The sequence below is a fragment of the Lynx rufus genome, unplaced genomic scaffold, assembly GCF_022079265.1.
Source record: "Lynx rufus isolate CCGP_SWC_20201006 ecotype Redwood Valley unplaced genomic scaffold, mLynRuf1.p SCAF_7, whole genome shotgun sequence".
NCBI lineage: Eukaryota > Metazoa > Chordata > Mammalia > Carnivora > Felidae > Lynx > Lynx rufus.
This window is the reverse complement of record NW_025814889.1, coordinates 65,034,357-65,178,535: the sequence shown is the minus strand read 5'-3', so window position 1 is coordinate 65,178,535 and position 144,179 is coordinate 65,034,357. Positions and strand designations below refer to the sequence as shown.

The window sequence follows — 144,179 nt, the reverse complement described above, 5'->3', positions numbered from 1 at the left end:
ATTACTTCCAAGCAGAAGTTTTAAGAGCCAGTTCATTTGCCATGTTCTCTGCCTACTGCTTCCATGGTCCTGGAAGCAGATATCAAAATGAAGTCGCCATTATCCTGGGTCCTTGAATCACTCCATTGAGCAGAGGACCACTGCTGACCCATGTTGGACATAAAATCCAAGAGAGAAATAAACTTCTCTGTTATATGACTGAGATTTAGATTTTTACCACAGCATAAATCTGCATAGCAACCTACTCTTGTTTACTGTGATTTGCCTGATGACCTCCCATAACCAACTCGCCATCCCCAACGTCTTCTTTTGTCTTTAGCTGAAGATGGTAGTAAAGGTGATGGCTTGGACCATTTCAGGGAGTTACCGGTTTTCCTGGGTCTCTCTCATTTCTATAGGCAATATACACATTATTAAACATTTTTTTTATTTTCTCTTGTTAATCTATCTCATGTCAGTTTAATTCCTAAACCGACCAGAAGAAGCTTGAGGTGTAAAGGAAAATTTTTCCTCCCCAACAATTCCTCTGATTAAACCTAGCAAAAAAAAAAAAAAAAAAACCTAGCAAAAGACATTTGAAATTAACACAGATATATGAATTGTATCTCAATAAAGCTTTTACCAAAAGAAAACAAGTAACAAAAAATACATAGATGCATATCTATGTATATCTCTATACATTAATGTAATATTTTAATATATGTCCTTTGAGATGCTTTTAGAGAAAATGGAATTATACAGTGTATGCTATTATGAAATATGCTTTTTTGGTTTGACTTTGTATTAAGACCATTTTCCAAGACAATGAGCATTAAAAATCATATTAATGGTTAAATAGTATTTCTTTATATGGATATACCATAATTTATCAAATCTATTGCTTGGCTATTATAGTGTTTTCAGATTTTGATGTTAAAAGCAATGATGGGAGAGTATTGTCAGATTATTTCTGTTGGAGGCAAGTTTAGAAATAAATTGTGAGTCAAAGAAAATACCATATTTTAATGTACGTATTACTGAAAAAGTTACAGTAATTTAATTTCTGAGAATTCCCCTATTCACATCCCTTTATTTAAATTGGAAATTGTCATTTTATATCTTTGCCAAGTAAAAATTGCTGTATTATGGTTATCTTAGCTTGCATTTCCTTAATTACTAGTGAATTTCAACATTTTTTATACATAAAGTCACAAAATGAAATTTTAAATTACCTATTCATGTCCTTTGCCCACTTTTCTATTGACATGCGTATTCAAGTGTTTTTGAAAGATATATCTAGTAACAACATGCTAAATAGATTGAGGCGTGTGTGCTGCCTAAATGTAACTGAGGGAAGATAAGATTTCAGAATCATAAATCTTCATTTCATTTGAATTTCTATAAGGTTGTGGCTTCTTTCGTTTAGGCCCAAAGTGATATTGTGGTTAAAAAAAAAAAAAAACAGCATACCAAAGTAACTTCAATTTTTCTTAATGTTTATTTATTCTAGAGAAAAAGCTCAAGCAGGGTAGGGGCAGAGAATCCCAAGCAGGCTCCAAGCTACCAGTGCAGGCTCAAACACATGAACCATGAGATAATGACCTGAGCTGAAACCAAGAGTCAGACACTTAACCAACTGAGCCACCCAGGTGCCCCAGTAATTTCAATTTTTAAACCCAAGTCCTTTACTCCTATTTCTTGAACTCTGAAGGAAAATGCGTACACAGAGTGACTAATAATATTTCTTAAAAATATTTCTCTCTTCAAAGCCACCTAAAAACTCCTCTTTTCGTAGTCCAAGCAACCTCTGTTCCTATCCCCTCCCTCTCTCTCACAACTATTTATCATGCATTGTGCAAATATAATTAAAAACAAAATTTTCTGCCAGCTCAGATAACTTCTCCACAGAGGTAGAAGAAAGAGAAGATGGTTTTGTTAATAAATAAGCATTGATCCAGAATGTGACGCACATCACAGGCAATCCACTAAGAGATTGGAAAGACAGAAAGAAATCTCACCCATGTTCAATCCATTGCATACATATTCTCAAACGGAATGATAACTAGTCTTCAAGTAAGAGAACTTGAGAGCACCATTTGTCACACATCCTAGATTCACTTGGTTATTGGGGTGGCTATCCTTGTTAGAGAATTGCCTTTAACCAGAAAAGAAAATAACTTCTCTTATCTTTATTATCTGTTATCTCTCCTACCCTCCCACAGAAACTGGAATATAGGGACACTATTTTCCTTAATGATTACATTTCAAAGAGATGGCTCCCCAGTCCCTGGGGAAGACACTCGTGAGTTGTGATACAGGAAAGAGGCTTATTTAGGTTTTGAAAAGGTTTATATACACACCAAAAGCACAGTTACAAGTTTTCTAAAGAAAATGTTCTGAAAGAAGAGACATGGGGGAGGGGAGCAGAGGTAGTCGCCATTCCTTTTTGCACCAGGTAAAATAAAATAGTTTGTTTTTTTCTTTTTTGTTTTGTATCTGTCCTTACATATGCAAATAGGTTTAACCTCACTCAGGTTGGCAACACCAGACTTTCCTACTGAGGACAGGAAAGTGTAGGCCAAAGTCCTCTATAGTAGAGGGCAGAGTGGAAAGAGGCTTCAGTGTCCCTGAGGAGATGTTCCTTGGGTGATTAAAACACATCTAGACCAGCAATCAATGTTCTCGTGTTCCAGTCCTCCTTCTGCAATTAATTTGCTGAGTGCTTTCAGGGCTCTATCTTCTGAAAATCTCAGTTTCTTCATCAGAACAGTGAGAGGATGATTAATTATGTAATTCATCCCAACTATAAAATTCAGTTTTCATGAGCTACAGGTACACAGAAATAAATGGCAATAGCTCTTCAAACAGATGTCCTAGTACAAACTGAAATGGATGCATTCCCAGAAAATGGAAACATGACTTCAAATAACGAAGAGAAGCAGCTGAGAAGGTAGAGAAGGAGAGGGACCAGGATTTCTCATCCAGAATAATATGGAGAAATTCATGCCGAACCACCAACAGCCAGGAAGCAATGGGCACAAGACTTTACCTGAAATGATTACCAAATCTCTGTGCACTGAGTTCTGCTAAGTTACATCTCTGACCTTCCAGCCATATCCTGAAAAATAATCGTCAATTCAATCATCTGGGCATATGACAATAACAATATCTAAATTATAAAACAATTTTAAACACAAAAACATATAATGGTCAGATCTTACAGATACAGGATGTTCTGCTCTTTGTTCCCTAATTTGTCAATAAATCTAAATAGCATATATATTAAATATATCTAAGTAGATGTATCATTTATCTATTGCACAAAATGTTGCATTGTATACAACCACAGTAGCATTCAGCAACAGACATTTATTTAGCTCACAAGTCTATGGATTTCTGCTGACCTGGCTGAGTTCATGCATGGGTGCGTGATCCACTAAGGATCAGTTGATGTAGGACTCTGCAGGGAGATATGAAAGAACTCGGTCCTGCTCCAGGTGTCTCTCATCATCCAGCAGTCTAAGCTGAGCATCCTCCTTAATATAAAGCAAGAGCAGCAAGTGAAGGCTCCTTTCCAGCCTCTGCTTGATCACTTTGCTAAATCTTAGAATGACGAACTCTTGTCCTGGTTTGCCTGGTCTATCCCACATGCAGGAAGCTCCCTCAGCAACAGCCAATCAAGGGCAGTTGGTCACCCTACAACATCCCAGTGGACAAAGCGAGTAACATAGCCCAGCCCCAAAGTCAGAGTGGGAGGGCCCTACAAAGTTGCCCTACATGGCAAAGAGCATGGAGAGAAAGTCATTACCACACAAGGATTTTTAATTTCTTCCTATCTATGTGTTCTATTCTTGAGTTTCGAATAAAACAATCCATGAGGATAGTTTTATGTCCCGTGTCTGTGATGCCACTCGGTTCCTAGGTCCTTGAAAAAAACAGCTCCTCCAGGTTGACTTCTTAGCTGCCAGAGTTGTGGCCTTTGAATTACAAAACCAGGGATGTACAAAACCCTTGACACTAGGTTTCCAACCTCGGGGTTTCAACCTACAGACATAGGACCTTTGATAATTCCCCCTCAACCACATAGATCAAATATGCCCTGCATTAACCTATTGATAATTTTCTCATTAACAAGAGAACTGCTAGAGCTCTACAGTATTCTTCCAAACTAAAGAACTTTACATTTGACCTAACTACAGAACTAATTAACAAAGGTATAGGAGAACCTTCCTCCTCCAAAATCCAAAACAAAACAAGGTCACTCCACCATTATGGTCAAAGCACATGAATTCTCATATGAAGTGCAATATTTAGGCACATATTTTATAGGCACATATATCTTGTTGGTATTAGAGAAAAAAAGAACATTCAATATTTTGAAAAATTTAACTTTAATATGCATTTTTTAATCCACTTAGTTGCTATTTCATCAAACAGAAAGAAAACTGCTCAACTCCATATTCAAGAAATTTATTTTTTCTTTTATTCTTACTGAAGTCTCTATTGCCTACAAGGATTTCATAGAACTTCTCTTAGGAAAAATAATATCATTAGTCATCTAATTTGGGCTGGTATCTCATTCAATCCTCATAATAATTTCACACAATTTACTATTATCCATCCTTCACATTTTTTTTCTATTTCATTAACATGAGACTGAGAAAACAATAATTTTGCTCCTCAAAATTATTCTGATTCTGCCTCCAACTGGCCTTAAATATTTAATGGTTGGTTATGTCTCTAAGAAAGAAAACACTGTGTTCTTGGCAGTAATTCTCAATCACTATGTTTTTCAAACATAAGCAAGACCTACTGGAGATATCTGTAAGAGTAGATGAGGAAAATGTGCAAACCCCTACTCAGCTGAGGAATTTTGCCACCACATATTCTGTGGTCATCTCCTATAATCCTCAAGTTTCAGCAGCAATAAAACTTCCTCATAAGTCTGCCAATTCATATATTATTGGGGCTGCATATATTGTTCACTTGCCTAACCATCTCCATATTCAATATTGACAGTATTTATTAAATTGCTTCCCCATTTGTTCCAAAGAAAAAAGTAATATATTCTATCTTTTCCACAATAAAAATATGAAAAATAGACAAATCTATAAAATATAATAAAATTATAGAAACAAATATACATATTACCTTATAATATACACAAACATGTTTTACATAGTTTATTATACATAGTATATTTATATGTAGTATATTACATATTTTACTATCTTTTTATTGTATTATATATACAATTATGAATTATGTTACTATTCTATTATGCAACTATATAAAAATAACAAATGTGACATCTTAAACCAGTGGGAAAAGGATAGATAAGTCAATAAATGGTATTAGGAAAGTAACTTCATACAAAAGTAAATTCTGGGGGCACCTGGGAGGCTCAGTTGGTTAAGAGTCTGACTCTTGATTTTGACTCAGATTATGATCTCACCATTCATGGGATTGAGCCCTGCATTAGGTCCTTGTGCTGACTGTGTGCAGCCTGCTTGGGATTGTTGCTCTCCCTCTCTCTCTGCACCTCCTCTCTCTCTCTCTCTCAATCTCTCATAATACAGCAAGCATGATAGCAGCAGGTTCCGACAGGCAGGACCCTCAGAAGGTACCAGTCCTCAAATCAGGTTTTACCTCGGGGAGAAAGATACATATTAGTGATCCTGGAAATGATGAGAGCAAGAATAATGATCTAAAGACAGATCTGCTTAGATTTTATTCCACTCATGTGTGTACTAGAAAGATTCCTGTGATCCTGACAAATGACTTGTTTTCCCTGAATCTCAGCTGCTTCATTTATAAAGTAAAGGTCTCAAAATAAAGGTCTCAACTGAGCTAATCTTTAAGGTCTGTTCTTGTTGCAGTATTATACCTGCCTGTCAAGCAGCTTCAATAACATAAGACAGATATCCAGGCGACAGACCTGGATAACATATACAGTATGTATACATATACAGTATAACTATGACCTATACAGTATGTATGTGAATCATATGTGTTCCAACTGCTTCAGATATGCTCTGTAAGTTGTTCCTAAGCTGAAATGTTTCTAGGATAGACTCTCTCACCTTCCTAAGGACTAGAAACTCATGAAAAAGTCTCATAAGGTTTCATGGATCTTTTATGATGCTGCTTTTGCATTCTTATAAGAGATTTGCCTTCTTGTATGAACTCCTTAGAAAAAAATGTTTAGAGGTTTTTAAATAATACAGTTTCTGAAAGACTCTTGGTTGAGAAAACTAGGCATTTGTTTCCTTAAGTGCATATGCTGTGTATAATGGAAAGAACTTTCACCTGAGAGGGAAGAAGGCTGGATTCTTGCTTCAGCCAAGTCACTAACCTATATATCACTAGTATCTTACACATAGCAGGCATTCAACAAATAAATGCTTGTGGAACTGAATTGGAAATGTTAGGCCATTATTGTGAAGGATTTTGATGTTGTAACACTACCACCTAGTGGGAAATCAGATAGAAAAAAAAATTCAAGGTATTCCTAAAAGCATTCTTTTAAATACCTTTGGATCAAATATTGGGGGTCTATTTGTAAACAACAAGCCAAATGTTAAGGCAGAATTTCTTGATCATTGGAGTCACAATGAATGAGTAGGTAATACATGAAAAAAGGTATTTGTGGTCAAGTAATTTTGAATAACTCAGAGTAAGGCAAAAATAAATAAGCTTTTTAAAATGTGAGGCTTCGGGGCGCCTGGGTGGCGCAGTCGGTTAAGCGTCCGACTTCAGCCAGGTCACGATCTCGCGGTCCGTGAGTTCGAGCCCCGCGTCAGGCTCTGGGCTGATGGCTCGGAGCCTGGAGCCTGTTTCCGATTCTGTGTCTCCCTCTCTCTCTGCCCCTCCCCCATTCATGCTCTGTCTCTCTCTGTCCCAAAAATAAATAAACGTTGAAAAAAAAATTAAAAAAAAAATAAAATAAAATGTGAGGCTTCACAAAGCTTTGAATATGCTAATTTGCATTTTGACTTTCTTTTTTTTTTTTTTTCGTTTATTTATTTTTGGGACAGAGAGAGACAGAGCATGAACGGGGGAGGGGCAGAGAGAGAAGGAGACACAGAATCGGAAACAGGCTCCAGGCTCTGAGCCATCAGCCCAGAGCCTGACGCGGGGCTCGAACTCACAGACCGCGAGATCGTGACCCGGCTGAAGTCGGACGCTTAACCGACTGCGCCACCCAGGCGCCCCTGCATTTTGACTTTCTAAGAAAGAGGATATCCAATATATTCTTAATTCTGTGGTGTACTTTTATTCACCTTATAATGTTCTTGGAATCAGAATTGGACTTATAATTGATGTGTATATTTAATTTAGCTGTATACTTTTCTCCAAAAGTTTTTAAATCAATGGCTAGGACTGACAATTACACTTACACTTTTATTGAAGATAAATATGGTAATATGCAGGTTTCATAACTTTTATTTGAGTATTTGTCTTTTTTGGATAATCTCAGGAATATATTCCATGTAATATATGGATATATTCCTAACATGGATCAAATTTGAAATGTTGATTTAATGATATTGGAATGGTTATCTTGATAAATTGTGCATTTATGCTGGCATTCTTACCATGAAAATCAGTGTCACCTTTGTGCTCTATGCAGTGGCTTGAAGCCACACAATTAGAGCAGCTGGATAAAGTAAAATCTGGCTAAAAATAGTAAATTTGGTAGGAACATAGCAATATGTTCTATAGAAGAACAATGAAGAGATAGGGACCTAACATAATTCTTTTTATCTCAAACTGTGTGCCAAGGCACCCCAGGGCACTTTAGGAAACTAACAGGGCCCCTGTAAGATATTTGAAATTTTCAAGTGAAACATATCCTGACACCTGTCAGAGACCACCTTAACTGTTAGCCCAAAGTAGATCAGGTTCACCATTAACTCACTCTACATTCCTTTCATTGATGTCCTATCTTTGTAAAGCTGACTTTTTTTAAGTACTGTTTGAAGATCAATGGAATAGTTTGTTTTTGGGGGTTTTTTGTTTTTGTTTTTTGCCTAGAGGTGCCATAAAAATTTCTGAGGCACAAAGAGCACCATGAACCAAGAGATTTGATAACCTCTGAACTAATCCATTCAACAGCTAACAAATATTTGAGAACTTACTAGATACCAGACACTTTTTTTGGAGTGCTGGAAATAACAGCAATAAAATAAAACAAAGTCCCTACTCTTCTGGAACTTACATAGTAAAGAAGAAAGACACACAATAACAAATAAATATGCCTATCAGTGTGGTATGAAAAGTAATTTAGTGCTGCCCAATTCTGCTTGGACTCCATTAATCCTGTTTAAAAACCTTTGATGAATTCTTACCACCTATCAAATAAAATTTAAAATCCTTTGTCCAGCCTTTAAGTTCCTCCGCAATATTCCCAGTCATTTGATGGTTGTGATTTCTTCCCACGAGATTCCTTGATAATAGAGGTTGTTACATACTGCTTTATAGATGGTCACCCATGTAAATGTATCATTTTCCATATTAAAATATAACCTACTTGAGGGAAGGGACAGAATATCATCCAATTTTGTACTCCTTTCAGAACTAACACAGTTCCTTATCTACAGAAATTGCTCAATAAATAATTGTTGAGTAACTGAAAGACACTAGATAATAACATTGCACAACAAACAAGACCTCTTTGATTCCAGCCTCACTAGAGAATACTCATCTTCATAAATTTCTTGAGTGGAGAAGGATATCCACTCGATCAGTGCATATTCAAAATTGCATTCTGGGGCACCCAGGTGGCTCAGTCGGTTAAGCATACGACTTAGTTTCGGGTAATGATCTCACAGTCTGTGGGTTCGACACCCACATCAGGCTCTGTGCTGACAGCTCAGAACCTGGAGCCTGCTTTGGATTCTGTGTCTCCCTCTCTTTCAATCCCTCCCCTGCTCATGCTCTATCTGTCTCTCTCTCTCAAAAATAAATAAACAAATTTTTGTTTTTTTAATTGCATTCTTATATACGCACTCCTTTGGTTTAAGACTTCCATTACAATGAGAATATAGCTTGGAGAGAGAACATGAAATTTTCTTAGCTTTTTTTGCCTTGCTAGAAATTGACTTCCTTAACTCTAAACTGGGGGCAGGTTTAGGCATTCAGTAAGTGCTTGTGGGTTGGATAAGTAACTGAACTAATAAATAGATGAATAAGAGTGAGGATGATTCCACAGTTAACACAAAAAATAGAAATTATGCCCAACTCAAAGATTGTGGTTTACACTATGACAGTAAAAATAATGACAGTAAAAATATGAGTTTTGCTCATTTAACAAACAAATAAGTAAAGGAACAAAGATGTTAAGAATTGATTACGAGTTAAATTGTAATAGGATTTAGGAGCCCAACACTGAACCTGCCACTCCATTACTGATATGCTGTCTAATAATTGTAATGTATTCCACATTTCAGGTTTAAACTTGCAGCATCAATGCAATCCTGCCATGTTTGAGACTGTATGGATTTACTCTTAGTTGAGAATCTAAAATATATTTCTAGTCAGGTTTACGTAAAGCAGCAGAAATGAACCACCACGGTGCACTCTGGCCTTGGGCCCATTTCCTTCATCACACTGCTTAACACTGATTCACCTTGCCTGGGGACATCCCAGTGTCCCCAGGCCTCAAAGTAGTATCTTTGGGATATTCCCTCTTAAACATTTTATGCCAGAGTTAGCATTTGTTATAAACAAAGGGTCACTGTAATAAATTGGAAGAAAGATAAAAGGTTAGACATAATTAAATAATTTAAATTTAAATAATTACTGAAAACATTGAAATAATTACTGGAAACTTTCAAGTGACCAATTCGAGGGACATCTTGGTTTGCCTGAGACTGAGGGTTTTCCCAGGATGCAGGACTTTCAGCGATAAAACCAGAACTGTCCCAGGCAAACTGGGATGGTTGGTCACCTAAAATCGATAAACTGTGGAGATAACACAAGATGTGTCATTAAGTAAATTTCCTAGTAGAGAAAGTTACTTAATCTCTCTGGGCCTCACTTCACTTATCTGTGAAATAGGACTGATAAAGGGGCCTGCCTCCTATGGTGGGTTGTGAAGATTCAACTGATATACAGAAGCGCTTAGAAACAGTGTAAATTACTCAATAAATTCCAGTTCCTAATGTTATCATTTTTGCTGTCATTTTATGAGGCACTCATGAATGTGTGCTTCGTGAAAATGTAATGAGAGAACTATAACTAATTTTATGATTTTTGTTCTAAAAATACTCCCCATAATTTTAACTATTCAACTCTTAGCTGTCCATTACTTTCCACTAGACATGGACACACTTTTAAGAAAACCTCCTGATTGGGGGCACCTGCGTGGCTCATTCGGTTAGATGCCTGACTATTGATTTTAGCTTAGGCCATGATCTTACGGTCATGAGATGGGGTTCCGTGCTAGGTGTGGAGCCTGCTCAGGATTCTCTCTCCCTCTTTCCATGCTCTTCCCCCACTCACATGTGCTCTCTCTCTCTCAAAAATTAATTAATTAATTAAAAAAGAAAATCTCCTGATTGTGATTATTATTAAAGATAAAATAAAATCTAACAATTGAAAAATTAAATCCCCTGTGGTCCGTAGACTATCATTTAATATAGACCCTAAGTCTCCACTGCCAGACTACAAATTAAAGAATTAAAGGCCCCAATGATAGTCCATTTTAAGATTAATTGAATGGAAATTAATTGTTCCCAGAAAGAGACTTTCAGGTAGAAGGGAAATAACTTTACCTAATACCAATTTGGAAACCCTCATAAATCCAACATCCTGCTAATGCCTGAGTGTAGAAAATGCCACTCCTTTTTGGTGACTCCTACACAGGGATTCTGAGCATAGATATCATGACAGATCATGTTTATGTATTGATTATTATATATTTCACTACCAATACTACCCCTAGAATATAAAATGTTAGTCAGGGCCTTGTCTGTCTTATTCTCTGCTGTGTTACAGTGCCCACCCCATAATAAATACTCAGTTAAAGAAGATACCAAATATAAGCTTGGTTAACACCAGATTTTTTCAATGTTGAAACATATTAAAATCAACAATATCAACAAAAAGGAATTAAACAAACTTTTATAACATCTCTACCACAGTAAAAGTGTCTGCCAAGCTTCAGCATAAATTTCCAATTTTAATAAGCCATTTTTAAAATAGCTCTTTAAATTCCCTAAAGACCAGCTCAAAACAAGTAAATTCAACAATTTTCTTTTCAAAACAACTTTAACTTCAGAAGTACATATTTGACTTTTTTCAGCAGATGAGCTCTTCCTCTTCAACATTATCACTCCATGTTTAATTGAGAATACTTTTCCATTGTATATACATAAGGCACTAGCAGGAATCTGGATTTACATATAAATGGAATCATACTATTGTTCCGTAATTTTTTTCTTTATGCTTGTGATACATATCATGAACATTCTTCAGTTTTAGCACATGTTCATCTTTCTTATTTTTGCCCAAGCATTTTCTGAATAAGGGGAACGACAGATCATGTACATTGTTGACTAATACTGGAGAACTGTGTTCTCAGAGAGCCAACCCCCTACAAAAAACAAAAGATATACCTCTCTAGAGACAATAATTATCAGTTGTGCTAGACTCTTCCATTCTTTCTCAAAGCAGCCCTTTGAGATCTTGTATTAATTTGGTAGGGCTACCATAGCAAGTACCACAAACTCTGTGGCTTAAAAAATAGAAATTTATTTCCACACACTTCTGGAATCCAGATATTCAAGATCAGGAAATTAGCAAGGTTGTTTCTTCTGACACCTCTTTCCTTGGCTTGCAGATGGACATCTTTTCCTTATAACTTCACATCATTCCTCTGTGCATGTCTGTGTCCTAATCTCCTCTTCTTAATAAGGATACCAGTCGTATTGGATTAGGCCCCACCCTAATGAGCTCATTTCACCATTTTAAAGGTCCTGTATTCAAATATAGTCCCATTCTGAAGAACTAGGGGTTAGGACTTTAAGACATTAATTTTGAGGGACACAGTTCAGCCTATAACAGACCTATATTTAAGACTATATTCGTGTTTCAATAATGTATACATTCAAACATTATTTTTAGCAATAGCAATTATGAGAGTACAGTATTTTATCAAAATTCCAAATTAAGTAGTACATACAAAGGAACCACAACTTTGACTAGAGATTCCAGTTATTAGCAGGAGTAGGCATGGTTTTCCTACTTATTTATCACTTTTTCCATTTGGATTTGCTGCTCATCTATACTTTTATTTATCAGAATGGATGCTTACTGGAAACTTACTTATCTTTCATGTGAAATCAGCAACAGCAAATAATGGCATCAATGGCAGCCAGTTGCAGTTGATGAGACATGATTATCTACCTTTCTGCACTTGGTAAAAATGAAGTATTTAAAATGCTTAATACAGTCACTTATCATTCTGTCATCCAGGCATTTCCATCTCCCAGCGAGACCTAAGCCTCAATTTCATCTTAAATTTATGCAGTATCTATTACCAATGCCATTTGATATGGCACAACCTTTTCACAAAGTACCTGCTGGGGAGTAATTTCTTCTTGCATAATTTCTACATTGATTTCCAAGACACCAATGGCCTGAATAAAAATCAAGGTGCATATTAATCTGCTTACTTGAATTCTTTTATTCAGGAATTATTTTCATGTATTAACCTTGGTGTGAACAATTTTCAACACCTGACCTACAAAAAGCAATTACAGAGACAGAGCTCACAGGCAAGTTTGAGCTGGCAGGAATCTCACTCATTTAATGTCACAATGAGGTCAATGGCCCACTTGTTTCAGCTTTTTTATGTGAGCTCAAAGAAAAAGTAGAGGTCCTCCACTTATTCTAGCTTAGAAATGAAGACTCTCCCCTTTGATAAGGGAGACACAACACTCTAGTCTATTGTAGTTTGTTTTTAATTTCTTGTGAGTATGTGTGATAAACATAACTTAGGCTTAGTGTATAGGATATAATGGGAAAAGAAGTTCTGAGAGAATTTCTTTTGGATATCAGAAGTGGGAAGCTGCACAGAGAAAGAAACAAAGACCTTACGTTGGTGTTTTGTACTTACATCTCCTGTAATAATCAGTGATCCCAAGATCACATTAAATTGGAGCCCCAATTAACACGAAATGGAACTATTATCAACTGTCACAGGTAACTTCAGTACCTCAGCTATGTTAGCAGATGGGAAAGAATATTTTGAATGTCTCCATCCTATATAAATAACCAGAAAGTAATATATTTGAACTAAAGACCATGATCTGAACTTTGCCGCTATAAATAGCCAGGACATTTATAAAGTTCTCCAGGACATAGTCCACCCTGCAGCTGTAGATATTTTCCAGATACAAAGAATACAGGGTGCCTGGGTAGCTCAGTCAGTTGAGGATCCAACTGTTAATCTTGGCTCAGGTCATGATCTCATAGTTCATGGGTTCAAGCCCCACATTGGGCTTTGTGCTATCAGCAGGGACCCTGCTTGGGATTCTCTCTCTCTCTCTCTCTCTCTCTCTGTCTCTGCCCTTCTGGCTTGTGCTCTGTCTCTCAAAATAAATAAATAAACTTAAGAAAAAATACAATACAAAGAATATAATGGAATGCAACATCATAAATATTGCAAGAATTAGTTTATTCATAAGCAAAATACTACTACATCCAGGAAAAATCATTTTGTCAACGTGGATGAGGGGAGGTAAGCAGGGAATATACTCATGTGTGTCTTTACAAAATTACATAAACTGCAAATCTTGTATTAAAACCTGGAAAACCACAAACTTAAATTAATGAGGTCACTGAGAAATGGCCTTTATTCAACACACACACACACACACACACACACACACACACACACATAGACACATGTTTACATATCTTTGCCTTGATATTCCTGAAGCTTTTAAGGGAAAGCTGAATATCAGGCTCTATTCTATTTACAAAATGATGACAGACTTACTACCACACCTCTATTCTACTCCTAGACAAGGAAGCACCTGTTCAGTGTGAAGCCCTACTGCTTTCTCCCTCTAATCAGGCAGGGGCTAGGGTCAGGGCCCCCCCTCCCACCCCGCCCTCCAAGGTCCCTGGATTGTGATAGGTATGTGCCTCCCTCTGTCTCTTCCTTTCTCTCATTTTACTGTAAGGAAGCACCTTCAACACTTTGCCTGGAACTCTCCTTAACGAGATCACCCGTCTCATTAGATATCTTTTCTACTTTCCACATTACTTCAGGTGAAAATGTTGCTAAACCTGCTGCCACTACAAGGATCCCCTTTTTATCCAGTTTCAAAAAACATTTTCCCCAATTTCTTTTAAACTCTCAGCAGCAGCCTTCTGAAAGGCCATTAGGCTTCTACTAACAGTCTCTTCAAGACACCTTAGCCTTTCACTTTCACTCTTCTCTTTCATTCTATTTATTTTGAGAGAGAAAGAGCATGAATGAGGAAGGAGCAGAGAGAGGGAGAGAGAGAGAATCCCCAAGCAGGCTCTGCATTCTGCGTGGAGCTCCACACAGAACTCAAACGCACAAACCATGAGATCATGACCTGAGCCGAAAACCGAGAGTCAGATGCTTAACCGACTGAGCCATCCAGACACCTCATCAGTTACACTCTTCTCAAAACCCTCCCAGCTTCTGCCCACTGCCAGGTACCAAAGCCATTCCCACATTTTTAAGTTTTGTTATGGCACTCCACTTCTGAGTGCCCAAATATGAATACTTACCTAATGCTCCATACCAAATGATTCCAAAGCATAGCAACTTAAAATAATGATCAACATTTATTATCTCACAGTTTCCATGGGTCAAAAAATTGGAAGTGGCTTAGCTAGGTGATCCTGGCAAAGAGTTTCTGATAAGATTGCAGTGCAGAGGGATGCCTGGCTGGCTCAGTCAGTAGAGTATGTGATGCTTGATCTCAGGGTTGTGAGTTCAAGCCCCATGTTGGGCATAGAGATTATCTTACAAAGAAAAAAAAAAAACCCTTAACAACAACAACAAAAAGATTGCATTGCAGATATCAGGTGGAGATGCAATTATCTGAAAACCTGACTAAGATTGGAAGATATGCTTCCAACATGGCTCAATTACGCTGCTGACAATTTTGTGCTGGTTGTTAGCAGGAAGCCTGAATTCCTTGCCATGTGGACTTCTTTATACATCTGCTGAAAATCCTCATGACCAGAGACTAGATTTGCTCTTCAGTCTGAAACAACTGAAAAATGAAAAACTGAAAAATATATGAAACAACAGTTTTCAGACTTTGAGTATCAGATGATGCAAGATAGTGACTCCTAAGAGAGGGAAAGCAAATGAACATAACCTTAAAATTACATTAGCTTCCTGCCTGAAAAGTTTTCAGGCCATAACACAGGGGAAAGAATTCACGGGAAGCCTAGGTATAATTTGGAATTCAAGAGACAGAACTGGGAATCCAGAGAGGCTAAGACAGTTAAAGTTCAAGGGCAGAGGACCACAGAAAAGATAACTACACAGAGAAGGAAATTCAGAGATCTCCAGAGGAACCCACTTAAGTTTTCAGTTGAGTACTGATCAGCACATGTGTATGAGGAAACTACCTGAGGTCAGAGAAAAAATAGCAGAGGGAATAATTCTCTGCTCTCTGCTCTCTGCTCTGGGAAATGTTTGTGTTCCCACCCAGAAGAGTGTTCACAAAACCTCAGTACAGGGCCAAATTCGCCCTACACTAAGGGCTGCTCTGATCCAGCCCAATAAAGGCTAAATGCAGGCCTCAAAATAATTAAAGTAGCTTCATCCCAGAATAAAGTTCAGGAATAGTAATAGAAAATACAAATTATCCAGCACTTAAGTAAAATTCACAATGTCTGACATCCATTAAAATTACTAGACATGTGACGGGGCGCCTGGGTGGCGCAGTCAGTTGGGCGTCCGACTTCAGCCGGGTCACGATCTCGCGGTCCGTGAGTTCGAGCCCCGCGTCAGGCTCTGGGCTGATGGCTCGGAGCCTGGAGCCTGTTTCCGATTCTGTGTGTCCCTCTCTCTCTGCCCCTCCCCCGTTCATGCTCTGTCTCTCTCTGTCCCAAAAATAAATAAACGTTGAAAAAAAAAAAAAATTAAAAAAAAAATTACTAGACATGTGAAGAAACAAGTAAATAACATTAATAATAAAGACATTAATCAGTAGAAAGACTCAGAAAGATACAAGTGATAGAATTAGTAGACAAGGACATTAAAACATATATTCTATATATTATATATTCCTTATGTTCAAGGAGGGAGAGAAAAAATTGAGCACGTTAACTAGATAAATGAAAGACATTTTAAGAAAATCAAGTTTTAAGAGTTGAAATATAATGTCTTAGGTAAAATAAATACACATTAGGATTAACAGCAGATAGAAACTGCCAAAGAAAGTATTAGTAACTGGAAGACATAGTAATAGTGATAGGGAAAAATCTGTTATAAGGTGGCTGACAGGAGTGATAGGGGAATTCCAGTCCCTGCCCAAAGACTCCCCTTCTGGGTTCTTCCTGCCCTGCTTGCCACGTATGCCAAATTACTACTAATGAGGAAGTAACAGACTATAAATTGTCCCCCATGCTTATGCTCAGGACTCAGAGCTCTGGAGAGTGATCTCCTCTGAGCCCACCGGTGTGAAATAAACCTCCTTCCTTCCAAGATCTCCGAGTACCACTTGGTTCTTCCACTGGGTGATCCAGGCCAGGTTCCATAACATTTGGTTCCCTGACCAGGAAACCCAACTGCACAGGCGCATTGTTGCCACCGGTCTGGGAAAATGGCGAAGCAGTGATGGTAGGAGGAATCGCAAAGGAGAAGGTGTGCCCTGCCTGATATTCGGCAGTCTCCCACTTGGTTGCCTCAGGCCCCACTCTGCCTTTTCCACCGGACTCGAGGAGGATTGGCAGGTGAGGAACTGGACCCGACATTGGATACCAGTAAGGCCTGGGGCCCCAATTCTGTCCTGTCCAGCCCACCCAAAGGGGTGGAAGGGGGACCTGGTCATGCCCTGGAGACCTCAGTGATCTCACAGGTAGAAATTCTGTGGGAGGGAATGTAATAACCTCTGGTGTGTATGTGAGTGTGAATGTACGACTCAGTCTGGCTTGCCTACCGAGTTCAATTCTGTGGCTCCATGAGAGGGCACCCTTAAAGTCCTTAAGGTCCCCCAAAAGCCCATCGAGTCTGAGTGAATGGCATACAGTCTATGGCGGCATTGGAATAGTTTCCGATCATAAGTCACAGAGCTGAGACCACTACAGCTAAGTGTCACCTAAGTTCCTTCAGGACACCGCCAGACAGGCATCTGACTGGTCTCCTCATTAGAGGGGGCACCCCTACTCCTCTGTCTTTGCGACTCTGCCTCACAGGAACATCATGGGGTCGGACAGAACAAAGAAGAGCTTTTCAGGAGACTGTGGAATTAAGATAACCCCTGGCAAGTTAAGGACCCTATGTGAGCTAGAATGGCCCACTTTTGGTGTAGGACGGCCCTCAGAGGGAACCTTAGATGTCCCAACAGTCTGTCGCGTCTGGCATGTTACACCACAGACCCAGGTTACCCTGATCAGTTCCCGTATGTCGACTCCTGCTTAGAGACTGCCCAAACCCTTCCCCCTTGGGTGCTATTTACCTGCAACAAACAGGGACAGGCTAGGGTCTTAGTCGCCTCGACAAAGTGGCCCAGAGAAGGTCAACAGAAGTCCCAACCTCCACAAATTCTTGCCGTTGATCCAGAGGAAGAACCAATATTGCTCCTGCCATATGCTCCCCCAAGACCATCAGCACCTAACCCCCCATTTCCCGATACTCCACCACCTTTGGTTGCCCCACCACCTCCGGACTTGGCAGATCCTCTCTCCCCCAGACCAGTGGCCAAATTGTGCCCTCAGCCAGGTACAGGCACTCTCCAGATGCTGGTCCACAGCCACTGGTACCAAGAGACTCTCCTCTGGGGGGATCGGAACAGGGCCTACGAAGCCTATGAATATGCCCAATCGCAAGGGGAATCCTTCAGGGACTATTATGAGAGGTCTGCGAGGCTTACACCCAGTTTGACCCTGAGGCACAAGAGAGCCACGACACCTTGACAAAAGGATGGGGAAGGTCCAGCCACCAAAAGCGGGGGAGACCCAAAACTTCCTTAGCAAGGGATCAATGTTCCTACTGCAAGGAGAAAGGACATTAAAAGAATGAATGTCCCAACGGGGAAAGTCCCAGAAACCCAGCCTATACACACAAGAACCATGCAAAAAAGAGCTCATAGGCCTAGCAGGAATAGCTTCAGATTGAGTGGGACCAGGCTCACTTCTTGGCCCCCACGAGCCCACAGTCAAAATAAAAGTAGAGGCCCAAACTATGACTTTTATGTGAATTTGGGGGCCACACGGTATGGCATGAATTCCTCTACCTACCTGAGTGCCCTATCCCTCTCCTCAGCTGGGATATACTCTCAAAGCTGGAGGCCCAAATAACCTTTGAGCCAACAGGATGCACCAGCCTCCCATTGGATCCAAATAGAGGCTACCCTGTGCCCAGGCCCAACCAAGCGGCCTGCCCAAATTCAGGACTGCCTTCCCCACTGTATGGGTCAAGGATAACCCTCCTGACTTGCCCACAACTGGGCTCCCATCATTGTAGAGTTAATTCCAGGGGCTCAACCGCAGAGACAGTGGCAATACCCCCTCCCACAAGAGGCAAGGGCGGGCACCCAAGAAAGCCAGCATTCTGGTTGAATGCCAATCACCCTGGAATACCCTGTTCTTGCCAATCAAGAAATCGGGAGGAGGGTACCGACCAGTTCAAGACCTCAGAGCTATCAACAAAGTGACTGTCTCCTTGCACCAAGTGGTCCCGAACCCATACACCCTCCTCAACCAGATCCCAGGCTCTGCCAGATGGTTTACCTGCCTAGATTTAAAGGATGCCTTCTTCTGCCTCCACTTGCCTCCCAGAGCCAACCCTTGTTTGCCTTTGAATGGACTGAACCAGACACAGGGCGACAGATGCAACTGACTCAGACGTGCTTCCCACAGGGGTTTAAAAACTCACCTACCCCCTTTTGGGAGGCACTGGCCGGAGACCTCGCCAGCTTTCCAAGGGAGACCACACACTGCACCCTTCTCCAGTATGTGAATGACCTCTTCCTCGCCAACAATACCTGGGAGAATTGCACAGAGGGCACAAGAGCCCTCCTCCAACTCCTGTCAGACTCAGGGTATCAGGTCTCATGGAAAGAGAGCACTAGGGCCAGAGAGAAAGAAGGTCATCACCTCCCTACTCCAGCCCCAAACTAAGAGGGGGCTATGAGAATTCCTGGGGGTTGTGGGATTCTGCCAAATCTGTATTCCCAGATTCTCAGCAATAGCAAGACCCCTCTATGATCTCTTGGTAGGGCCGGAATGAGAACACCCTGTCTGGACTGAAGAGGCCAAAGCCACCTTCCTAGAAATAGATAAAGGCCACCTTGGAGCAGGCGTCAGCCCTTGGCCTGCAGGATATAGAAAAGCCTTTTAATCTCTTTGGGCGTGAGAAGGTCACCCTCGGCCAACAGACCGTTGGCCCTTGGCAATGGCCAAAAGAGGCCAGTAGCAGCAGGATGGCCACCATGCCTTAGGGCACAATCAGAGTTTGGCCACAGTTCTGCTCATTAAGGAGGTAGATAAACTCACCTCCTGGGACAAGAGGTCACCTCTTGGGACAAAAAATAAATGTCAAGGTTCCCCATGGTGTTGAGTCTCTCATGCCTCCAACTCTTGGCTAGCACAATACCAGGGGCTTCTCTGCAAGAATCCACGGGTCACTCTTAAAAACAGTGCGGACGCTGAACCCCGCAGCTTTCCTACCTTCTGAAGAAGGGAATGTCCATTGCACACTAGGTTTCTCTCCTTTTGAACTAATATATGGGAGGCCTCCTCCATGTCTAGGGAGCTTCCCAGAAAGGAAATAAGAGAACAGCTTCAAGGTTTAGGGGCCACCCTAAATGAGTTACAACAATACCATAGAGAGGGCATCAGTCTCTTTAGGATCCCCTGTCCACCACTTCTCACCAGGGAACTCGGTCTAGGTCAAAGACTGGAAAAAAGACCCTCTCAAACCATGGTGGACTGGGCTTCATACCATTATTCTGGCCACCCCTACTGCCCTCAAGGTCACAGGTCACTCCATGGGTCCACCGCTCCAGAGTCAAGAGGGCCAGTCCTGAGGAGCCCCAGACTTGGAAGACTGACCCAAGTCCGATCTTTAGCCCTGTTCCAGCCACACCCCGGAAGCTGACTGGTCTACGCACGGCAGAAGCTTGAGAAATTGCCGGTCTGATAAAATAGACTGTCCTTACTCCTTGCCATGGTATTGGCAGAAGTTGCCCCAGAAAGCTGGGGAAATAGCAAGAGGTTCCTGTTCACACTCACCTTCCTCTTACGGATAGGATGTTTTGTTGGCATTGATTGCCTCTAATCTGGGCCCCATTTGTAAGAGCAGGGCACTTTCAGTGGAAGAATCTGGGCGGGGGAGGGAGGTTAAAAGCTTAAATGTGGTGTAACCTCTTTAGGTCTGCTGGTTTGCCTGCCAGTAAGGAGGTTGCCAATGCCATTTTGGGGAAGTGTTTGTACTAAAGTATGCCTCAAGCTTCAGGAAAAAGAGATTAAATGATTCTCAGGATAAAAGTTGGTGCTTGGATTAACCTTCAGCCCTGAGGCCCAGGTTAAATGAGAGGTGTTACTACCCATCCTCCTAGGGGCAGGAATAGCCACAGGGACAGGGACAGGCATAGGAGACATAGGCTAGTGTCCCTGCAGAGCCCCCCCCCCCCAAAAAAAAAGTTCCCTGGCAGGAGTTGCCCTCCAGAACAGATGGGCACTTGACATCCTCACTGCCAAGAAAAGGGGCACCTGCATCTTCCTTGGAGAAGAATGCTGTTACTTTATAAACCAGTCAGTAATAGTTACAACCAAAGTCAGGGAACTGAGAGACAGAACCAGCCCATAAGTGAAGGTGATGCCCTCTAATACAGCCTAGATCTGTTTAAAGGGGCATCAAAGGGGGGAATGATAGGGAAAAATCTGTTACAAGGTGGCCAACAGGACTGATAATGGGAATTCCAGTCCCTGACCGAACACTCCCCTTCCGAGTTTTTCTTCCCGCCCGGCTTGCTGTGCTCAAACAGACTACAAATTGTCCCCACTGTTTATGCTCCAGACTCAGAATGATCTCCTGAGCCCACTGGTGTAAAATAAACCTCCTGCCTTCCAAGATCTCTGAGTGCCACTTGGTTCTTCTGCCAGTTGATTCAGACCAGTTTCCATAACAATAGAAACTATCCAAGTGAATTACTGAGAGGGGAAAAAAGACTGAAAAAATGGAACAGATGTAATGTGTCAATTATACTTCCATTTAAAAAAAATTGGAACAGCATATCAGCTGCAGGATGACTTCAACCAGCCTAACATACATATAATTGAAGTTTCTAAAGGACCAGAGTAGACAAATTATTTAAGTAATGAATAAGATTTTTCCAAATGTGGTGAAAATGTAAGGCCATTCATCCAAAAAGTTCAACAAAGCCCCCAAACAAGAAACATGAAGCAAACTATACCAAGGTACCATATAATGCTTAATAAATAAAATTGTAATTCTGAAACTCCCTATCCCTTTTTCTGCTGTATTTTCTTTATAGGTCTTATCATTCCTTAAAATCACATTTATTTATTTATTTATTTATTTATTTATATAGTTTTGGATTAGTGTCTTTTTTATCCCTTAGAAAAATGAGCTTTGAAATAGCAAGAATTTATCTTGTTTATTACAGTAAATCCAACATGTAAAACTATGCGTAATATACAGTAAACAGGCAAAAAGTAAATGTCAAATATTTATTCAGAGAAATTATTCTGAGTTTATAAATTTTTATGAGTTTAATTATTTTTGACCCAATTACTATATTACTATATCATACTTAAGGAGATAGAGTTTAGTTTTAGAAATAAAAACATTCCAGACAGTGCTATTGAACTGACCAAATTATCTCCAATTTATTATTCATTTTAAACCAAAATATACTGAATATCTAACCCAATTTTATTCAGTATAATCTTGTTTCTTTACAATATTCTGTTGAAACTTCCCATACTCACATTAATCCCTGCCTTCCTTTTTCCTCACCTTTACTCCGAATTTGGCCCCTTCTCTTTCTCTCTCTCTCTCTCTCTCTCTCTCTCTATATATATATATATATATATATATATATATTTACATTCAGACACCATCTTGGTACAAACAAAAACACATTGAAGGATACCAGAATATACCACTCAAAATATACCTCTGACATATGGATTACTTTGAGCTAAAGGCTATTGAGAATCAGCAGATTCAGGAAAAATTCTCTACCTCCCCCTAATGAGCTAAAAATAGAGTATAAATTTCCTCTTTTATAAAGGAAATTTACACTTGTAAAGATGTCTCTGTACCAGGAAGAGAGCTACTCCTACTGACAATTCTTAAGGCCTGAGAGACTCTTATCTGCGTAACAAGACAACTCTTATTTACCATACATACATTTCCTTCTCTCCCCCTCCCACCCACAAGCCCAAACTTCTTTTCCTTTGTTTAGCTAAAAATGATATGCTAAGTCTCAAACATCTAATCTTATCCTGGAGCCATATTTTATTTTGTAAACACCTGTGCAAACACAAGGAATAATAACTGTTTTCTCTTGTTCTTCTGTCTTTTATCACGTCGATTCAAGACCCCCAGTCCTTGAACGTAGGATGGTAAAGATTTTACCACCCATACTACATCCAGACACACCCGTGTACATGCAAGCACACACATACATATACAAACCCCAGTCAAATAGAGACAAATATATATAAGCAAACATACACAAACACAGGTGAACATACACAGACTTACACAAAGACACATATATACACAATAAAATCCTTATAAACAGACTTAAAAAAACTTTTAATCTATACAAAATGGCTACACATTATATTCTCTCTCAGAGATTCATAACTTGCTTTAAGAGATTTTATGTAAAGAAACTGGATTAAATTTGCTTAACATAGTACTTTCCAAAATTATTTGAACACATAACTTTCTCACACTGCTATGAGCATCTTAAGGACAGTCTTCTGTAGGACACTGGCTTGGGAAATACTGAGCAGATCATCCCATGAAGTAGATATGTCAGATTATTTTAGCCCAGGGAGTATCCATGTCACTTGGGGAGATTTCTCAAAATTCAGAATTACAGAATCCATCCTAGATGTATTAAATTGAATCTATGCTCTAATCCACTCTGTGTTGATCTACCATTACCATTTCAGAGGACGGTCTACTTCTCCTGTTTCCAATTTCTAGCTGGCACCTTGCTATTAATCCCATATACATTTAAAACTCTCTGGAGTTCCTTTCTTTAAATTTTTTTTAATGTTTATTTATTTTTGATAGAGAAAAAAGAGAGAGAGAGCAAGTGGGGAAAAGGTAGAGAGAGCAACAGAATCTGAAGCATGCTCCAGGCTCTGGGCTGTCAGCACAGAGCCCGAAGCAGGGCTTGAACTCACAGACCACAAGATCATGACCTGAGCCAAAGTTGGACACTTAACCAATGAGCCACCCAGGTACCCCATCTCTGGAATTCCTTTCATGTGATGCCCAACTATCTGATACTGAGATCAGATGTCACCATTCCTCTGAAGCCTTCACTGGCCTGTCCAGGTCGTCAATCTGATTCCCCTTTTCCATGAAGTGGTGTCATTTTACCTTGTAATTTTTTTTTTCTATCTCTCTGCCTGCTATCCTTCATCATAATTATTTGTTTACATGTTCCTTTTATCAGACTGCTATTCTTTGCAGATAAGCCCTCAAGTTTACATCTTTATATTCCTACTGACTTTCAGTGTGTTAAACAAAATATTCAATAATTTTGTTGGTGGTGGTTTGGGTTTATTTAAACTAAAGTGAATTAAAATCTACTCATTTTATTCTATTTTGGTATAGTTCTCAGTTCTCAGTTATTTACACATAATATCCACACATATGGAGTCCTTTATGTAGCAAATAACCCACTTAGTATATATTTGTCCCATAGTCATCAACCTATATTAGGGACACATTGTTACTGGCTCAGCCTACACAATTATGTCAAAATGTATACCAGGATATGACCAAAAAGATACTGTTGACTAAGATGTCCATAGTAAGTAAGCATTTAGGACAGTAGTGTTCGTATTTGAACCAGGTCCTAGACTCCCAGCTCATCGATCTGCCAATGGCTACCACCTCCTGACTGAGATGTGTTAGCCATTAGAGTTGAGAAGAGTCCAGGTACCAAAAAGGTAGCAACAAAGATTAAAATAATAATAATAGTATACAATAATATAAAAATACAACAACAACAATAATAATAACTATCATTTATCAACCACTTACTTTTTGGCAGAATGCTCTACATCTACATGTATTAATCTCTCATTAATCCCTACAATAACCTTGTAAGATAGCTATTAGTGTCAGAGAGGAAGAATTTGCCTTTCAAGGTTTTTCAAGTTGGAAGAAGAATCACATTGGCATGAGGCAGAATAACAGAAGGAAATCAAATTTAATAGCACACATATGGGGAATCCTCACAAAGATAAGCAACATAGTGCTTATGTGAGCTCATGCTTATGAGAGGTCAGAGGATACAAAGGGGAGAGAGACCATTAGCAGGAAAGTAAAAGGAGATATTTGGAAAACAAAGCTTGCCCTATTACTTAGATAAGTTTCTCAGGTAAAGAGGAATCTCTGTTAATATTTTTCTTCCTGATACAAGCAGGCAGTTGAAGGGGAGAAAAAGAGCTTTTCCTAAATCTGCTGGGTATTGATAGCTTTCAGCTTAAAATAACATTCATGCCAAAATGGCCCACCTTGGGGCAGCCTGCTCTTGGCCTCTACATTAGCTTCCTCTTTCTACAAATAAGAAAATCAAAGCCTAAAGAGTGTTATGGACTGGGGTTTGCATTCCCCAAATTTCATATGTTAGAGCCCTAATCTGAAATGTGAAGGTATTTGGAGGTAGGGTATTTGCGTGTGAAAGGTAATTAAGTTTGGGTGAGCTCATGAGAGTGGGGCCCACATGATGGGATTACTACCCATGTAAGAAGATTCCTTAAAATGCATCCTCCTGGCCTCTGACTTTCTTTACCCTTATCACACATGCTAAATTTTGACAAGGAGCACTGTCCTTCATGCAACATTTAATAAGTATTTGTTGTGATGTTCCATTCTCTTTTTTCTCTCAACCCCCAATAATTATTCTTCCTCCAGCTGTACTATTTTACACTTTGCTTAACAAACAACCTGCCTGAATTGATTCAGCTTTAGAACTTTCTCCCATCTAGCTACACTGCCCTCATGGACAGGGCTTCTATCAGAAGGATACTTTAGGATGCTTTCAGATACAGGTACCACCAGCACCACCACCAACAACAACAAAACTGATTAAAGGAGGCTTAAACCAAAAATATATAACTCAAGGTTAACAAAAAGTCTAGGTGTAAGCGGATCCAAGCAGTTTAGTGGCTCAAAGTTGTCAGCCCTCCAGGTTAGAATCCATGAGAGTCTCTTTGCTTTTATCTTATGGTCACAAGGTCACCATAGTTCTGATTAGTACCAATAGCATGTACTGAGCAAAATAGACAAGGGTCAAAAAACACCTTCCCACCAAGTTGTCTCTCTGTTATCAAAGAAGAAAATGCTTCTCATATATTTTCAGATGGATTCCCTTATATTCCATTGTCATAACTAGAACTAAGCCCATTTTCCCACTGGCAAAGAAGAGTGAAATTAATGTGATCTGTTTAGTCAGTTATGGTTTACCCTCCCCTGAGCCCGTTGCTACCTGTCCAATACCTCAAAAAAAAAAAAAAAGACTCAATTAGCAAGTAGGAAGAGAAGCAACAATTGTCAGGTAGATAAACAGTTGCATTGGCCACAAAGCTACCCAAGTCTCCAGGAGCAGGAACCAGCCGCATGGCAGCCAGAGTCATATCTGCCTCACTTTCTATCCATCACTTCATCAAGCAGAGTACGCTAATATTTTGAGTGGATGAAAGGCTTAGGGATGACTTGAAGAGGACAGCAAAAAACAAGAACAATATTTTTACTGCCTGTATAGTGTGTGTGTAGTGTGTGTGTAATAATAGGTATTAGAGTTGGATATAGGAAACATGAGTCACACTGATTTCTGAAAGAATAAATTTTTAGAAATCAACAAAAACATGTAACATGCAAACGTATATAACAATACTTATAACTTTAAAAAGTCATGTATGGAGTATATGGTAGTATATGATGTGATCATTATTTTTAGGAAAAACCTCCTAAGGAAAATGAATTTTCAAAGGGAGTCTGAAGGAAGGAAAAAACAAAGAAATGAGTGAGAAGAGCACCCAGGGAGGAGACTGCACAAGAATCAGAAATGCCAGTAAAGACTGTGCTTTTACCCCCTTGTTATTTTTTTTCTTAGTGTCATTATTTTCCTCTCCTAGCAATCCCTTTTCATTCTCTGCCAAACTTATTTTATAAATAGTCGCCCCACACTGCTCCACTCCTTACCTCCTAGTAACTGCTCAACTCTGGGCAATTTAGCTTTTACCATCATCACTCTGCTAGACAAGAATAGAAAGGAAACACTCGTATTACCTAATCTAAACCCATCTCTCCTCTTCCTGCTCATATACCCCCAAGACATGGAACTTTAAGACAGCAATAATATGAACAGAGGAGCCTTCCCTTGGATGAAAGTAGGTATGAAAGAAATTCTGAGTTTTCCTCCAAAAACCGTAGATGATCCTTAGTATCTCCCATGCTGTCGGTAATGTTCTTCAACCCCAGTGCCAGTTTTGCTTACCAAAATTAGCCCATTAGCCTTTCACATTTCCTAAATTGAAGTAATTAGGAAAAAATATTAGCTCAGAAGATTCTTAATGGAAAACAATCATAAAAATAGGAGAGTAAAAGACACAAGCCCAAAACCAAAGAATATGTAGAGTATTAGTGCTCCAAGAGATTGAGCAAATCCGTCAAATTATTAGGTCTCAGTTTTTCCACATTTAAAACTAGAAGGGAGAAAGGGAGTTAAAAGATCTCTATAGAAATTTTTAGCCCAAAGGTTTATAATTTTATCAAAGTTCTGTCTCAATAAGTCACCAATAATCCTTTTAATTGTTACATCCAGTAGTCTTTGATCTTTTCTGATTTTGTTTTGCCTCTGCAGCATTTGGCACTTTTCACATTTTCTTCTTTCCTTTGATGTAAATGAAAGGTTGTGATTTCTTTAAGAACTGGCAGCACTTAAGACCGCTGCAAAAGATTACGTAGGATGGGTATTGCCCAACCTATTACATGCAAAGGACATTATTACAATCAAGGACATTATATCTACGCATGTATTATAAAACTTTTCCACTGATGACAGTAAATAATCTTGTCCAAAAAAACACCACTGTATTATGACTTTTTTTAAAAAGGTAACTTTTCTAATTTATGCAAAGGGTCTCATAGGCTGGCAGTATACTGGCAGCAAGGTCTGTGTTGATAGAACAGAGTGAGTTCAGTCTTAACCCAGTTATTAGAACTTGAGATTTTACTGTCATCTTTGACTATTTCCTTTCCTCGACAAATGGCCAACGTAATATTCAAGTAATTCAACTTAATTATAATTCAACTAATTCAATATAATTCAACTTTTTTTTTTTTGAGCATTCACTCTTTTTAAATTAAAAAGAAAAAGGCATAGTAGTATTTAAGAGAGGTCAATCCTATTAATTCTACCCTCCTCTACATTTCTCCAGCCACAGTATTTGTCATTCTCCCTACCTTTGGTCTCATCCTTCACCAATATATCTTCTATACCACTACCAGTGATATCTCCCCAAGACACAGACCCAATCATCTCTTTTGTTTTCTTGACAACATGCACTTATTGATGAAGAAAATGTAAGAGTCATCCATGTTCTGGCCCCAGTCTACTCTTCCAGCTTTATTTCATGCTTAGTGGGTCCTTAATACATCTTCACTTGGGCCGGGGCTGTGGGGGGGAGAAGGACGTGGGGGGAGAGCAGGAAGGAAGTATAGAATGCCTTGGCAAAATCACAATTATTATTGACTAAAATGTAAATGTTTATACTACATCTGTGGCCTAAATAGACACAGTTTTGCCCAATCCATTTTAACATCTGATTGGGTGAAATAAAAGCGAAAATTCAGTCCTCTTATTTGGAGCCTTTAGATAATTTCACAGGGATTTATAAAGTTCCCAGCATTTCAATCTAGGGACACTCTCTGTTTAAGGCAAAGCAAACTATTCTTCCTCATTTTGGAATTGTTTATTATTCAGAGGCTACAGAAAAATACTCATTAATCCCTATACGAATGTGAAACGCAGAGGGATGCCTCATCACTGAGTCATTCAAAATTTTAGAACATTTAGCTCAAAAATAGATGATAACTCATGCAAGTTCTCTCCCTGTTTATTATTTCTGATCATTAAATTGTCTATGGCAACAAGTCTGTGACCCACCATATCAGCTGACAGCTGATTTTTAAAATAAATTTTCCTTCTGCCAATTTTCTAAATATATCAGCTCTCTTAGAATGAGTAAGCGTCAAGGAGCTAACCTGAAGACCCAGTTTTTGCCCCTACTAAGAAGGTAGCTAAATGTAGAACTTGAAAATGAAACACATTCCATTTTATTTTCAGAATTTAAAAGCATAGGACATAATGAATAGCAAATAAGGAAAATGACATCTGAGAGACACAGAAAGAAAAGTAAAAAGCATTTTCCCATGATCGGTGACGTTAGTCTGTAATTCTCAGCTTCACATGGGTGGCCTGGGAGTAGTGGCTCATCTAGTTGCACACGGATGGTCTTCAACCACATCAGTTGGTTTCACATTCAAAATGATGGTTCTGGGACCAAGAATAATCCCATTTTTTTTCTATGTTTTATTTATAATTGGGTGTTCTTCTTCCACGAGTCTTTTGAAGCAACACAATCTGAGTAACTAAATACACTTACCTCGTCCACATGCCAATTAATTGCCTAATTTCCTCTTCTTTGTTATTTGGGTGTGTCTCACTCTGCTTAGCAAATGCATTTCTTTAAACTGTGTATGTCAAATTCTGATAAACTCATAGTATAAATATACTGGCGATGTTACTGTTTAAAGGAAATGTTTGATGAATGCTACTAAATGGTAAAAATCCTGAGAGCCACCTCTGAATTTCTCTACTATAAACTCTGGTTCCCACTTACTTACTGAGTTGTAAAAAGTGGGATTAGATCAATAAACATTTTTGGTCTTTGGAGAAAAAAAGCTTTCCAAATCTACTTTTACTTTGTTGGTTGTTTTTAGTCAAGACATTTTGAATGTTGTTATCCTTTGCATACTTAAGTGTCAGCTCACCACTGATGTTATGAAAGGAGCTTTGACCTTCATCTTAGTCTCATAAGTTGACTTGGCATGTGCCCAAAGTATTCTTAGTCAAGTTGATAGTGGCTCCTCATCTATGAGTCACATTGTTTTAAATACACTAATAATTTCATCAGTATGATCATAGTTTCTGCATGGAGGGTTTAGTTTAGGCTTTCTTTCCCTTCACTGAAACCACCTGGTTCGAGAAACAACTAAACAAAGGTGTATATATTGGATAACACTCAAAGGATCACATGTCAGGGTTGGATTTTGTTTGTTGTTTTTTCATTCTCTCAGCATTTCTGGCAAGTGAGGTGTGCAGAAACCAAAGAATACACATTCCCTAACTGATGAGGTAGGGGAAGGCAGTAAGAAAATGACACCTACCTAGTTTAAGGTAATTCACTTAAAAATCCCAAAATTAAAAATCCCAAATTAAAAGGAAGATACCCTCTAACAACCACTTGATGTCACTGCTGTAGCTCATCTCCAACTTCTCCGGAAGAGAGTGCAAGTTGGCTCCTTCCTAAGTGACCAGAAAAGAAAAAAGGAGACAAATAGAGTTTTAGTCTTTTTACATGGACATTTTTTTAAAGCTAATGATTGTTTTAGTTTTAAGTTGGGTTATCCCACCGTGCTTCTTTTTCTTGTTCTGAAGAGAAAAGGAAAGTCTGTGAAGGATCTGAGCAGCTCCTACTGGACAAAGACAAATATTTCATTGCCATGTCTACAGTTCTCAAATTAGCTGCGTATCAGAACTCATCTGGGGATCTTTGTGAAAACACAGGTCACTGGACTCTACCCAGGAACTGTGGAATCCAAATCTCTGGAGTAGGGCATAGGCATTTACGTTTGTATTAAGTCTTTCAAAGTGATTCTGAGTATCAGTAGGGTTTGGAAATCTCCGTTTCACTTTGCATTACGTTTTTCCTAATTTATAATGTTAGGGAATGTAAGCTGACCTGGTTTTCTAGGCAACTAAAGAATTTTACATTTTCATATCCTCATTTGTCACTCAGAATGAACTTTTGGGATGCATCCTCTCCTTCATGCAAACCTTCTTTCTTTCATCTCTTTCCCTCATTTCTCCTCTTTATTTTTCTCTTCCTTAAGTATTACACAGTATACATTCTCTTAATTGCAACAATTATATATTTTGCTTTACTTACATGTCTATTTTTCAACTGAAGGAAAGCTGAACTAAGTCCTCCCTTTGTTGTTTGGCCCTCCCTTTTATGACAAGGACTATACTAGTTCCAGCATTATTCCTAACAATAAAAACAAACTCCCTTGCTAAATTTACACATTATTAATGTTACATGCATTTTTTAGAAAAATAACTCCCTTACCTGGCCAGTTATATGCCAGATTCCATGTAAGACATTTCACACACATTTGTGCATTCTCTCATAAAACCCTATGTGACTAATACCATTAATGAATCTTTACAAATGAAGAAGTTGAAGCCAGAATTTTGCCTCCTCCACCCCACCCCCACCCTTAATCTTAAAGTGGGAAATTCTAACGCAAATTTTTTGGTTTTTGCTCTCTCTTAGATACTGCTTTGTCTTATCAGAAATATGATCACAGTGCTACTGACCAATCTATTAAGTACTCAGTGTGCCAACTTCAAGGAAAATCAGACTATAAGCTAAAGGTAAAGATCCCTACATAATCACATACTATGTAATCTTCTTGATGAGTCATATCATTTCTGGTTACTAGGAAAGAAGACTCAATAACAATCCCCAGAACTGTGAGCCAACTGCAGTGTGACAATCCAACACGTTTAGGACATTACCTAAAATTTTGCAGACTGAGGGACAGAAAATTCCATACTTTGAACAAAGAACCCAATTAGTGGCCCTGCCTTTAGCTGATAAATTGAAGATTGTGATGTCTTCCTGTGTTTTTTCAACAACTCCGTGCATTTCAGCTCTTCTGCAGAACTCGTCAACAATCTCAAGTGTTTTGTTTGCTTTTAGACTTCAAAGGAGATTTGAGACTGAAAACACACTTACCCAACCAATCATTTATGTAAGAAATACTGATTCAATTTTAGCATACTGCCTAATTCTGCCTTTTTCCTGACATAACAACTGGGAAGAATATCAAAGCAAAAATTGCATTGCTGAGCCTGAGAAGAGCCAAAACAATGATTATACTAGCACCAGATACTTAAAACACTGCCAAAAGAAAGAAAACAGGTATTATTCATTTTGCTAACTTGACTAAAATTGAAACAGAAATTCTGAATCTATGCTGTGTACCAGGTCCGGTATCTGGTGATTATCCAGCTGTGATTTTTTTTTTAATTAAAGTAAAATTCACATAACATAAAATTAACCAATTTAAAGTGAACAATTCAGCGGCATAAATTACATTCACAATGTTGTACAACCACTGCTTCTAACAGTGTTAGTTTCAACATTTTTATCATTCCAAAAGGAAGCCTGATACTCATGAAACAGTTACTCCCCTCTCCCCCAGCCCCTGGCAACCACCAATCTGCTTTCTGCCTCTATGAATTTATGTATTCCTGATATTTCATATAAATGGAATCATACAGGAGCACCTGAGTGGCTCAGTCGGTTGAGTGTCCAACTCTTGATGTCAGCTCAGGTCTTGATCTCAGGAGTTGTGAATTCAAGCCCCACCTTGGGCTCCATGCTGGGAGAGGAGCCTACTTAAAAAATAGTTAATTTGGGGACATCTGGGTGGCTCAGTTGGTTAAGCATCCAACTTTGGCTCAGGGCATGGTCTTGCAGTCTGTGAGTTTGAGCCCCACATTGGGCTTTGTGCTGACAGCTCAGAGCTTGGAGCCTGCTTCAGATTCTGTGTATCCCTCTCCCTTTCTCTCTCTCTCTCTCTCTCTGCTCCTCTCCCACTCATGCTCTGTCTCTGTCTCTCTCTCTCAAAAATAAACATTAAAAAAAATTTTGATAATTAATTAATTAATGGAATCATACAATATGTGACCTTTTGTGTCTGGCTTCTTTCAGTTAGTATAATGACTCCAAGGTCCATCCATGTTGTAGCATAAGCATATATCAGTACTTCACTCCACTTTATGGCTGAATAATATTTTATTATATGTATACATCATAATTTGCTTATCATTCATCTGTTGATGGGCCTTTGGGGTGTTTCCATGTTTTGGCTAATTTGAATAGTGCTGCTATGAAACATGTATACACATGTATTTGTTTGAGTAGCAGCATTTTTTTTTTTGAAGTGTAGTTGACACACAATGTTACGTTAATGTTACATTAATTTCAGATGTACAACATAGTGATTCAACTTCTCTATGCGTATGCTATGCTCATCACAAGCATAGCTACCATCTGTCACCATACAACACTATTACAGTGCCACTGACTGTATTCCCTATGCTGTACCTTTTATCCCCATGACTTATTCATTCCATTGAGTAGCAGTTTTAATTCTTTTTGGTACACCTTAAAGTGGATTTGCTGGCTCATATGGTAATTTTATGTTTAACTTTTGGAGGAACCACTGTGATACTTTTTATAGCACATTTCTTCTCCTGCCATCAGCTCTCATTGAGATAGAAAGTTAGAGGAAGAGGTGAGACAATGTCAATGAGACCAGAAGTTCTCAGACTTGTTGGTCTCCTTAACTCTTTATACTCTCGAACTTTTTTTTTTTTTAAGTAGTCTTCAGGCCCACCATGGCCCTGACCAAACCCAAGACCCCAAGATCAAGATCTGAGCCAAGACCAAGAGTCAGACACCCAACCAACTGAGCCCCCACTCTGAAACATTTTTAAAGAACCCAAAAGGCTTTTGATTGTGCTGGCCGTGTCTATCATTATTTATTGTATTAGAAATTAAAACTGACAACTTCTTAAAATAACAGAGCCATTATATATTAGCATAAATAGCATATTTCTTGGTAAGATAACTATTTTCCAAAATGAAAATATTTAGTGACAATAGTGAAATTTTCATACATTTGCAGCTAATGTAAGACAGCTAGATTCTCTGGGTTCTCGGCTGGCTCATTTGATAGAGCGTGCAACTCTTGATCTCAGGGTTGTGAGTTCAAGCCCCACGTTGGGTGCAGAGATTACTAAAAACAATAATAGTAATAATAGTTTTATTTTTCATTTTGTGCTTTAAAGTATTTTTTTTTAATTTGAGAGAGTAAGTACGTGAGCACACACACATGCATGAACAGGAGAAGGGCAGAGAGAGAGGATCCCAAGCAGACTCCTTGCTGTCAGTGCACAGCCCCACATGGGGTTCAAACCCACAAACTATGAGATCATGACCTGAGCCGGAATCAAGAGTTGGATGCTCAACCAACTGAGCCACCCAGGTGCCCCAATAATAATTTTTTTTTAAGACAGCTGGATTCTCATATCTGCTTCTACAGTCAATCTGTTGTTTTACTGAAGTATAAGGAAAAAAATCCAGGCTCACATAGATATATAATTGGAAAAGGGTGGAACAGTTTAGTAGCCTTTTGGGATATTTATCAGCATTTTCTTTGATACCACATGAAAACTTAAGTGGTAGAATCTTATAAAGGTTAGTTGTGATGTGGAATCTGAAACTACGTTAATGAATTTTTTTCACTGTCTGCATTAAAATCCATTTGTCTATTTAGCAATCTGACTAGCTCGTTCACCATGCATGATTGTAACATAAATGTAGGTTCACTGAATTATGGATCTCTTCTAAATGTTGATAAGTCTGGGTATACAGGAACAAAAAAAATCATATTTTTTAATATCACCATCCATCTCAGAAAAATATGGGAAGCTTTTAAGGTCACAATGATGACACATTGTTTCAAAGTTCTCATTTTTACTTAAAAGTATGAAGCTTGTCATTTGCAACAAATACTTGTAGTTGGTGCCCTTAAATTGACAGCCTTCATTTATTTTCAAGAAAATACCTGCCAATTACCCAAATCTGAATAATCATATTTTGTCAGTCCTTCCTAAAGTGAAAAATGCTATCTCATGAAAAAAGGGACTTGTTACACTCACAACTCAAACAGTTGCACAAACACTTTTCTCCTAACAGTTCTCAGCAGTTCTCTGTGTGTACTTCCCCCAACGTGGGGCTTGAACTCACCATCCTGAGATCAAGAGTTGCATGCTCTACCAACTGAGCCAGCCAGATGCCCCAGTCATACAGAATTTTAAATTTTTTTTTAACATTTATTTATTTTTAAGAGACAAAGAACACAAGCTGGGGAAGGGCAGGGAAAGAGGGAGACACAGAATCCGAAGTGGGCTCCAGGCTCTGAGTTGTCAGCACAGAGCCTGACGCAGGACTCAAACTCATGAACCGTGAGATCATGACCTGAGCCCAAGTCAGTCGCTTAACCGACTGAGCCACCCAGGCGCCCCATACAGAATTTTTAAAAGGCATGTACTCAAGGATCAAGATTTAATAGAATTAATAAGTTTTACTCTTCCATTAATGCTATCTGTAAGTGAAACTGGTATTGTCTCCTCTCCTGCAAGTGTGTGGCTGTGGAGACTGCAGTGGGTCCAAGGGTGGTGCAAGACCACTGCCTTGCCATCTGTCTTACCGGCCACTGTTTTCCACAGTCAGGACAAACATCAACATAGCAGAAAAGGCAGAGAAAGTTTCACTCTTGTTATGAAAATGGTTTTACTTTAAAGAACTCTGTACAAGGGTCTCCGGAATCTCTTAGTGTCTGTAGACTATGCTTTAAAAACCTCTACTCTAAACGTATGTGCTTGGCCAGAGAAAAGTTATACAGGAATAGCTTTTTAAGGGCAGGGCTGGAAATTTGGAATTCTTAAGCAAATCAGTTGCAAAAGTGTCCCAAGAGTTGTTTCTGTTGAGAGTCTAGGGAGACAGAGAAAAAGAAAGAAACCGTCTTAACCTCCTAAACAACCAAATTGTTAGGGGCCTTTTGAATGGTGCTAAACATCCCTCCTACGTAACAAATTCTCCTACTACCATTGCTTCTTCTGCATCTGGCTGAGAAAACACATGCTCTAGAGCCCCGGAATCACCTTCTGATCCCCATAATACCGAGGACTCCTAGTTTACCAATTCATCTCCACTCCTCTTTTCCCTTCCAGGCCATTCCAGGGACTATAGATAAAGAGATCAGTATCTCAGATTCATACCTCAGAGAACCATCACGCTCCAAAACTTTCTGTGACTCTCCACTGACCATTGCAGTTTTCTCATGGGGTCTCCAAAGACACTTTTTTTTTAAATATAAAGTTTATTTATTTTTGAGAGACAGAGAGAGACAAAGTGTGAGGAGGGGAGGGGCAGAGAGAGAGGGAGACACAGAATCCAAAGCAGGCTCCAGGCTCTGAGCTGTCAGCACAGACCCTGACGCAGGGCTTGAACCCACAAAGCATGAAATTGTGACCTAAGCCAAAGTCAGATGCTTCACCAGCTGAGCCACCCAGGCCCCCTTAGACACTTTTCTTTTTAACAAAATATTTGTACATGGTTAAAGTTTGAGATGTGCTGTTGTATAACGCACAAAATCTACTCCCAACATTAAGGCCTTTGCAGTTTGGACCTCAACTAAATTTCTTGCTTTATGGTCCACCGATCCTTTTTACCTGTGGTTTCCAAACCTGGTTGTTCATTAGAATCTCCTTGAAAGCTTTTTCAAGCTTATAGATTCTGATTTAATTGGTTTCCACTGGGGGCGCCTGGGTGGCGCAGTCAGCTAAGCGTCTGACTTCAGCCAGGTCACGATCTCGCGGTCCGTGAGTTCGAGCCCCGCGTCGGGCTCTGGGCTGATGGCTCAGAGCCTGGAGGCTGTTTCCGATTCTGTGTCTCCCTCTCTCTCTGTCCCTCCCCTGTTCATGCTCTGTCTCTCTCTGTCCCAAAAATAAATAAACATTGAAAAAAAAAATTAAAAAAAAAATAATTGGTTTCCACTGGAGCCTACGAACCAGTATAATTTTTAAAGTTTCCTCCTTGATTCTAATGTTCAACTGGTTTGGGAACACTATCCAGAATTACTCTAGTCAGGCTACTTTCCTTATCAGGCTTCCAGCCATCACACTTTTCTACCTCCACACTTATGCTGCCCACCTTCTTAAAAGCCTCTACCACTTTCCACCTAATTCCATCCCACCTACCCTCAAGATCCAGATCAGTGAAGGGGCACCTGGGTGGCTCAGTCACTTAACCATCTGACTTTGGCTCAGGTCATGATCTTCGGGTTCGTCGGTGGAGCCCCGTGTCAGGCTCTGTGCTGACAGCTCAGAGCCTGGAGCCTGCTTTGGATTCTGTGTCTCCCTCTCTTTCTGCCCCTCCCCTGCTCACGCTTTGTCTCTCTCTCAAAAATAAATAAACATTTAATAGTTTAAAAAAAAAAAAAAGATCCAGCACTGTGAATACCCAACCACAATGTCTATACGTATTGCACCACCTGGAAAGCAATCTCTCATGCCTGGGACTTCAGAAATACTCTTTATCTTTCCAATTTATTTGGCACATCATCCTGTACCACCTCCTTTATTGTTGCTTTGAAAAATTTTTGACATGCTATTGTTATTTAACTTTTGACATATTTTTGTTTTATCTCCCTATCTGTGACAGAAGGGCCTCTAGGGCAAGAATGTGCCTTATTCTTTTTGCATACCAAGTTCCTAGCTACTGTCTTACATATTGCTGGCTTTAAAACAATCTGTTGCTTTGATCGCACATGTGTAAAAATTCTAAAATATGCAAGGGGCATGAGGGAACCCATAAGAGCAGATGAAGTCAGCCTTGCTACGGAAAGAAAACATAAATTGGCCCTTAAAAGGTGGGTAGACATAAACTAGGCAGCCACTGAAAACGAGAGGAAATGAGCACCAACAATTTAAGGTGTGAAAAGAATTTTAGCCTGCCTACTTCAGAATGTTTGTTCTGGAGAGTTCCATACTGTGAGATGAAGTCAGCTTGGTAGGGTGAGGCTGATGAGAAAGATCTTAAATACCAGGATAATTAATGCTGGCTGATCCTTTATGCAACTGATTGTTAATGGGGTCACTTTCCCACTTAAGAACTTTCCTGACAACATCTTTGAAATTTGGTTTATTTAGTCAATAATTGCCTTGTTATTCATGGCTTCAAAGCTTGATGTTTCTGCTGAAATACATAGCATTGAAATATTAGCAAGGCCATTCAAAATGCCCAACAAATCTTTTTAAACCATTTCCACGGAAGCTCCTGCCACAGTCATAGTAACTTCAGAGGGATTTCCTTTCTTACCTCTTCTTCTGTATCACGGGGCAGTCACTAGGATTCCTAGTTGACTTTGGTTCTATGGCCAGAATATTTCTTCAAAATGTTTCTGCTGTCTGAGCGATGACACTTTAAGCTTAAAAAGAGCAGAACTTGGGGCATCTGCATGGTAGCTCATTTGGTTGAACATCTGACTCTTGTTCCCCACTCAGGTCATGATCTCATGGTTCATGAGTTCAAGCTCCGAGTGGGGCTTCATGCTGATGGCCTGGAGCCTTCTTGGGATTCTCTCTGTTTCCCTCTCTCTCTGTCCCTCCCCTGTTTGTGCGCAGGTGCACGCCCCCACTCTCTTTCTTTCTCTCAAAATAAATAAACAATTTTTTTAAAAAAGAGCCAAACTGGACAGGTCCTAAATTTGAGCTCGTTTACTTCAATTAAGTAGATGATATTAAGGAATTTTAGTTGCCGCAGGAAAGCTTGGGCTGTAAAAATGAAACAAGTGACTTCAGAGATGCAGAAGTATGTGTCCTGTCTAGACCTGTCCCTGAAACCATGAAAATCCAGAGCGCTCCAAAAGGCCTTTGCCCTTTACAAGATTGCCACATGATCCCTAAGTGAAAGGGGGTGGTTCTGAGAGATATGCAGTAAGCTCTGGGTTTCAGGTTCCAGGATCACAACAAATTGTGAAAACGGATGATTGCTTAACCTTACCTTCAGTTAACACATCATTATTCAAAGCCTTAAGTTTAAAAAAAAATAATGAGATCAAATTAATAAATCAGAATCCCATCTTTTATTATAAACCTTTTTTTCCAGAAAGACACACAAAAAATTTGTCCCCACATTTAAACTCTATTAAACAAGAGAGAAGAACTAAAATTAAAATGTATTTCTATTATGCATTTATTTAACAAATCCTGGGAGCTTACTATATGTATGGATTCTCAGTAGTACAGATGAATTGGTGAACAAAGAGTATCTGCTTGCAGGAATCTTAAATTCTAGCAGGGAAATAACACGTATGAACATATGTATCTCTGTAAAGACGACAACTATCAGGACAAATAAGTGCTTTGTAGAGAGTGACAAGGTAGCCGTTTCACACTGTTTGGCCAGGGTAATGCTTTCTTTGTATTTTTTAAGTAAGCCCTACACCCAATGTAGGGCTCAAACACGTGGCCTCAAGATCAAGGGTCTCATGCTCCACCAGCTGAGCCAGCCAGGTGCCCCAGGGAAATTCTTTTTGAGGAGGAGATATTTTAACACATCTGAATGACAGGAAGAAATCCATCTCATGAAGATTTGGGGAAAGCATCTTCCAGGAAGAGAAAGAATTAATGCACAGGTGAAATTCAGCAAAATATGAAAAAGGACACTAGCCCCATTAGCCAAGCCTTGCCCACACAATTTTTAAATTGAGACTGCAGACCTAATAAAATAGAACAGAACATAACTGGTATGGCCTGAATGTTTGTGTCCCCCTCCCCCCAAATTTATATGTGAAACCTAAAACCCGATGTGATAGTATTAGGAGGTGGGGTCTTTGAGAGGTGGTTGGGTCATGAGGATGGAGCCCTCATGAATTGGAGTAGCACTTTTATAAAGAAGACCCCACAGAGATCTCTTCCCCATCTTCCCCATCCCCATCCTCCAGTAAAAAGATGCCTTCTGTGACCTGGGAAGTGAATTCTCACCGGACACCGAATCTGCTGGTATCTTGATCTCGGACTTCTAGCCCCCAGAGGTATGAGAAATAAATGTTTGTTACCATTAAGCCACACTTTGTATGGTATTTTGTATAGCAGCTTGCACCAAGACAATAATGGAATAGCAATGTAAAATAATGGGGTTGGAATAATAATTGTCTGTCCCTTCTCACTCATACTCTCTTTTGGCGGTTGCTGTTCTTTTGGACGATAGCAACTATATTCCAAGTGAATAGCACACATTTCTTCTTAATATTGTAAAGGTGTTATGTATTTTTCTCTTATCATTATTATAAGTAGGAATGCCACAATAAAGTTAAGCTATACTATTAATCACTTTTGAGATTTTTTAAGTTATTAATGAGTGTACTCTGAATAAAATCCAAGATGATGATCATTTAAGCACCAGTGACATCACTGAGATGGTGAACACACTGGAACTCTATCCACTGTTGAACCAGGAGAGGGCCAGCAGGGAATGCTTCACATCCAATGAAATATGTCTGGATTAACTGCACTTGATTTCTAAAGATATCCAGGTTTTCTCTGAATAGAGTTTAAACTCCACTGATAAAACAGGCAGAGAGCTACATGGATCCTCTAATCTTAAGTAAATTAAGATTGATTTCCTTTGGCTTTGTGTCCCCGGCCATCAAAAAATAATAACAGTCCTGCTAACCTCTGAGAGATATGCCAATTATTGATAATGGTAAATAATAACAGCAGCTGCCACGTATTGAGCACTAAGGGTGTTAGATGGTTTACAAAGATAGCCACAGCATCTCCTCCCATCCCTGCATGCACACCCCTTGTAATACAACTTTGTAGTCTCTCCCTTAAGAGGTGTCATCTCTTCCCCCCCTCCTTGAATCTGGGCTGGTTTTGTAACTTGCTTTTACCAATAGAATGTTGTCAAAACAACACTGAGCAAGTGCCGGAGCCTAAGCTTAAAAAGCCCTATTGCTTCTGCTCCTACTGTCTTAGAATGCTACTCAAGACTACCCTGTAAAGAAGCCTAACTACTAGTATCCAAAATCTATAAAGAGCTCACCAAACTCCACACCGAAAAAACAAATAATCCAGTGAAGAAATGGGCAGAAAACATGAATAGACACTTCTCTAAAGAAGACATCCAGATGGCCAACAGGCACATGAAAAGATGCTCAACATCACTCCTCATCAGGGAAATACAAATCAAAACCACACTCAGGTATCACCTCATGCCAGTCAGAGTGGCCAAAATGAACAAATCAGGAGACTATAGATGTTGGAGAGGATGTGGAGAAACGGGAACCCTCTGCCACTGTTGGTGGGAATGCAAACTGGTACAGCCACTCTGGAAAACAGTGTGGAGGTTCCTCAAAAAATTAAAAATAGACCTACCCTATGACCCAGCAATAGCACTGCTAGGAATTTACCCAAGGGATACAGGAGTCCTGATGCATAGGGGCACTTGTACCCCAATGTTTACAGCAGCACTTTCAACAATAGCCAAATTATGGAAAGAGCCGAAATGTCCATCCACTGATGAATGGATAAAGAAATTGTGGTTTATATACACAATGGAGTACTACGTGGCAATGAGAAAGAATGAAATATGGCCCTTTGTAGCAACGTGGATGGAACTGGAGAGTGTGATGCTAAGTGAAATAAGTCATACAGAGAAAGACAGATACCATATGTTTTCACTCTTATGTGGATCCTGAGAAACTTAACAGAAACCCATGGGGGAGGGGAAGGAAAAAAAAAAAAAAAAGAGGTTAGAGCGGGAGAGAGCCAAAGCATAAGAGACTCTTAAAAACTGAGAACAAACTGAGGATTGATGGGGGGTGGGAGGGAGGGGAGAGTGGGTGATGGGCATTGAGGAGGGCACCTTTTGGGATGAGCACTGGGTGTTGTATGGAAACCAATTTGACAATAAATTTCATATGTTGAAAAAAAATAAAAAATAAAAAAAATAAAATTCATAGGCATAAAAAAATAAAATTCATAGGCATAAAAAGAAAAACTGAGAACAAACTGAGAGTTGATGGGGGGTGGGAGGGAGGGGAGGGTTGGTGATGGGCATTGAAGAGGGCATCTTTTAGGATGAGCACTGGGTGTTGTATGGAAACCAATTTGACAATCAATTTCATATATTAAAAAAAAAAGAAGCCTAACTAACCTACTAGAAGATGAGAGACCATATGGAAAGAGGCTCAACCATCCTAACTGTTCCAGCCATACTAGGTGAGTTCCCGGACCTATGAGTATGGCTGTCTTAGACTACTGTACAGCCCCTGCCAAGCAACCAGCTGCCCTCAGCCCCATGAGTGAACTCAGGCCAAACCCACAGAACTGTTGAGTTAACCACCAGATGATGAGAAAGAAATCATTGCATGTTTAAACTCTTAAATGTTGGGATAGGTTTTTGTTGTTTTTGTTTTTCAAGAATCAATAACTGAACTAGGTGTGGACTAGGAGATCTAAGTGTTTTATATTTAGTATCTAAGTGAATCTTCTTAACAGCCCTTAGAGGCCAATACTATTAATGATGCAACATGACAAATAAAGGACTTGAAACTCAATGAATTTAAGTAACTTGCCTAAAGCCGCATAGCAAAGCAACAAATCAAACCCAGCTCTCTCTGGACTCCAACACACATTTACATCCCTCTGCCATTCTATGAGGATGCTTTAAAATATCGGGGCGCCTGGGTGGCGCAGTCGGTTAAGCGCCCGACTTCAGCCAGGTCACGATCTCGCGGTCCGTGAGTTCGAGCCCCGCGTCAGGCTCTGGGCTGATGGCTCAGAGCCTGGAGCCTGTTTCAGATTCTGTGTCTCCCTCTCTCTCTGCCCCTCCCCCATTCATGCTCTGTCTCTCTCTGTCCCAAAAATAAATAAACGTTCAAAAAAAAGAAAATTAAAAAAAAATAAAATAAAATATCATCCTATGAGGATGTTTATGAAAGATGGGACTTTTTAAAATCCAAGCCAGATTATTAATATTATTTTTTTGATGTAGAATGTAATACTTCCATTTTTAGAATTTCAAGGAAATAATAGTATGTATGGAAAAAGAACACAAATTAAAAATGAAGATAATTTATTCATGAATGAAAATACACATATATCAATATCTTGTATCCAAATAATTGCCAAACAATTCAAAAGTATATAATGAAGTAATTTAAAAAATTTAAATAATTCATGACACTGTGATGCTAGATCCTTTACAAAGTTGTAGAAAACCATTTTTTTCCTGAATTTCTATGATACCTTCATAAGGTTAAAGATTATTAAACATTGTTCCCTCTTAAGCATTCAAATCACACTGAGATTTTGTTTCAGGCCAGGCCACCTCCTTCAGGGTACACCTGGGCCCACTCAGAAGCAAACTAATTGATCAAAATGCCTATAGGTAAGAGGTTATACTCAATAAAGTATTTATTGAGCACCTACTAGTTATCTCATTGCTAGGCTCTATGGCAGAGACAAAGTGAGGAACATGGTCTCCTATGAAACCAAGAATATATGGTGGAAATCAATCAAGTTGTTCCCTCCCTTCCACCTCTGTGGCCATCAGATGAAAGTTCTGACAGCCATTTATGGAGCAGCTGTGATCATCCACCCAGAAGGTAGTGAGCTCATACATGCCCATTAGTCATGATTAAAGTAACTGTCTTTTTTTTTTTTTTTTTTTAGTAAACTCTATGTCCAATGTGGGGCTCAAGCTCACAACCCGCAGATCAAGAGTCTTATGTTTTACTGACTAAGCCAGCTGGTGGCCCCTAAAGGAACTGTCTCAGAAGCCTCAGTAACTTTGAAGAAATTGCTTGTTGCCAGCCCTCATGGTTGCCCACTGGGTTTCTACTTCCCACATCACATTTGAGGTCTTTTAAAAAGGATAATTTTCAGACCTACATACTGACAATGTATCCAGAATAGCAGACAAAATGGACATCTGTATTAAAGATAAACACCTTTACCCTCATTTCCAATGAAAGTCCCCATCAGAGAGTGATGTTCAGCACCTTCCTTTTCCACTCCTAATGCAGTTTCATTGTATGTGGCTAATGATAAAACTGTTACCCATTGCCTTGGCAACATATCCATTTGCTAAAAGGAGAAATAAAACCTGAGATTTAAAATTTTCTGCCAGGTCTCTTACACTAATTTAGGAAATATTTTTAAAAGAAATAGATATTAATAGCCTACAAATAGTAACAGGAAAATGTTTCAAGAGAAGACACTCATGAAAATGTATTAAAGCTTATTTTTTAAAATAAAAATCAAAGAATTTTGATGCCATTAATGTTCTTTAATGTTCTTCATTAAATTAAATATTATTTCTGGGTGGCTCAGTCAGTTGAACATCTGACTTCAACTCAGGTCATGATCTCATGAGTCATGGGGTCAAGCCCCACATCAGGCTTTGTGCTGACCGCTCAGAGCCTGGAGCCTGCTCCAGATTCTCTCTCTCCCTCTCTCTCTGCCTCTCCCCCACTTGTACTCTCTCTCTCTCTCTCAAAAACTAAACATTAAAAAAAAAGGTTGAAATATTACTTCTGCTCCAAAATGTATACTATAGTCTTCCAGTAACTTCATGAATTTTGTGCATATTGGAATTTCCCATCCTGGAATTTGTAAATCGTTAAAGAAAAATAAAGATTACTCTGAGGAAACCCTAACTGTAGGTTTTAAAACAATAAAATATTTGTACTTAAAGGTTATAATGTATAAATCAGATAAAAATGCAAATTTAAAACTCAAGACTTTTTCGAATCCTTACTGCAGTTTTCCAGAAGTAACCTCATAATTCAATTATCTGTTATTTACATTCTACCTCAACATTGCTGTGATTTTACCTTTTTTTTTTCCTTTGTTGGCTTCTGTTGGTAAATGAAAAACAAAAGAAGTGAAGCATTTTCAAAATTGAACCAAATACTAAAAAGTAGTAGATTGCAGAACAGCCAAACACCACAGAACTATTCACAGCATTTTATTTCCACTCCACAATTTGTTGGCCAGAAGCTATGTTTAGCAGGTAATCTCAGGGCTTGCTCACAATTTAGGAAGTCAGCTAAGCAGTTTTCCAGGAAATGCAAAGAACATGACAGGACTTGCACTCTGTTGGAGTAGAAATACATCTATTGTGCGTTTTGGGGCACGAGACTGGAGTCTGCATCCTTACCCTGTAATTATTGCTATTGCAATAGTGTTCTCATGTTCAAAGAGATCCTTTGATTGAGTTGATATGTTAAGCTTATTTTCAAAGGGATTGTTCTACTGAACCATTGAATTATGAAAGTATTCAAAAGTTATTTCAGTTTAGCTTGTTTTTATTTATAGGAATATTACATAGCTAATTGGTAGAATACCTAGAGTATATAAAGATATCCATGTGACTTTTTAAAAGATAACATGTTACCAAAAGAGTTTGAAAACCTAAATAATTATTGCTAATGGCTGTTGGCCACTCATCATATACCATGTAATAAACTAAGTTCTTTTTTATTTTTTAAAGTTTAGGGCACCTGGGTGGCTCAGTCTGTTAAGTGACTTCAGCTCAGGTCATGATCTCATGGTTCATGGGCTGGAGCCCTGCATCAGGCTCTGTGCTGACAGCTCAGAGCCTGGAGCCTGCTTCAGATTCCGTGCCTCCCTCTCTCTCTGCCCCTCCTCCATTCATGCTTTCTCTCTCTCTCTCTCTCTCTCTCTCTCTCTGTCTCTCAAATATACATTTAAAAAAATTAAATGTATTTATTTATTTTGAGAGAGAGAGAGAGCACGCAAGTGGGGGAGGAGCAGAGAGGGAGGGGGACAGAAGATCCAAAACAGGCATTGTGCTGAGAACAGACAGCCTGATGTGAGGCTCCAACTCACAAAAACATGAGATCTTGACCTGAGCTGAAGGCAGACATTTAACCAACTGAGCCACCCAGGTGCCCTGAAGTTCTTTTTGTAAAAAATCCTTATTTATTTATTTATTTATTTATTTATTTATTTATTTATTTATTTATTTATTTGTGTGTGTGTGAGAGGGAGACTGTGCACGAATGTGCATGTGCAAGCAGAGAAGCGGCAGAGACAGAGGGAAAAAGAGAATCCCAAGCAGGTTCTGTGGTGTCAGCTCAGAGTCTGACCTGGGGCTTGATCCCATGAATCGTGAGATTATGACTTGAGCCAAAATCAAGAGTTGGTCCCTTAACCGACTGAGCCACCCAGGTGCCCTTATACTAAGTTCTTTTATGCTTCATTCATTCATTCATTCATTCCAACATATATCTATTGTCTACTATGTGCATTACTCTAGGGCCTGGAGAACAGCAGTGAACAAAGCATCCCAGCTTTCATGAAGCTTATATTCTTGCACGAAACAATTAACAAATAAGTGAAACATAGACCATCTTTAATGAAAATAAGTGCTATGGAAAAAAATTAAGCAGCAAAAGGAGACACTGAGGACTCTGTGTGAGTATGTGTGTGTTAATGTACCTCACTGAGATAAGTCAACATGTGAGCAAAGACCTGAAGGAGCTGAGGAAGTCCAAAAGTGGGTCCCGGGAAGATGTTTGTTAAACAGCATTAAGCAATTACTTATTGAGTATTCTTATGAACCACCTATTTAATTCTCACATCAGCAGTTTATGGTAGGTACTTTCATTGTTCCCATTTTGCAGGTAAGAGAATTGAGGCTCAAAAATGTAAAGAAATTTGTTTAAGGCCACAGCGTTCACAAAGGGCAAGTTGAGATCTGAACGCAGATCTGCCTCGCTCACAAACTGTAAGGCTTTCAACCAGCTTCATCCTGTCTAATCACCCACTTATCCTATCACAAGATTTCTACGTGCTCAATATTGGTACCTACGTAAGATGATAGTCAATTACAACATCACACTTAAAAAAAACAAACTACTTGAGAGGAAAAAGTAAGCCAAGTTTGGCTCAGTCAAATAAAATAAATGAGAAAAATTCCTCTCCAGTTCCCTGGTTAGGGTTCTAGATGGCGGCAGATCTGACCTTGTGGATTATGGCTCTCCAGGCACAAAAACAGGGATGCCTCAGCTGGCCCTGTGGGGCTGGTACTGAAATGTCCTTCAATGCAGCATTTCCAGGGCTGAAATAAGAGGCCATGAGTAGAAGTGGGGCAGAGAAAGAAGAAGGGGACAGGCACTGAGTCTGTTGTTGGAAGTCTCTATCATCACTCCCCCATCAGGTCACTGATCTTTTCAGTTGAATCTCAGCATCAGGGTTGAATGTTTACATCTGACTGTGTAATTGAACTCTTCACAGGGTATAATCTACTTCAGGACTGGTCCTGCTGTAAGGCATTAAGACCCACCATCTACATGACTTCACTTAAGCACTACATTCCACAAGGCTTTAGCCTGTGGCCTGCTGAGAAAGAGTGGCAAAACTATCACAACTCTGTGGTCTAGGCTTTGGGCCCCTTGATTTCCTCTTCACTCCCTGGAAGCACATGTACCTGTGCATTAAGTGTGTGTGTATGCTTAGTGGTGAATGCACAGGACAAAAGGGAAGCTGTGTTCCCCAGCCACTCCAGACCTGAATAAATGGAGTTTTGCAGTAATTGAGTGATTTGAGGGAAAGTGAACATATAAATCCAAACAATCAAAGGAAAGATTATCTTACTTAATACCAGGGATAGAGGTTTTTCTTTCTGCCTCTCAAGTCCAAAGAGGAAAATCAGGACAAGTGGCTTAGGTTGTAAACTTTAAGGTCAAGGACCCTTTCTGTTGAGCTTGGCTCTCAAGTTCTCTGAGTAGTCAACTGCGGGTGAAACATAATGAATAGCATGATAAATATCAGTTGTGAAAGATCTGATTGAAAGTCAGAGGCCACTTCCATGGGCACCCTACAAAAAGCTTACCACAAACACGGCTTAATCAACATTAGCAGGGCTATTAAACAGTATCACCTATTAAAAGCGAGCTCTTCCTAGCGCCTCTTTTTGGAGTTTCTCTGTGTGGGTGTGTTCGTAAGAGACTGGGTGAGCAAGAGTGTACTGGGTACAATTTGTGTGTTTACAAGAGAAAACAGAAGCTCTCAATGAGGAAGAACATATGTTTCTGGGACGGCATCTGCGCAAAAAGTACATAGCCCCTGAAGTTGTACTAAGAAAAAAAACTAGTTAAAAAAAGTCTTTTATTTCACACACGTCATCTTCTTGGCACATTTCCCTCCTACTGCCCTTTCTGCCCGACCTTTCTTACCCTCAGGTCCAGGAAAACCACGAAATGTTGAACAGTCTGACAGAGCCTGCCTAACCAGATATGCTACTCACTCGGGGATCCCAGAGGCAAATCTCAAGCCAGGATCAGAAATGACTCTCCAGGGCGCACCTGCCTGGAGGGCGGCCACTCTGCAATTAAGCGGAAATCACATCCCTTGCCAGGGCTGCGCGGACGCCGAGCACTGCAACCTGAGCACAGCGCGGCCCCTGCAGGCGGTATCGGAGGTGACTCGGAGGGTTTGCGCGACCCCGGGCAGACCGCGCCCCTCTCCCACCTCCCCGCGGGCGCGTCCGACTAGCCAAGGGTCGGCGCGCGCGATCGGCCCCGCCCCCGCTCCCGGGCCGAGTGCGCGTGCCTGGCCGGAGCGGCGCCCCCTGCCCGAGGAGAAGCTGGACCCCAGATCGGGAGGCCGCATTCCCCCTTGCTCGGGCCTCGCTCCAGGCGTGGGGGGCGGGGCTGGAGGCGGGGCCGGGGCGGGGCTCGAGCCAGTGCCCGGGGCTCTGCTGCAGAGTCTTCCGCAGGTCTCGCGGCAGGCTAGCGGCTCCGTCGCCCCTCCGGCCCCATGGCAGCCCCCGGCTCCCCGGCAGAGTGCGGCTACATCCGGACAGTCCTGGGCCAGCAGATCCTGGGGCAGCTGGACAGCTCCAGCCTGGCTCTGCCCTCCGAGGCCAAGCTGAAGCTGGCGGGGAGCAGCAGCCGCAGCAGCCAGGCGGCCAAGAGCCTGCGGATCCAGGAGCAGGTGCAGCAGACCCTGGCCCGGAAGGGCCGCAGCTTGGTGGGCAACGGTGAGTGGAGCCCCGCTGTCCCCCGCACCGCGCGGATCCCGCCCCTTGACCCTTCCCCTACCCAACCCTCATTCTCAGCGCCCTGTTGCTTCGATTCGTTGCTTCCTGGGGGTGCGGGACCTGGTGTTCTGCCCACCTGTTGCTCGCCGTCCCTTTGTATGACCCGCCGCTCCTCCAGACTCTGACTTATTTGGGGAAAGCATTCTAAAAGCTTATTCAGCTTCGTCTTTTATGTATTTACATATATTAGATGCACGTGTATATCTACGTGAAAGAATTCAGTACTAGGTTTTCACCCCTTCCTTAACACCCTCCCCTCTTCACCCCCCCCCCCACCCCAATACCGTGGACTTAATCTGGAGGCTGCGGGAGTCTATAAGCATTTTGAGATTCTGTGCAGAAATTTGGTATCATTTTTTTTTTTCTGGGAGAAAATGCTTCTAGCTTTTATCAGATTTTTTTAAAAGAGTATGACCCCTCCAAATATACATATATATATATATTTTTTTTTTTTTGAAAAAACCTGAAAGTACTGGCCCTCCCTCTTACAACCTGTAAATTGGGATTGTAGTGCCTCGCCCAGGTACTTTAGGGCTCTCCACCTTTATGCGGAGCGAGTGGTTGATCTAGGAAGTGAAAAAATTGAGTAGGAGGCTTTGGGCGAGCGAAAAACCACACCACCTGCGGAGGAGGAGGTGGAAGGGGACTTTGGCCCAGGCGGCCGAAGCCTTGTCTGCCTCGTTGCACCGTGCAGAAGTCCTCGTGTGTACAGCCCTGGTCTCTCCAAAAATTTAAAACGTGGAAGTAAAAGCGGTTTAAAAAAACACAACAGCACTATATTAGTAATTAATTGATAGGGGAGGTGGAAGGGAACACGGCAAACCGGTTGTTAAAATTAGAGAACGTGATATATCATTTTCTCCCCTGCTAAAAGTCAGATGATCAGATCCGCAGAGTAACTCTTATTGTTTAATTTACTTTATTATAAAAGCAGTAAAGGGGCACCTGTGTGGCTTAGTCGGTTGAGCGTCCGGCTTCAGCTCAGGTCATGATCTCACAGTTTGTGGGTTTGGGCCCCGCATGGGGCTCTGTGCTGACAGCTTAGAGCCTGAAGCCTGCTTATGATTCTGTGTCTCCCTCTCTCTGCTCCTCCCCCGCTTATGCTCTGTCTCTCTCTCCCTTTCAAAAATAAATAAAAACATTAAAAAAAATTTTTAATTAAAAAAAGCAGTATAGGCTTATTGCAGAAAAAAAGAAGAAAGAAATTGAACAGTTAAGTTGGGATATCTGTTTGTTTCCAGCAATGTTGAACTGTTTCTTTCTTGAGGACATAACTTGGGCAATGGCAAATGTAGAACCCATTAGGAAGAAAAAAAAATATTTGCAGACCAGAACAAAGATTTAAAACAGCTGTCCCTGGGAGGATGTATTGTTTTCAGTTTGTGTTAAAGAATCCTAAAGGATCCTAAAGGATCCTAAAGAATCCTAAAGGATCTGGCAGTACATATTTGCATGCTTGAAAGGTAAAGAGATGTTTAATGACTGCAGTTAATGTAATTGCCTGTGTGTGCCATGAATCAACTATGTGGTTTGCATTTGTTACTATGCTTTCAAAACAGTACTTCTGTGGTAGATGTTTGAATCCCCATTTTACAGATGAGGAAACTAAGCAGCTAAGTAACACTCAAGTTTCCACAGATCGTAGCAGAATTGGTATTTAAACCACCAAGCCTGAATTTTTAAACCACTCATTAGTTGTATTGTTAGCTTTTGGGTTAATACAAAATGGGGTTTTTATTAGACCCTGAGGCCTTCCTCATCCCCTATTTTCCTCTAAGTAAAGAATCTGAGGCTTTCCGAGAGTAGGGAGGTCTAGATAACGCTGAACTGCCACAGTACATGGGATAAAAAGAACCTAAATTTACATTTGAGAGTCTGACTAAAGACTCCAGGACAATTGAGGCCAATTTTTGACTGGTGGTGTCATTGCACCCATTAGTCTGTGCAGGTCCAGTGTTTAACTGAAACCAAACTAGGGTCTTCTCAGGGGACACAAGGGATGCACATTGTGTGTTCTTTCTTACTCTCAGAAAGTGGCTAGCCAGAAGAGCAACTAGACATCAACTATTCAATAAATGGGGGAAATTAACAGAAGAAGAGGGAACATTGTTGAGCATCTGTGTGCCTAACCCTGTTCTAAAATCTTCCTCTGTTCGCATTTCATTAAATCCTGAAAACAATTGCATAGGATAGATATGAAGCTCCATTTCACGTGTGAAGAATGCATCAGTCTCTGAATATTGGATGCTTGACTCCAAACCCACATGTGAACTGTCTTCACTACAACGTGGTGATTCAGGTTGCTTGGTGAATTCAAGAACTACTGAATGAGTCTATACTTCATGCAGGGCATTGTGGAGGTGCTGAATTACCCATAAGACTCCCCTTGCTTTTGGGCAAGAAGTTTAAAGTCTAAAGAAGGAAACCTCCCTTAAAAAAATATGTTCTCAAATAGGAAATAGTGAGGAACCCAAAAGAAGGAGAGCTAACATATTATGGAGTTTAGAAGTATGAGTTAGGCTACTAGTTGAAGGAAATTTTGAAAAGCTTCTGAAAGAAATTGAAATTTTAGAACTCAAAAATTCAGTAGGACTGGATATGGGACAGACATTGGAGCATTCCAGGAGAGAGCAACAGGAATATTTCATGGTTCACAGAATTGATATGGTAGAACAAATCATGTCATGGTGTTTCTGCTCTAATGCTTAGGGCAACTCCTTGAATGGCCCTGCCTTATACTAAGGAACAAAGTGTTTGAAATATTTTGATTACAACAGGAGCTTCCCTGCAAACTGAAATGCACTCAACAGCCTACACAGAAGTACAAGTCAGGCAGAGAGATAAGGCAGCTAACAACACCTACTTACTCTAAAGCCTCAGCTTTCTGAGACTTAAAAAGGAAATCGGCTTCAAAGGAATTTAACATGTCATGCCAAGGAACAATTACCAGGGATGGTTCATGTATGTTAATTAAAGTTCTTTGAAAAGGCCTGGGGGGCTTGTGATGGTTGTGAGTATTGTTTTTAGTATTTCCGTATTACTGTCATGTCTCTAAAGTTGAAACAGACAAGCAATTGTTGAAATAGTACTGGCCTGGAAAGAATCCTGTATCAACACAAGAAAGTCTGGGAAGAAATGACCCTGGTGTTAACTGCTGTTAGTTCCAGAGCCCTGGAGAATTCTGAATTGTTGACATACCTACAAGATTGAGGCAGTAGATAATCTGTTGAAAACAGAGATGCGATAAATGAGGCTGATCTGTTGATAAATACCCCGCAAGGGTCTTGAATGCCTCAGTATATAGGTGGGTGGTTTTCATTGTAAATCATTCTAACTGCTGAACATTGTAAAGTTGCCTGTAACTCTTGGGAGGTGGGTTGGGGGAGGGACGGGAAGCTGTGAAAGGGAGGTTAGAGGGACGGGGGGATCAGAGGTGTGTAGTAGCATTGTGAAATGAATGTATTGTGGGGAATTTAAAAAATCATTTTATAAACATCAAAGAGAAGATATTTAAGAATTGCAAGTATTAGCAAATGAAAAAAATTTAAGTGTCCAAATCCTATTTATTACACTTATTTTGAAAGTACTATTATACTTACTACACAGTTCCCCAGGGTGCTTGAATAGAAAGAAAATCATGTTTTAAACTGTTGTATGTAATACTCATAAAACACAATGAACAATATCCCAATAAAATTTTCACCTCCTTTGGAAATCCACCATAAAAACTTGAGGCATGTCATTTACTTAGTTTCTCTGGCCAAAAAGTTTTGAATACCTGTGATCAGAAGAAATTCTGGAGAAAGGACTGAAAATTGGCTAAGGAAGCAAAAAAGGCAGTAGGCATTATTGAGGAGAGTGGGGTTGGGGTGGGGGTGATTGTTCAAATCCTGTATGGATTATTTGTTTGCCAAAAATAAATTCCAGGAATGAAGCAATTCTGGGAGCCAGGTGCCTAGTCATTCAGAAAGTGGGAGGGATGGGGGGGGGGAGTCAGATGATGGGGGGGGGGTGGCAGAGATATGCCCAAGCTGCTCTGAAGGTAGTACATCAGTAGTCCAACCTGATTGAAAGTACCTCTGTGTCTGCCTGAAAAGCCCATGGGCCACTTTTTGTTTAGTGTCTAGCAGATCGATTGCTGTGAGTACAGAAAAGGTGGGGGGGGGGAGGTTGTTGTATTTGTTTATTTGTTTAGAAATTCTTCTGATTATAGTTTCTCAAAGGAAATAGAACACTAGCAAAAAACGGTTACAAAAAAAATATATTCCACACCCTTAGAAAAAGTGAGAACACACCCTTTATGGATAAAGTTTTGAGTAAGAGGGATCTTAGGGATCTTTCAGAATCAGTGGAGCTGTAACAGTGTTTGATTTTGATTATAAAAATTCATTGCTCTGTGTGTCACAGATAAAATGCAGGACACTTCCTTTGAGAGAAGACTGTCATTTAGGCTTTTAAAAAGGCCCCTTTAATGTTATCTATGCCCTGTCCTGGTGGTTCCACTCATGGGAACAGAGGGGAGTTCACTTGACTTAGATATTTTAGGTATTTGTTGTTCACATTGGCTCATTCTTCTGAAGTGCTGTCTTGGTTGTCAACTTTAAAACTTTTTCCTCATGTGTTCAAATAAGGATATACGTATTTGCCTTATTTTATCTTCAGATATAGTTATCATTGATTTTACACTAAAACTGAATTTCTGGTCTTTTTTTTTTTTTGCTAAGAGAGTAACCATATTATTGGCAACCTATCTCTGATAGGTTGAAATATAATATGTTGCTAGAACCTCTGGAATTTATAAACCAGAGTTGATAAGTCCCATAAAAGATCACTTGGTTCCATCTCACATGATAGTCAAGAATTTAAAATTACACAATTCTGAGATAAAAATGTTGGACTCCAGCTATTTTGTGCATGTACATAAATGTATGAATACATAAACACCATACTCCTGGAAAAGTAAACAGTAAAAGGCAGTGTTGCAAGTGGGAGTAGAAAAATGGGAAAACTTCATCTTTGTATTAGAGTGAGCCTGTTCACTTGCCTAACTTCTTATGGTAAGAGTAACAGAATTTCAGGGGTGCCCGGCTGGCTCCGTCAGTTATGTGTCCAAGTCTAGATTTCCACTCAGGGCTTGATCTTGCAGTTTGTGATTTCGAGCCCTGTGTCCGGCTCTGCACTAACAGTATGGAGCCTGCTTGGGATTCTCTCTGTCTAGCCACCCCCCCACCCCCACCTTCCCTGCTCTCACTCTCTCTCTCAAAATAAATAATCTTAAAAATTTTTTCAAAAAGAATAACAACTTCAGATCCTCTTATAATAGAAATATTTAAAAATCTATTTTATATCTTGTGTAATGCTATTAGTGGCAATTGGATATTGGACATAAAAACAGTTGTTATATTCTCTCAAGTTCTTGAAATGAGGTAGGGAACCCAATATGTAGACTTAGATTAAAATGCATATTTAGAAAAAAAGAACCTTGAGCACTTGAAAATGCAATTCTCCATTACCATTAAAAGAATCCATATATTTGTATCATATATTTGTATCCTTGGAATAATCAGATTTCAACTTAACAATGTTGATGGGTGAGGCATCATGATCAAAGCAATCCCTTAATTTCCAGAAGAAATCATCGCTCATTAGAAGCTTAATAAATTATTTCCACTAAACCTTAAATCTCACCAACACATCCATACAATGAGCGTAAGGGGGGGTCCCATGAGAATTATTGTATTGGATTACCTTTTCTCTTTGAAGGAGGAAAACAAATGGGGACTTTTCGTGATAGCTATTAGGAACTTATTATAGACCACCAAAATATTACAGAAAAATACTCAAGCCATACAGATAAGAGAATGACAATAAATATTTAGCATCCAGATGTAGACGCAACCTCGCCAAAAAGAACATAGCTTTTCTACTCAGGAAGAAAGATTCTGCTTACGTTAGGGGGAAAGAATTTTTTCCTCCTCTTTCTATTCCCAGAATGACAGAGAAACAGAAAATATTTGAGCACCTTCCATCCACTCCAAGGCAAGAGCACACATGTGACTACCATCTTCATATTTTGGCCCCACTATGGCGATCCACGGGATAGACGTCAGCCTGAAGCATCAAGTGCAAACTGAATTTATAGAACTGGGATATTTTGAATGTATAAGGAAATATGACTAACAATTAACTCCTCAAGTGCTGATGCAAGACTGTACTAGAAGCAGTAGTAAAAGATGCTATTCTTTATGTCAGGATGTGAAAATTTACCTAGAAAAGATAAACTCTTCCTGCTTTAATCTGGCCTCCAACCCATTCTCCACCTCACTCCTGGAGTAAACTCTCTAAAGTCTCAATGCATCGTTTCTTGATTTAAATTCCTTCAGTTCCTTGCTGTTTTCTACATAGCCATTCTATGAGTAAAATCGTCATTCAGCATGGCATTCCAAGTTCTTCAGGGTCTGATGCCTGCAACTTCTCAAACTTCATCTTATCACCACCACTCCCACTCCCCCACCAAACAAACACGTGTGACTTATCTTCCTTTGTGTTCCTATTCCTGTGGCCCTCATTCCTCCCTTCTCTTGGCCTGGTTAACTCTTACCTGCCCCTCAAAACTCAGTTCAGTTGTGCCCTTGGATAGACACTATCTCAGAGGGTAGAGAGAGATCTTGAATGCAAGTTAAAGGTTTGATATTTGCGAGTCACAGATGTTTAGCAAGGGAGAAACCTGAAAAATGCAGGGGATTTCTGACAGTACATTTGGAAGATTTGGTGAGAGGAGGATTTTAAAGGAGAAGGGACAGCAGCTCTGAATGAGTCGGGAGGGAAGAGACTAGCTGTGGTAAGTGACAGGCAGTATAATGATTGAGACTTGTTACAAAAACCTGTAGTGAGTTTTTAAAAGAAAATAATTAACTTTGTGAGTTCTGTAAATTCATCATTTTGACACTCTGAGTATGATGTGATATTTGTCATTGCAGTTCTGAAGTTATCATTAGGGATATCTCAGCAAATGAATTGGCAGAAATGCCACAGTAAGGAGACACATCACAGGAATTAATAGATTTAGAAACTTCCAGGATGTATCAACTTAGTTTTTCACCGGTGTGCTTATATTATAATCACACATTCTGCTTATCCGGCTGCTCAAGCAAAATGCATGATACAGACACCTGCAGTACATAAGGGCTTTTGTAATAGGTATTTTTGTAGTCATCTAGAGCAGTAATTTGAGGATTGTCCCCCAAATGCCATAAATGGATCTATCAGAGGAAAATCTCAAACTGGTTAGGGGCCTCCTAAAAAATAAAAACTTCTGGTGACTGGTTGATATACTGTGTGAGGGTTAATAGTCATTGACTAGATCCATCATGGCATATGGAGCTTGTGGCCCGTTCTGTGAGGAGAGCTGGTCTGTTTGTGGCACATTCACATTCATTGGAAGGCAGCCATGCTATACTCGCCACTGTATCACCAATGCTGACTGCTGGAGTATCAACTTTGTAAGAAGTCGTAGCTATCCAACCATATACCCAATATACCAGTTGTTTCTTCTATTTGATTATGGAAGTTGTGTTAACTGGTCACAATAAGCACTGCGCACTTTTTGTTCATTTTTCAATAATGCAGAACATTAATAGATTTTGACCTACTTTGAAATAATTCTTTGCCATAATTTTTAAACCAACAAATTCTGTTCATTTTCCAGCCTGAGCAAGAACTCACCTGAGTTGGTTGCATGTTTAGAATTGTGGTTTCCATAAATATCTGTTCATTGTTCTTAGTAAGAACAGAAGATAAATATATGTGTGTGTATACACATATATAAATAAATTTTAATGTAAGTTCAGGAAAGTGAATCCTGGGCCATATGCCCACACAGGCAAAAGAAAAATCCGTCACCAGTTCCAGAGTCCTGAGGTATGGTTCTTGATAGGTCCTAATGAATTTCATGTTGTTTTTTTGTTTTTTTTTTTAAATTTTAACATTTATTTATTTCTGAGGGACAGGGAGAGACAGAGCGTGAGCAGGGGAGGGGGATACAGAGAGAGACACAGAATCCAAAACAAGCTCCAGGCTCTGAGCTGTTTGTTAGCACAGAGCCCAACACGGGGCTTGAACTCACGAACTGTGAGACCGTGACCTGAGCTGAAGTCGGAAGCTCAACCGACTGAGCCACCCAGGCACCCATGAATTTCATGTTTTTAAGCTCCTACTTTGGTTGGTAAATGACTTTAAGGAGCCATTTAAATATGAATTTCTCTATACAAATTCATTCTGATCAGCTTCAAGATGCTGGCTCACCTATAATGACATGCCCCCAATTTTACTCTTAGTGAAGAAGTTAAATTTCTTTTTAATTATTTTGAGAGAGAGAGAGAACAAGGGAGGGGAAGAGAGAAAGAGAGAGAATTCCTAGCAGACTCTGCATTGTCAGCGCAGAGCCTAGCTTGGGGCTTGAACTCATAAACCATGGGATCATGACCTAGAGGAAATCAAAAGTCAGATGCTTAACTGACAGCCACGCAGGTACCAGAAGTTAAAGCTTTTTAAGGTGTGTGAAGACAACTGTTACCTAGAGGTTGCTGGTGAAAGGCCAAATACAAGCTTTTAGACCTCCAGGCTCTCTGTCCACCATAAGACCATTGTCAGCCCACACTGTGAAGGCAACGTCTTGTGAGCGCCAGCACAGTTAAATGGAGCGTTTAAATCAACACTAGAAGTAAACACCTGCTGATTTCTATGTATACATTTAGTCATACCTGTTTTCACGGGAATTTCTTCTATCTCGAGCTCTACAAGTACTCTTCTTATAGTCAAATCAGGTTTTTAACCATGCTGGTGGAGAGTCATAGAAGAGAGTACAAGAAGTGAGTACTAGAAATTTGAAAGAAAAGATGCTTTTCTGAATGCAAATGCTACTCTAACAAAGGTTTTGTTTTCTGTTTAGCTCTTCTCAATTGTCTATTTACCATGAGGGAAGCTCGAGTTGATTTTTTAAATGTGCTCAGATACAGGTAATAAAGTCACAGTAGAAGCTTCTCAATTTGATTTTGTAAGTGTATTAAATTTAACTAGTTCGGTAATAAGCCGCTCACAAAACCCACAAACAAAAAACTGATTATGGAAGTTAGTTTATTTTTAACCCTGACAACAATCCATTATTTTGGACAGTACTGGTATACATAACCAGAAACCAAGATATTTTCTCCCAACCGCTGCTTAGGGAATCATATCATTCAGATTAACGTTCAGACCAGGAAAGAGAGAAAATTACATCATCACATGAGGTGAACACCTGTGCAGCCTTCCAGGCAGTTCGGCATCCTTCCACCATCAAAACCCAGTCCCATCACCACCCCTACCCCTACCATTGCTTTGAGCTGAACTGCTTGTTATTTGTGGAGGTGGGGTTTCAAGTTGTTCTGTAACTACCTCATTCATTTCCCTTAAAGTGGGTTCCGTAAATTGTCAATGGTGTTCTTAGAAGAAGAGGTATGGATAATGTTGCCCAAGTAATATTAATTTAAAATAGTTCCTATAAATATTGCCTTCTTTAGGAAACTGTACAAATGAAATGAATGGCTGGAAAAACCACAATATCATTGTGATCGTCAGTGGCTGGGTCCATCACAAATAACCAGAAAAAGTTAAATTCAGTGTCACTAGTAAATCTACCAGAAAAAAAACTCTGAGATACAACACAGTGTAAATTGAAGCATGCACAGTAGTTTATCCCTCATTCTAGAACAGATTAATTCATGAAAAAGTGTAAAAAATTTTTGTAACCCAAATTGTTTTATTTTTTTCGTTTTTTTTTAAGTTTATTATTTTAGAGAGACAGAGACGTTGCAAGCGGGGAAGGGGCAGAGAGAAAGAGGGAGACAGAGAATCCCAAGCAGGCTCCATGCTGGCAGCGCAGAGTGTGACGTGGAGCTCGAACTCACAAAGCCATGAGATCATGACCTGAGCCAAAACCAAGATTCGGATGCTCAACTGAGCCACCTAGGCGCCCCTCAAATTCTATTTTAAAAACTATATCTCATTTTTGCACGTTTCTTTACAATTTTAAAAGCATTTGTATATATGCTTTCTCAAGTAAACCTCTGTCTCAGCAACTCTGTTAGTAACCAGAATTAAGGGAAACTGAGGCATCTGAGTGATTTGTCTAGGCACACAGGAAGGGGTGGAATGGAGGCTCCAGGCCAAGTCCACAGATTTCTTCCATTTAGGGAAGATACCTGCGTCATTTTGTGAAGTAAACAAATTCTTTGAAATATAAGGATACCCTAATATTCCATGTTAGAAGATCTGAATTTTCATATTGGATTTATTGAATCAGGGTGTGCCTGTAAATACGCTGTTTTTGTTTGCTTTGTTGTTTCTGGGTTGGAGAAGGGCATGGCTGAGTTTTTATATGTGTTCAGTAGTCATCATTACATATTTTATCCTTCAAACAGAAAATGGCTTGTTTAAAGAGATTCATTTCCATCCTGATTAATACATATCCTTTTTTTTTTTAATCTCACCCAGTTCAAAATTTCTTTAAAATCTTAGCATACAGCTGCTAATTCACCTTTAATCCACTATACTGATCTCAAACCCATGACTGCCTAGTCAAATCAATCTGCATTACTTGTTGTTTGAGATTGTCCCTTTAACCAGAGAAACCTGCAAGCAGAGTATCAGGAGTCACAAGCTTTCTAGCACAGGAAGAGAGTCTGTGGCTTAAAGATCCAAGCTTATTTTATTCCTTGTTCCCAACTGTGTTACAGTTATTTTGGGAACCAGTAAACCGGTCTCAGTTCATAGATCCGAAAACCGAAGGAGAGGCTTCCTTATAAGGACTTATGTTGGGAAATAAAGATTTAATAGTTAGAGAGTATTTGGAGTTACCCAGATAAAGGTTCTCAAGGAAAGAGAATGATTGCTTTTGGTCTTCACATCCAAACCTATGATGATAATCCCACCAGAGCTTTGGCAAATGGCAATTTCACAAAGACCACAGTGCAGTCAAATAGCAGAGACCAGTAGAAATGAGACCCAGAGTTCCAACGTGATACAAAACCGCTTTGCAATTTGAAGCAAGTAACTTAGGGGCGCCTGGGTTGCTCAGTCAGTTAAGCATCTGAGTTTGGCTCAGGTCATGACCTCAGAAGCTCCTGCGTTCAAGCTCCACTGTCAGCACAGAGCCTACTTCGGATCCTCTGTCTCCCTCTCTCCCTTCCCTTCCCTGCGTTTTTCTCTCTCTCTCTCTCTCTCAAAAATAAATAAATAAGTATTAAAAAAAATAATAAACCAAGTCACTTAAGTTTCCCTGTTTATAAAAGGAGGTGATAGTAGCTGACTGCATCACAGGCATATTGAAAAGAAACATATAAAAATAATTTGAGCTCTTTTCAAAAGCAAGTAATATTGAGCTATAAGGAGCTCATGTAAGTTCCTTTAAAAAGCCTTATAGCCCCCAGCAACACTGTGAGTTAAACATCTTACTTAAGTAGGCCTGATGATAAAACTCACTGATTACCTACCTGTTCTGGTAGGATACATTGTTTCACTGGATCTTTTCCAAAGATTCTTAACACATTTCAAATATCCTTGCAGGAATCTCAGCTTGAAAACGGAAGTAGCCCCCTATTAACTGTTTTCTAGAATGTCTACCTGTTCCTGGAAGTAGGGCAAGGGTAATACTTAATACTGCAGGTGATCATGGGCTGGAGGGGGCCCTGGAAGAAATTTCCATGTTTGTTTGTTTTTTTTTTAATGGCACCTTTACATCTTCCACCATGTCACTGGAATTCATTGTTCTAGCTACCATCCACATATGTCATTAATATTTTCCCAGTCTAGATTGTCCCTGACTCATATATTCAGTTTTCATATAATCTAAAATTTTGAAACTACTTTTTTGAAAGACAATAAATTTGATTTCTTATATATCAGGTAACCAGTAATTTTCTACTTGGCCGTAACGTCTGTAAAAAAGACTTCTCTTTTATTGGAGTCGGGCACAGTCTGAGCATGCTCCTGCCTCTCCCCCAGCCTCTCCTGCCTTTCTACATCCCTAGTGCTGAGGGACCCTTCAGGACCCTTCAAGACTAGAGCCAGGATGTTCCCTGGACCTGCCAGCCAGCCTCCTTTTCCACACCAGCAGGACCCTTGCTGCCTTGCTTTTCTGATAGCCTGGGGTGGAGAGCAGGGGTGACAGAGTTGTGGGGCCTAAGACAGCCTCTGCAAACCAGCCTGGAGCCTCAGGCAGGTTTTGAGAATTGAGCCCTTAAGGCCTCATAGCCTTTGCTCTAGGGTTGTAGAGAATTCCTTTCCCTCATTCAGTGCCCAGGTTCCAGACATTCTCTGTCATTGAGGTTAAAAATAAGGGGCTATCTGGCCGTTTGCCTGCCCTTATGGAGAAACCAGGCTCTAGAAACAGCAGATGCCTGGCTTACCTCACCTTCCATGGTCTATAGAAAGGTGACACTTATAAGCCTGTAGCTGTCCCCCCTAACCCCTCAGGACCCTTTGAGGCCTGAAACTGTTTACCAGCTAGGTTTGTTGGCTCCAGGAAATAAGACACATGTATAAACATAATTTGGAATGGATTCATACTTTTTAGTTCTCTGACAACAACAATCTCAATCCCCCCACCCCCTCAAAATATGTGATTCTATTTTTGAAAAATGTGAATCTATTGTTAGCCTTTGAAATTTTGACTTTATAATAATCTTGTTGGGAAAGTATGTTGGTATGTTCCAATGGTGTTGGAAAGACACTGCCTGTGTTTTATTCTCCACATCCTTTATGAGTCTGAAACCTGAGAGAGTTCATTGAGTATTTTTTCCTCTGATTTTTAAAGGAAAAGGAAATTTCGATTAAAATCAGGGAACCAGAAATTTCCTAAGTTTTACGGATCTGTGATTTTTTTTTTAATTTTAATGCTTATTTATTTTTGAGAGAGAGAGAGAGGAAGACACAGAATCAAAATCCAAAGGAGGCTCCAGACAGCCACCAGCACAGAGTCTGACATGGGGCCCGAACTCATGAACCGTGAGATCATGACCTGAGCCGAAGTTGGACACCCAGCTGACTGAGCCATCTAGGCGCCCCAGATCTGTGATTATTTGGATTATCATCATCATTATTATTATTTTTAAGGCAGTGGGAGATTATAAAAGAAGAACAAATACAAAGCTGAGAGAAGGGGCCGCCTGGGTGGCTCTGTCAGTTAAGCATCCGACTCTTGGTTTTGGCTCAGGTGGTGATTTCACCATTCCGTGGATTCGAGCCCCCTCATTGGGCTCTGCGCTGACAGCACAGAGCCTGCTTGGGATTCTCTCTCTTCCTCTCTCTCTACCCCTCCCCTGCTCGCTTGCTCTCTGTCTCAAAATAAATAAACATTAAAAAAAAAAAAAGCTGAGAAAAAGATAAAGGAGGTAGAAGAGGGTTACAACACTGCCCTCTACCACCCCCTCCTCAGAGAGAAGTATTTTAAGAGATCTGCATCCATTGAGAAGGCCCTACAGCCCCACAGAGTGAGCAGGGAGGGCTGCCTCCTACTGTGTTTGTAGAGGAGTGGGCTGAATTAGACCACCAAACTAAGAGAGAATCTTGTAAGTACACAAAAGCACTCATCTATAGTTCTGAGGTTGATTTTCGTCTCCTGGCTAACTCATGTTGCCAAATACCTCAACCCCAGGCTTGGCCCTTTTTAAGCTGATCTATGTTTTCTTTGACCACAGTGACCCACCTTACTGTTTTTACAAGCTGTCTTATCTAGTAGTGTTGAGTCACTGTTATATTTGTCACCATTATATTTATTGCCTACACCTACATCCTTCTCAGGAAGCTTCTGAATTCCTGCCCTGGGAATAAAGTTCTCCTCTGACTTAAGAAATGGAAAATTTATGGGATGGACCACCTAAGCCAATAAGTGATTCCCCCAATTCCTCAGTATTATAACAAACACTTTTGGATCTTTGTGAAAATCTTCTCTCCCCTTTGTTCCTTTTTCTTACCAAAAAAAAAAAAAAAAGTAATTAATTTTTAAAAATATTTTTTGATTTTTCAACTTTCATTTTGAAAAGCTCATAAAGAATGTTGTGAAACCTTTCTTCACTTCCCACATCTAAGGGTGATGTTAAACCAACACTTAAAAACACTAATACTTGGTATTGGTCTTAATTACTTAAATTTAAAGTACACTATTATTATATAATCCTTAACTACCAGTTGGCCTACTTAATATTTTACTATATGCTTGATTTCAGGAAATCTTCACCGAACCAGCAGTGTTCCTGAGTATGTCTATAACCTGCACTTGGTTGAAAATGATTTTGCCAGTGGGCGTTCTCCTGGTACTAAAACCTATGATATGCTAAAGGTAGGATACCAAAGAATAACCTACTTATCAGATTACCATGAAAACATTTTTAAGCTTCCATAGATATTTTTTTGTAGATCTTTATTTTTTTTATTTTTATTTTTTTAAGTAAGCTCTGTGACCAACGTGAGGTTTGAACTCATGATCCCAAGATCAAGAGTCACATGCTCTACCAACTGAACCAGCCAGGCACCCCTTCCATTGATTATTTTTTAATATTTATCTTTCCCAAATATTGCCATTTCCTAGATGAATTATATGAAGATTGCTTTTGTGTGGACACCATGGAAAACCGGGGACTTTAAATAGTGTCACATCTAGGGCAGCTGGGTGGCTCAGTCAGTTAAGCGTCTTGATTTTAGTTCAGGTCATAATCTCGTGGTTCGTGAGTTCAAGCCCCACGTCGGGCTCTCTGCTCTCACAGTGCAGAGTCTGTTTTGGATCCTGTGTCTCCCTCTCTCTACCCCTCTCTCTGTCTCTCTCAAAAATAAATAAACATTAAAAAATTTTTTTTGCAATAAAATAGTATCAAATCTTAGTACAAAAAACTTAGTGCAAAACTTAGTACAAATAACGAAGTCTCTTTTTTAGAAAAGGGGCCAACCTCTTCATGTGATTCAGAGACACAGACATCTTATGTAATAGTCATGGAGTAGTTGGTCTTCAACAGAGATGAAAACTGATTTATGCCTCATTTAAACTTGATTTCTCTGCAGCCAGGCACCACTGCCACTTATGAAAATCGCTGGGGGAGAGGAACCGCACAGTACAGTTCACAGAAGTCAATGGAAGAACGATCCTTGAGGCAGCCTCTGAGGAGACTTGAGATTTCTCCAGACAGCAGCCCTGAGAGGATTCATTACTCACACAGCGATTACCAGTACAGCCACAGAAGCCAGACCGGGCACACTTTGCGGCACCAAGACAGCAGGAGATCCACCCTCCTTCTGCCACCTAGATATGCTCGCTCCGAGATTGTTGGTTTCAGTCACTCTGCAGCCATGAGCAAAAATCGCCACTATGACACCTACCACAGACAGTACCAGTACGGCTCTGTTAACGACGCCGTTTTTGACCCCGTTCCCGTCAACCCGGTGGTGCTCACGTACCCCAGGCCCGGGACCAGTCACAGCATGGGCAACCTTTTGGAGAAAGAGAACTATCTGACTTCAGGGCCTGCCGCTGGGCAGGTCAGGCCACTGGTGCCCCTGCAGCCTGTCACTCAGAACAGGGCTTCTCGGTCCTCCTGGCATCAGAGCTCCTTCCACAGCACTCGCATGGTGAGGGAAGCCGGGCCCAGTGTCACTGTGGATTCAGGCGGGAGGAGGACACACATGACTGTTGGCCAAGTGGCAGCAGGTGGAGGAAGTGGGAACATGCTCACGGAGAGAAGCGCTTTCACCGACTCCCAGCTCGGGTGAGTCCCCTTGTCAATCTGTGGGACAGTCAGTGCCAGCACATTCTGTTCCCACAGGCCTTAGGGTGTGAGCTGGCACTTCTGGGGCCGCAGAGAAAGGCTTCCAGAGATAAGTGATTAAAATAATGACTTTTCAGGCAGCTGCCTAATTGACAGATTAGCCTATTTACCTCAGGGACAGGGGCCAAGCTACCTGTTCCTATGGCAGCTTTGTGGGGAAATGTGACATTTCGTCCATCTGTTCCAAATTAGATGCCGGCTGAAGGGCTGGCCACCCCTTGGCTGTGTGAAAAGCTGCTCTGAATGGGAGCTAACTTCAGAGTAGACCAAGAAATGGGTAATTGCATGCATTTGCTCAATCATTCCTTGAAATGAAGGAAAGAAGGAAAAAATGCTTACTGCCCGTGCTAAGAGTGAACTTCATATGGTATTTTGATGACTACTGTCCTAAAAAGATGGAGAGTTAAGTAAGTAAAGCAGCTAATTTCTAGGTGCTGATACCGATGCTTTTACTTTTTGATTCTAGCAGCAGTGAATTAGAGGGTATTTTTTTTGGCAATACTGAATAATTCATCAAATTTTCTAAGTCATTCTTTTACCTCTCATATTGACTTTATGGCTCATCTAATCTAACCTTTGGAACTTAACTCATTCAGGTTTAATGATGGAGTACAAATTTCATGAACCGAGGAAGTTACTAAGAGAAAAAGGTTGAGACATTATTTGATTATTAAATCAGTAACTCCCAAAATAATGATGTAGTATTATTATAGTAAAACATTAAATATGTGGTTGTTTTAATTTCTAAAATTGCTTAGTGGAAGTTGTCATCTCTCATGATCCCTGTAAGAGAAATTGACTTAATACTCATTGACTGGGCAGGCCCTGGTGATAAAAGATACTAGGATTCATCTAATCTTGAAGCAGGAAATGTGTTTTATAAAGCAAAACTGAGCATGAGACTTCTAGCATTTCTTTTTTTTTTTTTTTCTTAAGTCTATATATTTTGAGGGAGAGCCAGCACAAGTGGGGGTGGGACTGAAATTTGGAGGCGGGTGGAGAGAATCCCAAGCAGGCTTCTTACTCTCAGCATGGAGCCCAATGTGGGACATGAACTCAATGAACTGTGAGATCATGACCTGAGCCAAGATTGAGAGTCAGACGCTTAACTGATTGAGCCACCCAGGTGCCCCGAGACTTCTAAGATTTCTTATTGAAAGCTGATCTTTGTCAATATGAACATACTTAGAAGAAAATGCATGAGGTCATTATTTGTGGAGGAAAAAGCTGATCAAGGCTTTTAAATGGACAATTTAAAATTTATTAAATGCCTACTATATCCTAAGATTTGTGCTTGGGCACAGTTTTCACACAGTGATTTTAGCAATAACAGAACTCTCATGCCACATCCTCTGACAATTAGCCTTCTTCTCTTCCTCCATCTGTGTGTCCCCATGCTTCTTGAGCCACCCTGTCACTTCTCAGTCTCCTCACTCTGCTGCATTTGGCTTCAGTCCCCACCATTTCACTGGAACATTGTCCTCACCAATGGCTGCCTTTTTGCTACATCCAAAGTAGACACATATTTAGTCCTTATAATACTCGGCCTTTGGGCAACATTTGACAGCAGGGTCTCTGAAGTTCTCTCTCCCATTGGTTTCCAGGGCATCAGCCTCTCCTGGTTTTCCACTCGCCTCTCAAGCCACATCTTCATATTCTCTGAGTGCTCCTTTTCTGCATGCCCGGGGAGGTCATCTTTAGTAACCTTCCTCTTCCTGGTCTGGGTGCTCTTCCAGAGAGGCTCGTGTACCATGAATCCTCATGATTCCCAAAGTTTTATCTTCAGAACCATCCTCTATCCTGAATTCTATCTAGATCTGCATGCATTTCCAGCAACCTCCTGGACATCCTACACTCAGTATATGAAAAACTAGATTTATTAGCTCCTCCTTACTGTCTACTCCTAACCATCTCCTTATACTGAAGTCGTGCCATTTACAAACCTAGAAGTCATGCTTATCTTCACCCCTCCCCAGTCACATCACCATATTTTAACCTCCTTAATGGGCCTTAAATTTTTACCCTTCTGTCCGTCTTCATTGCACATATGTCTCTTCCTCTGGTCTTACTGAGAACTGTTCTCTGGCCATTAGAATGATCTTCACAAATCTAATTGTTTCTCTGCCCAGATTATAACCTTTCCATAATTCCACCAAGTTTCCATACTATGCAGCATGGCACACATGGCCCAGTCTGTGTTTTCACCTCTGCTTATCACTCCAGTCCCATCTCTTTCTACTCTCCTTCACCCTTTCTCACTGCCATCCGCACACACTCCCCCCACTACCAACCACTTGAAACTTCTTCACTTTCTTCTTCCTTACTGCCTTCCTTTTTTTCCATCTAGCCATCTGTCTCTCTCTGTCTCTGTCTCTTTGCCCCCAGTAGCTCTGGTTTTGCCTGGCTACTCATGATACTGGATGTGGCTCAGATACTGCCTATTTCCTGATGATGCCCCTCACAATCTAGATGCCCCAGATAGGTGCACTGTGTGGGTGTCTCTACCAAAATAATACATTGTAGTTATTCATTTCTTACCTGCTTTCCCTCTAGACTTTGAACTTCCTGTGAGTGTCTTATCATCTTCATATTCTCAGTACCCTAAAACAGAGGCAGGCCCAGTATAGGCACTATATAAACATATGGCAAGAGAACACAAGAATTAAGGAAGGAGGAAATGAAATAGAAACTCTTTACTTTTTGCAATCTAAGTTCTTTTTGTTGCTCAGATTCTAGAAGTATTAACTATGCTATTTGGGATTATTGTTGTAATGGACAGGGCAGGTTTCATTAGAATAATCCTACCTAAAAGAATAGAAGGAACACTTGGGAGTCAAGAAATTTAGAATAAAGGGTAAGACTTATATTCTTTTTTTTTTTCAATATATGAAATTTATTGTCAAATTGGTTTCCATAAAATACCCAGTGCTCATCCCAAAAGGTGCCCTCCTCAATACCCATCACCCACCCTCCCCTCCCTCCCACCCCCCATCAACCCTCAGTTTGTTCTCAGTTTTTAAGAGTCTCTTATGCTTTGGCTCTCTCCCACTCTAACCTCTTTTTTTTTTTCCTTCCCCTCCCCCATGGGTTTCTGTTAAGTTTCTCAGGATCCACGTAAGAGTGAAAACATATGGTATCTGTCTTTCTCTGTATGACTTATTTCACTTAGCATCACACTCTCCAGTTCCATCCACGTTGCTACAAAGGGCCATATTTCATTCTTTTTCATTGCCCTGTAGTACTCCATTGTGTATATAAACCACAATTTCTTTAAGGACTTATATTCTTGACAGTTCCTAAGTTGCCATTCTAGAGAAATCATAAAAACGAACTCTTCTTGAAATTTTTGTTCTCTTCATAAAACGAGAAGGGGTCAGAGGTATTTCCTATAACGAGGAGAATAGGTGATCAAGGAGACATCCATGCCTAATGCCTAGATTTATGGTGTCTATGTCTCCCTTTCTTTAGTGTGCCCGTGGCATTTCAGCTCTCCAGGCTGCCTCCTGAGAGCCCTGGCTCTGGGACCACACCCTGTGTTCTCCTTTGCCCTGCATTCTGGCCCCTGTTTTTGGAATCTATATTTTTCTTTCTTTCTTTCTTTCTTTCTTTCTTTCTTTCTTTCTTTCTTTCTTTCTTTCTTTCTCTCTCTCTCTCTCTCTCTCTTTCTCTTTCTTTCTTTCTTTCTTTCTTTCTTTCTTTCTTTCCTTCTTTCTTTCTTTTTTTGTTTAGTGGAAGCCCCACGTGTAAAGAAGAGGTCTTTCATGTATGTGGAACATTCCTACAGAGTAGCTAGATAGAATTATAAACCTACATAATAACATAAGATATCAAACAATGGATCTTTCTTTCCAAAAGAATGTCTGACCAGTTACTAAGGTAGCTGAAAACCAAGACATTGGAGTAAAAGACAGTCAGTATCTGTTTAAATCAGACTGCTGAGAAAGGTTTAAGAAATCACCAAATAAAACATTCCAGGTCTGTTTTTCTGAAAATATGATTTTCGTACCTGTGGGGAACTAGTGGTTCAACAAATGAATATTAGGCTCCTCCTGTGTACCCAGCACTGTAAGAGGTAGAAACGGCATGGAGAGGATCAGTGAAAAAGAAAATGAGACACATCATCAAGTGCTAGGTTATGGAAATTCAGAGAACAAAAGAGCGTTGTGCTCTGAGATTAGTAGATGGAGCCTCTGGAGAGAGATTGAATCTCTAGTAGGATTACCAGTGAAGTTTGTGACAGCAGCACAGAACAGAAAAATTCTTCCACATCCTGTTAATTACCAACCTCTTCAGTTCTTTGATTCGAGTCTCTTTCAGCTATATCTTTCTTTCCATTTCCATTTTTAATGGCCCAGTTCAAAGCTTTATTGCCTCAGCTAAGACTCTTACAGTTCCCTCAAAACGGCCTCTAGAAGTACGTATCTCCACCAGAGGCCTATTCCCAAAGCAGTGCTTTCATCACACTTCAATCTTCACGGAGTGGAGGAATTGCATTTCCTGAGCATCTGACCACACGCGGGAGCTCTCCATTCATCGTCTTATGTTTGTTTGGCCCTCTGAGGTGTAGCCCCGTGAATACATAGAATATCAGGGGACCTGCCTCGGGTGGGGCTGTGTTGTTAGCTGGCAGGAACACTGGTTGCTGAAGGATTGCACACGTGAAAAAGTACCATTTTTAATTTTTTCCTACATCTCGTATTCTGACCAGTGATACCATACATGCTTCCTCTTGCATTTTTCATATACATTGACATCATTTTAACATTCTCTGAAGTTGTTAAAAAAAAGACTTCTGGAGAATATGTTCAGGTGAAAATGGGGCCCAGGTGCAACTACTCTTCCTGATTCTCCTCCCTGCCCCTCCTCCCCCCCCCCCAGCCCCATCTCCCAAGCACATTTCTGTAGGCTTCAGGAAGTGCTTTGTAATTGGGTGGGAAGGAAAGAGGGAAGGAAGAAGAGAGAGAGGAAGGAGGAAGAGAGAGGGAAGGGGTGGGGAGGAATGCTGTGAGAGAATAGAGGAAATTTGGAATAGGTCTAGCTGGGGATAGGGACACACAAAGATTTCACTGGACTGCACAGATGGTAACAAAACAGAAAATCCACACCCTGACCACTTTTGCAAACCTTCTTAAAGAGGAAGTGCTCCTTCAGTTTGGGAATTTTTTTTTTTTAATGTTCATTTTTATTTTTGAGAGAACACGAAGTGGGGAGGGGCAGAGAGTGAGGGGGACAGAGGATCTGAAGCAGGCTCTGCACTGACAGCGGCACCCAATATGGGCTCAAACTAGTTTGGGAATTGTTTTCAATGATAATATGAAGTAGCACTGGATTGATTAGCAGTGGATAGAGAGCTTCTTTATGAATCATGTTCAGGAAAATAAAGGAGTAATGGAATTATTTGTGGGTGTTAAGAGTGTTGGGAAATTCAAACTTTCCTGCGTCGTGTATGACTTATGAAATGGATTAAAGGCTTAGTCTTAAAAAAAAAAAAAAACTGCATCGAACAGAAGGCTATTCTTATGTTATAAATAATCTTCCATCAGTTGAAGCACCTGTAGTGATGGATGGTAAAGATTTAAAATTGCCACTGAGATTGAGACTGTTACAGTTTTAATTTCTCTGTAAAGGTATTGGAGTCCATGCATGTAAAATATTTCCATCTCTTTTAAATGATGTATTTCTACTAAATAAAAGTGACTCAAATTCTGGATTTAATGATAATAGCCTACATTTTTACCCATTAAGTTGACTCCTGAGGCACAACATTTTAAAATATGAGATCATTATATAATTCTCAGTACAGATGCCAAAACTGTTCTGCTTCATTCTTAATACCCTTGTACTCATGACATAACACTTGTATGTTTGAACATGTGTATCAGAAACACTGGGTATTGGTTTTTAGTCATGAGTCCCATTACTCTTATCTCCACACCTGTGTTATACCCACTCACACACACATTCACAATACTATACACACGCATAATGCATACATTATGCATAATGCATACACTACACACGTGCATACATTAGTGGGTTGGCCTGATATAAGAGAGAATTTACAGGCATACCTCAGAGGTATGGTGGGTTAGGTTCCAGACCACTACAATAAAGTGAATATTTTGTTTTCCCAGTGCATACAAAAGTTATGTATACACTATAATCTATGAAATGTGCAATAGCATTCTGTCTAAAAAAACAGTGTACATACCTTAATTAAAAAATACTTTCTTGCTGGGATGCCTCAGTGGCTCAGTTAAGCGCCCGACTTCAGCTCAGCTCATGATCTCACAGTTTGTGGGTTCAAGCCCCACGTCGGGCTCTCTGCTGACAGCCCAGAGCCTGGAGCCTGCAGCCTGCTTCAGATTCTGTGTCTCCTCTCTCTGCCCCTCCCCCACTTGTAGTCTGCCTGTCTCTTTCTCTCTCAAAAATAAACATTAAAAATTTTTTAAAAAATACTTTCTTGCTAAAAAACGCTAACCATCATCTGAGCATTCAGAGAGTTGTAATCTTTTTCCTGGTGGAGGGTCTTGCCTCGAAGTTGATGGCAGCTGACTGGTCACGGGGGTGCTTGCTGAAGGTTGGGGTGGCTGTATTGTGTGGCAATTTCTTAAGATCAGACAATGAGGTATGCTCCATCGATGGACTCTTCCTTTCATGAGTGATTTCTCTGTAGCATGTGATGCTGTTCAATAGCATTTTACCCACAGTAGAAACATCTTTCAAGATTGGAATCAATCCTCTCAAACCCTGCTGCTTTACCAGATAAGTTGATGTAGTATCCTAAATCCTTTGTTGTCATTTCAACAGTCTTCACAGTATCTTCACCAGGAGTAGATGCCATCTCAAGAGACCACTTTCTTTGCTCATCCATAAGAAGCAACTCCTCTTTTATTAAAGTTCATGAGATTGCTGCAATTCAGTCACATCTACAGGCCCCACTTCTAGTTCTCTTGCTGCTCTTACCACACCTGCAGTTACTTCCTCTCCTGAAGTCTTGAGCCCCTTAAAGTCATCAATGAGGGTTGAAAAAAACCTCTTCCAAACTTCTGTTAATGTTGATATTTTGGCCTCTTCCTATGAATCAGGAATGCTCCTTATTTATTTTTTAATTTTTATTTACTTAGGTAATCTCTACACCCAATATGAGGCTCAAACTCAGGGCCCTGAGATCAAGAGTCACATGCTCTTGCAACTGAGCCAGCCAGGCCCCCAGAATCAGGGATCCTCTTAATGGCATCTAGAATGGTGAATCCTTTCCATAAGTTCTTTAATTTACTTTGCCCAACTCCATCAGAGGAATTACTATCTATGGAAGCTATAGCCTTATGCAGTGTATTTTTTTAATAAATTTTTGAGTGTAATTGACAAACAATGTTACATTAGTTTCAGGTAGAGAACATAGTGATTCAACAGGTTTATACATTATGTTCACCACAGTGTAGCTACCATCTGTCACCAACGCTACTACAGTATCATTGACTATACTCCTTATGTTGTGTATTTTATTCCCATGACTTCTAAAAACCATAGACCTCTTCACAAATATTCGTGTTATCATTGCTCAGGAGCATGAGAATCTCTATATCATTCCAATTTTAGCATATGTGCTCCCGAAGCCATGCATTTCTTAAATAATAAGACTTAGGTGCCCAAAATTACTCGTTGATCGGTGAGCTGCGGAGTGCATATTGTGTTAGTAGGCATAAAAACAACATTAATCTCGCACATCTCCATCTGATTTCTTGGGTGACCAGGTGCATTGTCAATGAGCAGCAATATTCCGAAAGGAATCTTTTTCTTCTGAGCAGTGGGTCTCCACAGTGGGCTTAAAAATTCAGTGAACCATGTTGCAAACAGATGTGCTGTCACCCAGGGTTTGTTGTTCCATTGACAGAAGGCAGGCAAAGTAGATTTAGCATAATTTTTAAGGGCCCTAGGATTTTGGAAATGGTCAATGAGAATTGGCTTCGACTTCAAACCACCAGCTGCAGTGGCCCTTATAACAAAAGAGCCTGTGTTTTGAAGCCAGGTGCTGGCTTCTCCTCCCTAGCTATGAAAATCCTAAATAGCATCTTTAATATAAAGCTGCTGCATTGAAAATCTATTTTTTAGTGTGGCCACCTTTCTTAAATATCTTAGCTAGCTCTTCTGCGTAACCCGCCGCAGCCTCTACACGAGTGCTTCACCTTGCAGTTATAGGTTATGGAGACGGCTTCTTTCCTTAAACCTCATGAACCAACCGCTGCTAACTTCCACCTTTTCTTCTGCAGCTTCCTCCTCTCTCTCAGCCTTCATAGATTTAAAGAGAGTCAGGGCCTTCCTCCGGATTAGGCTGTGGCTTAAGGGAAGGTTGAATGTTGGGCCGGTTTGATCTTCTATCCAGACTGCTGAAACTTGCTCCATATCAGCAATAAGGCTGTTTCCCTTTCTTACCCTTTGTGTGTTCACTGGAGTGGATTTTGAATTTCCTTCAAGAACGTTTTAAATTTCCCTCAGGAACTTTTCCTTTGCATTTACAACTTGGCCAACTGTTTGCTCCAAGAGCCTGACCTGTCTTGGCTTTCAACATGCCTTCTTCACTGAGCCTGATCACTTCCAGCTTTGGATTGGAAGTGAGAGACATGCAACTCTTGCCTTCCCTTGAACACGTAGAGGCCACAGTAGAGTTAATATTGGCCTAGTTTCAATCCGTGTCTCAGAGAATAAGGAGGCCTTGAGGAGAGGGAGAGAGGTGGGGGAATAGCTGGTTGGTGGAGCAGTCAGAATACACACATTTTTGGGTTAAGTTTGTCATCTTACATGGGTGTGGTTTGTGGTGCCCCAAAAGAAATACAATAGTAACATTGTATTACAGATCACCATAGCAAAAATTTAAATATCGTGAGAATTACCAAAACGTGACCCAGAGACATGAGGTGAGAAAATGCTGCTGGAAAAATGGCACTGATGGGCATGCTGGACACAGGGTTGCCGCAACCTTCAGTTTTTAAAAAAGCAGTATTGCAAAGCAGTAGAGTAAGGTACAGTAAAACATGCTATGCTTGTATTCATTGTGCTTGCTAACAAATACTGGAAAACACCCTGCCACACTGTCTTTTTTATTCTCCATTACCTGGAATGAATCAGGTGTACTCTTTTTGAAGCCAGAGTCCTAGGATACCTTTAAGGCATATCTTTAGCCACAGTTCTAAGATTTCGCTGTCCTCAGTCTGGTTTCTCTGAGTCAATGCTTAAGGAAGCATGAACGTGTTAACATCCACAATGATAATAGGTCCCCTAACCCAGTTACCCTCTAGGCAGAAATAAAAGGGGAGAGAAAAAACAGTTCAACGAGGCATTTGGGAGTTATTGTTTTACAAGTGGCAATTTTATTTGTCCTCTATAAATTATCCTCTCGAGTCAAACTGCATCAGATTTCATCATCACTATAAATACCCGCAATCAGTAAAGGACAAAAGGATGCTACTAGAAAGACATAAACCAAATGTCATTATAATGGCAAAACAAATGGTAACAGAATGTTTATAAAATTGTTTTCTTTAAGAAAAAGCATATTTTAAAAGTTTATTTATTTTGAGAAAGAGAGAGAACGCAATCACAAATAGGGGAGGGGCAGAGAGAGAGAGAGAGAGGGAAAGAGAATCTCAAACAGGTGCAAAACCCTACACAGGGCTTGAACCCGCGAACTGTGAGATCATGACCTGAGCTGAAATCAAGAGTCAGATGCTTAACTGACTGAGAGACTCAAGTGTCCCAAGAAAAAGCATATTTAAATCTTTAAAAAAAAATTTTTTTATGTTTTTTTATTTATTTTTGAGAAAGAGAGAGAGATGGCGTGAGCAGGGGAAGGGCAGAGAGTGTGGGAGATGCAGAATCTGAAGCAGGCTCCAGACTGAACTGTCAGCACACAGCCCGATGTGGGGCTCGAACTCATGAACCACAAGATCATAACCTGAGCTAAAGACAGACACTTAGCCGACTAAGCCACCCAGGTGCCCCAAGAAAAAGCATATTTATAATTGTCTTTAATCATTACCTTTCCTGATGAATTCTTCACATCAGCATGATTTATTTGAACAAAACAAACCCAATTTTCCTGAATTTTACTGTTTACATACTGTTACATTTATTAAATAAGAATACTTTTAGAGGTGCCTGGGTGGCTCAGTTGGTTAAGTGACTGTGACTCTGGTCATGATCTCACGGTTCTTGAGTTCAAGTCCCACATCCAGCTCTGCTGTCAGCACGGAGCCCGCTTCAGATCCCCTCTCTCTCTTGCCCCTCCCCTACTAGTGCCCTCTGTGCACTCTCTCTCTTTCAAAAATAAACATTAAAAAAAGAGAAAAATTTTAGGATGCTTATTTTAAAATTCATTTTTAGCTGAAATAACAGTTTCAAACAACTCTGAGAAAAACCTAGTGATTGTTGAAGGAAGGTGTTTCATTCCACAGGTGTAACATTACCATGGTAGAAATAATTTTTAACTTCTATGACCAAATTTATTTTATTTTTTTATTTTTTATTTTTTCAATATATGAGATTTATTGTCAAATTGGTTTCCATACAACACCCAGTGCTCATCCCAAAAGGTGCCCTCCTCAATACCCATCACCCACCCTCCCCTCCCTCCCACCCCCCATCAACCCTCAGTTTGTTCTCAGTTTTTAAGACTCTCTTATGCTTTGGATCCCTCCCACTCTAACCTCCTTTTTTTTTTTTCCCTTCCCCTCTTCCATGAGTTTCTGTTAAGTTTCTCAGGATCCACATAAGAGTGAAAACATATGGTATCTGTCTTTCTCTGTATGACTTATTTCACTTAGCATCACACTCTCCAGTTCCATCCACGTTGCTACAAAGGGCCATATTTCATTCTTTTTCATTGCCCTGTAGTACTCCATTGTGTATATAAACCACAATTTCTTTATCCATTCATCAGTTGATGGACATTTAGGCTCTTTCCATAATTTGGCTATTGTTGAGAGTGCTGCTATAAACATTGGGGTACAAGTGCCCCTATGCATCAGTACTCCTGTATCCCTTGGGTAAATTCCTAGCAGTGCTATTGCTGGGTCATAGGGTAGGTCTGATCAAATTTATTTTAAATTCCACGTAAAGTCTTATTGTGCCTTTGAAGTGACCTTTTCAGGTGTAATTATCATACTACACATGTTTATCTCCAGTGAGTTCAGTTTCTTTCTTCGGTATATATTATGCTGCTACTTAATTCAGTGACATTCTCAGAGGCCAGTCTGATCAGAGGTGGAATATTTCTACTGCTAGCTTCCTATGCCTTCTGACCTCAGCTGATGATTTTTCTTTTGGCTGAAGAAAAGCCAAGGCTTAGGTGTTCTAGGTGTTTCCCATGTTAGCCAAGTCATTTCTGAAAGATCAGGTTGGTAGGCAGGAGGGAGCAGGTTTGGAACTCTGCTGAATCCGTGACTGTTTGTCTAGGAATGCAGACGTGGAGATGACTCTGGAGCGAGCAGTGAGCATGCTGGATGCAGACCACACACCAGCACCCAGAATTTCTGCGGCAGCTACTTTCATACAGCACGAGTGCTTCCAGAAATCTGAAGCACGGAAAAGGGTGAGTATCATCTTAAGTCCACTGTAAAATTACCACGCTTTGACATCTATTATGGTGGCCCTGCACACTGAAACCAGTAATTTAAGTTAAAAACAAATCTTTATTGAGTTATATGTCAACTATAGGTCAATTTTAAATAACAAGTTAATAAAATAAGTAAGTCTTCATCGAGCCTTTTTAATTTATAGGGAATATATACTCATTACCAAAAAAAATTTACTGCAATTCAGAAACTTAGAATGTAAGTCTCCACACAAACCTTCCCCTCTTTGTCTGTCTCTCCAATCTCCTGCTTTGGGACCAAAGCCAACAATTGTTCACAGTCTGTGTACTTTTAGAGTTTTCTGATGGGAGGAGGGGGTTAGAGAGCTACCAAGAGTGCACATGAGCATTTTAGACTATTGTTTTCTATATTTAAATATATATTAAATATAAGCAATGTTTTGTGGTTTTCTCATTAGGCAGTTATGAAAATGGCTCCATAGACAGCTCTGTACATATATCTTTTGGCATTCCCATAAGTGTTGTACAGGGCAGACCACCTCCCAAATGGAATCACTAGGTCATTTTATGTTTGTTTAAAAAGTGGTATATTTTTTCAGGAAAAAAATCATAGTTGAAAAAGGTTTGCAGTGAACCTAAGTTTCCCTCCTACTCCAAACCTACCCCCCATCTTCCTTTTTCTTTTTCTCTCTCCTATCCTCTCTCCCCCTCCCTTCCTTCTCTTTCCCTGTCTCTCTCTCCCACATCATTTTTGGGTGTCTTTCCAGAGATATTCTATACGTGTAGAAACAATTACTGGGTGGGTTGGTTCAGTATCCTTTTTCATTTAAAACAAAATTACAAATAGTAGCAGGTTATGTATAGTAGTCTGCACTTTGTTTTCATTTAAGGCTATATCTTACAAATGTTTGATATATATTAGCCCTATTTCATTCTTTAAAGTTGCTACATGGATTTCTTTTGTATAAATGTACCAGTTTTGTTTGTTCATTTTTTAACAGCTTTATTAAGGTCCAGTTAAATTTTACCATGTTTAGCCGTCATGAAGCCACCACAATCACGATAACGAACATATCCATTATCTCCAAAGTCTCTTTGTGCCCCTTTATAATCCATACATCTGACCCCTCCCTAACCCACTTCCACTCCCCAGGTAACCAATGATCTGCTTTCTGTTACTATAGAATATATTAAAGTTTCTAGAGTTTTATGTAAACTATGTAGTATATATGCTTTTTTCTTTGGATTCTTTTACTGAGCTTTAATCTTTTGAGATTTATCCATGTTGTGTATATCAAAAGATGTGTGCATATGTGTGTTTGTGTGTGTATAGCTGAACAGTATTTCATTGTATGGATACACCTTAGTTTGTTGATTCACTCACCTGTTGATGGATATTTGAGTTTGAGCTATTACAAATAAAGCTGCTGTGAACATATATGCACAAATCTGTTTTCATTTCTATTGGGTAGATACCTAGGAGTTGAATGTCTGGTAGGTATATGTTTGACTTTTTAAGAGACTGCCAAACTATTTATTTTTACTTATTATTTAGAGAGAGAGAGAGAGAGAGAGAGAGAGAGAATGAATGAATGAATCCCAAACAGGCTCTGCACCATCAGAGCCACACAGACACCCATTTTTCCTTTTAAAAAAATTATTTAAATTCCAGTTAAATGCAGTGTCACATTAGTTTCAGGTGCACAAAACAGTGATTCAACACTTCCATACAACACTCGGTGCTCATCACAACAGGGTACTTTTTAATCCCCATCATCTATTTAACCCATCCACTCACCCACCTCCTCTCTGGTAACCATCAGTTTGTTCTCTATAGCTTAGAGTCTGTTTCTTGGTTTGCCTCTCTCTCTTTTTCCCTCTATGCACGTTTGTTTTGTTACTCAGATTCCACATGTGAGTGAAATCATATGGTATTTGTCTTTCTCTGACTTATTTCACGTAGCACTATACTCTCTATCTCTGTCCACATCACCATAAATGGCAAGATTTCATTATTTTTTATGGCTGAGTAATATTCCAGTACTTTATCCATTCATCAGTCAATGACATTTGGGCTGGTTCCATAATTTGGCTATTGTTGATAATGCTATTTTGAACACAGGGGTGCATGTATCTCTTTGAATTAGTATTTTTGTATTTGTTGTGTCAATACCTAGTAATGCAATAGCTGAATCGTACAGTAGTTCTATTTTTAACTTTTTGAGGAACTTCCACTCTGTTTTCCAGAGTGACTGCACTAGTTTGCATTCCCACCAACAGTGCAATAGGGTTTCCCTTTCTCCTCATCCTTGCCAACACCTGTTGTTTCTTGTCTTAGCAATTCTGACAGATATGAGGTGATACCTCATAGTTCTTTTGCCCATTTTTATTTGGGTTTTTGTTCTCTTGTCATTGAATTTTGTCAGTTCTTTCTATATTCTGGATATGTCTTTTTTTTTTTTTTTCAAATATGTGATTTGGAAATACTTTCTCCCAGTTGTATTTTGTCTTTCCATTATTGTAATAGTTTTTGATTTTGATGGAGTCTAATTATAAATCTTTTCCTTTATGGACTGTGCTTTTCATGATACATCCAAGAAATTTTTCTGTACTCTGATGTCACAAAGATAATCTATATTTTCTTCTAGAAGTTTTATAACTGTCAGATTTTATAGTGTATGATCCATTTGGGTTTAATTTTTGTATATATTGCAAACGTAGACTGACGTTCCTTTAAAAAAAAAACACACACATATGCAGGGGCACCTGGGTGGCTCAGTCAATTAAGCGTCCGACTGTTGGTTTCAGCTCAGGTCATGATCTCACAGTTAATGGGTTTGAGTCCCCTGTTGGGCTCCGCGCTCACAGCTCTCTCTCTCTCTTTCTCAAAATAAATAAATATACATTTAAAAAGTATATATGCAATTGTTTAGGCACCATTTGCTGGAAAGATTATTATTTTGGTATTACTTCATTTTTGTGCCTTTGTTGAAAAGTAATTGATCACATCTATATGAGTCTATTTCTGTATCATGTATTGTATTTCACTGATGTCTTATTGGTCTATCTCCTTGCTAATATGACACTGTCTCGATTACTATAGTTTTATATATTAATATAGTTTTATATTGAAGTTTGCTAGTGTTAGTTCTCTGACTTTATTCTTTTTCAAGTGATTTTGGCTATTCTAGGTCTTTTACAGTCCCATTTGGATTTTAGAATCAGCTTGTCAATTTATTTGTGACAAAACTGCTGGGATTTTGCTTGAGATTGCATTGAATCTATAATGTATGGAGAATTTTCATCTAAGCAATATTAAGTCTTCTGACCCCTGACCATGGTACATTTCACTATTTATTTAGGTCTTCTTTAATTTCTCTCAGCAGTGTATTGTAGTTTTTACTCCAGAGATCTTTCATGGTTTTTGTTAGATTTATCCCTAAAGATATAATATTTCTAAATGTTTTTACACATGGTCTGGGTTTTTTTTTTTCACTTCAATTTTTGATTGTTCAATGCTAGTATATAGAAATATAATTGATTTTTTGTATATTGACCTTGTATCCTGTGACACTACTAAATTCACTCTAAGCTCTAGTAGCATATTTGTAGATTTGTCAGATTTTCTACATAGACCATGCCATCTGCTAATAAAAACTGTTTTGTTTCTTCCTTTGCAATCTTAATGACTTAGGTTTCTTTTTCCTTTTTTTCTTTGGTACTGGCTAGAACCTCTAGCACAGTGTTAAAAGGAAGTGAAAGTGGACCTGTCCTGTTCTTGATCACAGGCAGAAGCATTTGGTTGTTCTTGCACTATTAAGTATGATGCTACCTGTAAGTTTTTGTTTGTTTTTAGGAATTTAATCTGGGGGATTTTTACGTGGGTTTTTTTTTTTTTTTTGGAAAAAAGGAAAAAATTTTATATTTTAGTATTTTTAACACCATTTCCTTTTCCTGCTTTTTGTTTTATTTTTTAAATTGAGTTATAATTGACATATAACAGTATATTCAGGTGTACAACATGACCCGATATATGCATATCAATGATTACCAATCTAGTTATCATCCATGCTCGGTTATGAATTTTTTTCTTGTGATGAGAACTTTTAAGATCTACTCTTAGCACTTTCAAATGTACAATACACTCTTAATAACTAGTCATCATGGTGTACATTACATCTTCTTGACTTACTTATTTTATAACTAGAAGTATGTCCCTTTTGACCACCTTCACCCATTTCACCCATGCCAAACCTCCCACCTCTGGCAACCACCAGTCTGTTCTCTGTATCTTTGATTTTGTTTTTTCTTGGTTTGTTTGTTTGTTTTTAGATTCCACATATAAGTGAGATCATATAGTATTTGTTCATTGTCTGACTATTTTACTCAGCATAATGCCCTCAAGGTTCATCCATGTCGTTGCAAATAGCAGTTTTTCCTTCTTACTTATGGCTGAATATAGTCCATTGTGTATATATATCACATTTTCCTTATCCACTCATCCATCAGTGGACACTTAGATTGTTTCCATGCAATAGCTTTTGTAAATAATACTGCAGTAAACATGGAAATTCATATATCTTTTTGAGTTAGTGTTTTCATTTCTTTCTGATAAATACTCAGAAGTAGAATTACTGGACCATAAGGTAGTTCTAGTCTTAATTTTTTGAGGAACCTCCATACTATTTTCAGAGTGTTTGTACCAAGTTATATGCTCTCCAACAGTGCACAGGGGTTCCCTTTTGGCCACATCCTTGCCAACACTTGTTATTTCTTGTCTTTTTGGTAATAGCCATTCTGACAGGTGTGATGTGATATCTTGTTGTGGTTTTGATTTGCATTTCCCTGATGATTAAGAAGGCTGAGCACCTTTTCTGTATGTTGGCCGTCTGTATGTCTTCCTTAGGAAAATCTATTCAGGTCCTTTGCCCATCGTTTAATCGAATTGTTGTTTTGCTATTGAGTCATGTGAGTTCTTTATGTTGTGATTATTAACCCCTTATCAGATTTATGATTTGCAAATATTTCCTTCCATTCCGTAGGTTGTCTTTTCATTTTGTGATAGTTTCCTTTGCTGTTTGATCTAGTCCTACTTGTTTCTTTTTGCTTTTGTTCTTTTCTTGTGTCATATCCAAAAAATCATTGCAAAGACTGACATCAAAGAGGTTGCTGCCTATGTTTTCTTCTAGGAGTTTTATAGTTTCAGGTCTCACACTCAAGACTTTAAGTTGAGTTAATTTTTGTGTATGGTATGAGATAGTGGTCCAGTTTCACTTTTTTTTTGCATGTGGCCATCCAGTTTTCTCAGCACCATTTGTTGATAAGGCTCTCCTTTTCCTGTTGTGTATTCTCGGGTTTTTTGTTGTAAATTAATTGGCCACATATGTGTGGTTTATTTCTGGGCTGTTTATTCCGTTCCATTGATCTGCATGTCTTTTTATGCCAAAATCATACTATTTTTATTACTACAGCTTTTTAATATAGTTTTGAAATCAGCATGATGGCCTCCAGCTTTATTCTTCTTTCTCAAGATTGATCTGACTAGTCAGGATCTTTTTGTGGTTCCATATAAATTTTAGAATTATTTGTTTTATTTCTGTGAAAAATACCATTGGAATTTTTTTTTTTAATTTTTTTTTTCAACGTTTATTTATTTTTGGGACAGGGAGAGACAGAGCATGAACTGGGGAGGGGCAGAGAGAGAGGGAGACACAGAATCGGAAACAGGCTCCAGGCTCTGAGCCATCAGCCCAGAGCCCGACGCGGGGCTCGAACTCACGGACCGCGAGATCCTGACCTGGCTGAAGTCGGACGCTTAACCGACTGCGCCACCCAGGCGCCCCTGGAATTTTTTTTTTTTTTTTTAATTTATTTTTGGGACAGAGAGAGACAGAGCATGAACGGGGGAGGGGCAAAGAGAGAGGGAGACACAGAATCGGAAACAGGCTCCAGGCTCTGAGCCATCAGCCCAGAGCCTGACGCGGGGCTCGAACCCACGGACCGCAAGATGGTGACCTGGCTGAAGTCGGACGCTTAACCGACTGCGCCACCCAGGTGCCCCGTGGAATTTTGATGGGAATTGCATGGAATCTGTAGATTGCTTTGGATAGTATGCACATTTCAACAGCATTTCTCTAATCCATAAGCAGGGAATATCTTTCCATTTATTTGTGTCTTCAGTTTCTTTCATGGACAGATCTTCTCCTCTATTAAATTTATTCCCGTGTGTGTGTGTGTGTGTTTTTAATGCAATTGTAAGTGGGATTGTTTTCTTAATTCTGATAGTTTATTACAGGTGTACAAAAATGCAACAAAATTTTGCATATTGTTTTATATACTACAACTTTACTGAATTCATTGATTAGTTCAAGTAAACTTTTGGTGGGATCTTTAGGATTTTCTATATAATATGTCATCCGCAAATAGTGACCGTTTTGCTCTTTCTTTACCAATTTGGATGCCACTTCCTTTTCTTGCCTAATTACTCCAGCTAGGACTTGAATACTATGTTGAATAAAAGTGGTCAGAGTGGACATCCTTGCCTTGTTCCTAGTCTTCAGAAAAAAAGCTTTTAGCTTTTAACCGTTGAATATGATGTTAGCCGTAGGTTTTTCATACATCACAATATCAAGTTGAAGAACTTACCTTTATCCCTAATTTTATGGAATTTTTTTTTGGTTTTTACTCAGAAATGGTTTTGGGGGGCACCTGGGTGGCTCAGTCAGTTAAGTGTCCAACTTTGGCCGAGATCATGATCTCACAGTTTGTGAGTTCGAGCCCCACATCGGGCTCTGTGCTGACAGCTCAGAGCTTGGACCCTGCTTCAGATTCTTTGTCTCCCCTTTTCTCTTCCCCTCCCCCACTCCTACTCTCTCTCAAAAATAAATAAACATTAGAATTTAAAAAAAATGGTTTTTGGACTTTATCAAATGTTTTATTCACTTATTAAAATATTTCTATGGTTTTTATCTTAATTTTGTTAATATGGTAAATTACTTTGGTCTTTAAGTGTTATCCCATTCCTGGGATCCCACTTGGTCACGATGTACTGTTACCTTTTTAAAATTAGATTTGGGAGGGGCGCCTGGGTGGCGCAGTCGGTTAAGCGTCCGACTTCAGCCAGGTCACGATCTCGCGGTCCGTGAGTTCGAGCCCCGCGTCGGGCTCTGGGCTGATGGCTCAGAGCCTGGAGCCTGTTTCCGATTCTGTGTCTCCCTCTCTCTGCCCCTCCCCCGTTCATGCTCTGTCTCTCTCTGTCCCAAAAATAAATAAACGTTGAAAAAAAAAATTTAAAAAAATAAAATAAAATTAGATTTGGTAGAACTTTGTTAAGGCAGTTATACAGCTATATTTATAAAGAATATTGATCTTTTCTTGTAATGTCTTTCTCCAGTTTTGGATTGAGAGTAATAAAATACATTGGGAAGTGTTCTCTCCTCTTCAGTTTTCTGAAAGTTTGATTGTAATTGGAATTATTTCCATCATAAATGTTTGGTAGAATTCACCAGCAAAGCTCTTGGACTTGAACTTTTCTTGTGAGAGGTTCTTAACCACACTCAGGACCTTCAGATTATGAGACTGGCACACTGCCTGCTGTGCTAAGGAAGCTAGCTGTGTTCTCAACTATAAATTCATTTTCTTTAATTGGTAACAGGGCTTTGGGGGCTCTGTATTTTTTGTAATGAACTTCGGTAGTGTGTGTCTTTCAAAGACTTTGTCCATTTCGTCTAGGTTGTTCCAGTGCTCTTCATTGTTTTGCATAGATGTCATGTTATTTCCCATTGCCTAAAGAATTCTCTTTAACATTTACTCTAGTGCAGGTCTCCTGGTGGTTAACTTGAGCTTTTGTATGTCTAAAAAGGAATTTCATCTTTGCTTTTGAGAGGTCTTTTCACTAGGTTGACAGTTTTTTATTTCAGTACTTGAAAGTTGTTGCTTCACTGTCATCTTACTTGCTTTGCTTCAGACAAGAAATCATCTGTCATCTTCATTGTTCCTCAGTACATACTGTAACTCTCTCCACCTACCCAGCCTGCTTTTAAGATTTTCTCTTTATCACTAGCATTGAGCAGGTTGGTCATAATGTGCCTTGGTGTAGTTTTCCTTAGGTTTCTTGTGCTTGGGAGCTCATTGAGCTTAAATTTGGAGATTTTTTACTTTTCATCAAATTTTGGAACTTTGTTTGGAATTTCCAATTTTCAACCATTAATTCTTCAAAGATTTTTTTTCTGTCCTTTGGGAACTTGTTACATATATATTTGGCTACTTGAAGTTGTCTCATAGCTCATCTGTACTCTATTCTTTTTCTTTAGTTTTTGTTTTCTGTATGTTTTCTTTTTTAGATATGTTTATTTTAAACATATTTTATTAGATATTTATTTGCTATGCTTTAAATTCACTAATTCTTTCTTCTGTAAAGTTTAATATGCCATTAATCTCATTCAGGGATTTTCTTTCATTCATAAATTGTAGTTTTCATCTCTAAAAGTTTTGAGTCTTTTTTCTATCTTCTATGTCTCTACCTAACATTTCAAGTTACTTGAAATCAGTTTGACCCTTTTAAATCTTGCTTTTGAGATTTGCTAGATGGAACCAGAGCGGCATTTATTCTAGAACGAATTAATCCCCACTTCTTAAAGCAAGACAATTCTGAAAACTAATGCACCATGAATTAAGAGGTTTTCTGACTGGGTAGTGAGAATAGGCACTGTTCTTGGGCCTGTGTGACCATGAGGAGCTGTTCCCTTAAGTCCTTTGGTTATTTGGTTGGTTAGTTGGTTATTTCCCTGGCTTCAGGCAATTTTCTCACACACGTGCACTAATTAATTACTGAATATTAGATGGAGACCCTCTGCAACCTCAGGAGTTCTCTTTCTGTGCCGCTTTCTCACTGGTACCTCTTCCCTACGGACTCTTCTTCTTGGATCCTGCACTGTCTCCTGAACTCTGCTTGTTGAATTCCATTTGGGTTTTACCTCACTACACAGCAGCCTGAGAACTCTCTCCATACGGTGATCTTTGACAGCAGTGGGGCTCACCTTGCTTGTTATCCATCCCTTGGGGATCACTATCCATCATTGCTACATTACCAATTGTGGAAACCATTGTATGCTTTGTCTGGTTTTTAACATTGTTTCAGATGATAGGTAAATCCAGTCCTTGTCACTATTGGGTCATTATTAATTTTGATAAATAATTCCCTAATAAATTCCACCTAAGATTGTGTAGACTTAAACACCACCAACATTGCATCATAGTGCCCATTTATATGTACCATTACTACCATGAGATTATTCTTTTGTGTTTGTTTTTGTTAATCTAATAAGCAAAAAAAAAAAAAAAAAAGCCATCTCTTTATGGTAAAAACTTTCCTGTTTTTTTGAAATCAAGACTAATAGTTGGTCGCTTAATCAGTTACAAAGGAAAAAAAATTTAGTTATACACACATACCACACACAGTTTGTCATAATCTTGCATAAATTATGCCCATTGTGTATCATCTGCAATTTTTAGTTTCTTTAAAGTGAAATGAGAACTTAATGACACTGATTCATCTGATTTCACCTGTATCTGAATTTTTACATTTCCCGTAGTCTTTTACATTAATTTTGTTCACAAATAATTACAGAGCTTTTTAAAGCTGTTTTCCTTTATCTAGTCTTTCCAAAGCATGCAGATTAGTTTTCAGAGAAACGGAACTCTTTTCACCCTTAAATTTCATTCGTTTACCTAACAGGTAAATAAATTACATGATTACAGTAACAAGTACAGTTGGCCTAAATACATTGGGAAACATGTAAGTTATTCTTAGTAAATTTGTAACTCAACTAGTAAAAATTGGAGTGCAAAGCCCAACATAGAGTAACCTCTCAGCTTTGATAATTCTCAGGGAATCAGTAGGATTTCCAGAGGGAAACAAGAATGTGACTAATCCTACATATCAGTTAAGTAGAGTCAGGCAAAAGAGTTCTGTGGACTGTTTTCTCCAAAGATTTGTATCTCCTTAATGCTTGGTAGGAATTCATTATCTATTATGCGTAATATTATATATAATCCAGTGTTATGCATCTTATTGTATCTTTCATCATGCAGGATTGAAAAAGTCTTCTGAAGTCCAATTTGTCAGTATTTCTATTCATGACATCTGTATTTTAGGTATTACTTTAAAACCTATCCCCACATCTAGATTATTTCTCGTTTTAAAAGCTATATAATTATTGAGTAGTTCTCACTGCCCTTTGCCTGTATGTTTGTTCCATGGGAAGAATATGTAAGGATTAAAAAAAAAAAATTTTTTAACATTTATTTATTTTTGAGAGACAGAGACAGAGTGTGAGCAGGAGAGGAATAGAGACAGACGGAGACACAGAATCCAAAGCAGGCTCCAGGCTCCGAGCTGTCAGCACAGAGCCTGATGCGGGGCCCGAACCCACAAACTAATTGTGATATCATGACCTGAGCCGAAGTTGGGACACTCAACTGACTGAGGGAACTTTGGGAACTTGTTACATATGTATTTGGCTATATATATATATATATATATATATATATATATATATATGTATAGCCACCCAGGAGCCCCAAGATTTAAAAAAATAATGTATTTAACTAGTAATGAACCCTCTTTATACATATAGGTGAAAAGAATTCGGCTAAAAATTAGTCCTTTCTATGACTAACTCAGATAAATGTTTAAATCTTTTTTTATTACCAATTTTAAAAAGCTGGGCATTATTAAGCATGCTTTCATTTTCTAATATGGAATTACTTGAATTTTTCTTTTGTTTCTCAAATTGGGCTAGATTTCTACGATCTCTTAAGTTGCTAATTTGATTATAAATATCATTTTGCTTACATATGTGATTAAAGCTGTGCTTGCCTTCTTGGCTCTTTTTCTAAAACTAGGACAAACACTGGTTTTGAGAATAATGAAACATGAAAGTCACACTGAAACCTAAAAATACATATGCGTGGTAGAAAAATTTAAGTATTAAGTTATAACCCAACATGAACAAAATCCTGCTAATATTAAGCATAGTGCTATAGCATTTGAATTTATGTATAAAAGACATTACAGGCTCAGTCTCTGGGGCATGTGACTCTTGATCTTGGGATTGTAAGTTTGAGCCCCATGTTGGGTATAGAGATTATTTAAGAATAAAATCTTAGGGGGAGAGGGAAAATGGGTGATGGGCATTGAGGAGGGAACTTGTTGGGATGTGCACTGGTATGTTGTATGTAAGCGATGAATCATGGGAATCTACCCCCAAAAGCAAGAGCACACTGTATACACTGTATGTGAGCCAACTTGACAATAAATTATATTTAAAAAAAGAAATAAAATCTTTTTTAAAAAGGCAATTCTAATTTGAATATAAAGATCAAAATTCTAAATCATAAACTTTTAAAACCAGTGGCAACTTTTTAATCCTTATTTTATTTGATTAGGACTCAGCCCATTTATCATACTTGATCCTCTTTTCCTTTTTGAACCTTTCTTCTTTTGATCCAGAGTCTCCTGGTTCTTTTTCCATTTCTCTGGCTCCTTCAGCTTTCTTCTGTGAAAAATTTATCATCAGCTGTCCCTTAAATGTTTATGTTCCTGAGATGCCTTCCTGGGACTTTTCTTCCTCAGCACCATCTCCTGACCTGCCTCATCCACTCCTGTGACTTCCATCCCTATATGATTTAAATGCTGATGACTTCCTGCATCTCTGCCCCCTTCTGTCCCCTGGGCTCTAAACCATGTGTCCATCTATTTCCTGGACATCCCACTGAACTCAACATCAGCATTTCAAAAATGGGCACGTTAATTTCTTTTGCTTTTCCTCTCTACTAGCCAACCCTCCTTCTAACTTGTTCTTCCTGCTGGGTTGAAAGGCAGGACCCTTGGTGGTTTGAGTATTAACACTCAGAAGTCACTCAGGGAAGCGTGAGTCCCAGCATCCTAATTACCTCAGTGACCTTGGGCAGGATACTAATGTCTCTGAGCCTTGGCATTCCTACCTATAAAGTGGAAATAATAATCCTACTAGAAAGAGTTGTGAGAATGCACTCAGATCATGGTACAATGCCTGCCCCAATCTGAACATATTATTTCCTGTGTGAGTGGTAGTTAACCCAGGTGGTATGACACAAAAACTTGAACACAGACTTTCAACTTTTCTTTTATTCTTACCTCTCAACATTATTCATATTCATGCAGTCTTCAAGACTTTTTAGTGCTGCTACTAAAAGTGTCTTGAATCTACTCACCTCTTTCCCTCCCTACTCAGCGCCACTATGCTAATCCCTATCACCATGTTTTCTGTTAACTCAGCCACTTCCTGGTTAATTTCCCTTCCTCCACTTTTAACCCACTACTGATACAGTCGCCTCTCAGCACCCACTTGCCTTTAGGAGGAAGGATAAATTTAATCTGCAAGACCCTTCTAAAACTGACCTTATTTCCATTCCTGCTTCAGATCTCATCACTGAAGTTTTGACTGCCATAACTATCTTGCAGAATCTTATAAAACTCATACGAATTCATTACTCAAAATTTGAGAAATTAAGAAACAGACAAAAAGAGACATACCCACACTTCCCCAATATTGTTACCATCTTAGTTTTGTTCTCTGACTTTTTACAAATTGAATATGTAGCTTTCCTCGTAGGGATTTTTTTTTTTTGCTTTGATTTTAAGAAGCATGCACAAATATATGCTTGTTGTTTAAAAAAATACAAAATAACAAGCAACTTTCATAATTTATACGCCCATCATTTCTCCCAAACTCCCTAAATTCATTTCCTTCTTTATGTCTGTGTTTGAGTAGAAATACATAGATATTTTATACATTTTTTCTAGTAACACTGTACAATAAGCATTTCCTCATAACATTAGCAATATTTTGCATACCTCATATTAATGGTGGCATATTAATGGTGATGCACTAGCTACCATGTGTTGAGTGAGTACTATGTACCTAGCATGAAGATTGTTAATCTTAGATAATCTCCATTTGACTGGTGAGGGAACTGTAATGACCAGTATAAAATATCTGTCAGTTCTAACATTACTCTGCCTCTCCCATGGAAACTTCAATCTGTGTGGATTGTGACAATCATTAACTAGTCTTCCCCTGTTGTTGGACATTTATGGTTTCAAATTTTTCCCTTTTATAAATACTACAGTCACAGTGTGCTTGGGTGGCTCAGTTAGTTAAGCATCCAACTCTTGATTTTGGCTCATGTCTTGATCTCATGGTTCGTGGGTTCGAGCCCCATGCCAGGCTCCACACTCAGCACAGAGCCTGCCTGAGATATTCTCATTCATTCATTCTCTCTCTCTCTCTCTCTCTCTCTCTCTCTCTCCCCCTCTCTCCCTCTCTCCTCCTCTCCTTCCCTCCCTCCCTCCCTCCCTCTCTTGCTCTGCCCCTCCCCTGTTTGTGCAGGCTCTCACTCTCTCTCAAAAATAAATAAATTTTATTAAAAATTAAATAAATACTGTACTTACAATTACATGTGTGTACATTTCAAATTCTTTCCTAATGAAGGTTATTAGAAGAGAATATTTTTGAAGTTTTTGGCACTTACTGCTGATTGCCTTCCTGAAAGGTTATACCAATTTTCATGGAGTGATTAGTTCTAATGGGAAGGAAAAGAGAAAAGGGGAGTGACATTTCACAGAGGTGGTGACATTTGAGCCAGCTCATGCAGGATGAGCAGGGCTTTGCCAGAAGTGAGGCAGAGTGGTCGGAGCATTCCCAACGGGAAGGAAGTGAGAGCAAGGGCACCAGGGCACAAGGGAGCCCTTGCCCCAAAGGAGTCAGTCTGTTCCTTCCGCTTATTTGCCACCAGAATCCTCATCATTTATTTTATAGTTGACAGGAAGAAGAATCAGAATAGAGCCCTTCCATATATTTAGAAACCATCTCAAATGAAAGGTCTTTTGAAGTTCTGAGATAGTCATGTTAGTCTGTTTCTTCTTTCCTTTTCCCAAAGGGAGAACAAATCCCCTGAGGATTCAGTATAACTGGGAAATACATGCCACCTCTCTCATCCCATCTGCTTCCCTGAATGTGAAGGGACAAAGACAGTACATCTGGCGTTGGTTCTGATGTGTACAGGATCTGGAGCGCCTGGGTGGCTCAGTCAGTTAAGCCACTGACTTCGGCTCAGGTTATGATCTCACAGTTCACAGGTTCGAGCCCCGCATCAGGCTCTGTGCTGACAGCTCAGCGGCGGGAGCCTGCTTCAGATTCTGTGTCTCCCTCTTTCTCTGTCTCTCTCCTGCTCGTGCTCTGTCTCTCTCTCAAAAACAGACATTAAAAATAATGCATTTGGTATTGATTTTGTATCAATCTGCTTAACAAGATGGATAAAAGTAACCTAAGTCTATTTATAAATTTGGGAGAGGTGCCAGACACTAGGGCGTCAAATTCAACAGTGACTAGAGCTGTAGCAGATTTCTACATTTGTCTGAGCATGGTGTGTCCACAATGCCTTCTTTCTGGGCTGGAGCAAGTGCTGAAAGCCCAAGGGGTGAAGGTGACAGGGTAAGCAAAGCCGGCTGTCCAAGCCCCCGAGTCCAGTTCCACATGCCACTTCTCACTGATTCTATCATCGCATCTGGAAATGCAATATGACCGGTAAGCCACATCCCATCATATTTTGAAGAAGGCCACTTAGGAGTTATAAATCAAGCAATAAAATATTTCTAAAGCTTGCAAAATACCTTCAGGACAAACAGGATTTTCTTTCTGCATCTGATGCTTCTATAGCTACTGTGAAGATTTAGTATAGCTGGCATTTATGAAGTTTGTGGAGTGTACATTTAACCAACTTAAAACCTAACTATGAAATAGAAATTGATGGAATTGGAGAAACCTGTGAATTATAAACAATTTAAAATGTGCCTTTCTGCTCTTAAGGAAGTGTAGTAATGGGAATAGAGGAAGTGATCAAGTAGATGATCTACTGGACCAGAATTAATTGACAGCTAAGAAATCTTTATCAGTAGCATTTTTGTGCAAATATATTAGAATGGCTGTAGACGTAGCCCAACAAAATTGCTGTGGCCAGTTTACCAGTCATGCCCTGTTCTGCACATGTCTCCTCTGAAGTGAGTTGTAAGTGGAAGTATTATTCCTCATTATTACTAGTGAAGCCTCAAAGAGACCAAAAGAGTACTTCTCTCATAAGGTTCTCAACAAGCTATTAATTAGATAACATAAATGAAACTCTTAACACTATGCCAACACCTTCTAATGGTAGAAGTGGGTGGGAGAGTCATTATCTGTGTTTTATTATTATTATTATTATTATTATTATTATGGTTATTATTTTTAAACTTTGACTTTGATTCTTGCCTTGCTAGTCTTCTCCCCAGTCCTAACAAAGAAAGATGTAAGATTGGAAGATTATGTCTTAAATCTCATTTATCTGTTTACGAAAGGGAAGCTGAAATTTGATGATACATAGAAAATATGAAAAGGTATTACTGGGCGCCAGAGCATGAACTGTGAAGCAGTTAGGGCATCATTCATAAGTGATGAACTTCAGCTGAAAGGGAACCTCCTGCCCATTCACAACCATAAGTGTTTCCTAAAAATTTCTGCATTAAGATGGTGAGAATGACTGACATCTTTACTAGAAGTTCTTACTAATTTAAAATTTCTGCATCGGATGCCAGTGGAAGCCCATGAGAAGAAAAAAGCCCTCAGTCTACAACTTAACATTTTGCTTCAGCCACCCCACGTCCACCTCTTGACTTCTTTAGATAATATTTGCAGCCTAAAGTATCACATTGCTCATATTGCCATGATTTGACCTCTTCTTGAACAGCTATACATTTCAGAATCTAAACCATCTATTTTTATTCTTCTTTTCCTAGTGGTAACCCTTTCTCTAATAGACAGCATGCCCTTTCTTGCATATTTGGATGGGAGAGATATTTTCTATTTTTTTTAATTTTTTTTATTTTTATTTTTTTAATGTTTATTTTTGAGAGAGAGAGAGAGAGAGATGGAGTGTGAATGGGGGAGGGGCAGAGAGAAAGGGAGACAGAATCTGGAGCAGCCTCCAGGCTCTGAGCAAGCTGTCAGCACAGAGACTGACATGGGGCTTGAACTCACAAACTGTGAGATCATGACCCGAGCCAAAGTCGGACACTTCACCAACTGAGCCACCCAGGTGCCCTGAGAGATATTTTTTAAATAGCATATCAAGGGGTGCCTGGATGGCTCAGTTGGTGAAGCGTCTGACTTCAGCTCAGGTCATCATCTCACAGTCTGTGAGTTCGAGCCCCTCATCAGGCTCTGTGCTGACAGCTCAGAGCCTGGAGACTGCTTCAGATTCTGTGTCTCCCTCTCTCTCTGCCTCTCCCCTGCTCATGCTGTGTCTCTCTCTATCTTAAAAATAAATAAAAACATTTTAAAAAATTTAAATAACATATCAAAAGTGTAAAGTTACGTTATTTACTTAAATTAAGAAGCTTGCATGATTTTTATATGAAGCTTTTTAAATACCCTAAGCAATTGATCATAAAAATATTTTTTTTAACGTTTATTTATTTTTGAGAGAGAAAGTGAGACAGAGCGTGAGTGGGGGAGGGACGGAGAAAGAGAAGGAGACACAGAATCCAAACAGGCTCCAGGTTCTGAGCTGTCAGCCCAGAGCCCGACATGAGGCTTGAACCCACAAACCGTGAGAACATGACCTGTATCCTCAAGACTTTTATAGCTTAACTCTTTCTGTCCACTTAACTGTCACTTACCCACCTATCACTTTACTTTCCCCTTCAATTTTTTCATAGGTTTCAGTCTTCTCACATTTATTGTTAGCTCCTCCAAGAGAGGCAGGCACTGCCTTATAGCAGGTGTATATTGTATGCAGTGAGCCTCAGGTTGTGTCCCAGTTACTGTCTGATGGGGACTCTACTTGACATTAGTGAACTTCATCTGTTCATTCATATTACAACAAATGTCTTTAATGCTACATCAGAATAAATATCTGAAATACACATCTGCTTCTTCCCCAGGTTAATCAGCTTCGTGGCATCCCCAAGCTTCTGCAGCTCCTAAAAGTTCAGAATGAAGATGTTCAGCGAGCCGTGTGTGGGGCCCTGCGAAACTTGGTATTTGAAGACAATGACAACAAGTTGGAGGTCGCTGAACTCAACGGGGTACCTCGGCTGCTCCAGGTGCTGAAGCAAACTAGAGACTTGGAGACTAAAAAGCAAATAACAGGTACTGCTAACAGAATATTGAAGGATGTAGAACAGTGTACCCAGCTGGGTATGTTATGTCATCTGTTTTTCTTTTTTTTTTTTTTTTTTTTTTAATTTTCTTTTTTCTTTTTTAAAATTTACATCCTAATTAGTTAGCATATAGTGCAACAATGATTTCAGGAGTAGATTCCTTAGTGCCCCTTACCCATTTAGCCCACCCCCACTCCCACAATCCCTCCAGTAACCATCTGTTTGTTCTCCATAGTTATGAGTCTCTTATGCTTTGTTCCCTTCCCTGGTTTTATATTATTTTTGCTTCCCTTCCCTTATGTTCATCTGTTTTGTCTCTTAAAGTCCTCATATGAGTGAAGTCATAGGATTTTTGTCTTTCTCTGACTGACTCATTTCACTTAGCATAATACCCTCCAGTTCCATCCACGTAGTTGCAAATGGCAAGATTTCATTCTTTTTGATTGCCGAGTAATACTCCATTATATATATATATTTACCACATCTTCTTTATCCATTCATCCATTGATGGACATTTGGGCTCTTTCCATACTTTGGCTATTGTTGATAGTGCTGCTATAAACATGGGGGTGCATGTGTCCCTTCAAAACAGCACACCTGTATCCCATGGATAAATGCCTAGTAGTGCAATTGATGGGTCATAGGGTAGTTCTGTTTTTAGCTTTTTGAGGAACCTCCATACTGTTTTCCAGAGTGGCTGCACCAGCTTGCATTCCCACCAGCAATGCAAAAGAGATCCTCTTTTCTCCGCATCCTTGCCAACATCTGTTGTTGCCTGAGTTGTTAATGTTAGCCATTCTGACAGGTGTAAGGTGGTATCTCATTGTGGTTTTGATTTGTATTTCCCTGATGATGAGTGATGTTGAGCATTTTTTCACATGTCGGTTGGCTATCCGGATGTCTTCTTTGGAGAAGTGTCTATTCATGTCTTTTGCCCTTTTCTTCACTGGACTATTTATTTTTTGAGTGTTGAGTTGGATAAGTTCTTTATAGATTTTGGATACTAACCCTTTATCTGATACATCGTTTGCAAATATCTTCTCCCATTCTGTCGGTTGCCTTATAGCTTTGCTGATTGTTTCCTTTGTTGTCAGAAGATTTTTATTTTGATGAGGTCCCAGTAGTTCATTTTTGCTTTTGTTTCCCTTGCCTCTGGAGACATGTTGAGTAAGAAGTTGCTGCGGCCAAGATCAAAGAGGTTTTTGCCTGCTTCCTCCTCGAGGATTTTGATGGCTTCCTGTCTTACATTGCGGTCTTTCATCCATTTTGAGTTTATTTTTGTGTGTGGTGTAAGAAAGTGGTCCAGGTTCATTCTTCTGCATGTCTCTGTCCAGTTTTCCCAGCACCACTTGCTGAAGAGACTGTCTTTATTCCATTGGATATTCTTTCCTGCTTTGTCAAAGATTAGTTGGCCATATGTTTGTGGGTCCATTTCCGGGTTCTCTATTCTGTTCCACTGATCTGAGTGTCTGTTCTTGTGCCCGTACCATACTGTCTGATGGTTACAGCTTTGTAGCATAGCTTGAAGTCTGGGATTGTGATGCCTTCTGCTTTGGTTTTTGGGGTCTTTTCTGGTTCCATACAAGTTTTAGGATTATTTGTTCTAGCTCTGTGAAGAATGCTGGTGTTATTTTGATAGGGTGTCATCTGTTTTTAAGTTTCCCGGAACAAATGGCTAATGGGCTCATTATTATCTGAGAGGTGGCTTTCAAGGAACATTGTCACCCTCTGAGTTAAACCCCAGATTAAAGTCAAGTTAGAAATTTTTTTCCTGAAAGGGAAATTATTTTGAGGCTTTTGCTCAATATTTTAAATTAAAAACTCTGCAACTTTGCATGTTTTTACAACTTTACAGTGCTCACCATAGGGAAATTCTGCATCAGTTTACTAACAGCCAACTTTGTGATTTGAGAACGTGTAAGGTTTCAGTATTGCCTCAAGTGCACAAGGCATTCATTCTGAAGAGACTCAGTAAGAACCACACCCAATTATTTGTTTTATTTATTCAATAATCCACTCGCTGGATGTATACAAAGAAAGTGAATCAGGGAATCAAATAGTGTCCTTGTGTAGAGGATTAGTTTAATCAAATTAGTCAAAATACAAGAAATGTTATTTCCCAATCCTTCCATTACCTGGACCCCCCAAAATACCAGCTCCCTAGCCCACTCATCCCTGCACCCTAAAAAGAAGAAAAAAAGATGAGAGTGGCTGGATGCGTTTTTCTAGTTCTTTACTTCGTATTTCAAAATCTTGATTTGAACAAATAAATATCTTCTTTCTGCCCAATAGATTAGAAGAATGAAATAATCTGATAGAATTAAAGCAACAGTTTTAGTAATCCTTGAAATGTGGAGAAGAGAGACCTAGTTTTATTTAAATGAATAGTGCATATGGTAGAGGAGAAGAGGGTGCATTGATGTTCAAGCTTAGCCCTCTTGCTGTCACCGTCAGCTCCCTGCTGATGCTCCCTGCACACATTCCCAAGTGCAAGAGCATTACTGAGTGCAACCGTTGGTGGTATTGCCTTGCGGAAACCTTCCTTAAGTATCTTCAGGGGCCTAGGTGGTAGACATACATTTTTAATTTATCGCCAAAAGGTTTTAAGGTATTTTTAGGTATTATTAGGTGGTGAAATCTCAATTTTATAGATGAGAAAAGTAAGGCCCAAGCCCTTTTTAATATATCATATAAAAGTATTTTTAAATGATAATGCTGGACAGTGTTGTTTATTTTAGAAGGAAGTATTCCATACATTTTGTTATAAGTTGAATATATTCTACACTTCTGCAGAATATACAGCAGTTTATTATACAACAGGTTTTTTTTCCTGTTTTTAAAAATGTTGTCATTCTATCTTCTCTGCCCATTTATATCTTAAAGTAATCACATTTTTTTTCTATCTTGATATATTTTAATTTTATAAAACTATATGAAGGGTTATACCTTGCTATCCTTCTTCCAGCACGCTGTCATGTCCCATGAGAAATTTCCTTCCATATCTATGACTTATATTAAAACACCTACAGAAATTAAGAGGGATCTCACTCATTCATTCATTCAGCCAGCATTTACAGGGTGCCTGCAAGTACCAGGCAATGAGAATCATTTTAGAAAGGTTGTAGATGTTCTTTTCTTTCTACTAAAACATGAACATTTACTTGATGGTTGGCACTTAAAAGAAAACCAAACCTCACAATTGGAACCTAACATTTCCTTCATTAAACTGTAGTAATGACAACCGCAGGAGAGAATCAGATAATCTGTTATACGGTCAAAAAAAAAAAAAACAAAAAACTTTCCGAAGGAGATGTTTCATTGTGGACTTTAAAATAAGGATAGGATACATTTTGAACTGGTGTTTTGAAGGAGAATGAAAATTATTCCCAGCAAAGTGAACATCATTAGCGAAGCAAAAAGAAGCTGCTGGTCATTTTTAGAGGCAGTTGGATAATAGAGTATTGATGTTAAGGTATATTGTATCTAGAGAGCTTGGGAGGATGTGTGGGTGTGTGTTGAGGAAGTAATCCATTGAACCATGCTTCCCCTTCTTTTGTAGGCAATAGGAAACTATGGTCAGAGAACATTCTGTGGTATTAATGCCATAGAAACCATTCAGTTATCTTTACATAATGTGCAGAACTGATCAGTGGAGGTTTATTGTGCAATTCTCAGGATTTCTAGTACAAGCCAAGCATCCCTTCCAGAGGGGGCTCATTACATGCTAATTGAATTGAGTCGATACTTGAATGTTTGATACAAATCCTTCTAAATAACTTCCTTTAGCTCTATTAATAGAACAGCTAAGTAAGTGCTTTCTGGTCCTCAGAAATAAATTGTTGACTTAATGTAGACATGTTTATATCTTTGCTTAGAAACACAAAGCGAATGACCATACATATGAATTTTTTCTTGTCTATTTTGTGGGTATCTTTTTATTGAGCCTGTTCTTTGTGCTAGTCACTAAGCTAGGACTTTCCATTTTTCATCTTTGTCCCTCCAGTCATCTCCATAAGGCATTATTGACGATTTACATATCATCAGTGTGACACTTGGTGGGGTTAAGTAGATTGCCCAAGATTATGCAGCTAACAAAGAACAAAGCCCATATTTCAACCCAGCTGTATCTGGGTGTCTTGCTGTATGAAAGTGGCTCTCACCTCCCTCTTTGGAGGCAGAGAGTGATTCATTTTTACACTTCTTTGGGAAAAGACTTGTCTTTTAGGATCTCAGATCAGAGAGCTCTCCTTCACTCCTCTCTGACCCTTCCTCTGTCTCCACTTGCCACTGACTTGGTTAAGTCCTCTTCACCTCTCTGGTCTACTATTGCAGTAGCCTCTTACCTGCCCACTGATTCAGTTTTGCACATTCCCAGTCTGTCCACTACTCTGCTCCTAGAGATTTCTTTCTGATACGAAAATATGGTCCCATTGTGCTCCCCATTACCTCTAAGATACAGTCTATACTGTGCAGTATGCCACACAAAGATTTTATGATCTGAGCCTGGTGGCCACTGGCAGCAATATCTCCTCTCATACCCTCCCAGCCCAGGTTCTGAAATCCTAAAGGATTTGCTGGTCTGTCTGTGTCTCTTTTCTGTCTTGATATCTTTGTCTCTGCTGTTGTCTTGGACTAAAATCCTTTCCACACTTTGACCACCTGGTGAACCCTCCTCATCCTTCAATAGCTGTCTTTTCCTCTGAAGGATTTTCAGATGCCATCCTTCCATACTTCATCCCCCCCAGTGGAGTTTTGAAAGAAGGGGCATCTTTGAACTACTTTTGCATCCTTTAATATTAGGATGCCACTTATTTCATGCCTGTGTGTTTACTGCAATAACAACTTTGCTACTCCTCTAAGTTGTTCAACATCTGTGGCTGATTGAATATAAAAAAAGAGATTCATGACCTGGGAATATCTCGACTAAGAGAAATAAAAGGATCAGGTTTGTTTTCAGATAAGACCCTGATTTTCCTGGCCAAGCTATAAAAAAAATTAACCATCTGATTTCTATATATGCATAAAAAAGGCATCAGCGCTTTGTTCTGCTGGGAGAGAACATCAACTCACTGACCTTCCTGGCATTTTCAGTACCAGCCTAGGAGGGAAGCTCTTCCCTTTTCAGATGAAAAGACTTAAGGATCAAAGACGTTCCCTCTATGAGATTGTTCCCCCTCCCTTACCAAGTGAGCCTGTTAGTGTACTTTAATTGAAATGAGAACAGTACATACTGGTCTCAGAGGCTCATCTCCAAGGTCACTGAGTAATGAGCATTTGCAGGGGTGAGTAGGACTCTGACTTGGTAAGAATGAAGCAGGAGATTCTTGTGCCTCTTTTCATGTTGCATAAGGCTTAAGAGTCAGGATGATTGGCAATGAAATTTGTTAAAAATGCATATTGACCTCTGCATGTTTTTTGGAAATATTTCATTGGCTTGGTATATTTTAATAAAGTAGCAAAAACATTTTGCTACAAGATATTCATTATGCACCTTTTAAAAATAATTGTATATTATTTTATTCTGCACTTGTAATGTGCAACAAGTTATCTTGGGTTTGTATATAACTTGGACTAAATGGCCTTTGCAATAGTGTGATATTTCAGGGAAGGCTTACAAAACTTAGGTGAAAGAAGTATATCCATGCAAGGGAAATTATTTAAAAAAAAAAAATTCCTCCTGGTCTGTGATCACTTTGAAAAATAAGATTAAAATGAACCAGTCTTCCTCCTCCTGCTCCTCTTCTCCTTCTGTACTGATAATAGGGATTCATTTAATCATAATATATGTAATTTCTGCTACCTCATTGTCATGCAGAGTTTGTTAAATAACTCTATTTCTATTCCTAGAAGGCAATATTAATAAAACACAGATTTTAATATAAGATCCTTCTACTAAAATTAGCTGTTTTTTGCAAAAATCACAGTTGGCAAAACATTTCTGGAGAACACAGTTATTCTTATCTCTTTTATAATTGCTAATTATTCAAAGTATATCCCTTACCAGAATCCATTTCTTTCTTTTTGGCTAGAATGAGAGCTTAGAGATAGAAAATTACAGGCTTATCACCTGCAACAAAGAACTTAATAATAGAAATTTAGGCACTATGAATAAATTGACTGGAAGTTAAAGGTGAGACCAATGAAAACCTAAACCCTAATGTTATATCGGGTCATCTAGAATCTAGTCATTGAAATGAATATGTATTAAGGGTCCTTTAGTCCATTCATTACCCAATGCGAGAAATGGGAATCATTTTTTTTTCAAATCATCTCTATGCTCAGTGTGGGGCTCGAGTGCACAACCCTGAGATCAGGAATTGTGTGCTCTACCTAATGGGGTAGCCAAAGTCCCCAAGAATAATTTTTAAAATACAAATTACTAAAATCCATTCTGAGATTCTAGCTAATAAATTTGGAATGTGGCCCAAGAATATGTCATTCTGATATGCCGCTCGGTTTATTAGAAAACTGGTAGTCTAGTCTAACACTCTAGCTTTGGGATAAAACCGCTTGTCAATATTTTGATAAAGGAGGAGCTCATTTTTAGCAGTCTTAGCGATAGAGCTGGATCTTACAGCAGATCTTTCTGTTGCCTTCAAAGCTCTCTTAGAAGTTTATATTTTCAGTGAGCCAGAATCTCCTTCCCTAGAATTTCCACTCATTAGTTCTGGTTTTGCCTTCATATAGTCACAAAAAATGATACCTAGCTATTAAATTTACATTTGTTTAGTTACTAGAGAAAATGTATTCCTATGTGTATTAGATTCTAATATTTTTTAGCTTGGGTTAATTTTTCTACTAGCAATTGAATTTTTAATGATATTTAAGAACTCTATATATTAAGGATATTCACCCCTTGTCTCATATTGTCATATGTATTTTCCCAATTTGTAATTGGTCATTTATTGATGTTGTATGTACATGTTGGGAGAATGTATAACTTTAATCCTGAATCTCTAGTGAAAAGTTCCTTCCTAGCTTTGTACCATACAAAAATTTGGCAGGCATGACATTTCTGTATAATACCCTACATTAAAAATTTAAAAGTTATACTAAAACTCCCAAACCAGATACTTTTATAGAAATAATACTGGATACCAAGTTATAAAGGACGTTGACTGTTGGAGGAAAATTCCACTCCCTTTGTTCAGATTAATCCTCTTCTGGTTTTTATTGTAAGTTATACTTTTCCTTTGAGTGCCCTGTGTGGTCCTTTTTTAAAAGAGGAAATGGCATCATGCTTCACATTTTTAAGCCTCTGGCAGGCAGGGACTATTAATTTGTTTGCTTATTTAAAGCAGGAAGCTTTTTTTTCCCTCTCTCTCTCTTTTCTTTTTAACTTTCTTTAGTAGCTTAGAAACCACAACTCCACCTTAGACCTGCCTCTAAATTGTTTTCAACAACCCTTGGAATTTTATTCTGTCACTCCCCCATCCAGAGCCCCTCAAGATGAAGTGGGAGGAATGAAGTCATTGTGTTGCAAAATCTGTGGCCCAGGGACACTGCTACTGCTCCTGACTAGTCTAGTTTGACCAGGAAAAGACCTCCTCCTGAGCCCGAATGCTAGCCCTCAGAAAACACTAGACCCAGTGTCGCCCCATCTGACTGTAGCTCTGTGTAGGCTGCAGTGGAAGTTTGGTTTCAGAAATTGTTGTTTCAGAAACTGATTAAGTAAAACTGATTAAGGTCAAAAGGCTGCATCTGGCCTAGAGTGTTCTAAATGGTGGTCCAAATAGAACTATGGTTGAATAATTATCAACCTTTACCTGTACAATTATTTCAGTCATTAAATCAGGGGAGATGATATCACCACATAATTCAGCCAAAAAAACCAAAAGCACCTTTCCTTGTTTCATAAGGTAGACTGTCCTGTATACCTATGCTTCCTCTCTCTCGTATGCAGACAAAAGAGTACATTTTAAAAGTGAGAATTACTGACTGGGCAATGGCGGAGTGAGTAGGGAAGAAAACGAAGATTCCCATCTCTTTCTACCTCCTCTCTCTGCCTTCCTGGATGCTAGGGAGTTAGAGTCATTTGCTGAGGTATGAAAGAAGGCAATGCAACTTGACACCTGCTGGGAGTCACTGGAATAGCAAGCAGGAGGTGTGCCCTCCTTCCACTGAATCAGAAGTATTTGAATGCCAAATTTGTAAGAAAAACCAATCCTAAATGGATGTGCCACTTTGTATCCTCTCTGACTACCCAGCCTCAGGCTCTGTCTCACAAATGCCCTGGAAAGTACAGTATTCTATTATCTTAATTTCTTTCTGAGTTGGCTTGTATGGCCTTTTTCTTTAATGGTGGGTTAAGGGGAGAAGTTTCAAGAGGAAAGGGAAAGTTAAATCAGTAAATGTGGTACCAGCCTTAGACCAATGTTTAGGCCATACATGTTGGTAGATAGATTAAAAATACTCTTGTATCTCCTTCACTACCAAACTATAATATAAGAAATACATGAGGTAGCCAGTGTAAATTCCAGGAGGACATAAAGTCTGTCATTGGGTAGGATTTAATAAATATTAATTGGCGATGTTGATCAGCCTACTGGTGATAGGCATGGGTATAAGCAAAGGCTCTGTAGGCCATCCGTGCTGTTACTGGGAGGCAAATATCAGGTGGAAGTTTCAGGTAGTGGGGAGCAGGAGGCGGAGGGAGATATTCCCTTTATATGACCCTTTAAAAACATTGAGGTCTTGGGGCACCTGGGTGGGTCAGTCTGTTAAGCATACAACTCTTTATTTTGGCTCGGGTCCTGACCTCGTGGTTTGTGAGTTGGAGCCCCGCATCAGGCTCTGCGCTGACACGCAGAACGTGCTTGGTATTCTCTCTCTCCCTCTCTCCCTGCCCCTCCCCTGCTCTCTTGCTCTCTCTCTCTCTCAAAATAAGTAAACATTAAAAACATTGATGTCTTGGGGCACCTGAGTGGCTCATTTGGGTAAGCATCTGATTTTGGCTCAGGTCATGATCTTGCGGTTTGTGAGTTCAGGCCCCACATCAGGCTCTGGGCTGACAGCTCAGAGCCTTGAGCCCATTTCAGATTCTGTGTCTCCCTCTCTCTCTGCCCCTCCCCTGCTCATGCTCTGTCTCTCCTGCAAAAATAAATAAACATTAAAAAAAAACAACAACAACATTGAAATCTTGGGATACCTGTCTGGCTCTGTCGGTAGAGTATTCAATTCTTGATCTCATGGTTGTGCATTTCAAGCCCCACATAGGTTGTAGGGATAACTTTAAAAAAAAATAAAGTCTTTTTTTTACAAAATTAAATAAATAACAGTAAAAACATTGAAGTCTTTATTGCAGTAGGGTCATTTCGGGCCTTCATGTTGGTGAGACCAGAATTTATTATGTATGTGATGTCAGCTTAACGGTAGGATCATTTAAGAGAAATGGCAATAAATGTTTAAGGATTTCTAGCTTCCATTATCATTCCTGATTAATTTAAACCTGCATAATTTTATATCATAATTCCCCTCCACCCCACCCCTGCTGATTATGGATCAGTTTCATTGCCATCTAAAGAACTCTAAACCAATTCTTTTGGTTGGGAAAGGGGCTATCTCCCTCACTTCCCCCCCCCACCCAAATACCTAGCCACAGCCCTAGGAGTGCTGGCTGTAACTCCTCTTTTCAGCAGTTATTTGACCCATCCCTGTTTTGATAGTACTCTTTGTTTTTCTAGGTTTGCTGTGGAATTTGTCATCTAATGACAAACTCAAGAATCTCATGATAACAGAAGCCTTGCTCATCCTGACTGAGAATATCATCATCCCCTTCTCTGGTTGGCCAGAAGGAGACTACCCCAAAGCAAACGGTTTACTCGATTTTGATATATTTTACAACGTCACAGGATGCTTAAGGTAATGCCACTCTACAGATCTTTCCTCTGTGTACCTTATATACTACATCCAGATTTTCTAAAACTCTACCCCACTACCTAGAAGTCCTATAAGAATTATAAAGATCACTCTAAATATAAGAAGCACAATGTAGAGACAATGAGAGAGGTAAAGTAGGAACAGAATGTTGTTTCTAGGCATGTTTGATTCCAGAAGCTACCCACATTAGTTCACAAGAACGAGGATGTCAGTTCCAATAAAACAGAGATCTAACCTGAACACCCAGAAGTCCATGCAGACTGGCCTTCCCTATCTCCCAGGGTTTGAGGCAGGCTCCATGCTATTTTTAATTCATTAAAATCTAACTTAATGATGTGGTTAAAAAAATAATTGTAAACCTAGTGTTTTTGTTATATTTTATTAAAGTATAATTGTATTTGTTTTAGATGTACAAAGTAATGATTAGATATTTGTATATTTTACAGACGGTCACCAGAATAAGTCTAATGTTCATCACCATACATAGTCACAAAATTCTTTTTCCTTGTGATGAGAGCTTTTATGATTTTTTTCTCTTAGCAACTTTCAAATATGTAGTATTGTATTATTAACTATAGTTGCCATGCTGTATGTTACATCTCCAGGACTGACTGACTGACTTATTTGTATGTTTGTTTATTTATTTATGGCATATGAAAATTTATTTCCATTATGGTTTTCTTTGGACTTACTTATTTTATAACTGGAAGTTTGTAACTTTTCCACATATACCCACTTTGCACCCCCCCCCCCCGCCTCTGGAAACCCCACCAATCTGTACTCTGTATCAGCTTATTTGTTTTGTTTTGTTTTAAAAGTAATCTCTATACCCAACATGTGGCTTGAACTTACAACCCCAAGATGTTCTACTGACTGAGCCAGCCCCTATGAGCTTTGTTTTTGTTTTTGTTTTGTTTCTTTTAGATTCCATTTATAAGTGAGATCATACAGTATTTATCTTTCTCTGACTTATTTCACTTAGCATAAGGCTCTCACAGTCCATCCATGATGTTGCCAGGGGAGATATTTCATTCTTTATTGTTGCTGAATAATATTCCACGTATATATACCAGATTTTCTTATCCATTCATTTGTCAGTAGATACTCAGATTGTTTCCATAGATTGTTTCCATTCCTTGGCTATTATGAATAATGCTTCAGTGAACATGGGAGTGCATATATCTTTTCAAGTTAGTATTTTCATTTTCTTTGGATAAATACTCAGAAGTGAAATTGCTAGATCATAGGGTAGCTCTGTGTTTAATTTTTTGAGGAACCTCCATAATGTTTTCCGTATTGGTTGTGCCAACTTACATTCCACAAGCACAGCACAAGGTTTGCCTCTTCTCCATATCCTCACCAACACTTGTTATTTCTTATCTTTTTGATGATAGCTATTCTAATAGGTGTGAGGTGATATGTCATTTTGATTTGCATTTCCTTGGTGATTAGTAACGAGCATTTTTTCATGTGCCTATTGGCCATCTCTGTCTTCTTTAGAAAAATGTCTATTCAGTTCTTCTGAATCTATCTTTCCTTTTCTCTTTCCTTTCTCCTTTCACCACTTTCCCCAAGTATTCTTGACTTCTTTGTTGCAAATGAATTGACTGTATATGCCCAAGTTTATTTTTGGACTCTTTATTCTGTTCCAATGACTTATGTGTCTGTTTTTATGCCAGTACCACATGCTATTTTGATTAATACAGCTTTGTAACATAGTTTGAAATCAGGGAGTGTGATGCCTCCAGCTTTGTTCTTCCTTCTCAAGATTTCTTTGGCTGTTTGGGATCTTATGTGATTCCATACAATTTGTAGAATTGTTTGTTCTATTTCTGTGAAAAATGCCATTGAAAATTTGCTAGGAATTGCATTGAATTTGTAGATCGCCTTGGGTAGAATGGACATTTTAACAATGTTAATTCTGCCAATTCCTGAGTATGGTATATCTTTTCATTTATTTGTGTCTTCAGTTTGTTTTTATCAGTGTCTTATCATTGTTAGTATACAGGTCTTTTACCTAGTTGGTCAAATTTATTCCTAGGTGTTTTTAAATAGCTGTAAGGCAACAAAGCCTAAAGGAACAGGCTTATGTTTTACCATAAGAACAGCTACTAAAGAAGTTAGTTTGAGCCGCATTTCTAAATAGTGGGATGAAAAAATGCTTGAGTTGTTTTCTCCTTTGGGCTGTCAGATGCCAACTAAATCAAGAGAAAATAGAAACATATGCAGGAGAAAGAAAAATGCTAGTTTTAACTTCTTTAAAATCATGCATCTCAAGCTTTCTTGTATTTGAAAATAATCATTCTTCTTTATGTGCAAGGATTAAAAGAAATCAGAAGATGTAATCAAAATTAGACAGCCCAGGGGCGCCTGGGTGGCGCAGTCGGTTGGGCGTCCGACTTCAGCCAGGTCACGATCTCGCGCTCCGTGAGTTCGAGCCCCGCGTCGGGCTCTGGGCTGATGGCTCAGAGCCTGGAGCCTGTTTCCGAGTCTGTGTCTCCCTCTCTCTCTGCCCCTCCCCCGTTCATGCTCTGTCTCTCTCTGTCCCAAAAATAAATAGACGTTGAAAAAAAAAAAAAAAAAATTCAAAATTAGACAGCCCATGAGAGGTCAGGACATATTCTGCCTTTTGTTATTTTCTCTAGTTACAGTTCATTTTTGAGGGAATCTAGATGGTAACTGAGAGAATTTATCATGGTGAAATGTTTAATCTCCAAAGTTAATCACACAGTAATGCATATCAAATACCAGTTTTGTGTAAGAATTATGTTAGCTACTCAGAATTTTACAAATGTGAATAAGAAAATCTTTTGGGGATTTTTAACGTAGTAGGGAAAGCAGATGAGTAAAAGCACTAGAACACAGCTACAGTGAAATGTATTTATTAGAGCAGTGGGCCCCTGGAGCATTAGCATCTGCATCACCTGGGTCCCACCCAGACGTTATGAATCAGAAACTCTCAGGGTGGGGCCCAGCAATCTCGTTTTGACAAGCCCTCCTGGTGATTCTGATGCCATGGTATCAGAAGTACAAGTGAGGTGCTGCAGGAATGCAGAACAAAGGACAATTCATGCCAGCTGACTGGGATCTGAAAGACACTATAGAAGAGGTGCCAAATGAACTAGGCCTTGGTGGATTATTTCAATAGTCAGAAATTCTCTAAGGACTAAGGACTAAATTCTTGAACAGCAGAAGAGGTGCCTGTATGATCTGTTTGAGTCTGTCCTTCTGTACAGTTCACTAGAACTGCTTTTTTATTGCACTTTTGATCTAATAACACATTTTGTTCTACTTGAAAACATTTTGGGGGAAAAGTAAATAAATAAAGTAAATAAAAATAAAAATATTTTGGAGACAGCTGGGTGGCCCAGTCAGCTAAGCATCCGAGTCTTGATTTTGGCTCAGGTTATGATCTCACAGTTTGTGGGCTCGAGCCCCACATCGGGCTCTGCACTGACCATGGAGCCTGCCCCTGCCTTGCTAACATTCTCTCCCGTCCCTCCCTCTCTCTCTCTCAAAATAAATAAAAATAAACACTCAAAAAATTAAAAACATTTTGCATCTCAAAATTTCTCTGTAGCTCCCCTTGCCTGGCTGTGTACATCAGAGTTCTTAAAGTGGCAGATGTATCTGGACTTTTTCAACTCAAAATGACAGATACTCAACTCAAACTCACTCAAGCCAAATAAGGATTCATTGGCTCATGTGGGTGATATGTTGACAGTCACTTGTGAAAGTAAAGGAAGTACACGAGGAATCATGACCTCAAGGACTAGGACAGAAATTCAGCATCCCTGGGACTCACTCTTTTTTTTTTTTTTTTAAGTTTATTTATTTGGGGGGTGGGGGGAAGGGAGAATGAATGGGGGAGGGGCAGAGACAGGGAAAGAATCCCAAGCAGGCTCCTCTGCCAGCACTCAGCCCAACGTGGGACTGGATCTTATGAACCAAGAGATCATGACCTGACCTGAGATCAAGAGTTAGACACTTGATGGACTGGGCCCCCCACCCCGGTGCCCCTCACCCTTTTTTAAAATTTCTATCTTCTCTCTGCTTCCTCTTCTTTTGCATGTTGAGCTCATTTCTCTACAAATGCAAACATGTCTACACATTCTGTTTATCTTTAATCCTTGACACCTAGCAAAGTTTCTGACATATAGTAAGCAAATATAAAGTATTTGAATTAAAAAAATAAATGAATGAGCAAATGAAAAAATGATGAACTGAGTGAATAATCAGGTCTGGCAACAGTATCAAATTTGTGATGGGAAGTGATCAAACAGAAGTTGGAAACATAGGCTAAGGCCAGATTGTGGGGGCCTTGAAGGTCATCTTAAGGAGTTAATTTTTTTCTTCTGTAAGCAAGATTAGCTAGTATGGGAGGATAGAAATATGAGTTCTGTGTGAAGAAGAATTATAATATCAATGGGAAGGGTGTATTGAGAAGGTGAATAATATAAAGATAAAAACGTGAGTAACAAATTTCTTTGTGTAGTTTCCCCTTATGAATGAAGAATAAAAGATTTGCATGGTCTGAGTGTAGCAGTGCCCTGGTTCACATACATTTTCCAGAAGATGTGATAGCTGAATACACTCCCATCAGTATGAAACCATTTCAAACAGTGTTTGCAAAACCAATCCAAACCACTGATTTGAACTACTTTCAGAAGCAGAATATAGCAAAAAATCTACAAAATTGAATGCCATATTATATGCTTAAGTATCTGTTCTTATTTCGCCTGTATATCTAATTTACAATAATAATAACTGACATTTATTGTGTATTATGTTCTAGAAACTGTTCTGAATGCTTTATGAGGATTTTCTCAGTGTATTCTTAAACTGAGGCCCTTGTAAAGTAAGCTTTCTCTATCTTGTAGATGAGGGGCTTAGATTAATGATTTTTCCCCAACGTCATGTGACTAGTAAGAGACAAAGCTGGAATTCAGATCCAGGAAGGCTGTCTCCAAAGCCAAATACATTTATAAATAAATACATTAATGTTTGTCACATTTCTACAGACTGTGCTCGTATGGATAAAGCGTCTGCCCTTCACAGTCTTGTAACCTCACAGGGTAGGTAGGCCAATTTAAAGTCACATTCAAGTCTTAAGGTACTGTATCCGTGTCTCCTTGTTTTTGTTTTAGAAGTTCTGTGCAAGTGGAACTCTACACTGCGTTTCATATAAACAGAGAAGGTACAAAGGATGAAGCCTAAGAAATGAGAGAAATTTCCATGAGAGGAGATGGCATTGTAGGCAAATCAGGATAGATGTTGTCACTATGAGTATAAAAGCCTCTAGGACCTGTGCTAGGACAAATGCGCAGAATGTAAGAGAAGACCTCTAGGGAACCTGCAATCACATAGCCTCAGTTTCCATGACAATAGAAGTGTGTGCTGAGCAGTTGCTTATTTTTGACCACAGCTTCTCTAAAAAAGATTTTAAGACAGGTGTTGACTGGTTCTAACAAGTGTGAATCTAAGCTGAATAAGGTCATAAGTGTTAGCAAATACCTTAATTGCTACAAGTTTATTTGAGGTATTCTGTCCCCCAGAGAGTATAAGAGCCAAAAATGAATTGGCCACATGAGCAGTATCCTTGGCATTATGGTTGACTCAGGTTAGCCTAGCTAAATTTTTTCAATCTACTTAGGAGAAAAACCACATGCACCAGTGACTTTGTCCCTTTACTAACTTGACACTGAGATCAGTTTTGAGAAGAACTTCCCTTGGTCTGTATATAGCAATGGCATAAAATGAGTCACTTGCTTTGTGGATGAAATTGTGGCAGTGGCCCTGTCCACCTGGAGCTGCCTCAGCGAGATTGCATTCACACAGGAGCACCTGCAGAGTTTATCATTCAGAGAGACTGTCAGGTACAGCATACTTGTCAGGTGTCAGATCTCTTACAGGATTAACGTCTGCTTGCAGCAGCATTTTCCATGGGACGTGGCGCTTTCTTTAGGTTTCTTAAATAATATTATGCTAGCCTAAGAGTAGTAAAATCCAAGGTAGGAGAGGAAACATAAAATTGTACCCTCTACCTTGTGCTAGAGCCAGCAAAAGCGATCGTCAGCATCTCTTAACTCCAAAGGCAGTGACCTCATGTTGGTAACTTGAAATCAGCCACTGGGAGTATTTATACCATAGAAACTGACAAATGCTGCAAGTCAGAGGTCTCCCAACTCCCTTGCCCCTAGAAAGTTGGTTGTTAAATAAACATTCACCAGCACACCACCAGATCTGAATTTCTGTTAATTACCATCAAAATGTGGATAGTTAGGGTACAAGCATATTTTTTTCTTTTTTTTCTTTTTTTTTTTATTTTTTTTTTTTTAATTTTTTTTTTCCACGTTTTTATTTATTTTGGGGACAGAGAGAGACAGAGCATGAACGGGGGAGGGGCAGAGAGAGAGGGAGACACAGAATCGGAAACAGGCTCCAGGCTCCGAGCCATCAGCCCAGAGCCTGACGCGGGGCTCGAACTCACGGACCGCGAGATCGTGACCTGGCTGAAGTCGGCCGCTTAACCGACTGCGCCACCCAGGCGCCCCAAGCATATTTTTTTCTATACACATCCCTTTTCAAAGAAGAAACAATTCCTTTGTTTTCTTGGAAGGTATTCCAAAGCTTCAGCATTTCTTTTTTCTTTTTTTTTTTTTTTGAATGGAGAAAATTTTTTTCAAATTATTTTTATTTATTTAGAGTGAGAAGTGTAACAGTTAAAATATTTGATAATTCATTGCAATCAGTAGGATACACTCTGCCAGGAATTTCAGATTCCAAAAGACTTATGTGACAATCATAGAATTATAAATTTACCAAAAAGCATTAGCTGCCTTCTTTGATTTAACACCTCTCCTACAAGCACACTCATTGTCTGCTTTCCAATTAATATGGGTAACTTCTTAGCAATTGATGTGACATGGCTGTCAAATCTGTATGTTCCACCTCCCTCATTGACACACTTTTGGAAAACCTTTGGATGTGACAAATAAAACCAATGGTTATTATCAGGGGAGGTTTGTAATTTCTACCAAAGATTTACCACTGTTCTCTGTTCCTCCATATTAGTCTCCTGGCTTCTATCTTCCCCTCCTTCCTTCCTTTCATTTCTTTCCCCCTCTTTCCTCAGTCTTTGTTCTCTTAAAGGAGAAGGGGTGGAAATAACTTAGAGGTCAGAAATTAGAATGCCTCAAGACTTCAGATTGGACTTCTTGTGGACAGGTGTAAGACCATGTGGAATGGCAGAAACTGTCAGACTAGAGAATGGCGGGAAAAATGCTTGTTCCAAGAGCAGTGAGATTCAAACTTCTGGAAGACACTTTGGGCCAAACACAAACCTCTCTAGGCAGCCTCTGTTACCAGTCTCCTTCTTCATTCTTGAAGAAATTAAGCGGACAGTGATTCTCCCACAAGTACAGAACCAGTTATCAGAAATTTGAGAAAGGAAACTAGTCCAGCTTTCTTGGTATTTTACCACTTAGTCTATCTTTCCTCTTACCCAACATTGTATTTATTCCTTGAATGCCTGCTATATTCAGAGCACTGTTTAAATTTCTGAAATTTCAAAGGGAGATGAGATCTATCTTTGCCCTGGAGGAACTCCAGGTTTAGTAGGAGAGACAGGCACCTGAAGAGAAAAGTCACAGTCCATTTGATAAGAAGTGTAAAAGGTATGAAAGACCAAGGCATTGAGTTGCCTGAAGGTTGGAAAAAGTTAACTGGAAAGTTACATTGAAGGAGCTTTTAAAGGATGAGTAGGTGTTTGAATGTCCCTCTCCATCTTCAGCTCCTCATTCTGTTACTGGTTCGTCTCTGTCATTTTTCAATATAGTCATATTAATCTTATCACCATAATTGAAGACCACCCTAGAATTTTGCCTTTTTGTTTAGGATGATTTTTCTTATTCTTGTATTTTGTGCCCATAGATGCCAGTTAGAGAAGCAAATGGTTACCACATTTCCCTTGCAAATTACTCAAACTTCATTTTTTCCACATCACAGTATAGCAAATGTGTTTTGATGAATGTATAATATAATTATATAAACTAAAATTTATAACTGTCTTAAAAGAAACTTCCATTGTCACTTATTACTGTAAATCTAACCGGGGTGGATTTGAGTGGTCAGAGAAAGCAAACTACCTTAAAAAAGAAAAGCTGTACTTATCAGTCTTGTGTCCTAATTAGCCACAGGGTTGAGGGTAATGTCATGGGGTGGGAGGGGGTGCTGTACTGAATATCAGTACACCTACTCTCTGGAAAAAGAATGTCTCTATGTAAAATTTTAATATATTCAAATATATCTATCTTGTTGAGTATTAAAAAATATGGTGTTACTGAATTTCATTTTACACATATCTAGATATCAAACTTCAGAACTTTTTTGAATCTGCATTTCCTTAATTATATATTTTCATTCTATTTATTTGTGCTCATTCATCCCTTATTCTGAATATTCATGACAGAAAAGGATTTATTTGGTCTAGCTGTGTGCATAATGCTAGATGATGATTTAAATAATTAAGATTACTTAAACTAGGGTCTAGTTTCCCTGATTATCAAATAAGTTTTTTTGTGTGTGAGAATATAGATCCAAAGCAAGTCAGAACTACTTTTTAAAATTGTAATTTAAATGTAGTTCTTTATTTCTGGAAAATAATTTAATATAAAGCTAGAAGATAGTGTAAACAATACCAAAACCTGATAGAAGTATTCACATAATTCAACCTACAGAGTGGTTTTTCCAGAAATATAAAGACAATTGAATCATCAACTTCAAACACGTGTATTTGGTTAATTATTTAAATTCTTCACATTTGATATGTAAACGTAAGCAATATTGAAGTCTGTTGATGGAGAGGAAAATTTTTTCTGTGCCCTTCAAGATTCTTCTGGCTGGTCTAACAATCAAATTGACTTGAGATAGACTAGCAGGAGAAAGTCAAACAAAAGCTTAATAAACTGTATATCTCCTATATATATGGGAGAAACCCAAGAAAACTGAGTAACTCCCCAAAATGGCTAAAGCCATCACCTTAAATATCATCTTCAGTCACAGACAAAGAAGATGTTGGAGGTGGGAGTCAGGGAAGTTACCAGGCAAACCACAGTAAACAAGAATAAGGCTGTTAGGTAGTTTTAAGTTCATGCTTTCTCCATTGATAATTTTTTAGAGATTTAGAGTCTTCCCCCACTTGCCAATATAGCTAGGAGACACCTTCACAAATGGAGATTTCCCTTACAAATGTAAATGTCTCTTACAAAAGTGTAACTTCCACTTGGTTTGCAGACCTTCTCCTGTGTTTGCTGCTTCTTAAAAATAACCAGCTTAAAATAATATGTCAAAGAGGCATTCCTTGGGGCGACAAAATTTACTCCTGTACACCATATGTAATGGAATTGGCAATATTTACAGCAATGTTATACTATCAGTTATAATTGCATTTTATATGTGGTACATTTTAGATATTGTGGGGGTCAAGGATAGACCACCCTAAGAGGGCCCACCTTGACATGAAGATTATTTTGAGCTGAAGGCAATCAAGATCCTGTGGGCTCTAGAGAAAATTTTGCCCCTTCGTTAACTACATAGAATACCCTAAATTAGGGGTCTTTCCAAAATAAGGGTTATTAGCATAGATAAATTTTATCCGACCCATCTGTATGGCAGGACAAACATCTAATTACCAGACATCTGCTCTTTTCTTACTGCCCTGTAAATTATATTTCTCTGAAGTCCCAGATCCCTACCCACTTCTTCTTAGTTCAGAATGACTCATATACTTCATTTTGCCTGTCTTTGGAATTTCCATGAATGTGTAGATTCTCTGTAAATACGCTATTTGATTTTCTCCTCTAAATCTGTGTCATGTCAATTTGATTTTTAGTCCAGCTGGAAGGATCGGAATTCTTGGGGGACAGGAATTCTTGATCCCCAATAATATAGAAACAAATGTGTAGTTTAACAGATTAAATTATTTTGTAAATGTCTCTTCACATAAATTTAAAAGGTGTAAGTTGTATTTAAATGGATATATAAGAGCTTCCTGGGTAGCTCAGTCAATTGAGCATCTGACTCTTGATTTTGGCTCAGGTTGTGATCTCACAGTTCGTGGGTTCAAGCCCTGCAGCAGGCTGTGTGCTGACAGCATGGAGCCTATTTGGAATTCTTTCTCCCTCTCCCTCTGCCCCGCCTCCACTCACACACTCTCTCTCTCAAAAGTAAACATTTAAAAAATAAATGGGTATATAAAATCTGGATTTTAAAAAATGTTTTATAAGCTAAATCTTGGAGATTTCAGATCATCAGTTTGAAATTTCTCACCAGTGGTGCACCTGGGTGGCTCAGTCAGTTAAGCATCCGACTTCGGCTCAGGTCATGATCTCACAGTTCATGGGTTCGAGCCCTGCATCAGGCTCTGTGCTGACAGCTCAGAGCCTGGAGCCCTCTTCTGATTCTGTGCCTCCCTCTCTCTCTGTTCCTCCCCCGCTCATGCTCTATCTGTCTCCTTCAAAAATAAATAAAAACATTTAAAAAAAAATTTGAAATCTCTCATCAGTAAGTAAGATAGTAAAGCAAACAAATCAAACATCAAACCAAGCAAATACAGCCATGTTTTCATCCCTCTCTCATCTCCCTCAGCCCAGTGCTCTTAAGAGTATATGTCACATTAGAATTGTCAAACAGCACAATGATAATCCTTGAAAAGGTCTCAGTTCTTCAGACTCAATTTTCTCCTGTCCTATCCATGCCCTTAGCAGATAGGCCCAGATTAAAAATTGTACTTCTCAATAATTATATGACATTTCTCGTTGTCAAAGAAACTCTTATCATAGTCAGAATTACTATTAAAAATTTTGTAATTCATCATTATTTAAAAAAAAATGAGCAGGTTGATGTATTTGGATAAAGCAGCTGATGACTTTGTTGCTATCCTGTGGTTAAAGTCTATGGCTGTCTTGGAGGTACAGACTATCTGAGCATCATATGATTTTCGCTAGGACTTAAGCACCTTTATCAATCTTAGACTGGTACCCAGATGTCTCCCTTAGGTGTCAAGAGTGTCTACCCAAGTTCCAGTGGCTTCTGGGCATATTTTAAAAATGAGTTTGCTCTTGATAATTGATTTGAAATGTAATTTGGCATTTTATCTTGAACAGCCAGCTAAATCCAAAAGAAATGACTGTTAACCTGCCAACCAGATTATTACTGGCTGCATTGACTATTCAGAATACTTTTGGAGGACCTGAAAAATACAGGAAAGCAAAACTAAAGGATTTTTAAGGACAGATTTTCTCCTCCTCTACCTTCTGGTTTCTTGATGTATAATTGATGCTGACATATCTTTGTTCGGTTAATGTTCCTTGTCCTGGAAGGAACAAGATATGTAGGTGGGAGAGCTTTGTTCTACTTCCCAATGATGCTTCTGTTTGCAGACCAAACAGTTGACTTTGGCTGATGTTTGCAGATACCTTCAGGAACTGATGTTGACTTCAGGGTAACAGACAAGCCCTTCTCTTGGCAGAGTTTTTGTCCCTCTGCCAGCTCAAATGAGGCTCCCCTTTTGTTCTGTGCAATAACAGACTGCCTCTGCTGCTTTCTCTGGGTTAATCACAGACAAGGCCCAACTGTTTGATATATATCAGCTGAGAGATAAACAAAAGCCCAGACCTAAATCTCAAATAACAAGAGGAAGAAGGACGCCTCCTTATCCACCAATCTCTTATCAAGTGCCTGTTGGGTCTTAGAATGGACTCTGACCAAGCACTTAGCAGACTGAGACCTTACTGCACAATTTCTGATACATAACATTAGAAATCCCACAATTGTTGTTGAATGTGAAGATGTAGCCATAGTATTTTTTAAACCATTGAGGTGATCACTATTTCAGTGTGCGTGGTTATACCTTGAAGACTGGTCCCATAGGCAGTAGGTCTTGCATGTGATACACATGTAAACTGTGTGTTAGTAGAAAACCACACCTATAATCAGTAGACATTGCCCCATTTAAAAAAAAAAAAATGGGGGGGGCCTGGGTGACATAGTTAAATGTCTGTCTTTGGCTCAGGTCATGATCTCACAGTCCATGAGTTGGAGCCTACTTCAGATTCTGTGTCTCCTTTCTCTGCCCTCTCCCTGCCCCAAAAGTAAGTAAATATTTTTAAAATATTTTTAAAAAATCTCTGCCTCTTAGAATTACTTTTTGGTGAAGTATCTTAAAAAGATTCACTTTGGGGCATCTGGGTGGCTCAGTCGGTTAAGAGGCTGGCTTGGGGCTCAGGCCATGACCTCTTGGTTTGTGAGTTCAAGCCCCGCATCAGGTTCTGCACTGCAGAGCCTGCTTGGGATTTTCTTTCTCTCCTTCTCTCTCTACCCCTCCCCTACTTGTGTGCACACATGTGCAGACACGTACTCGTGCTCTCGCTTTCTCTAATAAATTAAAAAAAAAAAAGATTGACTTTAACCATGTTATTATCTGTCGTTCTCCTATCTGGTAAACAATTATAGCCTTTCACTTTATTTTTTTTTAATTTTTAATTTCAGTATAGTTAACATACAGTGTTCATTTCCCCTAGCTAGTTGGCCATGCACCACACAGTGAGCTTTGAACATTCTGTGTTGTAACAAACTTTCTTTCAGTGCTGGCAGACTGGTTGTAACAGCATGCCTGCCTACAAGCAGCCACACACAGATAACTGCTGATGGAAGGACCAATAAAAATCCTACTAGAAGCAGATAATTCTGATTTTAAACAGGAGTCACAGGTCAGGATTCCAAATGAGATTTTAGCATGCTGTGATTTGGGGGAATTTTATGAAAATTACAGATTATAATATTTATATAATGCCTACTCTATCTGTCACATCCACTAAATTGCAGTTATTTTTATCATTTGACTTTGTCCATTCTTTGGTTCACCATATGAATTGAAGGTTTAGTCAACCTGTCATTAATCTTAACAAAGATATACCATTCTTCTTTTAATTCTAGCAAGGTCCAGGGTGTTTGGTTTTCTTTTCTTCTTTTCATTGTGACACTCAGGAATGTGGGAGATAAGTGGTCGCAGAGAGAGTCACGAAATCACTGATTCGCTTTTGGATAAAACACCCGAATCCTCCTAAATATGTGAGGTTTTGTTCAGAGATGTACAGAGGGTTCAGATTCTATTTTTTCCCCACCTATTACAGGTCACATTACCAGAAAAACTCTTCTTAATACCTTGTGTATTAAGGTGTCTTAATACCTTCTTTTTTTTTTTTTTTTTTAACGTTTATTTATTTTTGAGACAGAGACAGAGCGTGAACGGGGGAGGGTCAGAGAAAGAGGAAGACACAGAATCCGAAGGAGGCTCCAGGCTCCGAGCTGTCAGCACAGAGCCCAATGCAGGGCTTGAACTCACAGACTGCAAGATCATGACCTGAGCCGAAGTCGGACGCTTAACCGACTGAGCCACCCAGGCGCCCCAATACCTTCTTGTGTATTAAGATCACAAGCAACTGATCAAGCTGGTGTCCTCCCAGTCTGACTCAGTGAAGGTGAAGAGCTCCAAAACAGCCCTGCCTTGGTCAATGTGTTTATATGCCCTGCCTTGGTGCAATGAGTTTATATTCCTTCTTCTGAGGCCCCAGCCACCTGCCTCCAACCCCCACTCCAAGGACCTGGTCTTTATTTTTTTTGTTTATTTTTCTTTTAAATTTTTTTAACATTTATTTGTCTTTGTGAGACAGAGACACATCGTGAGTGGGGGAGGGGCAGAGAGAGGGAGACACAGAATCCAAAGCAGGCTTCAGGCTCTGAGCTGACAGCACAGAGCCTGATGTGGGGCTGGAACTCACAAACCATGAGATCATGACCTGAGCCGAAGTCAGACGCTTAACCAACTGAGCCACTCAGGTGCCCCTAAGGACCTGGTTTTTAAATTTCAGTGTACCAACAGCATGAGGTTTCAGCTTCCTGGAAGTTGCCCACATACTTACTAAGACTTTGGCTAGATTATACCAGAGAAAGTAAATGCATCATTTAATTAATGCCATAGACACTAAGCATTTCTAATATATTCATTGGTAACTCTGATAATCAATTTTTAATGAGTCGTGTGTTTGCTCATTCTCTTTTACTTTTCAATAGGATTTTTGTTTTGACATATTGATACTTGATATTGTTCCATTTATAACTTTGGGATTTTTTTCATATTAAACTTCCATTGGGCTACATGTAAGGAATAGTTACAAAGAAATATTTCTTAGGATTCAGGAGATACATTGTAAAAGCTTCCATTCTGCCTAAGATCATCACGGTTTAATTCTGTGATTCCCACAAGCTTAAATACTAGCTATTGAAAAAACTATTTTAGTACTTTAAAATAGATACATCATTTTAGTAATTACTGCTTCTTTTCAGAGTGGTGCAATAGCAAATTCCTTTCTGACTAGTGACTTCTATTCATGGATATAGCGCTATAAAATAATCCACCCTTATCGTTCATATTTCTGGGTGGTTAAGTAAGGTAGGAACTATTTTTGATATGCAGGAGCAAATGACTAAAGCAGTGGGGTTCCATGCACTTTCTGTCAACAAAGGTATCAACTGCCAGAAAATCCTGATAAGTCCCATTTCAAAAGCAAGCAGAGTCTGGATAATACCAAACTGCAAGACAGCAGTTCATGTGTGTGAACTGGCAGTCCTGCCAATTTGAATTACCATTCTCACCCAAAATAAACACTTTGAAGTTTAACGAAGTTAAGCCATCCATCTGCAAGGTGTATAATGGCTTCAGCTAGTGAGAAATCTTTTGATTTGTCAAAGCAATTTTAAACTACTACCATTTCTCCAAGCCAGAGGTTGCAAAGGTCAAAGGGAAGCTTTCAAACACGTGATAGCATTGTCTCAGAGTTGGGGGACATATGGTGTTTGCTAACCAAATGGCAGAGTGAATAAATGTTAGGCGAGGTGTGCTCTATTCTGGAGAATAAAGAACAGCTCTCCTATCCTGACGTTACCACTACTGTGCTGTCATCCAGAAAAGTAACTTAAACTCTGTGGACCTCAGTTTCTCCAGGTATAAAATGAGATGACTGGAAAAGATGCTTTTTCAGTTTCTGTCAAGCTTCTTCAAAGAGTGGATACGGGATCTTGGTTCAAATGATCATTTCTTGGGAAAAACCTACAGTAAAAGTGGTTTGATTTACAGTTTACGAACCCATGAGTTTTTCAGTGGTACAGTGAAAACTAAATAAAGAGAATAAAGAGGTGAATCTGTAATTAGAATAGCCGAATGAAAACCAGAGTCACAGAAGGGATTTTGTTAAAGTTAAAAATTCATTGTAGAATAGACACTTCTCTAACGAAGACATCCAGATGGCCAACAGGCACATGAAAAGATGCTCACCATCACTCCTCATCAGGGAAATACAAATCAAAACCACACTCAGATATCACCTCATGCCAGTCAGAGTGGCCAAAATGAACAAATCAGGAGACTATAGATGCTGGAGAGGATGTGGAGAAACGGGAACCCTCTTGCACTGTTGGTAGGAATGCAAACTGGTGCGGCCACTCTGGAAAACAGTGTGGAGGTTCCTCAAAAAATTAAAAATAGAACTACTCTATGACCCAACAGTAGCACTGATAAGAATTTACCCAAGGGATACAGGAGTACTGATGCATAGGGGCACTTGTACCCCAATTTTTACAGCAGCACTCTCAACAATAGCCAAATTATGGAAAGAGCCTAAATGTCCATCAACTGATGAATGGATAAAGAAATTGTGGTTTATATACACAACGGAGTACTACGTGGCAATGAGAAAGAATGAAATATGGCCCTTTGTAGCAACGTGGATGGAACTGGAGAGTGTGATGCTAAGTGAAATAAGCCATACAGAGAAGGACAGATACCATATGGTTTCACTCTTATGGGGATCCTGAGAAACTTAACAGAAACCCATGGAGGAGGGGAAGGAAAAAAAAAAAGAGGTTAGAGTAGGAGAGAGCCAAAGCATAAGAGACTCTTAAAAACTGAGAACAAACTGTGGGTTGATGGGGGGTGGGAGGGAGGGGAGGGTTGGTGATGGGCATTGAAGAGGGCATCTTTTGGGATGAGCACTGGGTGTTGTATGGGAACTGACAATAAATTCCATATAAAAAAAAATTCATTGTATTGATCCAGCAACCATTCTCTCCTCGACTGTTAGGTTGAATCATGAACTTGCATTTTTGTGGGTTAAAAGCAGTCTTGTATCATTGATTTCATCCTATAGATGTGGTCTTCGCGGGAGCAGGATACAATGCTGTGTGTGCTTTCTTGTTCCCACTAGTTCTTAACACAATGCTGGGCACATTTGTTCTTTGTATGTATCGAAAGCAATATTTGGGGGCAGAAAGGCTTTTGAAATCGCTTGGTGCAATATGTTATTTTATTTTATTTTTTAAGTTTATTTTATTTAAAAAAAAATTTTTTTTTTTTACATTTTATTTATTTTTTTTTTAAAATTTTTTTTTTTTCCAACGTTTATTTATTTTTGGGACAGAGAGAGACAGAGCATGAACGGGGGAGGGGCAGAGAGAGAGGGAGACACAGAATCGGAAACAGGCTCCAGGCTCCGAGCCATCAGCCCAGAGCCTGACGCGGGGCTCGAACTCACGGACCGCGAGATCGTGACCTGGCTGAAGTCGGACGCTTAACCGACTGCGCCACCCAGGCGCCCCAACATTTTATTTATTTTTGAGAGAGACAGAGACAGAGCACAAGTCGGGGAGAGGCAGAGAGAGAGGGAAGCACAGAGTCCGAAGCAGGCTCCAGGCTCTGAGCTGTCAGCACAGAGCCCGACATGGGGCTCGAACTCACAAACTGTTGGATCATGACCTGAACCAAGTCAGACACTTAACCGACTGAGCCACCCAGGCGCCCCTAAGTTTGTTTATTTTGAGAGAGACAGAGACAGGATGAGTTGGGAAGGGGCAGAGAGAGCGGAAGACAGAATCCCAAGTAGGCTTTGCACGGCCAGCACAGAGCCCGATGCAGGAATCAACAAAGCCATGAGATCATAACCTGAACCGAAACCAAGAGCCAGATGCTCAACCAACTGAAAGCCATTCAGGCACCCCACAACCTATTATTTTAAAGATGAATAATAACCCAAAAGTTCTCAGAATTGTAATTCTTTTGATGTTCAGAATGACAGCGACATTGTAAATAAAAACTTTTGAATATCCTTTGAATGTTCTACCTACCAGTAAAAAGAACGAGTCTGATAAATTTTATAGGACTAGTTCTTAGCAATTAAAGTTAGCCAAAGGGTGATTCTCAAAATTCAAAGAATGTGAAGATGCTGCTCTTGTGCCATTTTTGTTGACAGAAGTGTTAACACTGTGGGGAATTCAACTTTTTTAATTGCTATGCTAAGAAGAAAACCTTAACCCAGAGGAACATAGTAATAATAATACTAGAGTATAAACGTGATCTGAATTTGAAATATGATCCCCAAATAAATTACTTTGCTGTATTTGATACGTTTCAGTTCTCTATAAGGAAGCAATCTCCACTTGTAGATGTAGTTACTGTTTATAGAGAGATGTCATGACCTAGCAAAATTAGAAATAGACTAAGTACAAAGATATTTATAGGTCATGCTTTTGACTTAGGTCTTAACTGTGGAACTTTACACTTTTGTCACATCTGTCTGCCATTTTAGCTATTAAATCATCACATTTTAGAACATCTGAGTTGATATTTGTCAGTAATTGTTTACACTGAAATCTACAAAACCCCAAAATAATATAGTCCAACATCATGTCTTTATAAATGTGGAAATTGAGGCCCAGAGAATTTAAGTAACTTTAAGTTACTTAGAGTTAAGACACGGAACAGGTTGGGGCTTGGACATCTACTATACTGTGTCTAATGTACCATTTGTTCTTTTACTTGCAAAATGTTTGCCTCATATCTATCCTCTCAGAGATGGATTGCAGATTAAGTAAATGATGCTATGACCTTGGTGCTTAGAGTGAAGTAGACAGAAAGCTTTTATTGACATGACAACATGTTATATGAATATAGTTAGAAGTTGTGTCCAGATTTGAAAACCATTGAGAAATTGATAATTAATTGACCCCAGGAAGTGTCTGCCACACTTTTGCATATTTGTCAGTTTTCCAGACACGTGGAAGAAGCATCAATCAAATAAAGCTTTGAAATAAAGGCCTATTAGATACACAGCTTAAGTCTTATGGTTGGTTGTTTGTTTTTCCTGGTAGAAACATGAGCTCAGCAGGCCCTGATGGGAGGAAAGTGATGAGAAGGTGTGATGGACTGATTGACTCGCTGGTTCATTATGTTAGAGGAACCATTGCAGATTACCAGCCAGATGACAAGGTGATTCACGCGTTAAATATCTTGCATTTGATTTACCTACTTTGTCTTACTAAGACTCTTCAGAGTATTCTGGAAGTAGCTATTTGGCATTAACTCATTTGCTAAGCTTAAGATATCCCATCCATGCTTAGAAATATTAAAATCTGCCTAACCCCATTTTTCCGTCTACTTTCCAGACCCAAATTTACAATTAGCCATTTAACAACTCTGTGTAGATATTTGAATGGAGGCCTGTGCTACATGTGCAGCAATGAACTTAAATTCATCTCTTCTCTTACTCCCAAACTTGCTCCTTCTCTGAATAATCCTTCTTAACAATTATCACCATCCACCAAATGAAAGCAGAAATCTGAGTAATCTCCGACTACCTTCCTTCCTCACATCCTGTATCCACCAGGCAGCAAACCATGTGCGCTCCACTTCAGAAACGCCCTCCAGTTCGTCCATTCCTCCCTCATACTGCTGCTGCTGCCCTGGTTTATGCATCTTTCATGCTGATCACTGCAGTAGCCCCTAACTGGTCCTGTAAACAATAGCTTCAGTTTTCCAGCTCCATGTGACTACTAAATTATGTATCTTAAAATATAGAATCGTTCTGAACACACCCTTAAAAGTGAACTAGAAAGGCTCTCCGGGGTTGTAAGAAAGTCAGCCTCTATGTCCTAATATTGTGCTCATGACCGTTCGTGATCTAGCCATACTCATTCCACTCCCCGCACCCAGGGAACCCCACAGTCCAAGCACACCCTACAGCATCCAGTAAACTGTGTAAGATCTAAAACCTAGTAAGTCCTGTGATAGGTGATAGCATACGTGCAAAGGGGCATCTATGTGTATATGGTCAATATGCACATCCTCTTTTCTCAGGCCACGGAGAACTGTGTGTGCATTCTTCATAACCTCTCCTACCAGCTGGAGACAGAGCTCCCAGACAGATATTCCCAGAGTATCTATATTCAAAATCGGACTATCCAGGCCGACAACAACAAAAGTATTGGGTGTTTTGGCAGTCGAAGCAGGAAAATAAAAGAGGTATGTTGGGAAGACTTTGAAAGCCAAAGTGTGTATGTGTGTATTTCTGAGTACTTAGTGTATCTCAGGCACTATTTTAATTTGTTCTAATCCTTACATCCACCTTACGAGGTGTGCATTGTTGGTATCCTCATTTACTGATGAGGAAACAGAAGCACCGAAAGGTTAATGAATTTTCCCAGAAAAATTTAGGAAATTAGTAGAGGGGATAGAATTCAGTCCTGGGCAGTCTGGCTCCAGATTTGCATTGTTCACCGCAACGTCATACTGCTGTATGCTTTATAAGTTAGGAAATAAGCTTAATATAGTATAGTCAGTGGTGTAGAAATTGCTTAACATTAATAGTGACCCTGATGCTTGGCTCTGGATATCCTAAAAGTACACCCATACGAAGAAATACTGTGCATTCTGGCATTTTGTGAAAACTGGAAGAATGTCACCCCTCCTATTCCTCAGACTATCGTGGTGTGTATTTGTGAACTTGGAGAGCAACTGGTAAGCTTAGAATCCTGATGTTATCCCAGACAACTTCACAAGACTTGGGGAAGAGGCCTGTTTTTCTTATCTCCAGGGTGGTTGTGACTAATTTAGCTTCTAGCTTAACAGCAGCCTGAAAACTGTTCTAGAATAGCCTATGCTTAATTCTCTTAGATTCTCTTTCACTATGAAATGTAAAGTTGGGAGGTTTACAGGATGTTGTTAAGGAGAAACAGTCATTGTGAGCTCAAAGTTAACTGATTGGATATGATACCTATTTGCCTTTTCGTTTCCATACCAGGCGCTTGTTATTATGCAAAGTATTAGTCTCTCTAGACTAGATGGTATTTCTGCTCTCTTGGTTTGGGTGTGGAATTGTAGAAATGACTCGAAGGCATTAATTCTGGATTTCATTGTGTATGCGGTTAGCAATATCAGGACATGCCAATGCCAGAAGAAAAGAGCAACCCCAAGGGTGTGGAATGGCTGTGGCATTCCATCGTGATAAGGATGTATCTGTCCTTGATCGCCAAGAGTGTCCGAAACTACACTCAGGAAGCGTCTTTGGGAGCTCTGCAGAATCTCACAGCAGGAAGTGGACCAGTGAGTATCACCCCTGTTTTTCTGCTTTTTAAAAACAACGACATTGTTGGGGCGCCTGGGTGGCTCAGTTGGTTAAGCATCGGACTCTTGGTTTTGGCTCAGGTCATGATGTCACAGTTCGTGAGTTTGAGCCCTGTGTCGGGCTCTATGCTGACAGTGCGGAGCCTGCTTGGGATTCTCTGTCTCCTCTCTCTACCCCTCCGCTGCTGTCTCTGTCTCTCAAAATAAATAAATAAACATTAAAAAAAATAAGGACACTGTAGGACATACCTACATCAGGTTCAGAGATGAGGTAGTAAAGTAAGAGCAAAAGTTTTTCTCTCTTCGGTTAAGACAGTTCTCTATAATTTCCAGCAAGAGTTCCAGCTTTCTAGGACTTTCAGCCTCCATTTCTACAGAACCAAGTCAGGCTGTGAGTGAAAGACTCCTAGATATTTATATTAGAGCTCTTTCAGTTACAAGTCTCAGAATCCTACCTACTGGCCTGGGCAAAAAAGAGTAATTTCTTGGCTCATTTAACTGAAAAGTCCAAGGTGGTGGGTAAGGTGCTCCAAGAATTGTAATTATAACTTTATCTCTGGGTTCTCTTTGCTCTTTTGGTTTTATTCTCAAAGGCTCTCCTCATATGGCAGCAAAGGTCACCAGTGATTTCAGACTTACCTTTTATCCAGGCCAGTGTCCCCACAGAAAAGAAACTACCATTTTCTCAATAACTCCATTTGGAACTCAAGACATAAGTTTCACTTGCCCATTTCTGAAGAAGTACCTGTGGCTAGGAGCCTGTGATGTTCTGATTGTCCAGGACTCGGTAGTGTGCCCACATGTGAATTTCAGGGGATGGGTTAGAGCAGGCAGGGGTCACTGCCACTTGTATCACATGGACTGAAATGCTAAAGGAGTGGCTCATCACCAAAAGGAAGAATGAGTGCTGGGCAGGCAAAAACAACAGATGTCTACTGGGTATGGAGTTGGAAAGGACATCTGTGCTTTTGTGCCCCAAAAACTCAACTGCAGAATAAGGAGCTGCTTCTCTTCCTGATGTGCTTACTTTATACCAGCAAAGTAAAAAATATATAAAACAGTAAAAGCTCATTCCGTCCCCCATGTATTTTACACCTTAGTTCATACTTAGGGATTCTATTAATATGTAGTTATTTGAACTAAGCTTATATTCCTTGCCTTGGTCATGAAATCATTAGAATAACCCCCCCCATAATAGTTCATAATATGTCCAGTTTCCAATTATCCATCCCCATAGAGAAGAATACTCTTCTGGATAACAAAAATATTATTTATTCTTTACTTGAGAAACCATGTTCATTCTTTAATGTGTTTACAGAGAAGCTTGCTCTGTTTTGAACAAAATTGTGAAATAGTAAAACCAATATTTCTCTTAACAGAAATAGGAGTGCCTGGGTGACTCATTCAGTTAAGCATGACTCTTCATTTTGGCTCAGGTCAGGATCTCGAGCCTTGTATCAGATTCTCTTCTGGGTGTGGAGCCTGCTTAAGGTTCTCTCTCTCCCTCTCTGCCTGCCCCTCCCCTGTGTGTGCCTGGCTGGCTAAGTCAGTAGAGCATGTGACTCTCGATCTCGGGGTTGCGAGTTTGAGACCCATGCGGGTGTAGAGATTACTTAAAAATGTATATACGTGTGTGTATACACACACACACACACACACACACACGTATATATACATATATACACATATACATATACATATATACATATACATATATGTATATGTATATGACAAAACTTTAACCTCTCTGATTTTCTGCAAAATTTACTTGTGCATGAAGAGAAGGAAACAAGAAACTACCAGGAACGACACAGTCCTCTTACCTTCCCATTTTCCCATGCTAGGTTTCCCAAAACCATTTTTTTTTCACTTTGCCAAACTACAGAAACTCTTCTATTAGCTACCAGCCAACTTAAAAGAAAATGCCAGGAATTAACTTGGTGTGCATGTATGTGTATGGATATCTGAGTCCACTGTGTTCTGAGTATGGTTCAATATGAGCTAACCCTTTAAGCTTGGCTTTTAGCCTCTTCCAGTCCAAGATCTCTCATGGAATCCAAACAGTCCAGAAATGTTTCCATGTTCCTGAGGATAGATACTACATACAGAAACACTTACACTACTTAAGTTCTGAATATGTAGTTTATTACCTAGAGCTTAAGTTCCTTCATTCATTTATTAAACAAACATTTTTTGAGTGCCTACCGTATAGCAGGCACTAGCCTAGAGCTAAGCACATAGCAGTAAATAAGATTAAATCCCTGTGTTTGGTAATAATCTAACTGGGATAAACAAAATAGGAATTTAAGGCACTAGGAGATTCCAAGTCCAAAAGGAATCGAAGCATTGGAGATAGCCTCATAACTGTCCTAATTGTGTCAAGGCATTTAAAATCATACCTAATGTTAGACCAGTCCAGTTCCCTGAAAGGAGGCTTACACTGAACTGGTATTAATCCATACTCAGAATTGTTAGAGTTTAATTTGACTGGAGATTTATAGGAGAAAATCCTTGGCACCATGGGACAATGATATTTTCTTTTAAGTTAAAAGATGCTTTTTATGAAAATTTTAACTTACATATATATCTTTTATAGTTATCACTGTTCCTAATTTTGTTATGCTTAAATTGTGTGATAAAAAAATACTTGGTTTTATAATTTCCAAAAAGAATCATTGAATAGGAAAACATGAAAAGCAGGGCATTTAAAATAATTTCAGGAAATATCCAGTCTATTAAACTTGTATTCATAACTGAGATAGCACTGAGCAGTTGATGGTCATGTGCAAAGAGCCTAAACTAGAATGGATACAATGTGTGTGTCAGTTATGTATCAGTAGAAATAAGTTAATTAAACATCACATAGTCAAAGTTAAAAACCATTGAAATAAGCACTTTTCAAATTTCTAAAACACTTTAGAAGTTTTTAATTTCATATCTGTTAGGAAAAAACAAAACATATCCCCTACCCTCACACCTTACTAGAAAACAAGTTCCAACAGCAATGAGATTTAAATGTTAAAGACAAAACTATAAAGCTTGTGAAAGGATATCTTCATGATAGGGGAAGATTATTTAAAAGTGGATGCAAGGGGCGCCTGGGTGGCTCAGTCGGTTAAGCGGCCGACTTTGGATCAGGTCATGATCTCGCGGTCCGTGAGTTCCAGCCCCGCATCGGGCTCTGTGCTGACCGCTCAGAGCCTGGAGCCTGTTTTAGATTCTGTGTCTCCCTCTCTCTGACCCTCCCCCGTTCATGCTCTGTCTCTCTCTCAAAAATAAATAAACGTTAAAAAAAAAAAAACAAAAAACCATCTTGTTAAAAAAAAAAAAAAAGATAAAAGTGGATGCAAAAAGTACTACTATAAAGTATGTGTTTTATAAATTGACTACATTAAAATTAATAACTTATGGTGCTATGCTATCCAAAGACATTGTTAAGACAGTAAAGAGTCAAACCACAAAGTAGAAAAAGATTTTTGCAACGTGTGTAAGTAACAAAGGTTGGTATATAGAAAATATGACAACTCATCGCGGCGCCTGGGAGGCTCAGTCAGTTAAGCGTCCAACCTCGGCTCAGGTCATGATCTCACAGTTCATGAGTTCGAGCCCCGTGTTGGACTCTGTGCTGACAGCTTGAAGCCTGGAGCCTGCTTGAGATTCTGTCTCTCTGCCCCTCCCCTAGTCGCTCTCTGTCTGTCTCTCTCTCTCTCTCTTAAATATAAAAAATAAAACATAAAAAAATTTTTTTAAAAAACTCATCAAATTAACAATCAAAAGGTAATCCAAAGAAAACTGGCAAGAGACTTGAACAGGTGCTTCACAAAATGGCCAATAAACATTTGAAAAGGTATTTAAAACCTCCTTAGTAATCAGGACAATATGAACTAGAAGTGCTTTTTGCAAATAGTTGACTGACTAACTAATAGTCATTCTCACATATTCCCTAGAGCTGGAATACAAAAATCTCTTGGGTAAATCTGTCTGTTTACTTTCCTTTTTGAGCAAATTCTAAAGACCACCTCACTTCACTTTCTCATTTGCCTCCACGAATCAGAATTAATAAGACTAATATTTAGCTATTCTTTCCCCTGATTGATTAAACATCATTTGAGAATCCAAACTTCATCTAGACTTGCATGTTTCCAATTATCATTTTTATATACTAACATCAAAGCACTTTATTATATATAAGAATATATCATTAGGTGGTATAGTATGATATACGTACAAAACAAGATTTTAATTTTAAAAGCATCTTATGTCTCAAGAGAAAATAAAAATTTTAAGAAATAAATATCTTGTGATGTTTTAATCTATCTTGATCTCCTGAGATGATAGTAAATCTTTAGGAAAACTTGATAACATATTATTCATATAGTTCAGTTCAATAAATATTTACATAAGACCTCTCATGTTCTAGGCACTGTACAAGGCACTGAAAGGAAAAAAAAGAGTTGGATAAGACCCATTTCTTCCTTTAAAGGAGCTTCTAGCAGGAGAGATAGCAGTTTAGTATAGTTGTAACCTAGAGAATTAGGGAGTAATGATAAGGAAAGAGGAAAATGGATACCAGGCCAGACGAAGACATCTGAAGACCATTCTGGAAACCATGGAGAGTCATTACAGAGTTTAAACCTGAGGCGGAACATAATCAGATTAAATTTTAGAAGAGTCATTCTGGTGTGAGGCTTTGAATCCCCAACTGGCATTTAAAAAACAGAAAGTTGACTGGCAACATTTGGTTCCTAGTGGAGATTGGAGACCATAACTTCGCAGAAGTGCCAGTCCGCAAATGCACTATTTACTGTAGCAGTATTTGGTGGCCAAGTATAAAATCAATTTTGCAATTATACTGGGTAGGTAGAAAATAAGCTGGAATGATAAGAGAATTAAGGGTATTGAAAGATAGTTTGTGATGTGTTGGTTCATGTACAACTAGTCTAAATAAGAAAGAAAGTTAAAACGGAAGAGTATTGGCAACTTGAGGTGTGGGGAGTAAAGGTTGAGATAAGGGCACTGGAGTTCTTGATGAGGCTGAAGAAGAAATATAGTAGGAGTGAGGGACAGAGAGCAAAGTGAACAGGAAATTGTGTTCAGAGTATAACAGTTTATGTTTTCAGAGTCAAGATATTTTGGGATGAAATAGGTTCTGTATGACCATGGAAGTGAATGACTGATGTGTGGAAGAGATGACAGTCAGTGACATTTAGCAAGTCTAGGAACAAAGGCATAATTAATGTGGTCATCTGTAGTGAATGTGGAGTGGAGAAGGCTCTGAGCCAGGCTCCGAAGCCTCCAGTGGATGTTGGGAAAGGAACGGTAGGCCTTGAGATGACAAAGAAAATGCTATGGGGGTGATAGAGCTGGATGGCCATGACTCAGAAGACAGAGCTACTGCGTGTGAGGGAAGACATCTAGACAGGCCATTGGGAAGACAGAGGAATGCTAACCTACCTCTGTGCCCAAGTCACGGGAGTGGTACAGAATAAATAGCCTCCTCTGGATGGCTACAGAGGAAGGATTCTTCTCAGAGTGGAGCAAATAGTTTAATGGAGTGCTCTACAAGTTAGTGTGACAGACTTGTTTACAATAAAACATTCTAAAATAGTGATTGTTAAACTTCTTTTGAGTCTTGGACACTTTGAGTATCTAATAAAAGTTATAAACCCTTTCCCTGAGAAATTTTATTATAAACACAAAAATAAGTTTTCTTTATTTTTTATTTTTAAGTAATCTCTATCCCCAACATGGGGCTCAAACTCACAATCCTGAGATCAAGAGCCACATGCTCCACCAACTGAACCAGCCAGATGCCCCAATACAAAAATAGCTTTAAGGACTTGCTGTCCTCTCCCTAAAACCTTTCTGGGATCCAATCTTCAGAACCCCTGTTCTAAAAAGTACAGTAGAGAATATAAGAGCAAATCTGCAGGAGGGAGGAGAAAATAAGCAGTATTTAGATAAGATAAACAGAGAAGATAGACACCCTGAAGAATGGTGGGAATTTCTGGCAGGTGGCCTCAAGTTAGTTTCAGATAGAAATCTATAAAGTTGTAGACACAAGCCAAGATCCCTGTATTAGAGGTTTATTGATGCCAGGAAGGTTTTGGTCAGTACTCAAACTAATTTGCCAACCTAATTCCAAATAAGATTGGTCTCTAGTGGACTTGGACCTGGACCAGCAACTTGCATACACAGCCTCTGACTGAAAGCATCGAATTAGAAATAATCTAACGAGCCATACATTCTTTTCTCTAAAGGCCCAATATCTCTTTCAGAATAAACTGGCTTTTTAGAATTGAACAAGTTTATTAAGATATGTAAAATGCCAAAACTTAAGCAAAAAGAAACAGAAAAGGTGACTAAGCCAACAAATACATCGAATATTAATCAAAGGCATCTCCCTTTAAAATTTTTCTCAGTTGTCTTCGTGGATAAATTCCACCAGACCCACAAAGTTGAGATTATACTTACACAAATAGTTCAAGAAAATAGAAAAATGGAAAACATTATGCAACTAATTTCATGACACTAGTGTTTGATTCTAAAACATCATCCTTATATCCTTTTCACAATGCTGAGCTGAAGATATGAATAAAGAGGAAAGCAAGGAAAAGACAGGCCCATTTTATTTACGAACAGGCAAAAATATAGTAGGTAACCAAATCCAATATTCTATTTAAAAATACCTAATAAGCTGTTTTTCTCCAGAAATAAAATTGAAAACGTAATAAGAATTTAAAGGAAGTATCTTCAGGCTGGTTTCATCACAGCTTTAGTTTTAACACTCTCTGGTAATCTACAGAAATTTAAAATTAGTGTGAAGTCAAATGCAGTGATATTGATAAGATATGTCTCACGCAACAGATGCCAACATCAGTAGCTCAGACAGTTGTCCAGAAGGAAAATGGCCTGCAGCACACCCGGAAGATGCTGCATGTTGGTGATCCAAGTGTGAAAAAGACAGCGGTCTCCCTGCTGAGGAATTTGTCTCGGAATCTCTCTCTGCAGAATGAAATTGGTGAGTCAGCAAACGTGTCTTGATGTAGTGAATACATATCGAAAATATAAATTCAGGGGCACCTGGGTGGCTCAGTTGGTTAAGCATTCAACTCTTGATTTCGGTCATGATCTCATGGTTTGCAAGATCAAGCTCCATGTCAGGCACTGCACTGACGGCACAGAGCCTGCTTCGAATTCTCTCTCTCCCTCTCTATCTGCCCCTTCCCTCCCTCCCCTCTCTCTGAAAATGGGTAAATAAACTTAAAAAAAAAGAAAGAAAAGAAAATATAGGGGCATCTGGGTGGCTCAGTCAGCTAAGCATCTGACTTCAGCTCAGGTCATGATCCCATGGTCCATGAGTTCAAGCCCTGCATTGGGCTCTGTGCTGATAATTCAGAGCCTGGAGCCTGCTTTGGATTCTGTGTCCCCCTCTTTCTCTGCCCCTCCACCACTTATGCTCTGTCTCTCTCTCTCTCTCTCTCTCTCAAAAATAAATAAACATTAAATTAAAAAAAAAATACAAATGCAATAAAACATTGTCTGTATCACTTTTTTTTTTTTTTGCAATGATGAACTGAAAATGTGACTAAGGAGCAAAATGTGATAAAATAGACCTGGCCTTTGCACCCAGGCATCAAGGGTCCCCTTTCTCCCAGGGTCTCAAATAGGATTTTTCTTAATATCCAGCGTTTTGTTTTGTTTTGTTTTGTTTTGTTTTGTTTTGTTTTGTTTTGTTTTAATTACTATAGAAGGGAAACTTAGACCTAATTATAATTAACAAGGTAAGTACATATTTGATGTTTTTCTGCCTTCAGTTGTATCATTGTGGATAGTCTTTTTAACCTATGCACCTGGCTTTCGGGATGCTCTCTGGGTGGCCTACTTAAGTGCTGCTCTTCTGAAACATTGAAAGTGTACACAGAGTGGTGTTCACTTTAGAACCTTGGTCCTTGGGGTGCCTGGGTGACTCAGTCAGTTGAGTGTCCGACTCTTAATTTCGGCTCAGGTCATGATCCCAAGGTCGTGGGATTGAGCCCTGCATCAGGCTTCACTCTAAGCGTGGAACCTGCTTGGGAATCTCTCTCTCTCTCTCTCTCTCTCTCTCTCTCTCTCTCTCTGCCCATTTCCCCCGTTCACTCTCTCTCTCTAAAAAAAAAAAAGAAGAAGAAGAAGAAGAGACTTGGTCCTTGTTGTGCTAGAAAAAAATGAATGAACAGATCACACACAAAAAAAAGACAAAAAGGAGGAGTATACTGAATGTAGTGGATTCAGCATAGATGGTTTTTAAATGAATACAATGAAACATTTGCTTTATTTTTGAGAGTCTTTATTATTGACAAAGGTGATAACTATTTACACCATCAAATAATGTTTTCATTTGCTTTATACATAGAAATGCCTGATATGGGGCACCTGGGTGGCTCAGTCGGTTAAGCAGCCGACTTCGGCTCAGGTCATGATCTCATAGTCCATGAGTTCGAGCCCCGCATCGGGCTCTGTGCTGGCAGCTCAGAGCCTGGAGCCTCTTTCAGATTCTGTGTCTCCCTGTCTCTGACCCTTCCCTGTTCATGCTCTGTCTCTCTCTATCTCAAAAATAAATAAACGTTAAAAAAAAAATTAAAAAAAAAAGAAATGCCTGATAAATACTTGTGAATCAAGTCAAAAACTATAAAATGAGATAATAGGAAAATAATGCCAAAAATCAGTCATGCTTCTAATGCTCCATAAATTAGTCATTTCTGACAACTTGAAAACTAGTTTTTCACAAAATTCTACTAAATTTATAAACAAATGCTTGTTTGTTTTGGTGGACACACACACACACACACACACACACACAGCACCAGAGATACTGAAGTCTGATTATGTCTTAATAATGTCATTTCCAAAGCCAACCAGCAGCACAACATTGGAGAGGTAGTTTCATACAATGGTTTCGTGCCCATAATAAATATAGAGAGAGCCTGGAAATTTTTCAGTGAATATGAAAGAAACCTTGCCGTAGGCACTCTGAAAATTATGAAAGTGTTCTCTTCATTGTCCTTTGTGGACTTTTGTGTTGCACTTTAATCAGGTATATTATCTTTGACTTTTTTTTTTCTTTCCCTAAAGGAAATGTTGACTCCATCTTTAAAACAGTGCCGATGGAAATAACTGTGCTCCACACATTATGCATGTGCCTTCAGGGCAAAAATGCTGTTGGTCTCAGGTTCAACCATCCTCTAACTGTTGAGAAGATACAAATACAGCCCCATACTTTATTTTTTTATAAATAAGCATTGTATTTAATTCTTCAATGGAGCGGGAAATGACCTTGGCAGAATCAAGGTTTTTTTGTATTTCACTACACTTAATGTTTATCTATTTTCTTTGTTTACCTACTTTGAGTGACTTCTGGCCTTCATACATTGCATCTTAAATTTTGTTGACAAGCTTGGGTAATTACAATATTCATACTTTCTTTTTCCGTTAACAATTAATGGCTTAGCAATGTGACTTCTCATTCCATATTTGTCACTTTTAAGCAGAAGCTAGGTAAGTGGAAAATCATTGTTCTGGATGGTTTTATTAAATAATAACAACATCAATTAAAAAAAGATATGTGTTCATTTAAAAAATTCAAGAAATTAAGAAAAGCATAATAAATGAAGCAAAAAATACTTCCTCTTACCACTTGGAAAATAACCATTGGTAACATTAGGTGAATATTATTCCTGAGATCTCTCTATACCTATCTACCTATGATAAAAGTTTAGACAAAGAGAGAACTAAATAAATCATGCTATTAAAATTGGATCATACATCTAGTGGTTAACTAAAAATTATTAGAGTTAATTTTAACAAAATAAAAGCAAACTGAATGATACAGAATAACTTCAAATACATTTTTCATTACATTTCAGGCATGTTTTAGAGATTGTGATAATGTGTGCTCGAGTTTGTCTCAGTCCTGATCTCTAACTCTTGGCCAAATCCAGAAGAATGTCTTAATTGCATGTGTAGCAATCTTAGTCTCCTCAATCACCAATAATTCATCTTGTTGTAACATTCATGTCATGTGTGTGCAACGTGTGTCAGTAGCCCGTAAAAAGATAAAACAGAAAGAAACAAAGGAAAGAAGAAAGGGGAGTCAAGAAGGGGAAGAGGGAGGAAAGTTTCTATTCCAATATCTATATTTATTCTAGTTTGTCATTTTAGTGGTCCTGTTAATTCAAGTGCCATGTAACCTGTAGGTGATGCCTACTGAGCATTATAGGGAGGACCAGTGTTTTGTTAAATAGGTCTGGCCTTCTCCTTCATTATGGAATAGATCCAAAGGATTATTATGTTACAGTCACATCAGAGTTTATGGTGACCTGCCTGATCCAAATCCTCTTGCTAATGAAGTAGTTTGCACTAAAAGTTAGTTTTGGGGCGCCTGGGTGGCTTAGTCGGTGAAGTGTCCGACTTGAGCTCAGGTCATGATCTCACGGCTCGTGAGTTCGAGCCCCGCATCAGGCTCTATGCTGACAGCTCAGAGCCTGGAGCCTGCTTCAGATTCTGTGTCTCCCTCTCTCTCTGCCCCTTTCCCACTCATACTCTGTCTCTTTCTCTCAAAAATTAATAAACACTGAAAAAAATTTTTTAAGTTGTTCAATTTGTTTTATGCAGCCTGTAACTGTGATGAGGCTTTTATCTGTAAAATTCTGATGAGATTATCTGTTATTTTGGGGGGAATTTTTAAATGTTAATTCCAGTGTAGTTGCCATACAGTGTTCTATTAGTTTCAGGTGTACAATATAGTGATTCAACAATTCCATACCTTACTCAGTGCTCATCAAGATAAGTGTACTCTTAATATCCCTTTACCTATTTCACCCATCCCCTCACCCAGCTCCCCTCTTGTGACCATCAGTTTCTTCTCTATAGTTAAGCATCTGTTTTTTTGTTTTGTCTTTTTTTCCTTTGTTGATTTGGTCTGTTTCTTAAATACTACATAGGAGTGAAATCATATGGTATTTGTCTTTCCTTGACTGAATTATTTTACTTATTAGCATTATAGTCTCTAGCTCCACCCCTGTTGTGACAAATGGCAATATTTCATTCCTTTTTATGATGAATAATATTTCATATAATACACCCACACCCCGCATCTTCTTTATCCATTCATCTATCAGTGGACACTTGGGCTACTTCTATAATTTGGCTATTGTAAATAATGCTGCAATAAACATAGGAGTGTGTAAATCCCTTTGAATTAGTGTTTTTGTATTCTATGGGTAAATACCCAGTACTGCGATTACTGGATGGTAGGGTAGTTCTATTTTTAATTTTTTGAGGAACCTCCATAGTGTCTTCCACTGTAGCTGCACCAATGTGCATTCCCACCAATAGCACACGAGGGTTCCCCTTTCTTCACATCCTCATCAACACTTGTTGTTTCTTAAGTTTTTTATTTTAGCCGTTCTGACAGGTAAGAGGTAGTTTTTCATTGTAGTTTTGATTTGTATTTCCCTGATGATAAGCAGTGGTAAGCATCTTTTTATGTGTCTGTTAGCCATCTGTATGTCTTCTTTAAAGAAATGTCAATTCATGTCTTATGCCCATTTTTTTAAATTGGATTATTTGTTTTTTGGAGGTGAGTTGTATAAGTTCTTTATATATTTTGCATACTAACCCTTTATCAGATATAGCATTTGCAAATACCTCCTCCCATTCCAAAGTTGTCTTTAGTTTTGCTGGTTGTTTTCTTTGCAGTTCAGAAGCTTTTCTTTTGATATAGTCCCAGTAGTATATTTTTGCTTATGTTTCCCTTGCCTCAGGAGACAGATCTAGAAAAATGTTGCTATGGCCAATGTCAGAGAAATTACTGCCTGTGCTTTCTTCTAGGACTTTTATGGTTTCAGGTCTCACACTGAAGTCCTTAATCAATTTTGAATTTATTTTTGTGTATGGTGTAAGAAAGTGGTCTGGTTTCATTCTTTTGCATGTTCCTGTCCAGTTTTCCCAACACCATTTGTTGAAGAGACTGTTATTTTCCCATTGGGTATTCTTGCCTCCTTTGTCGAAGATTAATTGAATATAATTGTGGCTTTATTTCTTTGTAGCCTCATGCTTTCGTAAGATGATCCACTGATAAACCTCCCCTCATTTTAATTACACTTAAATTCACTTAATTCCATGATGTCCATCTAAATTCAGTGGAAAGAAAATTCACATTCTCAAGGCCTTTAATTCTGTGATTTAACATATTAAAAGGAGGAAGCCTTCTGATAATAATTTGTTTCTATTGGGAGATTACTACTTGCAGGGTGCTGTGATCAATTAACACATTAACTCATTTAATCCCTCACAACAACCCTGTGAAGTAGATACTATTATTATCCCATTTTATAGATTAGGACAATGCAGCATTGAGAGGTTAAGCAGCTTGCCCAAACCACACAGCCATTGGGTGGCAGAGGCAAGACTGAAATGGAAGAAGTGTGGCTTCAGAGACTGAGCTCTGAGCTCTAAACACTGTGCTGTGATGCTTTAATAACCGTGGAAAACAGAGTTCAGGTCTTTGAGCAGAACGTGTGTCTTTCCTGTCAATCAGGTCCACATATTATCAAAGGATGACAATTGTTCAGTTCCTTTTTTGCACACCTCTCTGTTCTAGGCATAGTGATTCATGCTGGAAATACAGAGATGAATTTGATAATTGTTCTCAGGAGCCCATAGCCCCACTTGGAATTCAGACAGGCACATAACTAATTACAATCCAGTATTCTAGAGAAGTGCGCAGTTCAGGGTGCCACATAAACTCAGATGAAAAACAACAAAATTGGGGCACCTGGGTGGCTCAGTTGATTAAGCGTCTGACTTCGGCTCATGTCATTGTCTCACAGTTGGTGAGTTTGAGCCCCATGTCAGGCTCTGTGCTGACAGCTCAGAGCCTGGAACCTGCCTCAGATTCTGTGTCTCCCTCTCTCTCTGCCCCTCCCCTGCTCATACTCTGTCTCTCTCAAAAATAAACATTTAAAAAAAATTTTTTTAAAGAAAATTAAGCAGAAGTTTTCATTATACAACCATGATAAACACAACACTGTATTCAAGAGTTGTGAGGAGAAATAGAAGCAGGAGAAATAGATAGCCAGGAACTTACATACAGAGTGAAAAAATAAAATAGTTTTTTTCTCCTTTTTATTTAAAAAAAAAATTTTTTTTTTTTTAACGTTTATTTTTGAGACAGAGACAGAGCATGAACGGGGGAGGGTCAGAGAGAGAGGGAGACACAGAATCGGAAGCAGGCTCCAGGCTCTGAGCCATCAGCCCAGAGCCCGATGCGGGGCTCAAACTCACAGACCGTGAGATCGTGACCTGAGCCGAAGTCGGACGCTTAACCGACTGAGCCACCCAGGCGCCCCTCTCCTTTTTAAATATTAGTATTATTTGTACATTGATGAAACTAAGCAGTACAGATAATTTTTTAAAAAATTTTTGGTCACCGTCAATATTGTTGTAGAAGAACAAGTCCTATTCATATGTTAGTGTATTTCTTCTCAGGTTTCTTTTGCGTATTTTCTTTTCTAATGTTTATATTATGGATTATTTAAGTATATTAATTTTTCATAAAGAATATTAACAAATATTTTCTTGTGTTACATGTTTCATAAATATTTGGGGGGTGTATAATATTCTTTGCAGCTTGGTTTTTGATAGTATCCTATCACTGAGTTACTTGGGCATTTTATCATTTGTCACTTATAGATAATACTATAATAAAAATCTCTGCATAAAGCTTCTTCTATTTTTAAAGTGATATCTTTAGGATGAATTTCCAGAAGTGGAATTACTAAATTAAAGGATGTGAAAGTTTTTTAAATTCTTGATGTTTCTGTCAAATTGTCATTGTCATTTCTATCAAAAGATTTCCAGTGTACTGAGCACTGAGTATCCTCTTTTTAAGAATCTTTTTAAAAATTGAATAATAGAGAGATTACATCTTTCCATATATTTCTTAACCAGTTGTGTTTCTTTTTAAAATATTCTTTACCCAAAATATCTTGGGATGTTCGGATTTAGAGACAACCTTTTTAATCAAGTATTCTTCTTCTTTCATTTTATAGCCAAAGAAACTCTACCTGATTTGGTTTCCATAATTCCTGACACAGTCCCGAGTACTGACCTTCTCATTGAGACTACAGCCTCTGCCTGCTACACATTGAACAATATAATCCAAAATAGTTACCAGAATGCACGGGACCTTCTAAACACTGGGGGCCTGCAGAAAATCATGACTATCAGCTCAGGCGATGTGTAAGTCCTGTAGTATCTGCCTGTTGGCTCTCTTCCCTTTCCTCATACCACTCCCAACACCCATCTGTAAATCTAGCTGTGAATGTGCAATCATTGAGGACCATGGGTAACGTGGCCAAAGAACGAGATTGTAACGCTGGGCCAAATCATTTGGTTCAATCCTTAGTAATCAAGCAAGTGAAAGACTGAATTCCCCAAACCCAATAGTTGCCCATTATCTTCTAAAGTATCCAGCTAGAGGCACCTGGGTGGTTCAGTTCGTTAAGCGTCCGACTTCTGCTCAGGTCATGGTCTCACAGTTAGTGAGTTTGAGCCCTGCATCAGGCTCTGTGCTGATAGCTCAGAGCCTGGAGCCTGTGTCCATTCTTTGTCTCCCTCTCTCTCTCTGCCCCCCCACCCCTGCTCATGCTCGCTCTCACGCTCTCTCTCAATCTCTCTCTCAAAAATAAAATTAAAAATTAAAAATTAAAAAATTAGGGGCACCTGGGTGGCTCAGTCGGTTAAGCATCTGACTTTGGCTCATGATCTCCTGGTTCATGCACTTGAGCCATGTCAGGCCCTGTGCTGACAGCTCAGAGCCTGGAGCCTGCTCTGGATTCTGTGTGTCCTTCTCTCTCTGCCCCTCCCCAGCTCGCGTTCATTCTCTCTCTCTCTCTCTCTCTCTCAAAAAAATGTAAACATTAAAAAAAAACCTTAAAAATAAAAATAATTTAAAAAATTTTTAACTGAAGTATCAAGCTAGTCAAATGCCATATCTTCTCTGGGTAGCACATTCCAGCCTTTTATTGACCTAACGAATTCATTTATTTCCCAGAGCCATAACTATGATTTAAGAATAGGAGAATATAGGCAATGTGGAAGTCCTGTGGACAGGGATTGCCCTTTTCCTCACTTAAATCTGGAGCCAATATCACCCCAGTGGCTTAAAAGAAGCAGTAATAACACAAGAAGTAGGAGGCAACATAATCAAATTCTTGCTTTCTTGGTTTTCTCTATCACATCTCTTCCACGTCTTATTCCCTTTTGAGAATAGAAGTTCTAATGCATATAAGTCATTCCACATCGCTGTTTCTGTGTCTTTAAATTTTCCCCATTAAAAAAAAAGTGAGGAAGAGAATGAAAAACCTTGTATAACAAAATCATTATTATTAGTTAATTTAGAGACATGGGATCCAAAGAGGGCATGAAGATTATTATATTTTTCTCTTTATACAATTCTGAACTGTTTGACTTGTTAAATACAAGTTACTTTTATAAATAACCAAGCAAGAGAAGAAATGTTACAGCCCAATTATAATGAGTTGCAAAGCAAACAGACTTTACCTATGGTAGACAAATGTGTGCTTAGCCACACAGGGGCAAGCCTAGGGGTCTGTGGTATCCTGGAGTACTTGTGCTCTGCAGCCCCACTCTGGCAAGCCTCATAGGGAAGGAAGACCATATTCAGAGTCATAGGATAAAACGGAGCACTGGTTAGAATGTGAGTTCCCCGAGTCAGAATATCCACCTGTCCCCAGCGACTGGCAAAGAGCAGTTACTTAATTTGTGGGAAGATTGAATGATTACTGTATAAAACAGAAATGACTATTCCGAGTAGTCATCCATGCTCCTAAGCAAATCTCAGTAAGACCTATGATTTTAATTATTTGAGTATTCAGACACATGAGATCTCATAAGCACATGAGAACTTTTGGAAACTTCTTATAGCTTAACAACAAATGGGGATGTCTGACTCTGTTACTTCCTTTTTGCCTTGAGTGTCCGTCCATTTGTGAACCAGTCCTCATATGCCCTGTCTCCAAAAAAAAAAAAAAAAAAAAAAAAAAAAAAAATCAACAAGGAGCTTCTACCAGATGTGCCTGCTTTTCCGTCCTTGTGACAGTGCTGGGTAACTGACCTGTAATTTAAGGGCTAGACTGGAAATAAGTTGCCATATATAGCATTTTTTTTCAAATAAATAATTTCAAAGTGCCAAACAACCAATTGATAAACTATGAATATAAAACATTTGCAATTCAAGAACACTTTCCAATTTTAGATATCAGAGACCCATAGTCTTCATGGATTTATGGGTACTTCAGTATTAGCAAGTGAGTCCAAGAACTCCATGAAGTACTAAAAGAATCTGTGAGGTGCTGATTTGGCTTCCCCTTCATACAAGTCTGGTATGGAAGAGAAAGGCTCTTAGCCAAAGAATGACCCCAAGATGTGCTTCTCCATACAGTACTGCATTTTTAGTTCATGGTTGCCTGTTTACAAACGCCCATGATATGAAAAATTAAATCTTTGTTTCTTTGGGGGCCCCTGGGTGACTCAGTTGGTTAAGCGTCCAACGATTTCAGCTCAGGTCATGATCTCATGGTTTGTGAGTTCGAGTCCCACATTGGGCTCTGCACTGACAGTGTGGAGCCTGCTTGAGATTCTCACTCTCCCTCTCTTCCTCTCCCTGCTCACGCACTCTGTATCTCAAAATAAATAAACATTAGAAAAAAAGCTTTGTTTCTTTGTTAGAAGACAAAATTTGGCCGTATGCGATTTGAGGTGATGGAAAAGAGAGAGCTCTAAGAAAGCAGAGAACCTTAGCCAGAAATAGGAAGTTCAGTACAAATTTAAAAGTAAAACATCAAAAACTAATAAGTACAGTGTTCATTTCTGTGGTGACTTGGCTATATAAGAGGAGTGCATTTTCCATTTGCTCTATACAAGAACAAAGAAATTTTGAAACTATTTTAAATGTTTCAAGAATTTATTAACTTGAAAATATCACTCCTAATTCATAGAGTAGTGTAGGAGGTATATATGTTTTTCAGTCCTGCTTTTCTGCATTTGTATTCTATAAATATATATTATAAACATACAAATATATTTCTATTCTACAAATAGTATATGTATAATATTTAATATAAACATATTTAATTGTGTTTAATGTAATATAAAATAAATGGAAATAGTGTATACAAATATACAAATTTTATTTTGTAAGTTAATTCAAGGATTTATGGAATCTAAGGACATATTCCTTATAAATATTAGGAATATGCTCTATAAACTGATAGCCCTGTGCTAGTGTTTTTAAAAGATGAAAAAAAGTGGTTTTTTTAACCTAGTGTGGCCCCTGGCCTTCAAAGCTCACCATCCAATTCTCTTGTCATGGTGAGTGACCTGACTTAATGGATGGCCACCAAGCAACAGCAGATAAAGATTTATGGAATGTCTGAGGCAACATCCAGAAGCCTGACACACTCTCACTGATCTCAGAATGCTTTCTTCCTTTTTTCAGTTATGCCTCCAACAAGGCAAGTAAAGCTGCTTCTGTTCTCCTCTATTCTCTGTGGACGCACACGGAGCTCCATAATGCCTACAAGAAGGTAAGTACACTAGAAAGGTGAGTGTTGCAGTTAATAGGCAGATAATAGTGGTCCCCTGGTGAGAGATCAATAAAAACATTTAGCATTTTCTTGGGGCACCTGGGTGGCTCAGTGGGTTGAGCCGACTTTGGCTCAGGTCATGATCTCATGGTTCATGAGTTTGAGCCCCATATCAGGCTCTCTACTGTCAGTGCAGAGCCCTCTTCAGATCCTCTGTACCCCCCTCTCTCTGCCGCTCCCCTGCTCGTGTTCTCTCTCCCTCTCCCTCCCTCTCCCTCCCTCTCTCTCTCTCTCTCTCTCTCTCAAAAAAAAGTTTTTTTTTAAACTGCATTTTCTTGGATGACAGTGTTGTTACCTTTCACATATCTGTTTGCTTATTCCAAAGGCTCAGTTTAAGAAGACAGATTTTGTCAACAGCCGGACTGCCAAAGCCTACCACTCCCTTAAAGACTGAGAAAATGAAACAGAGCTCTCCGAAATCTCAACCATCCGCAGCCATAAAAAAGCCCCAGAGGAAAACACCTATTTTTCTACTTCCCAGCCCAAGAAACCTCAAAAAAGCATGCCCTGTTTCTTATCCTTTTCTATTTCCATGGTCCCCAGAATCCAGAGCACAAATAATCAGAATAATAATTTTATTAGTTTTCCAGAAGACTTTTGCAAGTTTGCTACCACTAGGCACTGGTAACAGGCTTGATTTTATCCTCCACTGGTAGTGGTCTTTGTGATCAGGGCTTACGGCACAGGGCCTCCTGGAAGCAAAACGTGGATTCATGTGGAATGGACGTAACAGAATAAGGAAAGAAGTCATTGTATGACTAGGATTTTAAAAGTTTGATTTACATTTACGTTCCTTTCCGGTCTCCATGTTTTGTCACTCAAATGCACGTTGTTTCACCTTTGAGCTACGTGTGTGTGGTTCTGCGGTGTTGAAACAGAATGGAAATGACGAAGAATACTGACAGAGTTATCCAGGAGAAATTTTAATGGCAAAATTATATGTTTGTTTACTCTATGCTTGTTTTTATCCTCTTGAATATTTTTTCTCTGATTTTAAATGAACTTAAAAGTTTTAGATCACAGCGTGCATGACTCTAAGAAAGTGAAATTGAAATGAAGTGATCATAGCAACTTTAAAAATCTTTTCAAAGGCAACTGTGCTTATGAAATTCAGTGTTTCCTCTAAACACCGTGTAAATGCTTTTCTTGCTCAAGGAAAATATGAATAACAACACCATTAAATGCAAATCTCTTCTGAATAGTAGGATTCAGTGTGATCTATCTCCTGGACTTTTTCAGTTACTGCCGTGGGCTGATAGAAAATGGACTCTATATTCTTCAGCTCCAAAAGGAACCAAACCTCTCAAACAGCTGGGTGAGCCCAGGGCACTGAAAACACAGCTCATTTTAATGAATTGCATCATCAACCAGCCCAACTTTGCCCAACATTTAAAAAAATAGCGCAGAGCCTCTAAATCTCATGTGATCTTCCTCAAGCCATTATTTTAAATGAAGGAAACTCTAGAGCAAAAAATGAAGACGTTATATTGAGGGAAAATATTTCAAGGCCACCCAGAAATGATATGAGAAACACTAATGTTGAAAAGTTGACAACCTCATTTATCGAAGCAAACACTCTGTCAAGTGTTCTTTTAACTGAGCTCTGATTAATACCATTTCCATAGAATTAGTCTTCTCAATTACAATTCTGTTATATTTTGCTTTTTTAAAAAAAATCCAACAATGTTTGCTGTAAGAAAGTAGGAAGGAAAAATGTCTTTCAGCTCCTTTTGGCCAGAAAAGTGTAATAGAAAATAAATTCCCATTTTCAATTTGAATGTGTACTTAAGTCTTTATTACATTTAGGCATTAAAATTATTTTAATTTTAAAAGCTCAATGGAGAAGACTTAGGTTTCTAACCTAGTTCAAAATGAAATTAAATACCAATTTCTTTTTTAAATTTTTAAATGTTTATTTTTGAGAGAGAACAGGTGGGGGATGGGCAGAGAGAAAGGGAGACACAGAATCCGAAGGAGACTCCAGGTTCTGAGCTTTCAGCACAGAGCCTGATATGGGTCTCAAACCCACAAACCATGAGGTCATGACCTGAGCTGAAGTCGGACGCTTAACCAACTGAGTCACCCAGGCGCCCCCAGATGTCAATTTTTAATACTAAGGAGAGAAATCATCTGTTTTTTCAGAGTTTTGATGAATACAGCATTTGGAGCATATTTATTCCTCCAGATAACTGAAGTATGTTCAAGAAGTTTCTATGGTTTTTAAAGCACTAGTAAAGCCTTCAATGACTTTAAACACGAAAGGAGGCAAAATAATGTTGCCTGCATTGGTATCTCTGTATGTCTGATTATTGTGTATTGTGGCATATGTGGTATGATTGACATGACATTTGAGGACTTGACCTGATAAACTTCAGTTGCTAAGGATTTAATACTTTGTAATTATTTCTATTCCTTCCCTAATTAATGCCTAAATTCTTTACTAACAAATACTTCCTATAAGAAAATGGGACTGGCTAATGACTAAAGCTTGTAAAAAAGGAGAGACCTACGAATGTGTTAGATTTTAGTAAATTTGAGTGGGTCTGTGACCCTGAAAGGATAGACTCTGTCTGATCCCCATGTCCTGCTTTGTTCACCCTGATTACCAAAACCTCACTACTTTACTCTGTAGACACCTCTGAGGAGATCCTTGTGTGGTTGAATATCCATTTGGATCACAGTTCCACACAAAAAGTTCTTTTTTTTTTTAAATACATATCCTGACCTTGCCCATGTCATCAAGGGAACTGACAGGCTGAGCAGGGTCTTTTCGTGTATTTGTGCTGAGAGTTCCAAAGGGCTGCTGCCTTGTCAAGAATTCTTAATGGCATTCTGGAATATAGAGGGTTGCTGCCCTAGATTTCCATCGCTGGGAACATTTGTTTAGATCTGATGG

General features: G+C 39.2%; 1 protein-coding gene and 1 non-coding gene across 2 annotated transcripts; one reads left to right on the top strand and one right to left on the bottom strand.

Moving 5' to 3' along the window:
• Window positions 1-48,212: 48,212 nt before the first annotated feature.
• On the top strand, window positions 48,213-143,039 carry PKP2 (plakophilin 2). The gene is made up of 13 exons (XM_047066178.1): window positions 48,213-48,435; window positions 62,760-62,872; window positions 63,589-64,289; window positions 75,804-75,939; window positions 92,963-93,170; window positions 102,865-103,042; window positions 121,322-121,439; window positions 122,307-122,471; window positions 123,378-123,551; window positions 130,440-130,593; window positions 137,666-137,855; window positions 141,136-141,223; window positions 141,609-143,039. The coding sequence occupies exons 1-13, from the start codon at window positions 48,213-48,215 to the stop codon at window positions 141,675-141,677; spliced, it is 2,517 nt and encodes an 838-aa protein (XP_046922134.1). The 3' UTR covers window positions 141,678-143,039.
• On the bottom strand, window positions 71,873-71,976 carry LOC124502787 (U6 spliceosomal RNA). Its single transcript, XR_006960038.1, has one exon. It is a non-coding gene; the product is annotated as a U6 spliceosomal RNA (small nuclear RNA).
• Window positions 143,040-144,179: the final 1,140 nt, after the last annotated feature.

Excerpts from the sequence above, each read along its gene's own strand:
- PKP2 (XM_047066178.1), top strand. The coding sequence starts at position 48,213 with ATGGCAGCCCCCGGCTCCCCGGCAGAGTGCGGCTACATCCGGACAGTC. Across the intron at positions 121,440-122,306 it reads ATTACCAGCCAGATGACAAG|GCCACGGAGAACTGTGTGTG; the intron begins GTGATTCACGCG and ends CTCTTTTCTCAG. Across the intron at positions 130,594-137,665 it reads CTCTCTGCAGAATGAAATTG|CCAAAGAAACTCTACCTGAT; the intron begins GTGAGTCAGCAA and ends TTCATTTTATAG.